Source organism: Pezoporus wallicus, unplaced genomic scaffold, assembly GCF_028554395.1.
Source record: "Pezoporus wallicus isolate ANWC-B61680 ecotype Strahan unplaced genomic scaffold, APGP_CSIRO_Pwel_v1 contig_593, whole genome shotgun sequence".
Classification (NCBI taxonomy): Eukaryota; Metazoa; Chordata; class Aves; order Psittaciformes; family Psittacidae; genus Pezoporus; species Pezoporus wallicus.
Genome location: NW_026642342.1, coordinates 5,021,168 through 5,165,346, shown reverse-complemented (window position 1 = coordinate 5,165,346; position 144,179 = coordinate 5,021,168). Strand labels below are relative to the sequence as shown.

The 144,179-nt window shown below is 39.4% G+C and overlaps 2 protein-coding genes across 3 annotated transcripts; one reads left to right on the top strand and one right to left on the bottom strand.

Moving 5' to 3' along the window:
- Window positions 1-39,242: 39,242 nt before the first annotated feature.
- ATP6V1G3 (ATPase H+ transporting V1 subunit G3) lies at window positions 39,243-50,598 on the bottom strand. Its single transcript, XM_057429136.1, has 3 exons — window positions 50,307-50,598; window positions 42,320-42,420; window positions 39,243-39,685 (listed from the first exon to the last, which is right to left on the bottom strand). Exons 1-3 carry the CDS (start codon window positions 50,386-50,388, stop codon window positions 39,512-39,514), a joined length of 357 nt encoding a protein of 118 aa, XP_057285119.1. The 5' UTR covers window positions 50,389-50,598; the 3' UTR covers window positions 39,243-39,511.
- A 29,312-nt stretch (window positions 50,599-79,910) lies between these two features.
- On the top strand, window positions 79,911-140,559 carry PTPRC (protein tyrosine phosphatase receptor type C). Of its 2 annotated transcripts, XM_057429004.1 has the most exons (31): window positions 79,911-80,115; window positions 80,201-80,318; window positions 113,508-113,600; window positions 114,401-114,496; window positions 114,873-114,899; window positions 118,268-118,300; window positions 119,098-119,316; window positions 119,883-119,990; window positions 120,694-120,840; window positions 121,632-121,757; window positions 123,123-123,278; window positions 124,209-124,405; window positions 126,323-126,383; window positions 126,954-127,062; window positions 128,365-128,396; window positions 129,404-129,519; window positions 130,047-130,137; window positions 130,234-130,310; window positions 130,581-130,617; window positions 131,016-131,113; window positions 132,215-132,340; window positions 133,455-133,612; window positions 134,103-134,238; window positions 135,088-135,237; window positions 135,709-135,799; window positions 136,161-136,294; window positions 136,963-137,097; window positions 137,423-137,545; window positions 137,966-138,144; window positions 138,775-138,910; window positions 140,224-140,559. In XM_057429004.1, the coding sequence occupies exons 2-31, from the start codon at window positions 80,252-80,254 to the stop codon at window positions 140,494-140,496; spliced, it is 3,531 nt and encodes a 1,176-aa protein (XP_057284987.1). In that variant the 5' UTR covers window positions 79,911-80,115; window positions 80,201-80,251; the 3' UTR covers window positions 140,497-140,559. The 2 variants fall into 2 exon arrangements, with proteins under 2 accessions (XP_057284987.1, XP_057284988.1); XM_057429005.1 differs by lacking the exons at window positions 79,911-80,115; window positions 80,201-80,318; window positions 113,508-113,600; window positions 114,401-114,496; window positions 114,873-114,899 and adding an exon at window positions 116,780-116,936.
- Window positions 140,560-144,179: the final 3,620 nt, after the last annotated feature.

The following is a 144,179-nucleotide window of genomic DNA, read 5'->3' as shown; positions in this document are numbered from 1 at the left end:
TCTCCTTCAGTCTCTGTTTCCCATTTGTGCGCCGTAGGAGTACATATTGAATGAAACGAGGGAAAAATAAGGAAGAAAATCAGTGATTCTGACTCGTGTCCCCAGAGCACCACTAACAGGTTAGACAACTTGTGTTAGGAGACTTTAGGGTGTTAACTGGTTGCTTTTATGTAACCTTTCCGAAAATTTTGATTAAAAGTAAATACGGAAATTAACATTCATTGGGTTTTGGAGGGAGAGAGGGGTTTGCTGATTCAGCTTCCTAAGAGCAGAAAATGAGTTTCGTTAGAGGGTATAAAGCCTTTTGTTGTAAGCTTTCCATGAATAGGTCAGTAATACCACCCGTAAGCTAAACCAAAGGCATTGTGCTACTTGCTTAATAATTAAATGAGTTCCTCATTTCAGTCGCAGTATCTAACATAAGCTTAAATCCAGCGAGCCCACCAGCTGTGTACTTGCTCGCAGAAAGTTACTGCTATGATGTTGTACTGAATTTCTCCCAGTCAACCCAGTCTTATTAATGCCTCAGTGTGGCATAAAGCTTCATTCATTATTCATAATAATCCAGTCAGAGGGCACTCTGAGACCTGATAAATTCTCACCTAAATGACAACAGCTGACAGGGCCTAGGGTTTTATAGCCTTTCTCTTGCCATAGCAAGGTGCTGTGGGCAAAGGTCCAGAATGATCCTCTACTAATGACCAGTGTGATATATGAGCAGCTGCGTATTTTCTGACATGAAGTCTACTCTGCTGAGCATCCAACCCGCCAGCCGTGAGTAGCAGATAAATATCTGACAGGCAATATACTTCAAGAGCAGGTCATGAAAAAAATCTGTCTCAGGTGGGAGGGAATAGAAGGGTTAATCCTGTGCTGCAGCACTGCAACATCAACAACAACAAAAATATCCTGGGGGCAAAGAAATAATCAGAAGTCTGTAAATTCTGGCTGTGCTGATGTGGAAATGGGAATGGGATTCCTACTTCTGAAAACTCTTCCTTTCTTGCACCCCAAGGGTTGAATAATCATGACTTTAGAAGCCTGTAAATTGCTTTATAAAAATCAATAATCATCTGCTGAAGGATATTAATTGCCCTTTTTCACAAAGGGGAAAAGCTTCATAATATTTTATTGGTTTTTAATGGGCTCTTTGATACCACAGGAGGTAAGTGAAAAGCCTCTTTCTTTTGTTGAGGCACAGACCTAGGCTTTCAAAGGAACGTATGTACCTGTTTGAGTTTTAACTTCTCCCTTGTGTTGTGGGTTCAAATTAAAAGCAGGTGGGGTCCTTTTATTTAGCTGTTCTGTTTTACTTTAAACAGTGATTGATTCTCAGTTATATCATTTTACCTTTCCTAAGTTATATCAATAAACATATGTCTTTTCCTGTCTTCCGTTGCCATGTAAATTTAGGGGTTGATTCTGGAAGTTTGTCTTTATTGAGATACAGCAAAAAAAGGAGCTCCAAGTGCTTTGGAATGATGCAGGACTGACAGGGCCAGGTCTGATATCTTTTGGCTGTTACAATATAGCAAGTACTCATTTTTCAGTCTGCCTCGTACTTGCTTTGGAAGAATCAGCCTTTGAGGCTCTTCAAGGACGTCATTATTGTATTTACCCTATCCACAGCAAGTTGCATCTCTAAGCCAGGAGGACAAGTAGTTGTTCTGCATACAGGCTTTGCTCAGTATGAATTTCTGTCCACTCCATTTAGCACCACTCGAGTGGCAACAACAGGTTTCTGTGGCCTGAAATCATGGAGACCTGGAAGTGAAAATGTGGTCCTTGCATGACTGAAGCTGAAGGCCAGAAGTTACACTTGTTTGATGCTGTGTTTTGATCCTAACCTTTTCAGGTTTTGTACCACAGTAGCAGAGAGATCCACAAGGACAATGGGGGTGATTTCCACTCTTTCCTCCCACTGTTGCCTTCTTGTTAGTTTATGGAGAAATGGACTCTACCTTGTTCCTAAACTGAACCAGCAGATAGGATACCACGAGTCAGATTAGTGGAGTTAGGTCAGGTCCTGCACTGATTCTCATGCTCACATTATATACAATACATTCTGGCTGTTGGAATAATTCAGGATGCAACCATTGACAGCTACTTCCATCGTTCTAACGCTGCAGTACTGGGACTTGCTTTTGGCACCAGACTGAGGGCTGAAGGCTACAGAAAATCACCATTTACTAGAATTATGGGAAGTCTTGATTTTCCTGACTGAAGTCATTCTGACAGCCTTATTTGAGCTTCTTTTGAGAACAAGAATTTCTATTAAAAGTGACACAGACTATTTACAAATGAGGTGTGCCTGAACTATATGAAACCTAAACATATACCAGACAAGTTTAGGCTTTGTTATGTGCAAGAGCTAGGTGAAGCATTCCTGGAATCAACCGTGGTTGCTAGAGCAACCTGCGACTGTAACCAAAACATTCATCACTCTTGCTGGGTTCCTCTGTCAGCCTCCTCTGACGCGTCTTCCGCCATTCCATTATTTTCCTGTAGAAATAAACAAAATATGACACTTGCTTAGCATGACCCACACCAGTCAGAATATGGGCTTGTTCAACACAGCCTGACATGTAATTTGTCAGGCCAAGCTGTTGGATTTTGTAGTCATTCTGTTGTATTCCCTGATATCTTGGTTCTTCCTCCTTGCTTCTCCCCTGGATGAATGACATTGGATGATAGGTTCTTTGCTTTGAGTTAGGAAGGTGATGGGAAAATGTTCTAATGGTTGTGCTAGTCTAGGGAAGACTTTTTATTGCATTTTTTTCTTGTTGAGGTAGAATACAAAGGTATGTCATGAATACTTATGGCCATGGTGTGATTTTTGTTGACTATACATGTCAGATTGCCTCTAATGTGGCAGTCCCTCACTGCGATGTCCATTCAGTAATCTTTAAGTTTCCAGCAACCCCCTTTTTTGTCTGGAGATTTCCTATAGCAATTTTTCAAATCTTTTTTTTCTATCTAAGTGTGAAAACAGTGATTTTTCTTTGTGTTTTTGTTTGTGGGGTTTTCTGGGTTTAGTTCGGTTTTGGTTTTTTTTTTTGGTAGAACATGCATGTTCCATTCCATCTGCTTGAAGGACCTGGAAGTCACTTGTTTGTGGCCAACTCAACATTTCCCTCTTCTATAAAAGCAAGGACAAACAGAATATGAAATTGTTCTACATAATACTCTCAAATAAAATTGAAAAGCATTTAAAAAGCAACTTTAATAAAAGATAAAGCTGGGTTTGTAAATCCATTAATTGTAGCCTGTACTTTTGAAAATCAAGCTATGTATTTAAATGTAAGTACTCAGTTTCCTGTCATTAAGATTGGAAGCTGAATATGTTTGTCCAAAGATCTTAAGTTTTCATATGAAGTAATTTAATAAAAATTAAGGAGTGCAAAAGACGAGACTAATCATCAAAGGTGTACTTGAAGGGAGAAGACAGTTCCATCTTTAATGCTTCTCCTTCAGGGTGAAGATTTTTGTTCCATCCTGCAGGCATTGTGTATACCATGGTGCAGGAAATAAATTACTTTAATTCTCTTGTTCTTTAATTCCTGACTTATGGTAGGAGTCCCTGCAGAGATTTAATGGTAAATATTTAACAAGAGGAACTCCCCTTCCCTCCCATGATCTCATATTTTGTAAACTGATTAATAAGGAAAACAACATTTCCCTTTGGTTAAAGCCTCAGTTCCTCACAGCTGGGATTTCTGTTCCCCAGCCATTTCCATTACTGGGCTCTCCCAGTAGGCAGTTTGGTTTCCCTCCAAGTGGAAAACACACCATTTATTTGACGGCAAGAAAGTCTCACAGCACGTCCTCTCAGTAAAGGGACAAAAAGGACTGTTCTAACAAGCTGTAGACAATATTTTTAATTTTGGTCAGTGGCAGAGCTCCTGCAAGACTGCTCAGCCATCTAATGCAGTTCTGTAATGTGCCCATGGAATTGACTCACAGAGTGGCTCCCACCTTGACATGTTGGCAATAAACGGAATCAAATACCATGCAGGACCTCATAGCATTGTGTCGTTACTCATCTTCAGTTAAATTGAAACATCTGAGTAAGATTGCCTTGCCGTCAGAGAAATCAAGTGTTTCTGGGCTGTCCCTGGATATCCCTTTCCCTGTAGGGACTCCTCATGTGTTTTCTTTTGTGTGTTCATCTTTTAGGTGCCTCTTGTGTTACCATCCCAAGCACACTCTGCTGGGAAAGACATTGTTTTCATTGCTCCAGCTTTCTCATCTTGGTAGTTAAGAGCTGTACCTAGTTAAGAGACCAGAGAAATTCATAGTACTCAATAGATGTACCTTGAGCCAGTGTGGATCCATGGAGGATAGAGACCTTATACCAGCTGAAGCTGCAACACAGGTGAATGAAATGATCACACAGAGATTACAGCCTTGCTAACACGTGAATCACAATATTCTTAGAGAATACTATATTTTTTCCTACTGAATGGACGAAAATTAGGAATAAAAATTGAATTCAGTAGAATTGCTCTAGATTGACAGCTGGTCAATCTGAATAGGTGCTTCCCTCACTCTTGGTCATGACCAGAGGTGGAATTGCTTAAAGTTAGGTTCTGCAGTATGGAGAGAGACAGAGTGTATCTGAGCAATAGGATACACCAGTGTACCATTACACCAGAGTATACCTGGGCAATGGGATACACCAGTGTCTCACTTTGATGCTTTCTGGGGGGAGTTGCTTGTCTTGTTTTCTGTAGCACAGTACTGCACAGTACTGTGATTTTTTTTGTGCTGTGGGTGAATGGGGACTTTTCATTTTGAATTCAAGATTCTGGGAGATAAAAAGGAGAGTAGCTTTTCTTTTTTGACAGTTCTGTGGTTTGTCTCTAGGCACGTTGGGTGCCGATTTTCATTCCGGTGCATCAAGGCAACTGTCTGAACTACAATCCAAACAGAAATTCCTTCAACAACAAACCACTAATATCACATGTAGTTCCAGTTGTTCACATGTTCTTGTGCTCTGTCTTTCCATGAAATCTCACTTCGCCAACCCACTGCCTTGGGCTAATACTTTGTAACAAAGCTCAATCTCTAAAATGTCCTATATAAATGGAGAAGGGAAGATCATAAAAGAAAAAGATGAAAACATTTACCACTCTGGCTCCCACACTCTGAGTCTCTCTTGAGTTTCCTGATTCATCAGCCAGTTAGGAGGGCATGCAGTCACCCATGCTGCCTGGCTGCTATTGCTCTCTCCAATGCTACTGGGTACCATTCATCACAGACTGCTAGCTGAAGGATACAGTGTCAATGCTGGCAATTGATCCAAGAAAACCTGCACGTGTTATTGTACCTCACTAGGGGCCCTCTTCCTTTTCTGCTTTTCTCTCTAACTGAAAAAATTAACCCATGAGGGTTTTTTGTTGAGATTGGAACAGTGAAAATAATATTTGTAGGGGGAGGAAATATTCTGTGCTCATCCCATCCTTATTGTCTTAATCTTTATTAGAGGCTGTAAATTAGGGCAAAAAAATCACTCTTCTAGTGTATCTGATTTAGAAGAAAGGAGATCTGTGGGGATTATCAGCTTGTAACAGTATATATTCGTATGATGAAACTGAATTACCCAGAAGACAAAAGCAACACTTGAGATACAGCATTCATCTTTTGTGCCACCGATGTGCATTCATGTGTTACACCTTGGGGCAAATCCCAGGCAAGTGTTGTTGGGGGGGTGGAAGTCTTGCTTTTTCTAGATCAGCAATCCTAGATGTAATTATTTTTCACAATAACATACTTTGAAATAAGCGTGCTTATTCAGACCCATAGGGATATTCATGAAGTAAGGTACTATTAAACAGGGGCTCATACTTTGACTAGAGCTTCGTTTGGAAATCTCTGAGTGAGAAAGGAAGGCTCCATTGATAATTTGGATGCCCTCAGAGGGGGATGGGAAATATGGAAGGAGACAGTCTATAGGGCACCAATTTAAGTCCATCCCTAGTCAACCGAATCAATGCATGCCTTGGTGTCCATTGGCTTCGGTATATGTTTACTTCCAGGTAATTTGCTGAATCAAGGCTGTACACAGTGTCCAGCCACTGGTCCCATAAGGTACAATGCAAAAGCTGTTAGGAAGTTAGGCAATTTTGAGGGTTTTTCTTTATATGAACGTTACATTTTTATAGGGCTTTTAATTTAAAAATCTCAGCAAGCTAAGTTACAGTGATTAATTAACTTTTACAGCTACCCTGTGCACTGAGTAAACACTGCATTATTATTTTTTGCTTTAATAAAAAGCAAATGCTGGATGCAGAAAGGAAAGGATTTTGAAGCGTGTCCAGTCAGCTGGGGCATCCCCGTCCCTTATTTGTAATCCCCTCTCTGACGCCCAGTAGGATCAGTACTGCTTTTGTTGATAACTAGAGTCAGATGGACAGTTTCATCTCCAGCATGCTGTAAATCAGAGGTAAATTCCTGGAAGACAACCAGAGCAGATATAGATCCAGCTCAAAGAAGAGTAAATTCTCTTTGTAAATATAGAGAAACATTTAGTTTGGCTTTTTTAGTCCTTTTCTCCCTTAAATAAGCAGATATTGGAGTGCACTGTAATCAGCATGACTGTTTGGCTCTAAGGATACAGGCCTTAGTAACAGTTGTTGGGGAAGCCTTTGTGCCTTCCTGGACGTAGACTGTACCTGAATATAATCTGTCCATGTTGGCTGTTAAAAAGAACACGTATATCCTTTCTTGAAAGCACATTCTGTGCACAGAAATCCTTGAATAGGGAATGCTCCTTTCACCTTGGAAGAATACAGAAGAATTAAAAAAAAAAATACAAAAAGAGGTTATTGAGCATTTAAAAAATAGAATTAATGTTTTCTCCATAGGTTTTTGTAATAAGACAAGAGTTCAAGATGAGGAACCTCCTAGCTGTGGGAACAGTTTGTGTACTTTGTGCTATTTTATATGGTTTGTTAGGAAAACAACAGGTATCCTAAATAAGCATCATGATTTTGGAATGGGTGGATATCTAGTGGTGGGTATCAAAAGTTTGTATGGACTTGAAAGGAGACTGGGCACAATGGTGAAAGGAAACTTCATTAAAGGTTCTTAAATGAAAGGGCACAAAGGTCAGTTATAGAAGAGGTCAGCCTCTCATCTGACCAGGTATGGTTGGTCTTTATGTACATAGATAATATTTTGTACCTTGTGGTGGACTCTGTAAAGCTGTTGCCTCCAGGAGGAAAGAGTTGTACTTTTTGTTTAATCGTTGCAAGGGCAACTTGAACTGAACTTAGAGAGTGGCCAGTCTAGAGGAGCTTCTTTACCTTTTATTTACTGGCTGCTGTCCTTTCCTGCAGACTCTATATGCGATGATGAAAACAGAAGAAAAGCAAGGTTCTGCCCCAACATATTCTCTTAGCTCAGCTGTAGTGACCTTTTGATTGACTTTAGCCTTCAAGGGAGCAGACACATAGGCGGATGTAATCAGCTCTTACCCAGTGACTTTCTTCTCAAGTCTGTGCAGCAGATTGTCACTGCTAATGCTGTTCATGGCATACTTGTGCTCTGCAGATGGCTTTTTTCCTCTGTCAGCCAAAGGGAACCCTCTCCTGCCTGAGCCAGCAGAGCTGTATGAAGCATGTCGCAGCTGGAAGCTGTTCTTGGCATTATTTACATTTAGCTCATTGAAACAGCATACCTGTCATCATGGGTGGTTTCTGTGGAACTCTCTATCATGTCTGTTCACAACCAGGCCAGTCTGCCCTCTCCAAAGCCACTCCTTTCTTCCATTGCGCCTACGTGGTTTTTTTGCCCGGTTTGTTGGACTTTGGGGCTTTATGTCATGTGCCACGCCAGAGAAGGGCATGGGAAGCTGCACATGGAGTTCATAGAGCATAAGAAAGCATAAGTCCTTTATCACAGTTGAAGGCAGCTTTGTCAGTGCATGGAAAGTAGTTTTTATTCTGAGTCTTGGTAACTCTTACAGTTGCACGTTAATCGAGGTAATGGAAATGTTATAGGTTGTGGCACTTGTTCAGATAAAGAGCCTGGAGATGCAGCCATCTTTCAGGCAGGCTGGGGACCAAGGGAAGGAGGACGGTTGCAGCTGGCTGTGAGAGGCTTGCAGGCATGAGAGGCAACAAGGAATAAAGATCTGGAGTTGGATCCCAGTTTTCATGGGGTGCAGGTGTATACAGGGCCCAGTTCTGTTTGCTTTATTCTGCAGTAGAAGTGAGGGATTAGTGGAATCATGGACATAGGAACAAGCGTCCCTCAGATGGTGATGGATCAAATGATACTGAAAGTAGGAGCAGTTGATTCTATTGTATTATGTTGGAGGCCTGTAGGTGAACTGCTGGAATTCAGAATGACAGTGGAAAATCAGACTCTAATAATGTGGCAAAGAGAGGGCTGGAAAATGCAAAGCCCAGCCATGGGGTTTGACTAGCAAGACTGCTTTCTGGGAGGGGAGGGTATTTTTCAAATAGGAAATTGCCACTGAGGTAATTTTGGCCACTCTTTAATATCTCAAACTTACCTAATTGAAATCTTACTTCCCAGTTTAGTTGGGTTTGCTCTTGTTTGTTCACTGACTTAATACAGTGTTTGAGGCTGAGTTTACCAAGATGTGCCCACAGGCTAACCCTTGGGATGGAATGAAGTGACTCCTTTGCATTTTTGGTAGGAAATTTGAGAGCCTTAATTATTTAAACCTGGAAAAAGTCACAGAAATGCATATTAAAAGTTGTTTATAAAGTGAAAGACAATTCTTAGAGTTCTGGTAGCATCTCTCCTGTTCATCTTCTGTGTAAGTGCTGCTTTGGATGTGACTGCCTGTGAGAGTCTCACTGGTGTGGGCACTGCAGGGCTGAACCTGGAGAGACATGTTTGCTATCATAAGGCCATGGGACCTCTGTGATTTTTGGATTCGGGTTTCCTGGGCAGCTTTGGGAATGCCATGCCAAACCTTTTTACTTGTTTTGAATTGGCTTTGGCTGCTCAGAGCTTGGTACGTGGTACCATCTGCCTGGCCTATTCGGTGTGTGAGTGTGTGTAGCTGCTCTGGGAAAAAGGGACATATGGAAAATGATAGTTGGTGAATCCCAAGAAAGAAAAGTCACGGGAAACCACCTAATTACCAAGGCTTAATAGCCAGTGAATCGACAGTAAGGAGCTTGGTCCTGAGGTCCTGTGGCATAAATGTGTGATTACGTTAATGCCCCACTGCTACTGGGATACTTTTGTGTTTACAGGGCTTTCTCCGTTATTGCTAGAGGCCTTCAAATCCCAGATAGTCAAAATCTCTATTCAGTGCTGCCTGCTGGGCGTTTAACAAGGGTCCTTGTAACGGGACCCAGTACAAGTACAAACATGAATGAAGAGTGCAGGGGCCACCACAGCACCACAGGCTGCAAGGTAGCCAAATGGAGGCAGCCGCAGAAAAGCAGGATAAAGTAGACAATGACCCTCGGTGCCTCAAGGCATTGCTTCAAAAGGTGTCAACACCAATTAAATTGTAAAGGCTCTGTCAGCTTCTGAAAAGTTATCTAGGCAGGGACAGAAAGTACAGAATCAAAGGGGCTGCAATGAGGTTTTGTGTGTCTCACAGCAGAGCGGGTGTACACATGCTCCTGACAGTGTGGGATCTGGCTGGGAGCATCCTGAAGGCAGAGCCATGCTTGGAGTGGAAAAGAGGCAAGACTGCTAGTGTGGGGTCCCCTGCACCACTGTTTTTTATCAACAGCGAGGGGAGTGTTTAATAACACAAAACCAGGGTTGGTTAAAGCAAAAGCTGAACGTTTCTCCCCATCTGAGTCTGGGGTTAATACATTTAAGGGCTGGATGTAGTGTCTTCCTCAGTAGATTTGCTTTCTGTGTGCTCTGAGCATTGTAATAAATAGCAGCTCTCAGATTTATCTTATCTGTTGCTGTATAAAATTGCCCATTAGAAAAGGAAGCGGTGTTTTAGCAGCTAATTTCTGTTGTGGTTAGGTACGTATACCTGTTAAATACTCATGCTGTCTTTTACCATTTACTCACAGGACCGTGACAGTCTCATCCTGTTCTTTAAAACGGTTGGAGGAGCTCATAGACATTACTCTGTGCCTTATTGATGAGTCTGTTGTGATACACACAGATTGGTATCATGGTCTGTTTTGGTGTGACAGTCGAGCTCTGGAGACTAATGCAGAACAAGAGGCTGTGAATGCTGAGTTGGGTGCTCATGTGTAGTGCATGGGGAAGAAATGTGTGTCTTCTGTGTTTAATGCCTAAATTTCAATGCATGAAAGTGAAATACTTCATATATAAAATCAATTGAATGGTTTGTACAGAAGAAAGCTTTTAATTATAATAGTAACTCTCATCTGTTGCTCATACAAAAAATGCAAAAAGGTGGTTTTGCTTTTTTTTTTTTAAAAAAAAGAAAAACCATCTTAAAATGATAATTACACCAAGGAATTTAAATAGTTGCTTCTAGTCTTGGAGTTTGCTCACAAAGTGTTGTCATGGCAGTTCAGGTGGGAGTGATGTTGATACTAACTCATCTTTGTAGGTATACAAAGTAAATCAAAGAGATGGTTCTTGGTTTTTGTACAGTGAGTCCTAAATATGCTATTTTGCCAAATCCTCCTTGGGATTGTACAAACTGTTCAATGAAAAATCATTTTGGGAGGAGGAGTCGGAGTTGGAAGGTTTGGGAAAGCTGTTTAAGTGAAAAGGTATAAAACTAATGGCATCCTGCTGCATTTTAAAAAGCCTTTTCCAGAAAAGCAGGCGATTTGGCTGACCGTAATATAAAAGCAGCAATCAAAATTGCTGGAATACATTCATTTATCTGCAGATAAGGTTTTTCTCTAACTAAAATTTTGGAAAGTGTTTATTTTCTGTGATTTGTTTATTATTATGTCATTGATTTTCATCATTCTTACATGTCCTGACACCAAAAGAGCACTTTCTGCTAAAATTGAAGGACGTCAGAAATTTTGAGTCTCTTTGTTTGAATAACAGCTCAGTTTAGGAAGTACAACCTTCTCAAACACCACAGCAGAAGTACTTTAAGGAGAAGGGGGGAGGTGGTGTGTAAGTGAGACTGTATGTGGCGGTGCAAGGCAAACAGCAGAGCAGGGTTGCTGAGGATCGCCGTCTCTGGCTTTGCCAAGACCACACGCTTCCTGGCATCTGAGAGGACAGCAGGTGTACTTTGTACCACCCATGAGGATGACTTCATGAGTACTTTTGGGGAGTGAACCGTGCCCTGTGGCTGCCCCAGCTGTGCCAGTGGTGAGCAGCAGGCAGCTGGCCCGGCCGAGCGTCCACGTGGGCTTTGGCAGGAATACCCGGCTGACCTCCAGAAAGCATCACTAAGCAGCCCTGAGCCAGAGTCTTTTCTAGCTCTCAGGGCAGAGCTGGCAGGGGAGCTGGCCTCAGCGGCAGGCTTCTCTCTGCACGTGAGGATTTCCAGGCTTTGCATTGGAGTTAGGGCAAGCTTTTGGGATGGGTACCACAGTGCAGCTGAGGCGTAATGCCTGGTCCTGGAAGCAGATAATACTGTCTGTAATCCAGCTCAGTTGAATGCACAGTTAGCAAGAGCATGAGCACACATATGTATACGACAAGCAGGTTGGGAGGAAAACAGGAGCGTGCTTGAACAGATGCTGATTAGTATTGCTCCATAGATGGTGATGAAAGACCAGACTGTGGCTGTGCTTTGTTGGGAATGGAAGAAACCGAACGTGCCAAAGCTGCCACATCCGCACTCATCAGAGGTGCTGCTGGGTGAGATGCTCCCCACAGGTGTAACTCAATCAGAAGTGATAGGGAAGGGGAATAATCGCATGAGCCGTAGCTCAGTACCCATTTCATCCTGTGCATTTGTCAACTGTTGCTAGGGAGCTGCCTGGTGGGAGTGGAGAAGTGGGATGGGTTTTTCTCCACCCTTAAACTGGTGTGTTGCAAATTGCTGTTGTTCTGTGCGAATGGGAGAATCCTTCCCAGCGCTGCTCTGCTGCCGGCTGAATCAGAGTGTGGCTGTGAGTGGGGCTATGCTCCTGTTGGCCTCCGTGTGTGGGAGACAGCATGGATGCTGCTGCTCGTGTTTGAGCTGCCCATGAATAACTTGCAGCAGGCTTCTCCAGTTTACAGGAGAAAAGGTTTGGTGTGCAGAAGGCTGCCTGATTGTGGCAGGAGAGTAAAAATTAGCAAGGTTTTGCTGTGTTTGAGGGCAGAATTCCTCACTCTAATGCTGATTTCCTCTTTACTGGCCTGTTTTTCATATCTTCAAAAGAAGATATCATTTCCATGTTGTGTTTTGCTCCGTAAAGCAAAATCATTGGAGAATGGCGAGAGTATCATTTCTTTTGGTAAATAATAGCACAATCGGCAGTGCTGTTTTGCCCTTCAATTGTGCAAATTGTGATCCAGATTTTACTGCAAAGCAAAGTAATTTTGCTGCTTTAAAGATATGCCATGGTATAGGCATTCCTTAGCAAAATTCCTCCAGCTCTTTCTGGCCAGTGAGAGAAGTGTGACTGTCAGTTGTCCTGCAACTGAGGAGTGGCTTAGGCATTCCTTGGTGTCGGAGGGCTGCTTTGACTCTGTCCTGTCTTTGTGTGAGTGAACAACACAGAGGAATTTTACATGGCTGAGTGCATTGTAAAGTCTGTCACTTCAGGGTATCACCCACTTAAACAACATCGTCATCATTTTTCTTTGGAAATGATCTGAGACAAAATATTGAATTATTTAGAGTACCGCTGGGAGAGGGAATTGATTCCTTGCTGTATCAGAGAGAAATAGCTGCTCTTTTGAGGCTTGATCCAAAGCTTGGAGAAGTCAATGAGAATCTCTCCATTGATTTCAGCAGGCTTTAGATCATGCTTTTATTCACTCATCAACTATTTCTCTTTCGTTAGAATAAAACAATGCTTCCTTTCATTGCAAGAACCTCAGTTTTCTGTACCTAAGAGAAATACTGTCTGTCCCATTCTGCTGAATATAAAGTCACTTATGGCCTGCTGAAATAAGTATCAAACAGCTTTCTGACATCCCTGAAAGTCAGATTTAGCCCCTATGCATTTGAAATTCTTTTAGCATGTGCACAGCTACCTGCATACATACATTTTAAGCTCAATATATGATTTTGTGTTACTGTCTCCTTTGCAAGTAATTCTTTGGAATAAGAACATGCATCTACTGTTCTCTTTCTAGGCTTTCCGGTGTGTTTCAGCCCTTTACTGCAAAGGAAAAAGTATAGTAAACTCATTAGTTTCCAATTCCTGTTCTGTTCCTGGGAAAGTTAAGATGCAGCATCTCTTTTGGGCAGCAGTGAAACTTCCCATTTAGACACTTAGTCTGAAAGCACTTCTGCAACTGCCAACATCTTTTCCAGCAACAACTTTAAAGAGAGATGCAAAAGTTACTTTCTTGAATGTCTGACTTGCATCTTCTCTTTCCTTGTGCCATGTGCATTTAGGCAAAATTTAGCCATGTGGAAACAGCACTAATCCTATGTCTGTGTTCACAAAGGAGCCTGAGAGCAGGTCAGTAATCCAGTCTGTGCTTGCAGTCTTTATAAAGTGACTCAAAATTGGACCTAATACAAATATAATAGTAAGACAAGTAACAGTGAGTGCCATGCTCAACTTTTGACATCTTAGTTTGTACTTGAGTCAGGAGCACAAACTAAGTTTCCTTGTTCACCACCTACAGTATTCCTGCTTCTGAGCTCAGGCTGCAGAATACCTGATGGCTCTTCTGGAGTTGCTGGAAATACAGTTTAGTGTAATTGGAGTAAGAGAAGATGATATTCCTGTCATGTGGCTTAGCCTGTAGGGACCAGTTTGTAATACTTTGGACTTTAACATCATGTGGGGCAGCCTCTGCTGATTGTCTGCTGGCATGCTGTAGTGAGCCACAGAAGACAGAGCACTGGTGCCCTGTGTGCTGTGCTTGCAGTGTGCTGTGACTGCGGGGGGCTTGCAGCAGGGTCCAGCTTGTGCACCTCCTTGGGCAATCCTTAACCATGGAGTGGGGTGAGAACTGTGTCCAGTGTGGGCTCTGGTGAAAGAGACAGGAATTACAGAATTCATTGTGTAGTTCACTGGTAAATTACAAACTTGCCGTGTAACTTCCTATCAGAAACGTTTTCCAGTCATGCCCTGTTTTTCAGTAGAGCAATTTTTTCACTTTAATATTTTCAGTACATTTTGCTTCTCATCCTGAAGAAAGTGTTTTCAGCTCTATAATTATTCAGTCATCCAGAGGGACTTATAAGCAGCAGATTTATAGTACTTCCAATGATGTTATTCAGAAAATGGGTTATATCAAATTGTAAACGTTTCAGAATGTTAAGAAATTGTGAAAGCAAGATAAGATCATTATGACAGGGACAGTGTTAAAGCACTGCCTGTGAAGACTGCTGCTTTTGGGAGCTACCAGTTAAAGGCTGGTGAAGAGTGTGGACCTCTTGGTCCATATTGTTTATAGCATCCGATGATGCCTACCTACAAGTATACTAATGGGAAGACTGGACTGGATTGAGGTTATTCTTGATATTAAGATGACTGAGTTGAAAGAAGAGAAGCAGGGCATGGTTTGAGAAAAATGCCAGATTGATGAATCTTATAGCCAGAAGGTTTCTGTCAGGGAAAAGGAGAAGTCATAGCTTATATAAAATTCTGAAATTTTATAAATACTTGCTAATACCCAATATCCACCAGGATTAATCACAGGATCAGTAACAAAAGCACTGTTAAGTCTTGGTGCTGGTTGTACTGAACGAAGTCTGATTGATTGCATTGACTTTTGGGAAGGATCAGAGCGGTCAAGATTTTGTCAAAGATTTTGCAAAAGAAACCAAGAGATTCCACCAAGTAACCCCTCCAGCTACACAGTCACAGGGCAAGGTGGGGAGGCTATCGTATCAGGAGACCTTGCGGAGTAGTTCTGATAGCCATTCTGGGGGAATTTCTCAGCTTCCTTTCTCAGTGAACTTCATCCCTGAGCTGAGAGTTAGTAGAGAGCTCATTTCATATTTCAAATGTGATTTGGTGCTGCAGACTGGATTGAAGCCTACTATTAGCATGTAAGCATGTTGGTATCAGTTTGCCAACCTGAAGGGAAACTGTTTTAGAGGCAAATGAATCATCTTTGGATAGGATAATTAATCTTTGAAAACCTAAACTTGCCAGGTTGCAGTTATTTAGGTGGATGAAATAAGAAGGATATAAACTGTTAAACAGCACAGTAAGGACACAGTGAGCACTTTGCTGTTAAACAGCTAAGTAAACCTATGGAAGGTTTCATTTTGTATGTTTTATTTCTTTTTTTTTTTGTTTTAACTAAAATAGCTCTGAACTGAACACTTTAGAAAAGATTCTTTAGCATATGAGAAGATAACTATTTCTAATAAAGCTTTGCACATTTTCTGTTAACTCTTTAAATTTGGAACTTGCTGACAGGAGTCAGTGATTTGTGTAGTTGCTTAAATCTACTTTCTGTTTCAGTAGGTGACAATTTTAGCAGATCCATGAGTGAGAGTTTTTCCTTCAAGGAGCAAAGACAAGACTAGTTATTCCACTGAGTGTTGGATTTATTTTCCTGCCCCATTCCTGTGTAAGCTGTCTCTTTTCCCTCGCTTGCTGCCTTGCATTGCAGTAGAGATTAAGGAAAGCAGAACAGCTTTAAAAACAAACTGAAGAACCTGGTCTCAAAAGCAGGCTGCCTTTATTCTGAGAGTTCTTTTCCACCAATTATCTTTTATTAAGAATTTTCTGTTGCTGCTGGTGACTAACATTTACAGTATTTGAATGCACTATTCTGCATGATACATAAGCAGACTGAATTGGCACCAAAATAGCTTTATTATTAATCTTGATGCATTATTTCCTTGAAATATGAGGGTCAGAAGAAGATTACAAGTCCCCAAAATTTGGAGATGTGTGTGTGGATAACTAGTAAGGACTAAGCTAAATATACAGGGAATCATCAGGGTTAGTTGAGACTGGGTTAGCTCAGTGCTAACAGCTCTGCTGATATTTCCTCTTTGGATGAGAGCTCGCAGGGCTGAGTAGTTCTTAAGTCTCTTAAGGGACACCATAAAGCCAGTTCCCAGATTTGTCTGCCTGTAAAATTCCTCCTTCTAAAATAAAAAGTTTGGAGCATTCAGTGGAGTTAAAAATCTGTCAGTGACTGATATTTTTGTAAATATGGAAAAAATCCAAAGATAATATTAGACTCGGAGACATGTTTTGTCTTACTTTTTATTTTTCTTTATTTGGCTCTGTTTAAACTTCAGTAAAACTGATTAGCCCTGGCTGTTTGCCTGACCTGACAGCTATAGATAGCTACTTTTTTATCCATTTGTAAGCTTAAAATATTTATTTAATGAGCTGAAAATTAGGCATTTTTATATTACTAGTGCCTACTATACATTTATAATTGGTAAGATGGAACGCTATCTGTGGGGTTTTTACTTGCATTTTTAGGAAAGTGTTCTGACCTGTATTTGTAGAAATTAAGTTTTTTAGATTACCATTCTGATTTTAAAAGGAAATTATCAAAAATTCTGATAGGTATGTAGGGAGAACTATATTGATTTAATGTCTTTTTTTGGCATACATTAATAAATCATATGGGGAAAGATTAAAGAGCCCTCACTGATAATAGCTGTGATTTTACCTGTGAACAATGGTTAGATTTTTGAATTGTCATCATTATTAGAATAATTTTTGCTCTATTATCTGTTTCCTTTTTATTGCCTTATAGGCAACCATTGTCATTAGAATCTACAAGTATTGAATTTGCTGAGTTGAGATGACTTTGTCTTGGGAAATATTTCATAATTATGAATCTGCACCTATCCTTCTCCCCATCTTTGGCAAGCTTGGCTTAAAAATTTTCCTCATTATTTGTTGATGAATGATACTCGGATTACGTTGAGTCAACCTGATTTGGACCGGCTGCAGCTTTCAAATATAGGACTATGAGTTTTTTGCTGCTGGAGTCCATTTCTGGAAAGAGAACCAGATCATTAGCCGGCAGGAAATGGGATAGTTACGTTGAAAACAATTTTCACTAATTGGTTATCTGACTTACTCAGTTTCCAGCCTTGGCTCTCACTTGGACCAGATGAGATTTTATCTCTCAATATCAACTCCTGGTTAAATCTTACTGAAATGATATCCTGATAAAAATTCCGTTTGTGCAACAGACTTAGTATTTATCTATCTTATTAAAATTTCAAACAAACTGGGGCAATCCCAACCAACATTCAGGAAAGTGTCCTATTTTTGGTCTCCGTGCCAACTCTCTGGAGAAGTGTCTACTATTTTGTACCATCATTACAAGTACATTCTCTTGTTACAGATAATAAACCCACTCTCCTTTCTGTTTCCCTGGTCTATTCATGTAAAAATTGTTTCATTTTTACAACACTAATGTTCTTCTCACCAGCCTGGCAACCCTGGGATAAGAGCATAAATCAGCGAGTTATTATTATTGTTTAAGGCATTTCTAATTTTTAATTAAAAAGAAAAGTCAGACTCTCGCTGATCACCTACAGGATTGTGACTCTCCATGGTTACCTGTCACTCAAAGAGATCTAGCTCTGAGGAATGCTAATTAGCACTGTTAAAGCACTGGTAATTGAACTGTGGAGACAGCCTGCAGAAGCAGGCTGATTGCATTCGGCACTGCTTTGCCATTTAAATGGACTAGTACAGTCAGGAAGGTACAGTGGATAAAAGCGAAAAAAGCACTTGGGCTGTAATTCTTCATAGTGACTTCAAAGTTGTTTACCAAAGTGTTTCCTGGAAACAAGTGCCCGCACCAAAAAGTATCATGCGTAGCAACTTCATTGACAACCTACGCCTAGAAAGTGCACAATGCCCTTCATCTCTTACTTTTCTTGTTGCTTGGAGCAGCCACTTGTAGCACTGGAGCTCACTGTGCTGCCCTGGGGGACCCACACTGCTTCCCGTTCAGTGCTGGGGCTCCAAGCAAGAGATTAAAAGTGAAGGAAGCTCCAAATTTAACAAAAGGTGAAATAATGCCCCTTCATCATAGTGTTTTACAGGTTTGATGAGGTTAGGCAGAAGGTCTCTTAGTGCAGAAGTCAAACCCAAGCCTTCTATTGCAAGAGCAAGCTTCTTGTCTGGCACCTTCAGATGGGCTTGATTCTTGTCTGAAGATAAGTATTTGGCATCTCCTGAAGTTCTAGTACTGTTCTTAAAAGTACCCCAAAAGTGAGATAGCCATGTCATGCTGATCAAACATGTCTTTATGACCTCTTTGATTGCTCATGCAATCTCTTTTTCTGTTACACAGTTTAATGTCTCAAACTGTTCCCCGTGCCTTCAGAGAATTGCATATTTGTTCAGTTTAGCAAATATGAGCCATCTTTTTCACAGGTATGAAACCGAACGGTTACCTTGGCCCTTGGACTGTGATGCGACATGTATGCGAGTTACACGTTTAAATAATCTGAGAATAACAAATAGTGATTTTAGAATGTGCCCCTCAGCCCTCAGCTAACAGATGAAATATGGATTGTTTTTTTCAGTTTAGCAGGTATATGTGCATGTTTTGGTATCTGCAAGATCATGAATTGATCGTTTGATTGTATAAAGTGAGTATCTGCAGCACATGACAGCTATACTTCCTTAAGCTCTGAATACATGAAAGCTGCTAACTTAAGCATTTCAGGATACTGATGACTTCTGCGTTAAAGCGTGAAGATGTGATAGTGCAGAAAGTGTCCAAGTGTTATCTTCACTAATGAGTTAAACTTAAAATCCCTTTTCTCTTATGTGTATAGTTTCTACTACCTGTTCACAATGAGCAAAGCTGACTACTAATCTCAGTGAGTCCAGGACTTCATGCAGACATTTCAGTGTGCAAGACTGAGTGTTAGATGGGTGGCACGCAGGTGCTATCTTTATATATTCCCACCTTAATGTTTATTTAACCAAAACTGTTCCTGTGTGAGATGCTCCCAGTTTTTTTATTCTTACTGCTTTGCGGAGAACCATATGGATGGAAATTTTCCATGTTATGAAGAACAAAAGGTCAATAGTTTTATGTTCCTGAAAGATTATGGCGGCAGTTGAAATCTAACATTTTCCAGATCATATTATATCTGGAGAACAGTAATGCTGACCTGAAGGGCTGTGTGCCAGCATGTTTCTGCCTTGCTCTATTCTTTCTAAATGGGACGCATTGGCACATTCACCACATTTCATTTCTCATAGGCAGTTTGCAGGATGTGTCTTTTAGCCTCCTGACCATGGCCTGTGCCAGCTGGGTAGAGGAGGACACACACAAACCTTTTCACATGATTTACACTTTGTTGTTCAAAGATACTAGGGGAAAAATCTATAACCCGAGGTGTGCTCAGGAGTACAATGGCACACCGCTGGCTTTGAATCATCTCAGACCATTGCCTAGGGAGCAATGGCTCTTTTCACTTATTTGCAGGTTGGGTTTGAAGGGGTACTGTCTTTCTCTCATTTATGTCAAGCTGTTATCTCTTTAGCCTTTTTGTTGCTCTTGACTTTTTGCATCTGAAATGCTTCGTGCATGCCAGCACGTATGTGAAACATGGTCACAGTGCAGTGTGTAGTCAGTGTCGGGCATTGTGCAGGGTCCACACTCAAGCGGAGGGCACTGGGCACCCATGTTCTTGATGTGGCCTTTGCAGCATTGCTCCATTCTCTTCTGTGCAGTTATGTTCTCACCTGATAATGTTTGTTTTATTTTTATGGGAAAAGAGCTATAAAAGCCTTCCACTTCTGCAAGTGAACAATACGTAACTACTGTACTAATCAAAAATACCTAAATAAAAACACTAAGAAGCCTTTCCTTGCTAATTGCTAATCTGGGTTTGCTTACATATATTGTGAGTATGTTTAGTGAAGTTGTTGGAAACAGTGTGAGGTGAACTGGATTTGAATGTGTACAGGGCAAACTTAGTTGCTGTATACAGCAATACCACACAGAGTGTGTGCCTGCGTGTTTGGAGGGTTATTGCTGTATGTGCCAACCTGATGTAATCCATTATCCTGTTCTAATTGAGTCTGCTCCAGCAGGGAGAAGGGCAATATTTAGACCTGTCATGTACCTCAGACTACTGCTGCTTGGTGTCTTCATGTGATGGTGTTGGGTAAATGTTCCCTGGTGGATGATCTTGCTGGAGGCTGCCAGGCAGCTGGAGTTTTAGCATGACAAGCTGGGGCTTGCATGCTGCAGCAAGGGTGCTGCTCACTACTGACCACTGCAGCATGTGATACTGCATAGGCTGCCTATGCTGTGCCAGGAAAGGGATGCCATCCCCCTGGTTTTCAGTCCCCCAGGAGTTTCCCAGTGGCCTTATCTCCTACCAAAGTCAGCAGGTAGATACTCATGACTTCAGCAGGTGCTGAAGACCATGCACAGTGTTGGATATTTGTATTTTGTTCTTCATTCTGAGCTATTAGAGCAGATCTCGCCCCATCACTTTTAATACTGGAAAATTTAGCCATTTGATTTAAATATCACATTTTCTCTTCTGATTGTTAAACTGCTCTTAAAATAGACTTGGAAACCAATTTGCAGTTTTGTCCCTAGAGCTCTCACACTCGTAGTGGGACAAGGGGCTTTGTGTCAAACAAAGATGTCTACCTCTAGCACCAGGCTCAAATAAAAATGATAATAAAACACTTTTAAGAATGCATTTCACAGTTTATCTTTAGTGTGAATTGCTTCTTACACTGTGAACTTTTCTGACTGTAGGGCTGAGAATTTTCCTTTGAGTCCATCTTGGGTTACAACCAATAAAGATCTTGGAGCAGAGACAGCAAAGCTTCTGCTGGAACTTCAGAGAACGTGAAAATGGAGCTCTAATGTGGATGTCTGTCCTATGACAGCTTTCCCAGCAAAAAAATAAACTGGGCATACTCTGGTTGAGCACTAGAAAACTTTGGGGGATTCTAACGTGGCATGTACTCACTTCCTGATTAACTGTACCTGCTGAAAAAGCTTTTTTGTTCTTGGGATCTTATGAATTGCTCCAGTCTGAAGGATTACATTACAGAGCAGTTCATGAGTATGGCATTTCCTGGAACGTATTTAAAGAAATATGGTGCAAGTGCATATATTGGCATACAGTCTTCAACCTTACTGTAAATGAAATATTAGCAAACCCAGAAAACAACCCCCATCAAGAAAAACTCCCAAACTATTAAGGGTCTGTAAGGCATCTAAAGCTAGGTGTGGGCTATGTCATAAAGTACCTTTTCTTAGTATAATACTTTCAGCTTGCTTCTGAAATCAGAGTTCAAATTACTGTTATTCAGCTACACATTTTCTAGGTTAATGCTGACATTAGCACAGTGATACATTTGAAGAGTTAGATGTTTCTTTGCAATGAAATGTGGAGTTCAGACAGATTATCCACAGCTCTGTGACTGCAGTTTGAAACTCATGTTGCATCCACCAGGCTCTTGTACTAACCTGTTGCAGAGCTACTTTGGTTTTACAAATAAACTTCAAACCTCTGGCTGCTCCATAGCTCAGGTACACCTCTAAAATTACTTGTATCTTAGTAGCAGATATAGATGCAAAGCCTAGTGGGATTTGTTTCCATCATCTTCCATGGCTGCTGGTGTGCAGACAGGCCTATATCTGCTGCCAGGTGACTTCTTTCTTCCTGCACCTTGTAGAGTCCTGCAGGGGTGGTGCAGAAAAGCAAGGGCAGCTGCAGCAGCAAAGGCAAGCACAAGCTGAGAAGGGCCCCGGAGGGACTAAGCGTTTTGGACCAGGGAACACGGGGAACTTGAAGGAAAACTTTTTCAGACTTCAGCTATAAATCAGGCTGTGTAAGTAAGCTCTTGGGGGACGGGCTGGTGAGCAGAAAGCTGTTCACAAAGAAATGTTCTTGGAAATTTTCAACAGTGAGTGAAGAGAGGTGTGGGTTTGGTGTGAAAGCCATGTTGCTTATCACCAGAGAGAGTAGCTAAATTGCAGTACACACCTGATTAATTTGGTCTGTTTTCTTCCTGTGAAAGAGTGAAAATTCACAAATACCATGTTTACGATTGTCAAATGAATTTCTCCCTGAATTACTTAGCTCCACTTACAAGGGCTGAACAGCAGTGCTTACAGTGAAACTACTGCTTCAGGCTTACCAGCAGTCATTGCTACTCCCTAATAACCCAGGACTTGTCTCGACAACAATCAGCTGCAGGTACATATAAAATTGGAAATATCAGGAGTTATGAAAGCCATAGACTGGCGCTAAAGCCACATCATTCTGTGATAATGGAGGTGGGTGGCAGAAGGGTGGTGGTAGCCTCGCATCTCCCCTGTAGGGAGTAGCAAGCTGTGCAGAGGCAGCAAGTCAACAGGCACACACTCTGGGTGTCCTAAAAATGTATTCTGGTTGTTAGCTTAAACGTATCCTTTGTGGCTAAACAAAATTCCTAATGATTCCTATTACTACACTGTGGCACAAATAATGTTAACTTTCCTAAGCCATGCTGAAAAGAATAGTTTTCTCCTTTTAAGCAGCTGGTTTTAAAAAGATTTTATCCAACTTGAAGCTTGGAGAAAATTGAATAGAAAGCCCTGATGACGAGGAGAAAGGTACATAGGAAAACAACCCTGTATTGATAACAAGTGTGAATGAATTACATAGATTTCTTAATATTGCTGGTGGCCACTTTTTCCTTGAAAAATAATTGAATAGAGTAACATCAACTGCCTTTATTTAATGTTTTTTTTGAGCAGTCACAGGTTGCTGTATTTCAGCCTGACTACCAAGCAGGTGGTGGCTCTTGTTCTGTAACTTACTCTTCTATTACAAGCAGGCGCAGGAGACCGGTTCGGTGAAGACATTGTGAATGGCCTACACACACTTTGGCACCAATTAAGGATTACTTCTCGTACTGGTAGGGGTGAGAGGCCTCAGGTTTTAATTAAGACCCCACAGTCCTTGATATCATGCAAATATAAGCTAGTGTCTTGCTCTTGCATGGGCACAGCCCTGTATCCATGGAGAGCATCAGTGGTATGGAGGAACCTCCTTGCAAGCTCAGAGGTTTGGCAATGGAACACTGGCAACAGGGTTGCGCTAATTGTTTGCAACCTTTCCTGCCCTGATGTTTTTAATCTAAATAAATAATGAGAAAGAGGAGAATGGTTCATTGTACCTGAAGCTCTTTGGAAAACGGGGCAAAGAGACTGCACATGGATGTGGTTAGTTTTTCAGTTTTTAGTAATTATTATTGTCAGTCACATTTTATAGACAGGAGATGGAAAAATGAAGTAAAAAATGATGATTTGATTTGCAATGTCTCTGACAGAGCTGAGAGCAGACGGTAAGATTTCTGAGCTTTGTACAGGAAGCAGAAAGAGGCATACAGAGCTATAAAACAAGCAGTGTCCGTCATCCCCATGTATCACTGCACCAGAAGTAACAAGGGACTTCCCAAATCTACCGCCAGCCTGAAGCATTACTCCCCAGAAGCAGGTATTTTTTATTCACTAGAACGAAGCACTAAGTTGCAATAATTGGATTTTGAGCTTATTTACCAAGACTTTGAAATGTTGCTGTTCATTCTTGCACAAGCATTTAAACTGTTCCCACTACAAATCTGGGAAAGACAATATCAAGATTTAAATTTTCCATCTGACTCAGACCAAGGGTTTGTCTCCATGTCAGCTTGGGAGGAGAGAGTGGCTATCCAGCTGCTATAGACTGATTTGACAGGTTCAGTATTCCCTGTTCAAGCTCTTTCCCTGTCTGTGGAAGACTTAACTCCTCCCTGGCACTAGGGCTGGAGCTGAGATTGTGTGTCTCAAATCTGTTGTTGCCAGCTTCCCAGCCAAAAGATGTTTCACTTATTCAGTGTCAGCTGGAAGAGCATCCAGAGGGAAAGAAACTTGGGCACAGAGTACCTGGCTGTGGTGATTTGGGCACACTGCTGAAAGGGCAGACATGGGTTCAGGGTCCTTCCCATCCCTAGGGAGAAGAGTAATTACCAAGTTAGCAGTGTGTAAGTGGCCTACATAACCTCCTTCGATTTATAGCAAGCAATTATTTTCCTTTCTTGTTACAATCACTTGAAAGTGAACTACACCATTGCAGCAGGAGGGCAGGCAAGAGTTACGCTTCTATGCAGAGAGGGTAAAAACAAAGTTGGACTCAAAGAAATCCTACCCTTGTTTTCCAGTCCGGTTTCAGACTGGAAAACAGGCCAAAAAGTGAACATGCAGCAGGAGATGAAGTTGCACTGCCCGTGATTTTTAGAAGAACTTCAATTGATTTTGCAGGTTTTCCTTCGGTGTGTCGGTGCAGGCAGTGAGACCTGCACAGGGGCTTGCTCCAGGTCCTCCCCTGTGTCTCTAGCAGGTGTTGTGGGGAAGCCTGGAATATTTGAGCCTTGGGGGCGATTTAATTCCTTGATTCTGCACTGTCGTATACTCCCTATTGTTCTGCCTTTTCCCTGTGAATATGGCTTCTGACAGTATGTTCGCTGCCTTTTCCGTCAAGCTCACTTGTGCCTTGCTCTAGGGACAAGTGACAAAGCCCTTCTTGCTCAACAAGCAAGGCCCCTTGTGCTGCCATTACAGAGCTCCGACTGAATGCAAAACCCAAGCTGGTATTGCTCATACTTAATCAATTGTGTCACTGCCAATGGTATTGGTAATTCCTGAGTTGTGTCTGCTAGCCAGGCTGGGAAAATAATAAGGAATGGTCAGGAAGAAAAACCACTTTGCAACAACCAGACACGCAGAGCCTGAAATGGCAAAAATTTACAGCATCTCCTGCTTGGGCCTGAGATGAGATGACTCCATGCAATGCAAGGTAAGCTCATCTTTTTACTGTTGTGCTGCTTTTCGCTCTAAATTTAAAAGTCAGAGTTTTCACTTCTGTGCCGTGGTTGAACCAGTTGATTGAACTCTCTCTCCTGTTGCCAAAATATCTGCGCTTTGCATGGTAGTGCTGTTGCTTCTCAGAGCAGTACTTCTGTTACTGCAGTTTTTAATTACCGCTCATTGAGAGCAAGATAAATGGAGCTTGAAGTCCATAGCCTTAAAGCTATCCACAGACAACCTAACTGTGCCTGTTACAGTGCTTAGATGATGTCAGCCGCGTGCTATTTACTTAACCTATAAATGTCACTGGCGTGATTTGTGCTGCTGAAGAAGATTTGGGGAGAAATGCTAACATGCAGCAAAAGAAAAATCTTCTAAGGAACAGATGGAGAGGCAGGATTTTCACACTCACTGTTCATATGTAAGGGCATGGAGAGCCCATATTTAAGGCAGCAGATTTTTGCTGGGGGTGAGCACATCTTGCACATCACTTGGTGTGTGCGCAGGAACGTGCCTTCCCTCTGCACTTCACACCCACCAGTGGAGCCCTGTGGGAGAGCGGTGGGTGTCAAGTGGTGCCAGGTGGGTGCCAGCTCCACACCTGTCAAAATGGTTATTCCAGCAGCACAGGTTAGGATCAGTGCGGCTGGGCCAGGAGAAGAGCAAGCACCCAGATAGGCTGCACTGCTGCTTTGAATAGTGCTTGCCTCCTGGCAGGCACATGCTGCAGGTTCTGCTGCGGAGCTGCTGCCTCATGCCATGGTCTGCCAAGGATGTAGGGCACTGCTGAGGGAGAGGATGAGGCTTCCTCCACCAGCCTTTGAATCCCAAGTAGGAATTTTGCTCTTTGGGCTGGATAAAATGAAGTCTCATAAACTCTCCTCCACCGGTCTGCTCTCAGCCTTGGTTAGCTGGATGGACTCGTGGACCCCTGCATGCATCTGTATGCATGCTGCAGTATCGTAGCTGAAAGGGTTTTGTCCATGGACCAGAAGACCCAGGCAAGGCTTTCCAAATGCCAGTTTGAGCTCTGGGGCTGGATCGGCAGCCCTGCCTGCTGGTTCTTCCTCTGAGCTTCCCAGTGAGCTGCTTCTGGGCTCTCCTTCCAGCCCAGGGGCGGCCTTTTCCTCCAGAGGCACCATTGTTCAGAGCAAGGAGCGGACAGAGTTTGGACCAGTAGTTCTGGGTTGTTGTTGTTTCATTCTCTATTAATCTCCCAGGAGGTGATGAGACAATTTAGGTCAGTGACAGGGCAAGGCTGGGACAGTTTAAGTATAGCTGCTGTTTGTGCATCAGTGTGTTACACAGCATGCTCCACAGCCCATTTTCTTTCTGGAGGGGTGGAATGTGGGGAAAGTTACACCCGCTTAATTTAATTCCTGATTTATGTGTGTCAACCTGGGTGTATCCTTTCTTTCTTTTTTTTTTCCTCTTTTTTTTTTTTTTCTTTTCTTTTTGGGGAGGTAAGTTTATACTTCTTTCTGGTCTCCATCCTGTTTGATGAATTCATGGTGCCATCTGCTGATTAGAGTTGGAATCAGCACTGAGTTCTACTTGAGGATTGCATTCTGCACTATTTCTACATAAAATTTATGTGATTAAACAACAGCTTTAAATGTGGAAAGAACCAAATAGCTGGGATCTCTTTTTTCCTTCTTTTTCACCAGAAGAGCTCAGAACCCCTAAAACTGCTTGACTACTCTGGAATATGGGCCTGCCTGTACAGGAGTCAGAGCGGTGCTTTTGAAATCTCACCCCAAACGTACAGGAGAGCCCCTTTTTCCCCTTCTCCCTCTGGCCTGTGCCACTGCTCTGCCCATCAAAGTGAGAAACAGCTTTCAAAAACATTTTGAGCTTTTTGGAAAACTGGAAGATTGTGGGGTTTTTTTTTTAGCCTTTTTAAAATGAGTAGCAGTAACCAAAGCCAGCTGATGAAAACTCTGAGCCTGTTTGTGAAGCAGACAAATTCTTTCCCCTTTTATCTGGAGTCAGCAACAATCTGATCATGTGGCCAAATATGCAATTTAAAAAAGCCAAGCAAGCCACCAGTGCCAGAATTGAAGAGTCAATCTCAGCTGTCCTTAAGACAATATTCCTAAATTTCAGGTTTCAAAAGGCTCCAAACTTTTTGATTAGAAATCAAATAAAAAATTTTATAAGTAATTTGCAGGTTCTATTGACAGCACATGAACAGGAATGAACTTTGCTCCTGCAGATCTCTTCTCCAGCCTTAGTTACTACTGTCTCATGCTATTATTGTCTCTTCAGTGCTGACTGCTCGTTCTCTTCCAAACTATCTATTTCTCCTGAAGGATCCTGCTCTTCAGAAGTCTGTTTCCCATCCCCAGGCAGGTGCACAGCATCGCCAACCTAAGAACCTGGCAGTTGACCTGGAAAATAGGGTATGGGACTGGAGTTAGAGATCCAGGGCATCTTCATCCCCAGGTGGGTCTTGCCTTTTGAAGGACTCTGTGAGGAGTGAGCAATAGAAAATGTATGGGGAAGGCAAGTAGAAACATCTGAAGAAACATCTTTAAAAAATACATGAGTTCTTAATGCAAAACCGAGAAGGGGCTTAATTGAGATGCATTGGCTTTGCTTCTGAGATACCTAGTTCTTTGTCCTTTAGAAAAAAATGCAAAATGTGTTCTAAATGGCAAACAATTTCCGTGCACACCTTTAAAGCACAGCCCCTTTTCTGTCCTTTTCCTCTAAGCACAGCAATTGCCCATAATAGCTTGCCAAATGTTCCTAAGGTTAATTGATAAAATAGATAAGAGATAATAGTATTCCATGTAGTGGTGCTTTAGGGAATACTGTGAATATTGAGGTAATTGGGGAAGTCTGTAAGGAGGGGTTAGGTGTCACAGGAGGGGAGTCAAGGTAAGATTAGAAAAGCTGAGCTGCAGATCTTGGGAATACTTGATAAAGGTCAGAACTAGAGGCCACTGGATCACTTTCTCTCGAAATATTGAGTCAAATAAAGGAAGAAGAGACAGAGCTAGAGCAGTACCCATTCTTTCTGACACCTAATTATTGTAGAGATACTGTTATTTTAATAAAATTAGGCAGCAGTAATGGCAAAGCAGCAGAGCCTTCCTTTCTTTGTCTATCTGACAGATTACTCTGTGTACCAGCAGTGCAGTGGCATGCTTAGAGACTGGTATGATAGATGGTAAGAAATAGTTTAGATAGATAGTAAGAAATAACTCTGATGGTTTCCTTCCCTCCTTCTCACCTCTGAACAATTAGGTTTAGCTTTGAACAAGCCGTTAATGACAGGGGGCGGGGGGGCAGCTACAAGTTAAGAACTAGCTCAAATTATACTATAAATGAACAGCCAGTATTTATATGAAGAAAGTTTGGAATTTGGGGAGTCATTATTTTTAATCCAGGTCAGACCTGTTAAATTCAAGTCTTTCAGTAAAAACAATGCAAATGGGCTTTTTTAGGTTTACAATGTGACTTTTTAATCCCACCCCAGGGATAAACACAAGGAATTTTCTTGCTTTCTACCAAATATTAAGAGGGATGGGTTAGAATTACCTCCTGCTTCTCAGTTTAAGAAAGGCTAATGCTCAGGTTCAGCCTGCCCCTCTTTGCAGTCTAAGCCAATTTTAGCAAGTGTTTTGTTCAAGTCATAAGCAATTTGGTATAGCTGTGTCAATGTAAGCAGGCTGTAAGCAATTGTTGCATGATCTGTCGGAAAGGTTGTATTCACATGTGCAATGGTGGGCAGTGCTCTGAATGCTTTCTTTGGCACCAAATATAGGCAGCAAACTTGCAACCAGCTTGAGGCAGAGATTGCTGTTCCTCAGTTTGTATAGGGCTCAGCACAACAGAACCACAAAACCCCTGCTGTTTAAAGAGTAGTAAGTCATGTTTGGTAACTCCTGGGCACCACAGTCATGGAGCAGGACTGCAGTGAGGGTGGGACTCGAGGCTGAGGTAGGAGAGGAGGATGGTTACTGTCTCCAGGACTTTGTCGCACAACCTGACAGCAGATGAATAGGGATTTGAGAAAACAAGGAAATGATTGAGATGTTATTGGGTAATACGATAGTCAGTAGTCTTGTAACACAACTTCTTATATGGTTGTCATGCTTTTTTTTTGGTAGGATTTGTAGCAAAATGAAGCTTCCGATGAGGAGTGCGGAGGAGGAAAATGATGTGATGTGTTGTATGTCTATGAGGAATTACATTTGGAGGAGGAGAAAGCATGAAGGTGCTAAATTGAAAAAGAAATTAGAGGATAATGCCAGCTAAATCCCTAAAGAAATTAAGGAGGTTATAGTGGGGATAAATTAAGATACACGTTAGAAGTAAAAAAAGCAGGTTGCATTTGGTGTGAGAGAACATGTTGGGCTGATGATGGTAGGAGGCTTTGGTTTGTTTATTTTCCCTCATCAGTTTTCACAGTGACAGTAGTGGCTACAAGAAAGAGACTAACCAAAAAACCAATTACACTAGCACCTGCACTTCCTTGGTGAGGTAGGTATGTTTAATTTGATCAAGGATCCTCTGAAACAGAGATAAATTCCCTGTCTATTATTATGGAGGGATGACTGCAAGTTCTTCAGTCACATCAGCAGTGTGATCTTTGGAAATAGTCCTTCTCTGCCTCATTTGTATTAGAACTGTTAGCATCGAGACAAACACGTAACCACAGGGATGGTTACATGAGGTGCTTTATTGAGGTGCCGGGAACCAGGGGCACGCACCCAAATCTGGTTCCGATTCCCGTCACATCGCGTTTGCAATTTATACACTAAAAATTTCGTAACTAATACATATTCAACACAGATTACATCATTGACTAATACATATGCATCAAAGACTGCTACACCAATGCATCAGCCTCTTCTGCGCTTGCGCAGCCCCCTCTGGTGGTCGCCCTGATGAAGTAAGGAGTCTTCCTCAGGTGAAGTAAGAAGTCTTCCTCAGGTTGTCCTTTTCACCTTTCCTCTACTTGGCCAGGTCCCAATTGTCTTCTGGACGTTAGCATTCTCTTATCTTCACCAGGATGCTTCTGGCATGCCCTTTTTGGCTATCTTAAACTTAGGTTCTGCTTGGGTAGAGTTTTACAATACATACACCCATACTCCCCTCACTATATACAGTTATGTTAGCTCTTGCTACCAAGACTACCATTGTATCATTTAGTTACAGAGTAACTATGATACAAAACGGCAAAGTTACGTCTTCTAATATACAAAGCCTCACTATTGATTTATAAATTTCTCAAATATAATTATTTTACTATTTTATATGATTATTTTATTGTAAAAACTTCACCCTCTCTAACAGAACAAATCCATCAAAAAGGATTGGGTGCCCCAGTGGTTGGTGAAAGCCACTGCAGTGCAGAGAAGCTGGATGTTGCACTTTCAGCAGTTTCCTTAGGGCATTAGTCTGAGGTTTTAAGTCATGAACTGGGCCTCTTACAAACCCATGTTGTTGGAGTGTGCTTCCTTTCATTTACAGGGCTCTGTTAAGATTGCTCTTTCAATTCCCAGCTCTTTCATAGCCATGCTGAAGTCTGAATTCCCTTAGTAGCCAGTAAGGTCAGCAAATACTTGCACATGTACTACTAATGTTTTTCCTATGCAAACATTTGTAACTACTGCAGTGCCAGTTTATTGGTTGACTTCTGAACTTGGTTGCTGTTAGTAGTCTGCAAGACTCCAGCCTCAGAAGAGTAGCTGAGAGGAAGCAAGGCAGTGAAACAGAAACTCAGACATTCTTGTTATGTTATATGCACCTTCCAGCTGATCTTCACCTCTCATGGACCTGAAGTTTATAAGGCAAATAGTTAAAAGAATGGGAACAGGTCGCAGGGGGTGAGAAAGCAAAGAGGGTCATAAAACTTTATGCTTGCATCTCAACCATAAACAGCATAGTGCAGCTTTTGTTAATGCTTTGAATTTTAATTAGCTGCTGCCTTGACTAGTACACATCTTACCCTTTCCCACCTGATATTAGAGATTGAATATCAAGTTTAAAAGCTGCACAAAATGTTGAGGAATGCTGGAGTCCATGTTTGAATGTAGGAGCCACGTTTGCTCACCAAGGACAGGAAAGATATTTTCATTCCGGAGCTCATCAGGGACTTCATTTTACTATTCACAAAACCAATAATAACGTATTGGTATATATGACTGCATTCAGTGTTTGCTGACAAGTCCACGTGCTTCTTGTGTAGAACATTTTTCTTCTGAATATGACATCCTAACCACCAAAGAGTACAAATATTGGTCTTACTGCTTGAACGAATCACATCTCAAACAAGTGAGTCACATTTTTAAAGAACCATGCTGTACTGTGGAATTACTGAATTTCTGTACAGATCAAAGCAGTGACAAGTTTTCATGTTGCACTGAAAATGGCCATATCCATTTGTTCTGTTCAGGCAGTGTTCCAAAGGGTGTCACAATGAACTTCACAGTAAGATCTCTTTCTTACAGTTCTTCTCATTGAAAATAATACAGCATCACAATTTAAAGCTTGGGCTGATGGATAAAATTCTGATGGAAAATTTTCTCAGAAAATGACAGTATTACTGAGACACCCTCCTGCTTTGAAATCCTATTTAATTCTCTGGTGCACTCTGCAGCCCATTTCATTGCTATTTTGGGAATGAACGTGACGGCACACAGACCTAGCACAAACTGTGACCATGCACATCATCTTTAGTCTTGTACCTTGTTAGTCTAGCAACTCCCTCCATCACAAGGTGTATTTCTTACTGAATCTGGTTTCAGATGGGGGCAGTAGTATCAGCCGAGCAGCATGAGTGCTGCTGCAGAGTGCTGGGACATTAGGGAACAACATAGTGCTGTAAGTGCTGGACATACACACTGAAAGACAGCTCAGAGACTTTCACAAAACTGAGTGGAGCTGCTCTGTTGGTATTGTCTTTCTTACAGTGATTCCCAGCAGTGGACAATCAAATCTAAGATTCTTACAACAGTTCTACCTAACCAAAAGTTTGGAAAGGAATGTTGCCAGAAAACCTGGAATTGCTTTGGAAACATGCTCCTAAGTCAGATTTAACCCCCTTTACGGTCAATTGTGACTATTTTTGGTATTGATTAAGTAGATATTGATGAACCATTCAGGCTTGAATTTGACACAAACAGGTAGGGAAGTAGTTTTCATTTATTTTTTCCAGGGTAAATCCCAAAACTGAATGAATAATGCAAATAAACTTTTTTTTTTTGTCAAGGATATATATGAAACATGTTTGTGCTCCTGTACATATAAAACTGTAAATAAAAGTTGTGTAAGTTAGTAGGAATTGGAGTACTATGGAAGTGTGTGGAGAATCTGCAGACTCTTTATCTTGCAGTAAATTATTGTCTCAATGTCAGTTTTTTGAATGAGTCCAAAGGGTATTTAAGAAATTAGATGGAAGAGAAATGGTTTTAAAAAAAGAGAAAGATACTTAAGTTACTTACTCCAGAGCTGAATGGAAAAACCATTAGGGAAAATACGCTGAACAGGTTTGGCAGGCTGTGCCGCAAGATGTGTTTGTTTCCCTTAGTTCATTCAGACAGAGAAGTTAAGTGATAATAGGAAACAATGCTGGCTTTTCTCCTTGCAACTGATATTAGTAGATACGTTAAAAAGTGTTAAGCTAAGACACAATTTTTCATTTATTAAATGTTCTTCACTACTGCGAACAGCAGGGAAAGCACGAGTTAAGAGGTAAAATGCATCCTCCTGATGCATGGGGAGTCAGGTTTATAAAGTAAGCTACAAATTAGGTCCTGGGGTTATTAGAGAGCCATGGTACGTGTTCCCTGGGATGGCAGAATAGTTATATCGGGGTGAGGCAGAGGGCAGCTGCAGGGTGCAGGGAAGAGATGTGGATCAAAATTCATGGCAGGAGCAATTCCCAGCAGCAGCAGTGCCCTGGCAGGTTGTCCTTGCTGGTAGGTCTCACTTCTGGCTCTCTGAGCTGCCACCACACTTCACCTTTACTTCATTTAAGCACAGGTATGAATTATCCCACTGCCAGCGATGTGGTTGTTCATGTATTTGCACTATTTCCCACAAATAAGTCTGAATGGAAAGAGGACTGCCACAAAATGCTAGATTTATTTTCCGGAGTGACGCATGCACGGTTAAGTTACATTTATGTTATATATCTGGTTTTATCCATCGATTTTCTACAATAAATCAGTGCCACAGGATTGTAAAATAAAAATTTACATGAGATATATAGAGGCGGTTATAAAAATTAGGTTATATTGACAGTGCTGATTTGTTTTACATTGATATTTATGCTATTTGGTTTGTTGCAAGTGAATTGAATTATAAATACTGTGTTTCTTAAAGCCAAATTTATTTAATAGCAAGTATTGAGGTACTTTTTCTGGCATGATATTTCACAGAAAGCTTGTTTTTAACTAAAGTAGCAGTTTTTGAAGCACGGCTGTACTCAGAATTTCTGTATTTCCGAAAGTGATATGGAAATTTGGTAGCATATTGGAGTCTGATGTGCCTGCAAATAAATCAGATAGCTGAGGCAAGAGGGACTTCCAGGAATCACCCTGGGTCAGGTAATTCAGTTGTGGCATATCGTTCATGAAAGCAACAAGAAATCTCAGGAAGTTAATAAGCTTGCAAGTCATCAGATTTTCCGCATGCAGTCATGTCTTGTAAGTGCAGTAGAGTGTATTAATAGTACTCCGATGTAACATTTTCCAAGTGTTTTGTAGTAATACTGGTTGGGTCATGTACTTCTAACAAGCGTTAACATTCCTCGGGGAGGGCTCAGGGTTTGAAGTGCCTTATACTACCATAAAATGAGGAATAATCAAATGTGTGAAGGACAGGCCGCTGTGAACCTGGCAGGAATATATGACACTTGTGTATTGTGTAACAAGTATTTCCTCTATTTCTGCAATGAACTGGAGGAAGTTTTTCCCAAGTATATGTATGTATATGTGAAGCAGAACCTAACTTTGTAACATTCAAGTTTCCTACTTAACACATGACTGTGGTGGGTTTTTGGAATGGAAAAGAACTGGAATTTGGAATTGCTGCTGTCACCCCAAAGTCTTTACTTGCTATCCTTCCCTGCTTTTGTTTTTTTTCCCCAGGGGCAGTCAGGGAAATGTTCTTTGCCCCACGGTATAAAGAAGGTGATGATGAGATGCCACACAGTACCGTTCCCTTGGGTCAGTCTTTTGGTGAGGACATCTTAGAGTAGGAACCTGACAAGTGACTGGGACTGGAGAACAATTTTGTCTGTATAAAATTTGGTTAGAGTGCATGCTTACTTGAGAGAAGAACAAATCCGTAGTTGAAAAGGTGCATAGTTGAAAGATGCGGCACTCTCATACAGTTTTAGTCAAGAGAAATTCCAGTTGAAGGTAGTGTTTTTCCATTATGTGGACGACAGGGGCAAGGTTCATCCTTTCTTTTTTAAGAACTGTTACTATTTCACAATAGCTATGTCTTTAACTGATGACAGTATAACCTGCCTGTCAATATAGCTAATGGCCAATGCCACAGCAAATGTTGGAAGGTATTGCTTAGTGGCCTAAAAACATGTTTATATTCCATCTTCAGATTCAGTCTGGAGTCTCACCCTGTCTAGATATGTACCCAGAATTCAACACAGCCCCTTGCTGCAGGGGTGCTCAATAAATGCTTACACATAGGTATCTTTCTTGCTTTGTCGGTGGTTAAGGATGCTTCTGGAGGCACTTATCTGCAGGTTCACATCTCCCATGGTTTCCTGTTGTCACCTGTCCAGTTGTAGTTCTGAGATCTGCAACAGCAGGTCATCTTGTCCTATCATCTGGTGAAGCATCACTCACAGTCCTTGAACTACAAAATCTTTAAAGTCAGGGCCTGAAATATTTTGCTCTGTAAAGAGCTTCCCCCAGACTTGTGTCCTACATATATGATCATTTACAAAACAACTTATGTTTTACAGACTATATGAACTTCCAAGTATATTTTAATATGGAATAATTAACTGAGGCAGCTATATATAAGGAATGAAATCTGATTTCAGTTAATGTCATAATCTATGTATTCAGTTAATATCATAATCATAGCCAGATTAATATCTGGTTCTGACTTCCCTAATCTCGGTTTCCACGCTCTTCATAAATTAATGACAAAGTCGGTAGAAAGCCTATACATAGAACATAGTATTAATTCTTCATGTCTGTTTCATTTTACTTTATTTAGACTTGAAAAATATTCTATCTTACTGGCATGAGTTCGGAGATCTTCCCTCATCACCCATGAATGGGAATCACATCACTGTCCCCTCATATATTATAACTCAAAGTAGAACATTGAGGGAAAACAGCCAGAGGAATTCAGCCCAGTTCATGTCATAAGTTGTATAAAACAGTTCTTGTACTTTCCAGTGGTATGATCTTTTCCACTACTTGTTGTTTGAGGCACTTCAGTCAGTGGATTTAGAATTTATTGTATAATACAGCTCTTCTTTTTCAGACAGCAAAAGCTTTGTTAACCCACTTTTGTAAGACAGTGTTGAATGTGGTCAGTCTAGGAAACCTCCCTAAATTCATTTCATCCCCATCCCCATTCATTTTATTGATTACTGATTTATTGATGGGTAGAATATACTAATTGAAATACTGAAAGTGCTAATCACCATTGCTGTGTAGAGTTATCACTGGGCAGGGAGGGTAATAGTTAACCTTTACAGAGTTTGGCTTCCAATGATGTAAGGAAAATCCCTTTGTCTGAAGTGGTGCTGTGGTCAGGCAACCACCCTTTCCGATGGAAAGCGTGTCTGGAGAGATGGAAACCTTCATAGGAGCTCTTCAGGTGTTTGCAAAGACCCTGATTCCAGAGGTATTTACAGGAAAAAAAAAAAAAAAGATTTACACAGACCTCTATTTATGTATGGCTTTCTATTTGTTTGTGTTATGATACGTGAGATGTTGCCATTTTATTTGGCAGCTACATTGGTACATGTTAATCAACAGAGTGTCAGGACACTGTGAGGGCTGGGGGCTCCCTGGCTTCCAGGTATCTTCCCCAGGAGGTGGCAGGGTGGTTGTAATAACCTGTGGTAGGTGACTGCTAATACAGAGTAACCGTTTTTATGCTTTTCTTATGCATTTAAAAGCATTTTGAAATTAATCCTCCTTGCTTCTACTGCTTCTTTTTCTTCTGTGTGGAATAATGATTTGCCTTTATCCTGAATATGTGAATGTCTTACTAGATATTTTGTGCGCTTGTAAATTCAGCAGGCATTTCCTTGGCACCTCAGTGTTCCATTGATGCAGCTGGTACTTTACACTCTTCATTTAAAAAACCCAGTATCTTGCCAAATCACATGAAATCTAATTGGACCTTTACCTCTGTACAGCTAAAAGTGATGGTGTAACCACCCTTTCCTTGTCAGTAAGTAGGAATGCAAATGCACAGCGCTCAAAGCTCTCAGATTTATATCTCTCAAGATCAAAGAGCTAATCATAATGAACGAATTCTCTTTTTGTGAGTGGTGGCTTTTCATACTGGCCACAGTTCAAGACAATATTCATGTTCGGAAAGTTTGAGCACTTAAAACCCAATTTATATCTCAAGTATACAGGTGATAGCAAGGGTACAGACTGGTCATTGCTGTGGTTGCAGTGCAGTGTCATGAGAGGTGGCAGACCTGATCTATCCCCTCCAGACAATGTCCATTCATGTTTCCAGTGGCTTCTGCTGTCCCCCACCACACGCTTGGGTTTTTGTCAAGGAGGGCGTATTCATGGGATGGTGTGTTTTAAAGATCTAAATAAGATGTGTTTGTGGCTGTTAGGGCTAGAAGGGTAGAGGGTAGCATTGAAAGGAGGGCAGAAGCTTTGCAAGAAAAGCAGTTGGTGACAGAAGGTAGATTTTAGCAAGAATGAGGCAAAGGAGGAATGTCATAAAAAGGAGTGGGGCAGTGCAAGAAGACAAAGCTTTATTTCATGTATGTGTTGGTGACTTCCTGGAAAGCTGCTTCTCTAGTTTGCTGCCAACTGTGCTGTGGCAATTCTGCTCTTGCTGTTTAGGGGTATTGTTTTCCCATACAATAATGCAATGGCAATGAAAACGCCATTGCTTTAGTTCTGCAGTGGACCTGCAACATTTCTGTATGTTTAGAAATTACAGCTGGTGGAAAGGGTCTGAGGTAGCCCAGAAGGGAAAGTGGAGCAGTCCTGAACAGTGCAGTGAGTCCTTGTGAGAGATTAGCTTCCACCTTGGTGACTGCTTAAGCTCACAGAAAACATACGCTTTACACTTGAGGGACTGCTCTGGGACTGTAGCCATGACCCAAGCTGGAGACGTGCGCCTAAGCAAAGAGGCAATCCTGACTGCCCCATGCCTTGCAGGAAGGTGCCTGCATTGGCTCATGTGCATAGGCTGGGACTGGAGTTCCTTCATCCCCTCAGTAGATCAAAACCTATCATAAGCACATTCAAAGCACTCCTAAATAAATGAGCCTTCAGCTGATTTGACTGATTTTAAATCCTTCAACAGGATTTCTAGTCTCTTTCCTATTCCTCAGCATCCTTGCGTCCCCAGAGAATATGATCAAGCACAAGAGACTGTAACAATCATAGCTGGGAGATTATGTGGCAACCAGGCACAGCCTTGAGAAGTCATGTTTGCTGACATTAAGTTGACTACAGCTTTATGGTCATTTTACGCATGACAGCATGTCAGCTGTGTAAACCTCACTGGAACAGGAGATTGCCTATGACTAGCTGCTGTGAAATTGAAATGATTTGTCTGTGTCTACGTGGACTGAGAATCATGGCTATTGTTTGCTGGTCATTGCAGTTTCTCAGGCTTCTTTTCTAATTCGGTGTTATTTTGTACTGGAGACAAGGCATTAAGGGGGTTCATGATGCAGGTGCCAGACCCCCACTTCAGCAGTGCCTCCCATCATCCTCCCATCAGATTTAATGGTCTTCACCTTGAAAGCACCAGATCATATTGTATTTTCCGAACTGCAGCAGAATTCATTGAAAGGGAAATCTGCGCCATTGAATAGTGCTCAAGGTCACTTAGAGTAACAGAAGTGAGCCCTAAGTGACGAGATTTCTGTGGACAACTTGTGGGTTAAGGTACCATCTAATGTAACTGCTGTAGAGTTTGAGCCCATGGATTCCTGTGCTTTTGGTGTAACTTTATAGATAATGATGGGTCTGCCAGTCTGCACCTTGAACCAAAGCAATTTTGTAAATAATGATTACTCCTGTTCTCAGTTTTCAAACTTAACAAAGCTATATAAAGTTTATGGTGTGGTTATAGAAAAAGGATAACACTTTGAGTACAGCTTTTGAATGTAATTCTGTAAAAGTCAGCTTGTCCTGGGTTCAGCAGTAGCAGTCATGTTTCTCCTTCGTGGTAGCTGGTGCAGTGCTGTGTTTTGACTTCCAGCCCGGGAACAGTGCTGGTGATGCCGATGTTTTTGGTTGTTGCTAAGTGATGTTTACCCTGACCAAGGACTCTGTGAGGCTCATGCTCTGCCAGGGAGGAGGGGAAGCTGTGAGGAAGCAGAGACGGGGCGCCTGACCCAGGCTAGCCAAAGAGGTATTCCATACCACAGCACGTCATGGCCGGGGTGGGGGGTGACTGGGAGTTACCCGGAAGGACACGGGCTTCTGGGTCGGACTCGTTTCTTGGCTGATGGTATCGTCTTCTCTTCCCTTGTTATTTTCTCTTACCATTGTTGTCGTTGGTGGTAGCGGTGGCGATTTGTGTTGTACATTGGTTGCTGGACTGTTCTTGTCTCAACCCGTGGGAGTTGCACTCTTTCAATCCTCCTCCCCATCCCTCTGGGAACGGCGAAGGGGAGAGCCCCGGGGCGGGGGGGAGAGGGCTTGACTGCTCTCAGCCCGGCACCACTCACTGGGAGTGAGTGAACAAGCTGTCTGGCTAGGGTTTAAAACACGACATATTTTGCTCTAAATCAGCATGCAAAAATTGAAAATGTTTTGACCCATTCCTTTTGACCAAAAGCTGCAGACTTCCTATATGTTCTATAAGCAAAGCACTCTGTGTCTTACAAGGGAGGCAGAAATCCTTTAAGTTTTTGTGATATTCTTGAAGTACAGTGAAGATTGGGATAAGCAGACTTTATGTAAGACCACATAGAATCATATATCAACCATAGACTGGTTTGGTTTGGAAGGAACCTTAAAGATCATCTTGTTCCAACCTCCCTTCTGTGGGCAGGGACATCTTCCACTAGACCAGGTTGCTCAAGCCCCATCCAGCCTGGCCTTGAACACTGCCAGGGATGGGGCAGCCACAGTTTCGCTGGGCAGCCTGCTCCAGTGTCCTGCCACTCTTGAAGTGAAGAAGTATACCCCACTACAGAACATTTTACAAAAGAAAAGGAATAAAGACTCCTCCTGAAAAGCTGCTGGTGTCAAATAATCATTTATTCTACTGTTGTTGACTTGCCCTTGTCTAAATGACAGCTGCTTAGCTACCAACAGGAAACAATATTCCAACAAATGCTTGTGAAACCCTGTGTAATTATTGTCACATTAAAAGCATATACGGAACCGTGTGCTTTTGGCTTTAGTGTTCTTTTTATTTCACGTATACAGAAACAGTAAATGAGAAAATATTTATGCTTATCAAGAAAGAAGGCTACTTTTACAAACATCCTTAAGTACATCAATGGATCTTAAACTGCATGTCTGAAGTTTGGGTGAAGTTCGGGGTTGATATCACATATCGTGTTCAAAAGCTTTTTCATCATGCTCTCCATGTTCTTGTGGTAGCTGCTAGTGAGGTTTCGGACGTTTTCTGTTGTTTGCTCTTCTATTTTAGCAGAGAGGTTGCCTTGGGAGCCCATGACCTGAAAAGCAGAAGTCCTCTGAGCAAAATAAAGGGTTATGTATGACTGTGTTTACTGTACTTTTCTTCATTATCTAGCCTAAACATAATCCAAACATGTCACAGGGCTTCCTAGCAGTAAGGGTATGATCTAAGTTGAACGGTATATATAAAAGCAGGATTAAAGGGAACTCTTTCATATGCTCATTAGCAATGAGAATCTCCCCATGTAATGAAAGTTTCCCAGTTCACTGTGGGAACAACATTGTGCATGTTTGTCTTTTATATCGCTCATTTTAATTAGTTTTCTATTTCAATGACTAGCCACTAAGTTCTGTCACCCATGTGCTCCATTTGGCCTCACTGAGAATGAATGTGAGTGTGGCTAAGGAGCAAAACATTACAGTTTCAGAGTACTTGAAATGTCTTCAGCAGTTAGTGATGTACAACCCTCAACAGGCCGCAGACAAGGTCTGTTAATGTTACATTTTCTTATCTGGCAAAATACCAGACAGCTTTTGGCACAGTTAATATCAGGACATTCGCTTAGAATTTAATTAACTCTAGACTTGCTGAACATTTTAGCAAGGTTATGTTATTAACAGATGCACGAGTTCCAAATCTGTGACTTTGCTTCTTCCTCCCCCACTGCCCCAACATCCCTAGAATTCCTCCCTTATGGAAAAGTTCTACAGATACCACCACAGAAAAGGTTTCCAGTTAAAAAATTCATTGGGGAGGGTGGAAGACATTTCTGCATGATGACAGAGTAAGAAAGGAATAAATAATATATTCATATTCCTGCTGTGGTTCTCTGGAGCGGACTAGCAGCTGAAGCTAACCTGTGATATTAGTGGAATACCTAGGGCATGACCAGAAATGAGGGAGGAGTGATAAGGTTTATTTTCCATGTGGTTTCAGCCCAACTTAGTCCTTAAAAGAAGGAAATGCAGCTGCGTTAAGATCTTTTGCAACTTAATCAATACCTGACAATGTAGTAAAAAGCTTTCTTGTAATCCAGATGTAAAACACTTTCCGATTTGGCAGTAATATAGCATGTAAGTAATATAGGATGTAAATATTGGGAAAAGATTATAGCTTGCTATAGTAACTGTTTTTAGCTGGCATTTCATTTTAGCTTTTAGACAAATGGTAAAGGTCTCATGTGGGGAAGATTGTACAGCTTAGATAAGATTTCTGAAGCTGATGTTTTCCACTGGGGAAAATAACTTCCTAGAGATCCCGGATGGTTGTGTGCTATCCAGCTACTAAATACTTTTGAAAAACCTCAAGAAACGTAGTATAATAGTAGTATAACTCTAAGAAGAGCTTCTGCAGACTGGGAACCTGCTTTCTCAGCTCATACTAATACTGTAACAAGATAGTCAATTCTGCTTTGTATTTTTTTTAACTGTTTTCTGCTTCTGAATTTGAAGACTTTTTGCTTGTCAGAATGCAGATAATTTTCTGCTGGCCTTGAAGGTTTGCCCTTTATTTTGTCCTTACTGGTTTTATGCTCATGTCATTCCAAAGTCTCTAAAATGTTACCTTAACTCACTGACTTGGAAGCCACATAATTCAGACCCAGCCTGCACAACACCTGAGTTCACAGATCTCGGACCCTGAGTACAAACCCTGGGCTTAAATTTAGTATGTTTTGAAAAAAGATCTTGTGTAAAAAGAAAAAAAAAAGGTCTTGTCACTCTAACTTAATAATTTTCTGTTGCTGCTGTTGTTCATGCTGGACTGATGTGGAACATCCCATAGTATGAGAAAATTTACCCCAGTTTTGATACAGCAAACAAGTAAGTACAAGAGGAAGAATAACATTAAATGGGACTGTGACAGAGAATTAAAAATACTTGTGTCCAAATACCTGAGCCAGTTAACTGAACTGGGCATCAGACTTCCCTCTGCACTGGCTTAGCTGGAACTCCTGCCTGCCTTCCAGGCACAGGTTAATAATGATGACATTTGTCTGAGTGGATAAATGTTTGACATAATGAGGTCAGGGAATGTGAAGGAGGACTGCAATGATCTTGTACAACATACTGTCATTTGAGGAACAATATGTGCTTTGTCCTGCTTGTGTGAAATGTTCTGTCACAGAGAGTGGCCTTTCCCTGGAGCTTTAATTTTGCTTGTAATGAAAAAATTGAGTTCCCACAAAAGTAATAGCTTTACTATGAAAATATAATGAAAACCCCCAAAGTTTTGAAGATTTCAGTTCACCAAAGATGCAGTCAAAAAAGTGAGCTAAAGTAGAACACAATCAGAAAGAAAGATTTTAAATCATTGCTTTTACTGCCGCATCCACCTTACTGTAACCTCCAGTTTCAAGACGGGAATGAGGTCTGTCTGGTGTTAAAGAAAGAGGACCCAAAGGCATTTTTCTTTGAGAGGTATGTCTTCAAAGGACAAGCATGAGCCAAATACAGAATCTGGACAATTTTAATTGTGAAAGTCGACAATACCTTCTCAAATGCATTCAAAGCCCGTGAAGAAGTCAAAATGAAGCATATAAACACTGTAGGTGTTACCTCTGTTTAATCAGTGTGATCATGTTGGTTTGCAGAAGTCCCTATGTAACACTGAAGCAATTTGTTTTACCATTGAGCAGACTGACACTACAAAAGAACATATGCAGGTTTCTTACAGTTGTTTGCTTGTTCCTAAATTCCTTCTCCCTCTGTAACCTGTAGTGGTCTATCTCAGCTATGGCTTCTTCTTTGGCCTGCTTCAGCCTTTTCCCCTTTCCTAATGGGGAAAAAAAACAGAGATTTACTTCACACACAATTGTCACTGTATACCAAAAGATGAATATCTCTAAATCAGAGGTATTTTACCCAGCATAGTAAAACAGACAAAGCTTTGAGCAAAGTCAACAGCAGCTTTATTTGCACAAGAATAGTCAGAAGATCCAAAGTGATTTAGGTAGGTGCTTTTTGATTGAAAGCCAGTCACAAAAGTACCCATCTTTTGAGACCAACTCCCTGTGTGAAAGCACACATCAAATGAAAAGCTTGTTGGTTTGCTAACAACAGAAGTCTTTTTGCAATTACACATTATCTCGTAAACACAAATGCATTTTTTTTTTTTTAATCACAGCTTGGTGTTTAAATAAATATCTATCTTTCCTTCATCAGCAATAGTAGCAGCCAGATAACAGATTTTAGTTGTCACTGGTAGGAAAAGACTTTATTCTGTCAGATTTGCTCTATTGATGGGTTGCCAGCATCCCTTCATCCCACACCAACTGGATTCCGCTAGAGTTGGCAGATTTCCAAAGTACTGCAAGATATGTCTTAACCACTACCAAACTGAGCGGCAACCTTCAGGCTTTGTCCTCTTCTCCCTCACCCTTTTCCCTTAATGACCATAAGCATAAGGTTGCTCCTGGGTGTAGCAGGGATGTTATGTAAAGCAAAGGAGTAAAAGGTTTGATGGGGATGTGGTGCTTAAATTTTTACATGAAACAGGTGTTGAACATGTCATAACCACCCCATGGTGATGCATCTTTGTCTGCTTGTTTTGTATAAAATTGGTAAAGTTTCATGGATCACCACAGGAATCTGCTTTCGTTTGGAAAAAGTCACTTTCTAGCTGATGTAGCTATAAACCTCTTGCATTTAGAGTTGGTATGTTACATTTGAGACACCTGGGCTGATGCTGATTTTTATGATATCTTTCTGCTGAACAGATAGAGTTTTATGAGTAGGAGGGAATAAGCTTGCTTCCTTCTCTTAAGAGGAAAAAAGCATCTTCAATGGCTGAAAAAGCTATTTCTTAGTTGCTTAAATTAGGATACTACAAGAATAAGAGATTGGAGGCTGAGCAGCTGAAAAGAGACATCTTGGTCTCATGCCTGAAACAGCCATTTCTTTATTTACTAAACATCACTGAGCAATATAAATACCCTTGTGAGTTTTTGTTGTAGTTTTTTTTTTGGTTGATTGGTTCTTTTAATCATTCAATTCAAGCAAGGAAGCTGAAAACAGTACATTTTCTGAAACCCTAAGGAACATTATACGCCTAGGCTAGAATGGCAAGCATTAGTATTTCTGGTTTATTTTCTCCAGGCTGCTGCATTGGATTGATTACACATATGCTTGGCTTCTGAAGCCTTATCAGGTGTGGCATATAGCAGTCTAGTTTCACTGAGCATGGTGCAATGAGGAAGCTGAATCTTGGGAGGAAGACTTGTTTATGAGGCATCTGAGATTCAACAAAAGCCTGGGAAAAATGCCTGATCCACCAGTAAATTATTTGCCCAGTTGATGGCTCCTTCTCAAGGCGTTGTCTGCAGATGGATGATTAGAAGCAGAGAGATGCCTGAAATGTGAATTGCCTTTTAAAGTCTTGTTTCCTGCACTATTTGATGTTGTGGGTGTTCTTATTGTGGGAACTGGGGTGCATGATCGTATAAAGGCTTTTTACAGGAAGGAGCAACCTAGTGAGGAACTAGATAGCTTTACTGACTCTCAGTTCAGCAGAGCAGTGCTCTCTTGTGTAGTTAACTATATTGCGCAGAGTCCTTCTACCACTGAGGCACTGTGCTTATGTGTTAAGGGACAGAGAGGCAGTTTAAAACTTAATATGTACTTTCTTAGGGCTTGTATACGCGTGATAAAGGCTGATTCCCTCAGCCTCTGCCATTAACCATATGAAGTCTTGGGATGAGTATGTGTGAACTGACAGATTTGTGTAAGAGACTGACATCAATCTGAACATCAAAATTTGGATCCAGGTTTAGGTCTTAATTTTGGAGTTTCCTTTATTCTAATTTGGAGCTGATCAGACATTTATAGAGCTTTTCTCCAGGAGCAGAGCTGGGGGGTGTTTCTCAAGCTGTAAGTCAGGAGGAGTGACTATGATGAAGTTCTGCCAATTTCACCAGCTGAGGAACTGGATCTCTATAGCAAATTAAATTATTTCAAAATCAGTGGGATTTTAATTTCAAATTCCATCTGGGGGGCCATCTGTAGTAAATATGTCGCATATTTGGCCACCAGATAGATAAAGAAATCCATTTAAAATGCACAAAATAGGAAGACAGTAACTGTAAAACAACAGTTCATTTGCCTCTGACAATGCAGCTAGTGAACCAAAAAGTGTATGTATACATACGTGTCAGCTCTTGACAGTGCACTGGAGTAAGCACAATACATAGAGTGTCACTGTAGGGTGGCAGCCATTTCATCTTTCCATGATGCCTTTAGGATTGGCACAGCAGGAACCTGCTGCTTCTTATTTAATTAAGTGGAAAAGCTGTGAGTAAATTACTGCTAGTTCAACAACGTTGTGGACAGAATCGGCAACTGCCGACATATGCGATAGTGCATATGCTGCACCTGATTAAGTTAAGCAGAAACTAGAGCTTAACCTGCTGTTTCACTAGAGACAAACCAAAATTAATTAATCAGTCTGTTATTAACCACTTGTCTGCTACCTTAGTTGTGCAATATGGGATTGCCTTTTCAAAGTCTTATGATTTTCCGGATGGGATTCTCTGCAGAGCACAGACGAGCTGAAATCAAGCCTTAGACACTGAAGGATGGCAGAGCATTGAAATTCAGCCAAGATCTTGCAAAAAGAGGGAAAGAAATACAGGAGGATGGGCAAACCAACCTGTCCCTGTGGTATTTCCTCTACGATCATAAAGGTGAGGTACAGAAAGCTCTAAGTTTGAGGAGACTTTTCTCCCACAGGGCGAGCTGTGGGGGCCAGCTTTGCTGCTGCCCCTTCATCCCTCCTTCCCATCCTTGAAGGTGAAGAGCAGCAAAGCAGCTATGCTCTGGATTCCTTGTCAACTGCCATCCATGATTACTGTAGCTGACAGCCCACACGTTTCTAGGCATCATGTAAAATTGGCCAAATCTTAACCAGGTCAGCTCTGTATCAGATTTTCTTACCTAACATGGGAGAGCATTACTAGAATGGAGAAAGGCTGTATTATTTTCTCTAGGTGTTTTTGTAATGTTAATGAAATTCTTAGCCCTGGTTAGATCCAAAATACTGGAAGGTTTTTAGGTTGTTGGTTTTTTTTTGATCTTGCAAGAAAAAGACAGTAGAAAGAAAAAGTCTTGCATTCTAATTTGCTCAAACACAGTTATCTTACTTCCCCAAAACTGCCATGCTAAAATTTTCTTTCTGATTGCAAACATACCATCTAGGCTTCTAGCTGAAGTCCTGCATAGAAATAATTTCATATAAAGAAGTTGCCAAAAATTAATCCTGTTTTCTTTAAATAGGACCATTTCAGTTATCTTCAACAGTGTTAAATCGTCTGCAAAATGGGATTTAGGATGCTTATTTTGAGAAGGCTATTTTACACTTTTAATAAAAAAACAATAGGAGCAGCTGATCAGTATGTATAGTTTTTTTCAGCAGATAAAATATGTCCTGAATATTATCCAAGAGAATGCCATGGATCTAATTCTGTTTACAATATCTTATTTTGATTAACATTTGTTTTTAATCTGAATTTCTGAAATCTTTCATCTGAGTTTTCATTTTATTAGGTGCTAGAAATTCAAGCCAAGATAGAAAAATCTATAGGAAAACAAGTTTTGTTAAATCCAGTGTTCATGACACATTGGTTTCCCTTGTTTTGCCCAAAAGGATTTTCATGAATTGATGCCTTGGCTCTGACAATACAGTTATTTCTAGGTTCCAAAAATTATAGCTAAAGCTGTGCTGTGTGTAGAAGACTGAAGGATTTCAGACTGTTTTGGTTTGTTTAATCAATAGTTTCAGCCTTGCATGTGTGCATTTATCAACAACTTATTACTAATTTTTCAGGTATAAATGATGTCAGCCAATGATACAGTAAAGATATTGCAAGCCTGGATAAAAGGGTATTGAGCAAGAAGTATGAAAAGACATGTAAAGAACAGCTTTTTTTTTTGTATTTTTTTGCTTTAATTCATGTCTATAAATATAATTGCATATATTTGCTAATTTTTTAGCTGTCCAAAATGGATTTTGTATTACAAAGAGCTGCACATATGTAAGCAAAAAATAGGCCCGTTATCTGTTTGTATACAATATAATGTGTGTTGACACTACATTTTGATCTGGTTATGTGAGTATCAACTGTAAACACTGAAGGGTTTGCATAAGGGGAGTTTTTCTAATCACATTTCCTTGAAAATGACTTTTTCTGGTTGTGTCCTATGGACAACCTGCCATTCATTCTTCTCACATTACAATGTAAATAGAACAGTTGGACCCATTCCTACAGGGCTGTTGTGCAATGACTGTTTTCGGTGACAAAGGAGGTCATAGGTGCAGTTTAACAGGGACAGGACTGCACCAGGACTCGCTAATGGTTCACTGCTTTCATTTGCAGCCTAGATCTGCAGAGTGCCAGCCCCTGAGCAGAAGCTGCTGGTCTAAACTGGTACCAGGTGGATTTGGGCTAGCATTTTCTGCGATGAAGCAGCACATCCTCACCTTGTTTCACTGAACTTTATGTGTGTGCACAGGTTAACCGATTAAACTGGTTATATTGGTTACTTTTCATGTATTTCCTTTTATCTTAGTTTTTATGCTCAGAGACAAACTTTGCCATCCTTTATTCTAATTTAACTGCAGAATCACTCTGGAGAAGAGACTGTTGAAGTAATTCTGACTTGGCATAACCAGATTTGTATTAAAAGAATCCCTTTTAGCCTTGTCCAACATCATTTATGTTATGCTGGTATATTAAGTATTTAAGGTGGTGTAGTGACATTGCTGTGAACAAAATTGAAATTAGTACAACATGGAGATTTTTAAATATTTTATTTTGTAGCTTCATTGCAAGCCTCTTGTAATGTTGAATATAATATTATTGTATAGCTTTGTATTGCTGTAATTATTCTGTAATTATATTGATTGTATAGCTATAATTATTCTCCTAGATTAACTATAACGTTTGTTTTAACACAAAATCCAGGGAGGACTTAAAAAAACCCCAAGCAAATCAGAAATACTAAGGCCTAACCTTGCTTGTGGGATCATGAGATCTAAAATTCACAAGAGCTTTGCTGTTCACACCCTGGTAGAAACTGTTGTCAGTATTTAACGTGAACAAAAGGAAACCACAGAGTCTTTAGGCTGTAGATGAATATGCCACTTCATTAGTTATTTAAACTTTTTGCCACTGATCAGCTACACCTAGGAATAAAATTTCTTAGAAATGCTTGAGGTTTCTCATGGGATTACACAGAACTGCTGAGGCTGGAAGGAGCCTCCGGGGTCTATTCCAAGCCCTTGCTCGGAGCAGGCTTGGCAAGGGCAGCTTGATCAGGGCCATATCCAGTGGGTCTGAATGTCTCTGAGGATGGAGGATGTCCCCTGCCTCTCTGGGCAGCCTGTTCCTGGGTTTGATCTCCCTCACAGTTATAGAGTTGTTTTCTTACATTTAAATTTTTCCTATTACCTCTTGCCCTTTCAGTGGATGCCATTAAAAAGAGTCTGGCTCTGTCGTCTTTATATCCTCTTCCATCTCCCCCTCTACATCCAGATATTTATGTATGAGAAACTTTCATTTTCCTGAATTTTTATAAAGGAAAAAAACCTGTTTGCCCTTGAAAGTAATGGAGAAGATACTCGTACTGATGAAATATTTTTACTCTGAATATTTTTACTGGTAGCAAAATTCTTAATAGCTCTTTTTCTGTAGCTGTTGAATAACTTCTCCCCTTGTATTAGTGTTGAGGTAAGCGTAGGCAGTGGTTTAATTCATGTTTCATACTCAAAGGGATCTGGAAGATACTTTATCTGTAAGAAGCTTTGTGCTTATCACAAACACACTGTATAGGACTGAGGTGATGACAGGATAGTGCATTTTTTGGCAGAGCAAAGGCACCAGTAACTATGTCTGGATTCTGCAAGACAAATTGCTGACTAGTTTTATGTTATAATAATATTTTTCATTCTTGGAACTCCTTAATTTACAAAACCTCTTTTTAACTGATTCTTTTAGAAAAAAAATCTAAACTGAAACAAAACATTTTAATTTAGAAATGAAAACATCAAAGAAGCCCAAAACCAAAAGTAAAGGGCAATCAACATCAAGCTATTATGGCTAAAGTCCTCATTCTGCAGCCTGTGTTCAGACCAAGCTTCCACTCCCTCCAGTGACGGATGTCCCTTTCCAGGTCATATGCTTTCTTGCTTATTGCTTCAGGGAACAGTGCATTTCCTCTGCCCTACAGTAGGGAAGAATCATCCCACCTACAGCACCTCATTTGGCTATGTAAAGGTGGAATCACTTCTTAATTATTCCTTGCTTTCAGGCTGGGCGCAGCAACCTTCAAACACCTTCTTTTTGTGAACCTTCTGTTTTATAAAGGTGGGCAAATTCTCTGCCTCCCGGTTGATTCTGCAAGGCATGGGTAGTGGCTGGATGCTCAGGGAAGTGGTGTTGCCTTTTTACTTATTTTTTGTGTACTGCTGTACAAATTAACATGTCAAACTAATAATTAATGGGCACACAGCTGATTTGTTTGTAACACGAATATGGAAGATGCACAAATTATTTTTGTTTAGCTTCTATTTCGCCCTGGGGAACAAAATATGTTCCTTTGTCACACTCTTGCTCCACACGATATCATCTTTGTGCATTTCACTTGAGTCCTGCAGGACAATATTGTTTCCTGCTGTTGGTTTTTGAATTAGGATAACTCTACAAAACAGTTCTGGTTCTAATGCAGGTCAGTGACTCATGTGGTTGGTACCTACATTCAGGAGAATAAGGTCACCATATTTTGCTTTAAATCACTGGGAGATGAATACAGAAAATAAAAGGATATGAATAATGGAAAAACTCTGCCAGGGGAATTATTTCTTTGATTTAAATTCTTCTGGCAGACACCTTAATTTTTCTATTTGTTGTTGTTAATGTTTTGCTTATAAATGCCTAGAATAAAAGTATTTAAGGTATTATTATTGAATATCTAAATATGCTTTGCCCCGGGCATTTAGGCATTCAGTAAACAAGACATTTATTTTAACCTGAACATTTAATCACTTGGTGATTACTTATACCATGTAGAAAGACATATCAATGACTATACAGCATTGATGGTGCTTGTGATTGTACTATGACTTTGATTACTGTCATTGTGCTGAAGTCTCCTGTTGTTTTCATGTATTTTTATTTCTAAGCCCAGCTAAGATTAGAAAGAAAGTTACTAGATTTCATAAGTAAAGAGAAATACTGAAAAATTATACAGGATCTATAAAGAGAGAGTTTGGAGTCTGATCCTCAAGGACTGGCAGTCAGAGGCATGTAGATTCCTAGTTTAAATAGCTAAGGAAGGCTGTTATGATGTTATTGGCATTGAGATAAAGCAAGAATAAATCTAGCTGACAGGATGAATGTAACAAAGAAAACCTTGTTTAATGTAATAAGGCGCATATGTGTGCACATACAAGCACACGTGCACACAGAATTTTAAGCAAACTCTGCACGTTCAGGTTTGGTTAAATACCTGGCTGCAGTCAAGCCAGAGTACTAATGCAAGTGTGAAGAAAGAATAGGAGCAGCACAGCTGTGATGTATGCAGATGAAATAATGTTGGTTTTCTGTAAACCACTGTAATCCTGAAGAGCTTGCAGTTGAAAACTACAGTAAAACCAGGCCAGCTACTTACTTTTTTTGGCTTCCTCCAGTTTGTCCTTGGCACGTTTTTCTGCCTGCAAAAGCTGCTGGATTCCCTGAGACTGGCTGGTCATGCTGATTGCTGAGGCTGATGAACTTCTGTGGGTCTGGAGCTCGGAAGGAGTTTTATACAGCTGCCAGGCTCTTCCTTGTGCTTTTTTGTTCTGTCTGTTATTACAACAACCTTCCAGATTGCACCAAACCAGCCGGCTCTGCCTGGATTGCTGCTGGGTGAAAAGACCTGCTAGTGCAATCAGAAAAACACAGCAGTGAGATTGAAAGGAATGTTCTCCCCTCCTCAGGGTCACAGAAAAGCTGAAGTGTCCGATTAACACATTGGAAAGGAAGAAAAGAGCACTTCAAGTGGCTTGTAGTTTAATGGGGATTTTTTTTTTCTTAAATCTTTTATTCCTGAAGTAGAATATAGTTAATCTTGTCAGAGGAACTGAGGTAAAAAAAAAAAAAAAAAAAGTTTTTTGGAATTTCCTTACAACAAAACTTCCCCTGAATGTGAAGAATCAGACTCGGTCAACAAGATTGAACACAGTGAACTGGTTGTAGGCTTCCGCTTGGTGTTAGTTCTTCACATTATTTGCTGTATTTTTTCACTTCAAAAACCAATCTTCGTTGGAATTTAATTCGTAAGAGACTAAAGGTTAGAAAAAGCATGTGGTGGTTGAGGTGTGCTCTGCGTTGTATCTGTTTGAGGGAGATGAGTGTTGTGGTGGGAAGTTGTGGTGTTAGCTCTAAGATCCAGACTCCGGGAAGGTATGACTGGTGGTCTTACTTTCAAAGTACTAACATATAACAATCAAGTGAACTCATGATCATGGCTGTAGATGCACATTCTGTTTTCTACAGTAGAAAGTATGTCTTGTGAGAGACTACAGGGATAAGCAGCACATTCATACTTTGAATCTTTATTGAAAAAAACCAACAGATCCCGCTATCACAGGACCTTCAGCCATTGCACAGGAGGGGGACATGTCAAGATGCATAATTAAATAGGTTTTTGTTTTAATACTTCATAGCATGAGTAGAGCATATTCATTACAAGTTCTTCTGGTGCAGCTGTGTCAGGACCAGAGATCACCTTCTGCTGTAAATGTTGTGGTTTTCTGTTTAGTTTTTGTTGTTGGTTTTTTTTTCTGACCGTAATTATATACATGGATATATATTTCTACATATATGTATATAGATATGATTTCTGCATACACAGTATAAAATACATATATATGTATGTATAAAAATTATTTGGTGCTCCCTGCTAATGATCCTTGCTGTAGGGCCCTTTCTTTTCTGGGGCTTCTAGAGAAGCTTTACTTGAAGACTGTAAGGCTGTTACCTAGTCCTTATGAGCAAATGAGTACTGTCGTTAAGAAGGTTCTCCCCTCCCTCTCCCCCCCCCCCCCCCCCCCCCGCTGCAGACTTGAGGGAAAATAGAAGGAGAAGCCTCTTTCCCTACCACTGTCTTCAGCTGTGCTCTGAATGACAGTAGCACTGAGACTTTGAAAAGGAAGTTGTTTTATTTTCTGATTTGGGATATCATGGAGACAAATTCCACCCAGGCTACCTCTTGGGAAAATGCTGATTTGATTTCTCACAGCATATGAAACACTGAGTTTCTTCTTTCATCCAGAAACTGTACAAGAAGCCTCCTCATCTCTGGCACTGAAATCTGAGGTCTGCTCCTCCTGCAAGAGAGCAGACATGGCGCTGCTTTTAGAAGATTTTAATGCATAGCCTTGAAGTTTATTTTATTCAGACATAGAAGAGGAAGTGATGATTGATTGCACAGAAAATGTAGAAACGCAAAATGTAGGGTTAGGAAGCCTGTAATGCCACTGGGGCTTAGTTCCACATGATCTGACCAGCAAAGAAAAGCAGAAGTGGAAAATGAAAGCAAAAAATGTAAAGATTTGGTTTACTTGAGGTAGGAAACTTAGGCTCAGAACTTTAAAGCAGTAGTTACTTAAAAATTAAATAGGAAGTGGAAATGTCAGGCTTGTTTCAAACATCAGAAGTATATTCCAGGCAAAGGGTCTCGTCAAGCAAATCTCATTGCTACCAGAAACATTGCAAAACTTCTCAAGCCAGGACACAAAGTAAACTGTTTCAGAGTTTCTGGACTTAGCTGAAAGCATCAGGGGCCAGATCCTTTGATTTTTTTTTCAGAGCAGTTCTCAGTGCTGTAGTTATATTATTTGGGACTCAGGAATTATCTGAATTTTGATAGTTACAGTCTATTAATTTTAATATTTCACAGAAAATAGGCTTGTGTGATGAATTTTAAGGGAAAAAAATCTACCCTTGAACAGATTACAAAGCTCTTCCGTTGTTAAAAATATCATCTATTTCTTAAGCGGATAAATGGAACTGCAGATGTCACAGTTCACACATTTCAATGCTTTTTCTGAATAATAAAAAATCTCAGTTTATTCCTTTCCTTGTAGCTAGTTCAGATACAGTGTGGTGGCATGCCAGTGCCACGCTGGCACTCCTCACCGCATCAGCAGGTACTGGTATGCCTCTGCAGGGGACAGGGTGATAGTTTATTTTGGCTGGTGCTTATATATGTTTTTTTAAACTCCACAGAAAGTACTGCACCTTAGAGCTAATTTCAAAGCTTGTCTGATGATGATGGTGATGATCTCAGACTATGTTTACATGGCACCTCTGTGTATCCCACTTCGTGGATAATTCATTAAAATAAAGTAGGTTAAGCCACCAACTGGCCAAACAGGCTCCTACTTCATCACACAAGCTAATAAGAAACTTCTCTGTGTTGCAGTCCCCGGTGTTCTTTCCAAGTCAGCTCCAGACTCATTTAATTAGAGAAGAGAAGCTGATGTGGTGACTGGTGCTTGGGGGGAGGAGAGGTGTTACTGGAGAGAGAAAGGGCAGAGAGAAAGAAGTTCGGTTGGTTTTTGTGTTTGGTGGTTGTGTTGTGGTCAGTCTGGGTTTAAGACTCCTCGCTTTTCTTAGCACTTCATCCAGTTATCTTGGTCCCCAGAACTCCCTGAGCCTTTTCTGGTTATCCCCAGTGACAGAAAGATCAAAATGGGCTCAACTCTGGAATTCTAGCTCCCCCAAAGCAAAGGTGTGTAGAGCAAGGAAATGAAGAGTCTTACAAGAGATGAGAGAGCGTGCTGAGCTTCTCCTGCTTATCTACAGCTTAACCATCAGAACCATTCTAAATCTGGCATTTCTAGTTTAAACAGAGGCTGTGCAGCTGCTGTGTTCTCTCTGCAGTGGGTAGGTCAGGGCCAGTGGGTAGGTTCACCCCAGGTAGCTCAGATTTTATTTGACAAAAAATCTGTTTGCTGTTACTCAAATTGAGCCTTACCTAGCATCAATATAACGGCTTCTCAGCCTGCCTGCCACTGAGCAGTAAAGGCAGTTCTGTGGCATCTTTTATTGTGGTTTAAGTGTGCACAGGCTCCCTTATATGTAGGAGGGCAGCAGGCGGAGTTTCTGCTGAAATGTGTTTTAAGTTGAAGGTCTCCCATGCATTGTCTCTGTGGCTGTATTTCCCGAAGCACACATATTTATTTTTTTAAAATCACGGTTTTATTATAAAAAAATATTCTTTCTGAATGAGCTGCTATGACTACTAAGTACTATGCTTTGTTCAGGCTACAGCTTCAAAGCAGCGACACTGATTCAATGATAAAGCTTTAAAATCAGCAGCATGTCAAGCAGGGCAGCTGGCACAGATGCTTTTGTGTGTTGTGTCAGTGTGTGCCATTTGTTTTGTTGCTCTAGAAAGCCCTAAGTAAGGAAAAGCAGTGTGCACACCTGTATAGCTTCCTACATCACGATGGGGACTGCTTTTGTTATGAAAATGGAGCACCTTCAAACTGAGTACGATCTATCATGTTGAGAGAGAGAAGTGGGCTTCTGTTCGGGTTAATGTCAAAAGGTCTTTGTGCATAAATTAAAATATATGCAGTAAAAACCATCACACGTTTCTCAAAGGCATTGCTTTTTTCCTCTGAATTCAACAACTATGTTTATATTAAAAGCAAAATAGTGACAAACTTTGTACTGAAGTTGTAATTGTATCTGCAAGCTAGCATTCTTGCTATAGCATTTTCTGACAGTGACATTCTCACCCTGTTGATACTGGTGCACTTGACCCCAGCAGCCTGAATTTCACCCAGAGGCCTGCAAAATATGGGAACAAATAGATAAGTAAAGATAAATAAACATTAAAATATTGCCAGGGGTGTGTTGCTGCCATACTGTTTAGGTGAGCTTATTGACTGCTGGCCAAGTCTGTCTACACAGCCCCAGCTTCAGCTGGCACAGCAGTCTGCCTACCCTATATTGAACACTTACCTATAAAGCAACTCGTATTTTTCCTAAATTGGGCCTGCATCTAGATATGACTCATTATGTTTTCAACTGTGTTTGGGTTAGCATTCAGAGAAAGCCTGTATGAGCTGTGTGTTTAATTATTTTTTTCTAAAAATCTCTTCAACTCCCAGGAGGAAAATTAAGGCAAAAATATGTATCCATGTATACTTTTTTTCCTCACTACCTATGTGATAGTTCAGATAATGTTAATAATAAGTGTGTGGGCAAAGCTGTAGTCTTTGAAACTTTCATATTAATTTATAACTTGACCAGCAGTATAGTCATCATTATTGCCTGTTCTCAGTGTTTGGTGTGTTCATCCCACCTAGCATATTGCTCACTCACTGCCCCAGTAGCATTGGGTAGAGAATCAGAAGAGCAAAAGTGAGAAAACCTGTGGGGCAAGATAAAACCAATATAAAAAATGAGGGGAAGAGGTGAGGCTGTGTGTGTGTGAAGTGATGCAAAGGCAGCCACACATCACCTCCCATGAGCAGAGCAATGCACAGTCAGCCTCCAAATAGTGGCTACTGTGGAAAGATGAAATCCCCAGTTTTATTGCTGAGCCTAGCATTGCGTGGCATGCAGTATCCCTTTGGTCAACTGTCCTGCAGTATCTCTAGGTTGCTGTCTTGGCTGTCCCCTCTACCAGCCCCTTGCCCACCCCAGCCTGTTTCCTGAGGGGGCAGAGTGAGGAGCAGGGAAAACCTTGATACCCTGCAAGAACTGTTCAACAACACCTAAAACATTGGTGTGTTATTGTTGTGGTTTAAACCCAGTCAGGTAACTCGTTCACTCACTCCCCCCCTTTCTTTCCCTCCCCCTACTACCAGAGGGACAGAGAGGAGAATCGAAAAGAATGCAACTCCCACGGGTTGAGATAAGAACAGTTTAGTAACTAAGGTATGACACAAATCGCTACTGCTACCACCAGTAATAACAATGATAAAGGAAATAACAAGGGAAGAGAATACAACATCTCACCACAAGCTGACCGATAACTTGCCCCGACCAAGCACTGACCCATACCTCCTCCAACCCCGCAGTCTCCCAGCCCTTCCGGCTAACTCCCAGTTACCTCCTGGGCATGACGTGCAGTGGTATGGAATACCTCTTTGGCTAGCTTGGGTCAGGTGTCCTGTCTCTGCTTCCTCCCGGCTTCCCCTCCTCCCTGGCAGAGCATGAGGCTCACAAAGTCCTTGGCCAAACCAAAACATCATTGTTATCAGCTCTGTTCCCAGGCCAAAAGTCAAAACACTGCACTGCACCAGCTACCAAGGAGGAGAAAAATGACTGCTACTGCTGAACCCAGGACATTATCCACCCCTTATTCCATACCATTCACGTCATGCTCAGATCCCACATTTTCAATACACCATTGCTCTCCCACATATATACATCCATATACACACAGACCAAGAGAAAAAGATCATTTTCTTAATGCATGGACCAATCCCTATAATGCTGCCGAGTCTGTCTGGTCCATGATGTCAGGCTCCATCTCTTGTAACAGTCTTCCAGAGCAGGAGAGACTGTGTGCAGTGTTCACACCCGTGAATAACCTGGGCAGTAGTGTCCATTGTTAAGTCCACCTCTCGATCATGAGTCCATCTCTATGTTGCATCTCTGCTCTGATGGCCTGAAGTGCCATGGGCCCACCAGGCTCAAAATAATTCACTGTCCCCTTAAGCAGTTTCTGCAGCTTGTTGCTGGGGACTCCATACGGCTGCCTTCCATCTCCGATGCTTCCAAAGCACTGGAGGGGCCCAGTGGACTAGATACTTGCCCATACTGTCACACACACCCTGCCACTCATGACTGTCCAGACTTGGAGAAAACCTCTTGGTCCCCCTATATCGTCGTCTAACCCCAGACAAGACCCAAACCTGACTCTGCTTAACTTTTGAGATCAGACAAAATGGTGATGGGTAAAACACACTCTGTATGTGTGCCAACATGGTGATCCCCACCACAATCAGCAGGCAGGTCCCAAGGATACCCAAAGGCCATTCAAAACCTTCAGAACTCTCAAACGATGCTGCTGTACTTGTCACTGGGGCTGGTGTAGCTGCTGTGCTTGCCGGCTCTCCCACCGCCAGCTTCTCTTTTCCTGAGTCCAGCTCTTCCTCCTCCGCCTTGCTGGGAAATGCTGCCTGGTCTCCTGCGTCCTCCCGGGGCTCCGCGGGCGGCTTCCGGGGAATGCTCTCGGCCGTCTCAGGGCTGGGCTCGGCAGCGGGGCTCGGCCCCTCTGCCGCCTTCTTCCTCTGCTCGGCAGCCGCCTCCTTCCTCTCCTCGACCGCCCCGACCTCCTCTCCCTGCAGCCGTCCCCTCGCGGCCTCCGACCCCGCTCCCGCCGCCGCTTGGTCCCCGGGGCCGCTCTCCCGGGCCACTTCAGCAGCCGCCGGCTCCCGGGGCCGCTCCCCCTCGGCTCCCCGCGGCCTCACGAAGACGGAGACGAGGGCGAGGGCCAGGACGGTGACGAGCAGCCGGACGGCCAGGTACAAGTCCACGGCCACGTCCGTCCCGCCCTGCTGCTGGAGCCCGCCCGTATTACAAGTCATTGCCATAAAGCACAGTGAGACAAGAACCTTAGCCCAAGCCCCACACTTGATAAACACTAACACAGCAAATACCGGCTCTAAGTAATGTACTGCATTCTGAAACTGTGAGATCAAGAGGAACAACTCTGAGAGCCAATAAATCAGCATTGTGACAAGTGACAAGCTCAACCCTTCGTGCCCCACATTGGGCGCCAAAAGAACTGTCACGGTTTAAACCCAGCCAGCCAGCTCGTTCACTCACTCCCCCCCTTCTTTCCCTCCCCCTACTACCAGAGGGCGGAGAGGAGAATCAAAAAGAATGCAACTCCCACGAGTTGAGGTAAGAACAGTTTCGTAACTAAGGTATAACACAAATCACTACTGCTACCACCAATAATAACAATGATAAAGGAAATAGCAAGGGAAGAGAATACACCATCTCACCACCAGCTGATAACTTGCCCCCCCCCCCCCCCCCCGCCCAGCCCGACCAAGCACCAACCCATACCTCCAACCCCGCAGTCTCCCAGCCCTTCTGGCTAACTCCCAGTTACATCTGGGCCATGACGTGCTGTGGTATGGAATACCTCTTTGGTCAGTTTGGGTCAGGTGTCCTGTCTCTGCTTCCTCCCGGCTTCCCCTCCTCCCTGGCAGAGCATGAGGCTCACAAAGTCCTTGGTCAAACCAAGACATCCTTGTTATCAGCTCTGTTCCCGAGCCAAAAGTCAAAACACTGCACTGCACCAGCTACCAAGAAGGAGAAAAATGACTGCTAGTGCTGAACCCAGGACAGTTATCAACGCAGTTATAGTGACAAGCCCACAACCTATGGGCTGCGATGAAGCAATGAACGCCATCCCAGCCAGACCCAGCATGCAATATTATTTAATTTAAATCAGTATTTCCTCTTTATCTTTTCTTCAGTCTTTTGCTAGTGCAGCTATTTGCTGTCTTATTTCCCACCATTCTATGCAAAGAGCATGCCTCTTCCTGTATTACATCCTCTTGAAGATTTTCTAATATTGCTGCCTTCCGTAAAAGACTTCTGCAGCCTCACGAGCGTATGTGTGCAGGTGGGGAAGGGAAGTGGGGAGTCATGTAAGTGTATTTTGAACTATGTAGGCTAACCAACAACTCGCATCCATGTTGCAGCTCAACATTTGCTTGAAGAAAACCAAGTATAGTGTATCAGAAAACTTCAGTGCTGTCCTGTCTCAGATTTACTGAGATGAACAAAGAACGTCAACTTTGCAGCCTAGAGGAGCTGAACCTGTACTGTAATTATGTGCTGCTGCTTTGTATATAGCTCAAGGTCATTTAAACAATTTGCTGACCTTTGATAAAATCTTAATTTTCTACTCAGTCATTTCATTGTGTTTCATTCCAGCTCTGAGCAGCTGGAAAAGAATAAAAGGAATAAGAATTTATTTTTTTTTTTCTACTGAAAATATTAGTACTACAATTGGAAGAAGGAAAATTGGTTGTGGGTTGTTTTGTTCTGTGTGGGTCTTTTTTTTTCCTTCATTTTTCATAAAGCAAGTGAGTATTTAGAAAGGTAAGACACAAAACCTAGGGTGGAAAAAAATATGAATACTGACTGTTTTTAGGAGCGAAGTAGACATTGCCCTAGCTAAGCTAGTGCCTGACATTATTCCTGATACAATTATGAAGGTGAAGGAGGTGTTTTTCTCCTTATTTTATAAGGCCTCTTTTGAATTAGTGCTCCTAAAATCAGAAATGTGTATATGTACTTGTGCTATTGCATGTGTAGGTAAGCAAGCAGGAGTTTGTGCGCTGAGATTTCAAATCTCTATTTCTTCACTTTCCAATGCCCTCTAGGTTTTTTGGTTTGATTATATATATAGAGAGAAAAAAGAACCTCCCTTCATAAGAAAAGTCGGAACATTGACTAATTTTAGCCTGTTCACCATCTTACATCATGTCTCCAGTATTTCTGTTTCTCTCACTCCTCATGTGGCTGTGAGAAGCAAGTCTTGCATGTCAGGCAGTTCCTCATCTTCAAGGGGAAAAGACTTGTCAAGCCCTCATGCAGTAAACACACTTCTTTTTAAGCAAGTCTGTCAGTAACTCATAGGGGCTTGAGTTTTGCTTTGCAAAAAGTAATTCTGCTGATCAGGATCTCTGTGTTTTATGGAAAACATTTGTCCCTCTTACAGGCTTGGAAAAAGGGTTGAAATTCTCCATTAGTTTTGCTTTTCTGTCAAAGACTTCACTTGCAAGTAATTTCAGATCTTGGCTAAACTAAGCACAATTATGTGTCCTGACTTCTAATGTCAGACTTCTTTACAAGCTGGGTGATTTATGTTGCTGCATGCAGAGCGTGAAAAAACACCAGCGCATCTGCATGCACCACGCTTCACCTTCTACCATGAGGAATATTGCTCCTTTATCCAGCAAGGAGATGTACCTAAGGCCTTCCTGATAGGTTTTAAGTATATTTTGAGGGCAGCCACTGCAAAAATTACCTCAGATTATCTTCTGTGAGCCAGCGCTGGTAAATATTTTGGGCAATGGCATGATGCGTCATCAACCAGTGTTCCTAATGCAGTACTATATTTTTTTAAAGCATTACTTTTATCCATTCAGCAGTCCTTAAAATGCAAAGATTATGGCAGAACTATGAAGAAAAAACATGGGGACCACAATTAGAGAGTTAGAGCTAGGTAATGCATACAGAAAAACAGCACTGTGCATGGGTGGCCTTGTACATGTAAGGAAGCCATCACCGGTAAAGGCAAGTAAAGCTTGGGGTGCAGTAGAGAGCCCCCTTCTCCTTGTGTTACTTGTGCCCGTTGCTTGGCTGCCTGCTAGTCAGGCCCTGAGCTGTTGGGCTAATCCGACTGATGGGGAGGAAGATGTGAGGTGAGGGAGAGAGATGTGGGATTATGAGCCTAGTTTGAGGTAGGGGATTGGGAATGGGAACACAAAGCCGGTGGGAGCCAGATGCAGAGAAATGGGGACCTTCAAAATGCCTTCCCAGAGGCAGGGTGAGACTCGGCTCTAAACCTTGCTTTTGGCTCAGTGTTGTTTGAGATTGTCCTTAGTGTGGGATGAAAAACAACAGGAGTGGTGATCAGATATAGGTCAAAGATGACGTGTGTCATTGTCCTGGAAGCATAGAAGACTGAAAAGGCACATTTCTGACAAGAACTGTGCTTTTAATGGTGGGTCTCGGAGCAGGGCCCACCATGGAAGAGCCCCTCCATGTCTCCCTCAGCTGCTGTGTGGAGACATTGGGCCTGTGTTTCTGTGATTATTGGACACAAGTTTTAGGGGCCAAACTTTGTCTGGGAGATGCAAAGAACAAAGAGGAACTAAGTATTGTACAGCAGGAACATTCTGGGAGTTCCTTGTCTACCCACGGGAACTATTTTCTGGCCCTGTGGAGAGCCATGGGATTTTTTGTTTCATGCAGCATTTCAAAGGGGAGTTTCTGACTACGGATCCGTGCTGTTCTGAAGTCATCACAGGAGCAAGGCAAGTGACTTTTTTTTTAAATAGCTTTATTTTTGCTATAAAATGGATCTTCATTAACATGCAGTTATTGTTAATATGTAAAGTTTTCTCTAGGAAACACATGGTCAGATAGGAGCTGCTGGAAATGACAGCATAGGCAAATTATTATCAATTTGGTTATTCTGAGCAGCTGCCCAAGTTTTCTTTGAAATAAATACCTGGAAAGATTTCTTTACCTAGAGAAATAAATGGAATTAGACTGCTATGAAAGCATCAAAGTGTCTCTGTATTTCTGTCTGAGGTTTTTGTGAATATTTGCGTTGCTCTTTTTTTTTGACACTATGGGTAACAGCAGAAGCAGCATGGATTAAACCTTCTCTTGCAGAGCATGGCACAGGCTGTAATAGAAGCCTCTCAAAAGGAAAAAAAAACACCACATTTCTTTGAAAAACCTCAGAAGATACATTAAAAAAAGAAGCCTCATGCTTATGGTAAGGTAACCCTTGATAAAAGACTACACAATATTAACTCCCCAAACCCTCTTGAAATTAAATTAAATCCATTGAAATTCTTTAGTAAAGGCCTAGCAGGTAATAGATTTTATTCTGTCAGTGTGCCCTACTGGATCTTTTCCTTCCAAACCACCTGAGATCCTCCTCTTAGTAGCAGAGGCGATTGTAGATATGTGTCCTAGAATTCAGAATATTACAGCAGTTCAGCTGTCCATTTCACTTCTCTCCTTTTTCTAAGTAGGGGTGAGCTCCTTATGCCAAAGTACTGAGAATCTCAGAAATTCTTTTTCTCCCTCTTTCTGACCACTTCTCCTTGCCTTCAGAACAAAAATGACATTGGCTTTATGAAATAACCTGTGACAGTATGGAGAGCAGTGCCTGGGCTTTGTTGGTGCCAGCAGCTCCTTCAGTACTGGCTGTCCAGAGCCTCATGTTCAGTATGGCTTTCAGACAGGCTTCTGCATGCATAGCACTGCCAGCCTATTCACTCACTCACTCCTGCAGCTGTGTCTTTATCAATCCCACCTGGGAAGGAGAGGGATCAAAATGGTGATGAAAAGACAAGACTTTTTACCTGTGAGCTAAAGTGAAGTGTGATGGGAAGCACTCACCTGTCTGCATCAAATAACTGTTGTTACAGCATCAAGCTTTTTGCATGTTGTGCAAACTGACTAATAGCAGCAGGTTGATATATTTTTTATAATGTGCTTACTATATCCTGTATACTCCAGGAAAAAAACAGGAATATATTTTATAATGTTGGGGACTATTTTGAAGAATTACAGTTAGAGCACTATAATTTCCCTGCAATTTCCCAGTATAAATCATCTCCTCTATCTTTGATACCTGTGGTTTTTTCTGACCCTCTCACGTTTCTGTTTTTGCAATACTGCAGTATGTGAAACACTTGTTATTACAAGCAATGATGATACTGAAGAAATAACAAGATTCTACAGCATAAATAGTTTTGTCAATAGGTATATGAATTAAAGGGTGGGAGGGGAGCTGGCGGTAAGAGAACTGACACTTTACAGTAACATTGACTTCCTTTATACAAGTTTTTGCTGTTTTGAAGTTTGAAGATTAAAAATACAAAGGGATGTCTTGCTTATGGGAAACTTCACCTCCCCAGACAGTATCTGATAGGCTTGTTACCAAAAAGCCAAAGGTTTGTGTGAAATGATACTTATGCCTGTGCCTGGATGTATGTTGTGCTGTTATTGGGCTAAAGAATCTTAATCACATCTTAACACTCTCCCTTCTCAAAGAATCTGTGTTTAATTTGGAAAACTGACCTGGAAAATAATTTTGCAAGCGGAACCCTCAGTAGAACATGATATAAACATACTAATTCTAGCAGCATTTGAGAATGAAGATGCTTTAGTCCCTTGTCTATCAGCAATTTGCTTGAGGTCTGAAGGAGCGGATTAATAGTGTGTGGCAAAGTGGTGTCCTTAGTCCCCAGAGGCAAAACTATGGGTGATATGGCACAGCAGAACCTCTACCTCACAGTCCATGGACAGCCTGTGTCCTGGTCTTGAGATGCAGGTATGACCTGGTCTTTTCCTGTACTGCATGATGCCTTTCAAGTTGTCTAACAGCTATAGGCAGAAGTGGGTATCAAGCAGTGTGCCCATATTACTTTACTGAGTGAAGGTTCATTTCTAGCGTTTGTTCAAGGGACATAAAGCAGGAAAACTGCTGCATACATCTAGCCTCTAAATGCTTCCTAGAGCTAGCACTCATATTCATGTGGGAAAATAGAAAGGCCTGAGAGGCTGTATTTCTTCCTATGAAATCACCAAGACCTCAGTTAAATGTTTTCAGGCCTATGGTTTTCAGTAACGTTACTAAATCAGTCTCTGCACAGAAATCTTAAGAGTGGAGCAAAGGAATGGTTGGAAGATTTCATTGCGTTTACTGCAGTGATTACACAGACTCTTAATGCTCAGAGTTCTAGTATAAGGTGAGTGGCAGCAGGTTCTGCATTTTGGAGGAAACCCTCACATTAAAAAGAATGTTTCAAAGCAGAAATATTTCAGATTCCTGTAAAGATGGAATGACAGGGTGGGGAAAGGCAGGTAGGGTCACTCCAGAGTGGCATAAATGAAAACCATTGCTTCTCATCTGAAATCATAATGTAAAAGATTTTTTCTTTGTAGACTGTTCATTCCAGAGGTGGAATTGTATTGTGTGTATTTTATTCACTTGAGTTTTATTCTTGTTTGTTTTCTGGTGAAATGTAATAAAAATGGAGAGAATGTCTAACAGTCTTGATATGGAGTGTGCCTAGCTCTCTATCAGTGATTGGTATTGACTTTAAAGATTGTTACCCATCTTTCTCTCTCTCCCTGCAATGTGTATTGGACTGTTACGTTAAGTCATATGCCAGGATTAAGAGATTAGTTTTGAAAGCCCTCCCCCTACACTGCATAGTTTGAAGTTCCTCTGCTGTCTTTATATTATCATCCATGGTATTACTATTGATAAAATAATGGTCTGACTTTTCAGAAAAAATACATTTAATGTGCCTCAAATGAACTTCATGCAAAATTCTGCCAACTGCTTTCAGTTATAGCTTGTATGTAAATCTGTAAACTCTAGATATTAAAAGAAAGGTGATTCATAACCATCCTTAGAATTCACCATGCAAATGTCTACAAGAAGTAATGTCACTTCAGAGTCCTAGCATTTCAGAGCTAACTTGTTAATTACACAGAGAATAATTAGGCGATACTTATGTCTGTAATCTTCTTAGTCAGCTATGTAGATATTTGCAACTACAGAACCTTGATTTTTTTTTATAGCATTTGAATATATGATTATATTTTTGCTCTTCATATATACAACATTATTTTAAACAGCATGAAGCATTCAGCTAGTGTAATTCATTCTGTTCTTATCTCAACCCACTGGTTTCACCTTTTCTTTTTGATTCTTTTCCCCATCCCACTGTGAGGGGGAGTGGAGGGGAGTGAATGAGCTGCTGCAAAGTATTTAGTTGTTGGCTGCACTTAAACCATGACACAAATCAGGGAAGAATCCTCTGTGAATGTGCAGTGGTCGGTGTATACGTGTGTTAGTGTGTACGTGTGCTTGTGTGTACATGTGCTAGTGTGTATGTGTGCACACACATGTTGATGAAAAGCTTTATCAGTCCTACTCTGTGCTGCAAAAATAATTTTAAAGTGTGCCCCTCTCTTTCTGAAACATCTTGGGGCTAATTCCAGAGATCAGGAGAAAACATATAGGTGGGAGACAGAAAGCAGAAGTATTTATACATAAACCAGAAGGGGGGGAAAAGTTTTTTTTAAAGAAAAGCTTAAAAGAAATGCCATGATACTGCTTATCTGTATCTTTTATTTTTTCTGCCCTTCTGATCCTGAAATACAGTTTTAATATGTTCAGAAAGTTGATTTGAAACATGCCACAATAAGAGACTATAGAGCACTATCTCAGTGATACCAAAGAGTATGTAGGTTTCAATGGGTTTTGAGCAAAAATAACAAGAGGTAGGCTTTCTAATCTGGGTAGCTATTTGTGGAATGAAGTGTGTATGTACATGTGTGTGTATGTGTCTGTATAGACATGTACAAATAGTTATATAAGTGTCAGCAAAAGCTGCTCAATTACATGCTAATACATCTCTAGTGTTTATTGGGTGCATTTTAAATGCAGTTTTTTGTTTCCATATGGACTGTATTTTCAAGCTCCTTTTCTTTCTGCCCTTCACCTCATTGGAGTACTCATTTTCTTTGTACAGAAGACCAGCAGGAGGTCTGTAAAATGACTTTTTTGTAGTGAGGACTAGAGGATTTGGCCTATAGTTTTAGTGTAGATGAAAGAAATAATAGATTTCTTTAAAAAAACCCAAGGAAAATCAGGACCATTCTGTTCAATACTACATCATTGTTTCCAGTAATTGCCTTGTACAGGTTGCAAGTTTTTCCACTTTATGTAAATACATTAACTTCTGAAAATCCCTTATAGCTGTGAGGTGGGACCTTTTGGAGGTGTTCTTTTGAAGGTTCATGGGTCTCTTAAACACACATTTTTTTTCTTGAAAGTAAATCTTGTAGACTCACTGTCACAAATCCTTCTTGTTAGGAATTCTGCTTGAAGAGCTGTTTGAATTTCAATATCAGGTATTTCAAACAAATGCATTTAGTGCCTCAATACATGTTCTTGTGGTCACTCATTGGCCCTAAATAAAAAAGGGAACCTCTGATAATTTGAAATCTATTTCTAGCAACCCTTTGAAGAAAAAAATAAAGCAAAATCTAAGGTTTTTATAGTAACTCCAGAAAGTGAAAAAAAGGGAAAGTAACTGCAAGTAAACTCACAAGTTTTGAAGCTGTTGAAAACAACAAAAAAAACCCAATCCTACAAAAAATACCAAGATTCAGAAAGCAACTTTCCATACCTTCCACAAGGACTTGGTGAAACTCTTCTGGTTCATATTTATGCAGTGGTGTTACAAAATAACTCAGGACATCATTTGCCTCTGTCCTTTGATTAGAGCAGGACTTCACTGTTGCTCACAGCCCTTTCTAATTGAGTTTTGACTCTGAGGATGGTTGCTCCACAGCTGCTTTGGGCAGCTCATTCTATTGGATGACTGGGCTTGTGAAATTTGGCTTTTAACGTGGAGTCATATTTTTGCTTGATATGATTGATGCCTGTTGTTCCGTATCATTTTGCACCTCTGAGAAGCATTTAACGCCATCTTCTCTATAATCACAAATCGGGTACTTGAAGACAGCAATAACATCTCCTTTTAGCTTTTTTTTTTCTTTTCTGCTTCATAATGTGCTCCAATTCCCTATACTTTTATAATTAAGATAAATGAGAGGTGCAAAACTCTGTAACAGAAAGCAGTGCAGTAACACATAAGTAGGTTTTTGTTTTGACTCCTAAATAAAGCAAATAATTATATGCATATCTGTCATTATCAGCTTCAGCTGTCAAGTGAATAACAGTTGTATCTTTTTCTATAGTGAAATTCTAGTCTAGCAGATTTTACTGATCTCAGGACAAACGGTCTGTTTTACACATTATGCAGGAGTGAGGCCATAAGGTTTTGAAGCAGTTACATCTGAATTTCTTTCTGTAGCAAAGTATGGCTGTTTTGTTTGATATAATTCTGAAAATTCTGATATGCTATAGTGCAAAGGTTTTGTGGGCTACAAATCTGGAAAGAGAAAATCTACTTTTAAGGATTAGAAACGGAGAAAAAAATATAATCTCAAGAAAGTGTTTTAATAAAAGCTAGCCTTTTTGCCCAATGTCTCTGCCCTTGTGGACTTAAGGAAATACATATCACAGATTTAAAGACTTTAGCTGTAAGACAATTAAGGGAGCACTTAGATTACTTGAAAGCTTTTCTGGCTTATGTTGAATTGTTACAAGATTCGTACAGTTCAAGGACATCATCTTCTTGTTAAGAAAACCAGAAGTGAACTTGCTTCTTGAAGTCCAGCCACATTTTATGGTCAGGGTCTCTAGGAAGGAGAATCATAAATCTGGAATGTTATAAAATATTTTCCAATAATTCAAGGTCAAGCTATAAATCTGAGTTACCAGGTCTTTTGCTAGGTATGAATTTTCCCTGGTTCTTAGAGCTTAAAGCTTCCAAGAAGTGACCCTTTAAATGCTATCAACATTAATTTTAGCAGCAAATGTGAACATTAACCTGGCTAAGCTGGGTAGCATGAGTTGCTTAAAAGTAGTATATGGTCAAAGGTTTTTTATGTAACATGGAACCCGAAACATATTCCATGTTACACAAATGCAGAACATGTAAAATATCCTCTTAGCCTGATACTCTTTCCATCTAAAAATGATAACCATTTTGCAAATCCAGACATGTGCATACTCATGTACATGTTCCTATATAAACACTGAGGATCCTGTGTATCACTGCCCCTTTGAAATACTCCTTGGTATTTCCTATATGCCTATAGAACCAAGTGTAGAGCACAGCAACCTGGCATCTAAATGGAGTTGGATAATAGTGAAGCACATTGTACCCAGCATTCATGCTTTCTCTGCTGAGATTATTACCAGCATCTTGCTTTCATCTGCAGTGCTCTGAGTCATCACCAATTCTTACTTCATGATCTACTTTTCTCCTCTGCTCTCCTCCTCCCACTTCCTTCCCACACACATTTGCATTGTTCTTCCAGAAGACGTGTGCTGCATTGAGCTGGATCAATCAAAGTGTGCATTTCCCTGAACAGTAGTACAGTTAGGTGGCATCCGGTGAAAAAAGAAAGACGCTGTCAGTGCTTGTCCCCAGTTTAGGTGAAGGACAGCACAGACCTCTGTGTTAGTAATACAGTATGTCTTCCAAAGTTTAAAATGTTCAAATTATTCCAAAGAATGCTGCATAAATGGACATAAACAGCTATGGTTTTCTAAACACAGAAAACCCAACCTCACTCCTCATTAGCTGGAAAGGGAAGGGACACTAGCAACTGTGTCTCCAGTAAGTAGATTGAAATGTGTGGTTAAACTGCAAGCCAAAACACACTGAGACATAACATGCATCCCATTGAATGCACTACTAAAAAGTGGTCTTAGGGAGAGCTGTGTAATGAACCATTTTGTTCTGTACAACATATTCAAGTTCTATCTTGTCAACAGGAAGCCATCAACAAGCTGAAAAAGCAGCTGTGGCTCAGGCAGAGAGAGAGATGTGCTCTCAGCACTTGGACTGGACAGAACTTCAAATTTCTGGACACTTCTGGTAACCCCTCCACTGCTCTGGAGTAGGGTTCATTGGTCCTGCAAGGACCTGGAAGTCAGTGTCATGTATGCTTTAGTTCAGTGCAAACTTCACATCATCCAATGTATCATGACAAGAGCTAAGAAACCAGCTTATCAGTTATAGAAGGACCTGAGGCAACTGACTGAAAAAGTTTTACTAGATCTTCAAAGTAGTCTTTAGGTGAGAATTTGTGTAGTATTTATCTGTCACTGTGCTTTTCTACTTTGAGTAAGAAAGTGCTGGCTCCTGTGGCACTTCAGATACGAAGCCAGACTGGTGACAAGGAGCTTGGTACCTCTGATGTACACAGTGAAATCAGAGATACTAATTAGATTGTCCCCAAAGGACCAGTGTTTACAAATCAAAGGTAAGTATTACAATCCAAAGGTAAGAAGGCATGCACTGAGATAGAAGGTGTCAATATGTTAAACTGAAGTTGGAGAGTAGGGGTTTGGATATTAACACCTCTGTTTTCAGCTCCCAGAATATTTCTTAACTTCAGGGACATTCAGAAAGTCCATCTTTAAAGAGATCTACCAGAGACAACATGAGTGAAAGCGTTGCTTCACCGATTTATCTTGAATTTCACTTAGCCAGAAAAGGTGGTTATATTCAGGCCCCAGTTATGAATTTGCAGCTCTGCCCCATTGCTGGGCCTTGGTAATTATCATACAGGAACCAGAAAGTGAAACTGGCTTGGAAAGCTGTGAGCAGGCTAAGCTGAGGCAAAAGCGGGAAGCAGCGGTCAGGAGTTTTTGGTGGTTTTCAATTATATCAATTTCAGTTACATCTTTTGGGGGCCTAATAGTCATAATCTGACAGTCTTGGAAACACTGCTGCTGATCTTTCATGGTGTAATTGACAGTAAAGGCATTAAATGTATCTAATGTTGCAGCTAAACAAAACTTGCTTCCAATATGTGAAGTACTGATAAACACAGCATAAAAAATAGTACCACCCTTATTTTAAGTGGGTATTGCTTGAATTTAAAATAAATAATCAATTTGACAGGGCAGTTGTTTTTTTTTTTCCTTTTTTTGCTTTTACTTGATCAATAAATGATTTTAAGAGGTTTTGAAGATTGGTGTATATAATTTATGACTTTTTTTACATAATCTAACTGTTGTAGATCATGCAAACTTTTTTTTCTTAATTAAGTTGAATGTGGATGAAAGCATAAAACTCTTTAAAGTAAGTAAATGGGTAAAGATGCATGATTTTCAGAGAATCCACATGGTTGGATGGTTGTGCAAAGAATATGTGCATTTTCAGCTTCACAACTTTCCAACACTGAGCTAAGACATATGTCATACTGTCTCAAAACCACTTTTTCTACTTCCTGTTACCCCTTGGAGCAGAGCAGAGGCCACTGTGGAAACAGCAGAGAAAAGCTCTTCCCACCTCATTTTGGAACTTCTTTTTTCTTATCCTGCTTTTGTTCCTCATGCAAAGAAAAGGGAATAAAGACTGAACTCCTTACTTCACCCCAAGCACCTCAAAGTCAAAGGTTTGATTGGAGCTTGGTTTCCTCAGACTTTCACTGTCTGAATATTGTAATAGTATGCAACAGATTTTTTCCAGGAAGTGTAAGTTTGACCTTAAATGTTGATCATTTAAGAAGATGAGCTATCATCTGTGAACAGTAGTGAGCAAGTTTAGACATTGGAAGGTATTTTTTCAGGCAAGTGTGGGAAAACCTGGAGAAAGGAAGGTTTCAAGGCAAGGAATAGCATGAAGGATTTTCTGGGTCAGCAACAGTGGAGGACAGGCTGGTCTTATCTTCAACTTAATAATCATGTTTTTTTAAATTTTGTGCCTGTTTACTATAGAAGAAGAAAAGGAAAATGAACAGATTGCTTTTCTTAGCAAAACTTCTTTGTGAATCTGTATTTTTCCATACTGGTTAGTCTTTTCCACCTAAAATGACACGGTGTTGGAAGAGGGAATAAAATCTGTCAGAAACTTCACCCCTCCAGAATGCATTTCCAATGATGAGTGTGGGCCAACTTACTGAACATCAGCAAGCTGAAAATAAAGCTGGGATGTCAAACTGGAATGAGGTTGATATCTTTGTCAGTACACTTTTTTTCTGAAGGACAAACCTTAATTTTTGTTTACTAGTTTACAGGCTTGATAGACTAACTTTGCTCTAGGAACTGTAATGTTTAGCTCACAACTCTGGGTGTTTTTGTTTGTTTGTTTTTTGAATAAAACCCATTTTTAAGTGATGCCTTTATATTTTAACCCAGAATTTCATAAACTCTAAAGCAAATCTTCTTATGAGTGGATGACACACAGAGCCTCTTGCTAAATAATTGTTGCATGGGGTTTCATCTTCTGTGATATTTCCTAACTTAGTGACTCTAGGAAATAGCACTTATTGTAAGGCAGAAAGAGGATGTGTGTGCTGATCTTGGCAGGGGGAGAGCACATCACATTACCACACTATGTCAGACTGAGTTTGATATTGGAAAAAATGAGCTATTCTTGCTGTGCCAAAATTTAGGTTGCTAACCTTTTACCACTTTTCAGAACAAACTGAAGAAATAATAGCAATACTAGACCTTTTTATTTTTTTTTTTCTTTTTGACAGAGATTAGATTATTGCCAGTGTACACGTGAGCACATATAAAATTAGCTATTGTGACATTGTGATATTTCTTTGAGATATGTGAAAGGATTTTTTTTCTTGAACCAGAGGAATCTGATGCTGTTTTAATCCTGTTGTGATTCAGTTGTTACATACTCTGAGAATTCTAAGTGTTTTGAGAATATGGACTGTTTCATCATGATAGATTACAAGCTTTCCCTTCTGCCATCCTCCTCTGGCTATTTTTTGGCTACTCTGTTGTGTTGCATGCAGCAAATGAATTGTATGTTTTTATAAGGTCCCAGCAATATTTTTCTTGAGCTTTTCTAACACAATTAAAACAACTAACTTGTGCTAAGTGTCTTTAAGCATTTATTACAAAATATCCTACAGTGAAATAGTAATAAGCTATAAAACAAAAATAATGAAACAAATCTTTTTATTTCAGAGTGTTTAATTTCCCTGTGCTGTCTTTTCTTTTACCTGTCTTTAAATCACTCAAATATTTACTTGGCTCTTTGCCACAGTTTGTCTCATACAAGAGCCTACTGTTTACCTGGCTGTTACTTTAAAAGCATATATTTCTAATATTTCTGCACCTCTGTTTGCTGACTTTAATTGTGCCCATTAACAAGAGGTGATAGAGAAGCATTTAAAATTGCATAAATGACTTTATATAAAACTCATTTTAATCCTTTAAATGAAATTGAAATGCTTGCTTAATTGAATCTAACTTTTGCTCAGATTTACCTTCTGCATTTCTCCCTCAGACTCTCACCTGTCTACCCAAGTAGGGTGATTTTCACAGAACTTTCTGAATACAGTAGAAGTTTGGAAAAGGCCAAATTAATATTTATCTAAAAAGACCAGCCTGTCTTGATTTTTTTATTGAATAATCTAGTGTTGTCTTCAGTTTTTCTCTTCCATTGTTGTTTTTAATCTGCAGTAAAAGTTTTCTGTGTCCTAGGACAAATAACATTCTTGATTAAAAGAAAGGATAAAATCAACTTGGAGGAGGCAAACAAAATGAGAAGGCTGATAGTTTTGTAAATTTTGATTTAATGTAGCTGTTATTGCAGGCAACTAATCAATTTGAAATATTTTGTCCATAAAGTACATCTAATAGGCAGCACGTAACCTTTTTCCATGCTACTGCAGTGCATCTCACATATTTTTTACTTCTGTTCTGTCCCCTCTTCCCCCATCTCTTACTGGTATTGTGAAAATTATTATGTCAGTCAAGAAAGATGGGTGGTCATATCAGATTCTATTATCAGTTCTACCAATGGAGCAAATAAGCCAGGTACATGGACTTTCACAAGACTTCATAGAGCATGTTTCTGGGACAATACTTTCAAAAATATATTTCAAAATGTATGTTCCAGGATGTAGGCTCTTGGGATTTTCAGTGCTACAGAAGTGTTTTGGTGATACATAAACTTCTCAGAGAAGGTTGCGCCTGCTTATAGTGAGCTGGTTTTCAATATTTCCTTCTATTATTTTATTTATATTATTTATATTTATATTATTTGTTATATTCCTTCTAACTATTTTTCTGTAAAGAAGCTTTGAATTTACTGCCTGTTCTAATTACTTTGTTGTTTTTATAGTGTGAGAATAAACAAAGCCAGCCAGTGTATCTTTGGACAGACTTTTTCTGAGTATCAGCATTATGAACATTTAAAGATGGCTTAGAGTGTGTATGTGTGTAACATATAAATTGAAGAGCTTACAGGCAGGGAAACTGAGGGAAAGAGATGTGCAAGACCCTGATGTGCAAGTTAAGTCTATGGGATCAGTCTGGTTTCTTAACTGTTTCAAATTAAAAGATGGGTATTGTGAGTTAAGATTATAAAAATCTTCTGGACTCTTGTAGCTTTATGGCAATAGTTTCTTGACAAGCCACTGAGGAAGAAGTAATGCATGCCATGTGCTTTCTTTGGAGACTTCTGTCTAACCCATTCAGACATCCCCAGAGAGAAAAATCATGTCAAAATGTGGAGAAGGGTAAGAGATGCACTATCAGAAGATGACCAACAGCATCGCTATAAGCAGACCAGCCTTCTAGGTAAATATTTGTGGTTTATGCTTGTAAATACCTTGCTCAAAGGCACTTTTGTGCTTCCATGTCATAATGACTGCAATCAGCTGTAGGAATATATTTCTATCCCCAAAATAATCATAATTTGGATGTTAGGAATATCAAATATGAAGTTATCCTGTATCTAATTGGAAAAATGAACACAAGTACTCTTGTCATCTGACAGATAGCAAAACACTGGGAGGACTTGCAGACCACAGCTAATTGTGTATGACAATGAATCTGGCATCCTAGGTGGGAAGCAGTCCATGTGGAAGCAGAAAACTGTGTTAGAAGCAAACAATACAGAAGTTACTGTCACATAAGATACTTACTGGGGAAAAACTGAAAATGGACAGAGAACCTGCAGCAAGCAAGCTGGTCTACTCGTTAAGAGACAGACTAACCAGCAGTTAGCTCAGAAGTATCATATTGAGGAAAGATAGTCCAAAATGGAGGTTCAGAAGCCTACCCTGACAGTGGTCATGGCTTGCTTCAGCTAAAGCTGTGCTTTATATAAAACAAAAGAAAGAATAGAAAAAAAAAATAAATCTCCACCCTGTTATTTCAGGCACTAGCTTTGGAATGAACAGGCCTGTCTTTAAGTATACTGTAGAGCACACAGGAAAGAACATCCAAGAGATGTCCTGTGAACCACAGTGAAGTATGTGAGTGCCATTTTGTAACCAAAATGGAAATACTATGGGAAAGATTGTTTCTGTTGGCATTTTCTTCTTTTTCTGTGTGGGCTCTTTTGTGTTGGGTGGCATTACTATTGCTTTGACTCTAGTTCTGTCAGGACTTCTGCAAACATGACACAACTATGACTTTTGTATAGTGTAGGTAAGATGGCATTTACTGCAGTGTGTCATATAGTCGTGTGATTTTGCATATAATGCGGGACAATTAACTAGCAGACACAGCTTCACTGGTAGGAAGCAATTAGTGAGCAAGTAATCTGTTTTGCTAAAGGCAGGGTGGACTTGGTAGAGGTAATAGGGTAGATCCCACATGGAGCTTTTTTAGTACCTTCTTCTGAGGTGGTAGTCCTTTTTCAGGATGATTGCACAGAGCACAGCTCCCTGCCTGGCATTCACCTCATTGCTTTTTAAAGTTGTGTTTGTTCATTTGCTGAGACAAAGTCATATTAGTATCTATAAGAATCTAGAAGTTAGTACTAGGAAAAAATGAAACTGAAAAAAAGGAATATCAGACTAAAAGAAGGAAAAATACGCCATTGTTGAAGGGCTCTTCTGAATGAGAGTTCAACAAGGAGTGGTCCATGGGCAACAAGTATTCAAATAATGTTCTTTCTCCTTTTCATTTTCCCTTTTAAACTGGATGGTGGAAAGAATCGAAGAAAAGACACAATGGGTAAGAATGTTTATTCGACGTTTCATAGTATAAAATGAACTCATTCATCGTGCAATTTTTGAATGCCATACACAAAGCTAAATCCTGAGCTGTTCTCGGCATCAAGCATTCATGCAGAACCATGAAGAAAAGATGTTCATCATAAATCTGACTTTGTGCTTATGGGTGTGCTGCCACCATCTAAGGGCACAAAATTATAATGGGGCATGTTAAAGCTATTCCAGAACACCCATTTCAGAATAACTGTGCCCAGTGTTATTCTGGAATGATTTTATGTGTAAGGAAGAAATAAGTGTGTGGCACTTCTGAGAGCTTATCATAGATTTATTGCTCATTTTGGGCCAGATAGTGAATAGTGCCTCAAGGATACCAAAATATGATCCCTGTCCTGAACAGGTACAGCTTAGGTCATACAGGCAACCTATGAAGCAAAGATGTCAAATCATCATTGCCTGAGGGTTGATAGCAGCATAGCAGTATGCCTGCACAAAAAGCTGTATTGTTTACTCTTGACCTTAAAATAATTTGATCTGATTTGACAAATTAAGTAGAAATGTTTTCTTTCTTCAAGAAGTAGTTCTTGGCAATTGCAAACAAGCCAGAAAAAGTATGTGCAAAATAGATTCCTTAGCAAATATTCAACAACAACAAAAGAGTATTATAACATATATTCTCTAGCATGAATAATGTTTTCACAGTAAGGCTGTCAAATTAATTTTACAGGATGAAATGCATTATGGAGGTAGTTTCCTTGATTTAAACAGAGTTGCCCTTGGGATGAATTTATCCTGTGTCTATTAGGGTTTTCTAAGGTGTGTGCCTTCAGATTCTTTGGAACTGCTTAATTCTGATGTGCAGATACGCTGAATATTAGTGTAACTGAGCTGAGCCATAAGAGCTGACTTCCATGCAAGGAAAATTATGCAAATCAAAGAAAGTCTGCATAATTTCAAGTCCAAGTGATGTACGGAGTATGCAGAGAAATTTTTTTTTTTTTTTTTTTTAATTTCATGCTCCGATGCTTTGTTCTTTCAAGGCCCCTGGACAAGATGAGACCAAAGATTGGTTTTCAAGAGTACATTTCTTGAGAAAACTAATCTATACAACATTTTGTAAACACATTAAAATAAAACAGCATCAAGTTTTAAGTACTGGTGGAGAACACCATTGTCTGAATTAGAAGACAAAACCAACAACAAACAAACCCAGCCAAACAACCCCTCTTCCTTCCCCAAAATGTAGTCCAGTTAAAAATCTTTGTGATAAATGCCAAGGTGACACCATATTGACTTTGAAAATCTGGACTTGGAAGTTGTGTTGGATAAGGAGTATGAGTGCCCCATTGTTATTTGACTAAACTCTTTAGGAAATGAACACAGGGTGGAACTGAGCATAAATATTTTACAGGGATATATGAAGGCTATATTCATAGTGGAAATCATATGAAATTGACAACTTTCAGTAACAGTTCCTATGGCATTGAACACAGTGGAATAATGGGTTTTGGGTGGCACAGGCCCAGTAAGTATTAGTATGCAGGGTAAGTATGGCTGTTGTTTGATACCTGAGGGCAGATGCCCAATCTTTTGGGGGCAATTCACAACAATCCAAGCTGGGATGCATTTATTTGGCTTGTGGCTGTATGAAACTACTGCTCATACCCTGGTTACTGCTACACTTGCCTTTCCCTCATCTTTCCAGTCTGCTCCCTCCTACTCCTGTGGTTCCAGGTAGAGAGAGGGAACACTCTGGGGTACAAAAGGTGAGTGTCAGAGTTGCTTATAAGGATGAAGAGTCCATGCTTTCTCAGCCTCTAGGGCAGATGGTGGTGGGTTTTATGGCTGTTCTCTAGTTTTCTCTGCCCTTCACTGAAATAGGAACCAACTCCTTGGCTTCTACCCAAAGTATAGTAGGGGTATTTTAGCTTCATTAGCATATGATGGAGTTGTTCTGGAGCAGAGGTGTCATGTGTGCTCCTTCCTCCCCCTTGCCTTAGGCAGACACAAATGTCATTGTTGCTTGGAGGGAGGAAAGAAGACAGGAGTCTGTACTGAAAAAGGCAAGATGCCATGCACCCTAAACTGCCTCTTAGTAAAGCTATTGTAGAGCAGGTAGCTATGGGGAAGTGCTTATGTGTATCTAGCCTATGTGGGTACCTTTTTACACTCCAGCTGTTGCTCTTCCTTCCCCTTAGATATATTGAAAAGGCTGTGGCCCCTTTTTGCAGGTTTCCCACTTGAATGCAATTACCTTCATGGGTGATTTCATTCCCTGTGAGCTCCTGCAAGAGTAAGTACAGCCCAGGCTGTCCATTTGGTTTTGTTTGAAAGTTGGTGAAATACTCTGCAAAAGGAAATCTTGACCACAGAATCAAGCATGTTCAGCTGAATTTTCTCTTCCTCTGCCCTGATTTTGCCTACACAGTGGCAAAAAAAGACCTGGCCAAGCAGGACCGCTGCTAACTGCCTTCAGAAATAAAAATGTGACATTGTGTAGCAGTGTTTGAGGATCATGACATGCTTGGTGCACTCTATAATCTGATGCCTTTGTGCAGCACAACTTACAAAACCAAGCTACAGACACACCTCCTGGTAGAAATGAAGGTGGTAGTGATTGTGGAGGCTATCAGAGGTCCTGGTCTCAGCAAGCTCCAAGATTGTTTGGGATCTGGGCAGAGTTTTTACACTGTCAGTCACTGAGTAACTGCAGCATTTTTGCCTGATGTTACGAGAGACTGAGCAGGAGGATAGGCATGTGTATTGTTTTGGGGATCACAACTACTTGCTCTAATGCTGTGGTGTCATTAGCAGCATACGTCTTGTGGGACATATATGTCATGTAAATCAATGCAAATAAAAACCAGAATTTTCATTGCATCTTTCCATAGAATAATTTGATTTTTCTCCCTCCTTATATCATCTGTTTCAGAAATCTTTGCAAGGATAGAGTATCTGTATATACAGACTCCAATACTATATTTCTTTGTGACTTAATTTCACTCTCACAGTAAAGCCAAGCTGGTTTTGGCAACTGTCAATCAAAGCCAGTTGTGATGTATTTTAGGTGCTGAAGCTGATTATAGCCTGCATATATCCCTGTAAAATATTAGCTAGATTTCTAGTTCTGAAATGCAACTTGTTTTATGATTCTGTTATTTCTTGTGAGTTTGTTTCATTTGTTGCTTGCCTTTCTATTTTCTTTGTTTTAAAGTTTTAAACTAGATCTGGGTGGTTAATTTATCTGCAAATATATAATAGCTTCATCATAGAAGTATTTTCAAATGGTATAATTAGTTCATATGAGAAACATTTATGTCTTAAACCACTTTAAATTCATATAAAATTAATCTATTTTCTGATTATGATTTCAGTGTATTTTCATGTAAAATTGTGTGAATTGCTTCATACTGATATATGCAAAGTTTTGGGATGAAGCAGGAGGCATATATTTGTGATATCTTCCAATGGCTTCACATGTAAATTGAGAGGGAAACTGATTGTTATTGGCACTTCATATTTTTAAATTTTATTGGAGTTGTGGTATAATTACCCTTTTGAGCTGGAATTTAACTGCACAGAATATGGACACATTTATGGTAATTTAACAAATGACTGTATTGCGAAACAGTCAAATCGAACAAGATTTAACCTTCTTGCAAGTGGGTTGCTTTTTTTGTTTTGTTTCTCTTCTTGGTTTGGGGTTTTAGCTCTTTTCATAACTTACAAAAGAGTGAGACTTACAAAAAGATGGATAATTTAAGCATTTACACATTTTTCTAATGCCATTTTAGAAATCCTTAACAGTACAAATTGCTGGTTCAGGTTTTGCTTCTTTCCAGCACAGGGGAAGTATACCACTATAGTTATGCACTGACATAATTATTTGTTTGATTAAAGATTAAGGCTGTGTCCTGAGAAAGGGTTTATTTTAAAAGCCCATTGCTTAATCTGCAATAAAGTGAATTAATTCCCTCCCACTCCTCCAGAAGTGGAGGTTCAGTCTGCAGCTTTTGATAAATTAATAGATTATGGTTAGACCAGTGTATTTACACCCCATGTATCATTTCCTATTTGTGGCTTACCCAGAATTAATCATAAATGTTTTTAAGGCTATTAGAACACACAAAGTCATCTTCCAAACATAAACTGCAGTCTTCTTCTGAAGGATACATCCAAAAACTGAGCTCATCCTTCTGCACTATCTCTCATAAAGCATCAGGCAAAAATGATGTGCAGAGTGCACTGTAGGAATTTCCCCTTTAAACAGTCTTCTCTTTCTTGTCCAACTGCTTTTATGGAGCATGTTTTCCACTCAGCAAGTCTACAGCAACCGCTTTCTGACCTTCCCTGTGGCTGGGAGGAACTAAACTGCCCTCCTTCATTAACCAGTAGAGCTGAGATTACTCTGTGGGTTCTGAAGGCCTGCCGTATACACAGCTTTATATCCTGTGACCTACGATCTAATGCAAATACTAGCAAAGTACACTGATTCCCTTTCATTCTATGCTTTTTGCTTAAATCTGAACTTTTTTTTGTGTAAGTTTCAGCTTTGTGTATGTAGTTGATAATCACTTGCTTGCAAAGGGTCATTATTGAGGGAGGAATCTTGAGAAAGTTTGGTTTCTGAAACATATATATGTCCTCCTCCTTCTTAGACCAGGTCTGCAGCAGTTTTGAGGACTGGATAAGATCAGGTGGAAATGGCTCCTGATTCTTGTTAGAGCTTGGTTCTTGTTGAGAGCCTTTAAGTCAAATTCTCCACAGGATAAGTGTTGCAGTCTATTCATCAGATGGCACACTTCAGCCTTTCTGTTATCCTGGTGTTGTGTAGGATAACAGGGACTAAGATGTCAGTGCTGCAGAAAATGTATGGCTACAGTCCAAATTCAATTTGTGACAACTCCAGGATGATGAAATTATTGTATATGAAAGTTGGGGGTCTCTGGAGTGTCAGAGTGGTATCTCTATGTCAGTTTTGTTTTGAACACATTTAAAACATAATTATGATTACAGCTATTTTGCACAGATGCATACTGCTTAGAAAGGTAAGCTAAGATTTTGGCCTGAGTTGTAAGGCTTGACTCAAAGTTGGATGTGTAGAAAGCTGGTTTTAATCTTATGAGATTGATTCTCTTATGTCATCTGTGAATTGTTATGTGAATTTGTGCAATATTTTTCTATGTGATGCTTAGGAATTCTTCCTCTTAGGAAGGACTTATGATATGAAGAATAAGTACAAATATATTCTCTTCCCCTTTATTTGTCTTGTGGCAGGATTCTACTTGTTCTTTTAAAACCTTCGAAACCTTCAGTATGAGAGGCAATCCAAATGTTTATTCCATTTGTAATACACTGTACAACAGACATGCATCATCAAGTTGTTGAGTATTATCTCAGGTCATGCAGTGAGAGAAAATGTCTTTGGTGTACCTTTCCAGAAAAGGGACCACAATCTTCTGGCACTATCATGGTAAAGAATTGCACTGAGCTGTCTAATTAGGAACTGAACATTACAGAAAACGGGACTAAACTGCCTCTATCCATTTGTTGTATTACTCTTATACCTAGGATTGCATGCATCCTTGCAGAAAGATTCAGAAATAAATCCCACGTTTAGAGGGTTTTCATTGAATCAGCAGTCACTTCACTCGATGATGCATCTTTTTATGAAGGCCTTGTTGCTAGTATAAGGGTTTTGTTGACTGAAGGTTTGGGTTTCTCTTTCTCTCAACCAAAATCTTAAGAAGCATCCATAACATAGAACGTTAGTTAGCTTCCAAAACATAGGTGCTCAGTGAACATGTTTAATAAAAAAGTGAATACAAAGAATGGTTTTGTTTAATCCAGATCTTTGCCAAATCTTGTTTAGCTGCTCAGTAGAAAGAAATAGCTGAAAAAAACCTGTTTTGTTTGAATTAAGGAAGCTGAGCATTACTGCAGCAACTTGAGAAAAACCCTCTTGACTTCCTGGAACTAAAAGAATTTTTTTTTTTGAAGAAGTAATTGTCTCTGACATCACTAAACTGCATAGTGAGTTTGTGAGTGGTTAGTTCGGGGTAACAGAGGAAGCAACTCCTTCACAGATAAGCAGGCAGTGCAATGTAGGTGCCTAGTTATTCTCCTTTTTGGTTCAAGTTTTGCAGAGAAATTCTTTTGCAGACAGATAACACTTATTTTGCTTTCCAGAGAAACACACATGCTGTTTCATAAGGATACGCCTGATTTCCAGGAATAACCATGTTTTTGTGGCTTAAACTCTTAGCATTTGGTCTTGCATTTCTGAGACAGGATGCTTTTGTCAAAGGTAGGTAGAAATTAATATTTCTTTCTCACCTTTTGATCTCTGAATGTTCTCTGTAGAGGTAAAACAAATGAAAGCTTTGCAAAGTGGAGAAATAACAATTTTTTTCAGAAACTAGAATGCAATTGTATGCAATGGTGTCAGAACTCAGAAGATTGACGCATAATGTACAAGGCTAAAATGTCTTCCGCAAGGTCATACACGAGAGCTATACGAACCATTCAGAAAGAAAAAAGATTTGTAGTTGTATTTGAAAAAGAATACATATAGATCACTTATGAACCTGTTCAATACAGTCTTCATGTTTGGTTTGACCTCACGATGCAGTACTTTGTTTTCAGTGTTTAAATCCTTAAGAAGAAAATCTTCCCTTCCATTTTAGCCACTCCCTGATCTCAGAATCTGGTTACAGTTCCTCAAATTTTGATATTTAGTGCAGTGGGGTTAGTAAGAAAAATCTAAACATTGTAGGTTAATCTCTATAATTGTTTTTTTAATTATTTTTTCAAAATTAATTATTTTATTTTATAAAAAACACTTCTTAAAGAGCCTTCAAAGTTTTTAATTGTCTGCTCAATTACCTCACTGCAGGTGAGTTTGTCACTCTTAATTTTCTGAGAGAAAGAGCTCAAGAGGTTGATCTTGCAAAACATGTTAGGTGTAACAGATAATGTGAGTAGCAAGAAAAGCAATTAATTTTGAGGTGACACTTTATATAAAGACAAAAATGGATCTATGTTTAAGAAAATCTTTTTTTTAGAACATGCAGCATTCTATGTATATGTACCTTCCATCGGTTTTGATAGTGAATTTAATTTGGGATAGTTGAGGCAGACACAAAAGCTTTTCTCTAAAGTAATATTCACCCTAAAAAGTGGCTTGAAACATATATTCTGAAATGGCAGCAGATTATATGCAGGGCTGAAACCTTTTTTTACATAAATTGAATTTATGAGTGCTTCTATCATCATGTCACTATAGTAACTCCAGGTTTATACTGATGTAAGCAAGAAAATGATCTGTCTTTAGTTGATAACCAGCTAAGAAGAACATTTGAAGCACAAGCATTAGTTCTTTTGTCCTTAAAGTCTCTGAAGAGAGGCAGCACTGAATAAATCTGATTGGTAGCTGTTGGATACTGTAAGAAAACAAGTGAATGCTGTACTGTAGAGGAAAAGAACAAAATCTCTTGCTTTTCCTGTCCCCATTTTTTTTTTAATTTTTTTCTTTCTTTTTTTAATCTGCCGTCCTACTTTCCATTTTGTCAGTCTTTCTGAGACTTCCCACTGCTCCCTTTTCTCCAGAAAGGGCAGGTTACTGTCTGCTCTCTCAGCCATCTCCACAGTCAGTTGATGTGTTAGCTAACAGAAAGGGCCGAAAGACAGAGGGGTAGCAGTATTTTATTTCAAGTGATAGTTATTTTCTCTGTCCACACACAGTGGTTTAGCCTTAGCCAGTTCCTCTCTATATGCTTTTACTAAACTGAAGAGCCTCAAAGAAACAACATTTTAACTCTTGTCTAGTATGGTTAAAGCAATAAACTGCCTCACACTGTAGTATCAAGTACTCAATTTCACAGCCTTGTTTTCACCATGTAGTTGGCACAGACATTGTTTCTCCTGTCAGGGTGCCAGAACCTTTATATTTCATCTTTACAGTGTAGATTACTCTGCCTCATAGCTATAGGTTACTTGTCTTCTAGGGAGGGGTTTGTTAATTGTGGAGCAGCATTTGGAAAAGGTGCTGTGGTTTTATGGCAAGAACAATTTTCAGGTGCTCGTTAGTAAGTGTTGGGTAAGCTTTGGGACTTTAATTATTACTGTTATTATTATTCTTCAACAGGCTATTGTACCTAACGATTTTGAGGACCTAGCAGGAGAAAATTTAAGAGTGTCTGGCATCTACCACATGCACAGACATCGTATAAAACATCTCTGATTTCCTGTAATCACCAAACCACTTTTCACAGCATCAAACTAAATTTAAGCAACAACAGAAAAGTTAGGAATATCTAGAGCCTGCACAAAGGCCTGGTCACTACGTAAATCCCCCAAGTAAAAGGCATGTGTCCAGCTGATTATCCTGGTAAGAAATACACAAGTAACATTTTTTGTGGATGTACCTATACATACCTATATATGGTACCAGTAAATACGAAATTTGGAGTTCAGTCTGTCCTTCTAAATATTTGCATTGCTGAGACATCCCATTAAATTCATCAGTGTTTTGTGTACTGTTTGTTAAGTCTTTCATCTCTACGTACATGGAATAGCTAGCTTTAATAAATCTTCAGTTGTCAAATGTGCACTTCTTAAAATCTTAAGTGTAAGATTGATAACAGAAGGCTTTCTAATATCTGAGCCTATCTCCCAATTAAAAAACTTATCCCGACATACGTGATACAATACATCTATGCTTGTCTATAAAAACAATCCAACAAACCCCCAAACAACCCAAATGAAAAAAAAACACCTCTAAAGAACCCAATTAAAAAAAACCCCAACCCAACACGAAAGAAAACCAACCCAACACCCTGCCTACCCCCCAGAAAAAAAACCAACAACACCTGAACTCATTAAAACCTTCTTGCCTCCATTTAAGAAAAAAGAAAGAGTAATGCTTGCAGGACAAACACTATTTTTTTCCATTAGATCATTAATTCATCTTCCTCCCCCACTCTCCACAGAAATAGCAATTTGACAGCTTTCAAAAGTTTTCACCCACTTCTGAGCCACTTCCTTTATTTCAGGAAACTAAATAATTGTTTGATAGTTCTGGGTGTGGCTTTTTTTATTTTCCAAGTTAAAAGTACCAAGCTTCAGCAGGCACACTGTGCTGGTTTTGGCTGGGGCAGTGTGAGGCAAATAAGCTCCATAGCAAGCACAGGAGCCTGTCCAATAATACCTAAACAGCAATAACAGCTATGAATTTGATCCAGCATATTCCAATCAAATCTATTATTACCTCAAACCCTTTGAACCCCATGTTGGGTGCCAAAAAAGGACTGTTGTGTTTTAACCTCACTGGCAACTAAGGACCACACAGCCACTCACTCACTCCCTCCACAGTGGGATGGGGAGAGAATCAGAAGAATAAAAATGAGAAAACACATTGGTTGAGATAAAGACAGTTTAGTTAGCGAAGCACAACCAAAACAAGACATTCACTCACTACTTCCCATTGGCAGGCAGGTGTTCATCTGTCTCCGGGAGAACAGGGCTCCATCATGTTTTACTTGGGAAGAGAAAATACCATAACTCCAAATGCTCCCTCCCCTTCCTCCTTTCCCCAGCTACATATGCTGAGCATGATTCTGTGTTATCAACACTATTTTCAGTGAAATCCAAAACTTAGCGCCATACCAGCTACTGTGAAGAAAATTAATGTTGTCGCAGCCAAAACTAGCACTAGGGGAATTGATCTGGCAGGAGGATAGGTATTAAGGTAGATGAAAGTGAAGTGAAGGCTTAAGAGCACTGCCTCTGATTTCTTCTTATGATGGCCACACTGCAGGTTCTGATTACAACTGTCATTTTTATTTTCTTTTTTTTTAGTGCATTTGAGGCTTTCTGAAAAAAATACCTCAGAATCCTGCACTCAGGGACTTCTTAATAAAAATTGCCCGCTTTTCACATCTTGCACAGTACCAATACTTTATTCAAAATCAACTGAGAGAATTTGTGTATGCACAGAGGTGCAGGCAGTCCTGCTCATTTCCTGGGCTGGCCAGATGCAAGTCACTTCTAAGGTGGAAGCCATTTAGTTTCATTATGATGTTGTGCCTAAGCCACCAGCAAGACACACATTAATCAGAGCACAGCAGCACACTCGCATAGCTACATGGTTTCTGGACTAGAATTAGCTACTGATTTAAACTGAACATAATCTTGTTTACCTGTTCACCTAGACCTGCACAGACATTGCAAGCAGGTAGCTGGATTGGTGATGTGGTATGCAGGTTATAACTGCAGATAAGGCAAGAGATGTTGATTCTGTCTGATGAGTCTTTTTTACACAGTATGGAAGAGATATTTGCTAGTCATTCTGTATTCACTCACATCAGTATAATGACAGACTTAAAGCTCCAAAACTGCCATGCAGAGACAAGTACTAAAGAAAGTCCAGCTCTCAGTGGCATGGTATGTTGGAACCGCTTCCTTTAGTTTCAGTTTTAATTTGGTGAATTTACATTTATATATTTAGGTGCTGAAGAAGAAATTGACAGTGAGTGGATTAGAAACATTGCATATATAATGAGATAAGGCAGAAGGAAATGGGGGGAAGGAAACAGGATGAAGAGACTTCAAAATGTTCCCAGTATTAGGAATCAAGCTCTCTTTTTCTGACTCCAGTGACCTATCTGCAGAGCTGCCCACCTCCCTGGGAGTGTGTATGCATTAAACAAGTAGGCAGTCTCCAGACTGAAATTGTGAATGTATTGTATATATCGCATAAAAATTATCCTGCTTTCTTTTGCTGTGCAGCTATGTTGTGGTATATACGGTACCATGCTGGGAGTAAGGAAAGGAGAGCAGCAGGCCATGAAAATGTTCTGTCCTCTGTTTACATTCCTGATCCAGTTTTAAGAGTTAATATTCATAAGCATACATCTCACCAACCATGAAGGCAGGGCAACTTAGCCCACAATGAAGTGTCTGCTGTTGTGACTTGACTTCTCTTCATACTCATTTAACTACCTTGCTCAGAGTTTAGCGTGGTTGCCTCTGCATTGCCCTGTGTTTTGTAGCACAGACTTGCCCTGAGTCTTGCCCTTCTGTCATTCCCCTTCTGTATGGCTGTTCCTCTGGTGCTGCCAGCCCTGAGGTGAGCACCACAGGGGAACCGTGGCGCAGGGGTGGCTGCAGAGATGGCACCCGAGACAGCAGAGGAGTGAGAAGCATCACAGGAAAGTGCCACGTGCTGGGCAAGGCCTGCTAGCATGAATTCAGCTTTTCATGGCTGTGAGTGAACTCCTTTCAAGCCCTAGCAACAACATGTGTTACAGGAATGTAACAGCTTAGATAGGGCTAGAATGGATGTCTGTGACCTGCCTGGGACAGATATGCCCTTTGAGCTGGCTGCTAGGGCTCTGACTGCCAGCACTCTCTGGGAGGCAGTGATTGTACCAGACCTTTGCTGCTTTCTGCATTTTGTGGGGATGTCCAGTGTTCACATTTAATCATCTTTAATTGTATATAACTAGAAATGAAGCAGTTGTTTCTTTCAGGCGAGCTATGAAGTGCAGAACAGCCAATACATTTTGGGGGGAATAACTTGCTCTCTTCAAAGCTCAGGTTAGGCTCTGAAGCACTTCTGTGCAAAAGATGGTAATAAGTTTTAAAGTGGTAAAAGTCTGACTTCCTCCTGTAAATATCAAGATTAAAATAACATTCAGTTGTGGTAGCTGTTTTTTTCCCCTGCAACTTTACTCAGATTTTTGTGCTGTGATTCTCTCAGACTATTGTACTGTGTCTCCTGATGCATTTCCAGGCTATCCATACACTTGTAAACAGATCTTGTTCTACTGGTGTTTCAGTAACTGTTACTGCACTTTTTCTATTTCCAGGCTGCTTTCCCTTCCAAGTAAAGCAGTTTGGGGGCTATAGTGCCAGGGTTTTAGAAACTAGCTGTGAGCATTTCAGTGCCAGCTTATATTATCCATAGTGTTGTATAGCTAACAGAATCCACTTCTTTTCTTTTATACCACTACGTTGCAGTACTTTTCTTCCAGTTATTCCCTCTGTGCCAGTGCCTTCTCGGCTAGCCTGCAAGCTTATCTTTCTATTTTCTGATTTCAAAGACTTCTCTTACAATCTGTCTATTCTTCATTCATAATCCCACTGCCCTGCACAGAGCTCTAGAGGTATCTTTTGTTGTGTGTGAATGACATTTTTTGTTGTTGCAAAAATGTGGACTCCGTGGAGCAATATTTTTAATTTCCTTTTGAAATACATTCTTTTCCTGACAAAGAGAGAAATAATCAAACTAGCTGTCTAATAGAAAAATGAAGCCATACAATGAAGCTTTCTGTATATCATATAAGGAAATAGTAGTTCATTAAATGAAGCATCTATGTCCTATATGAACTGAAAGATTTTACACTTGGGGAAATACAGTACAATAGAGAGCCTCATCTGAGGTGGTACAAAAATATATGGCTAGTAAAGCCTTTCCAGGTTATCATATATACTGCAGAAGCTGTGACTAGAATATTTAAGATAGTATTAATCTCTGAACTGTTTCTGGATGCTTGTGAGTTAAGACATGTAAGTGGAAAAAAGCATAAGATAAATGTAGAGCATAGTCAAGCTTCTAGAATAAGATCTAAGACACAGATGTCAGCTGCAGTCTAGCCTGTCTCAGAAACCCATGGTGTGACGTGTTAAGTCATTTTCATTTCTCCAGACCTAGTTTCATCATTTGTTAAGTTGAAGGTAGTAATGTTTACCTTGTTCCAAAATGTAGAATCATAATTCTTTAAGTATTCTGAGGGATGCTTGTCTTTTGCAACCTGTAAACTGCTACAAGTTAATCTGAAGGAACTGGTTGTGCATTAAAGTGTATAGTGTAAATAGTGTAGCTGAGCAAAGAAAATAAAACTATGAAACAAGTGACTTAAATTTCTACCTTGTTCTCAGTGCTAAAGCACGGGTGTTGTCAATGGGGAGCTGATACTTTAGTGCTAAGTAGGAACAACCCATACTGTGCTTAACTTCAGCAAATCTGAAATTCTATAAAACATGATCATGTCAAATGTAGTCTCCATTTAAACCAACGTAGCATGAAATAACTGAAGTTGGTTGAGTCCTTGTGAGACACAAGAACAGGACTGCCAGCTTTTGGCTTCCACTGTATGTGGATGAGATGAGAAGGTGTGCTTAATGGAATATAGCTGCGAAAAGCTTCATGTTACAAAGCACACTTATATTTACACCCTCCACACTTGAGGGTGTAAATATAATAGTGAGCCTGTATAGTAAATTGGGTAGTTTAGGCACCTTAGTGATAGCATTTATAAACATTGACCAACAGTTCTGGAGAAATATGGGCCAAGATGACTCTGTCAGCGTATGATTTAAAATTATGTACTGCCATAAGCGAAGGAAAGATGATCAATGTTGCTACTGCAGCAATTTATTTAATCTTGAGATAGACTTGCACTGTCTATAATGAATGCAGTATCACATAAATCTTCACCTTAAAGAAATCTTTTGGTTTTAATGAGTTTTGGATAGAGTGTGAAGGATTTCTTTATTCATATCACTCTTTCTTGGAAAAAAATAAATTATAATGAAGCATATATATTTAAAATTATGTATATTTTTTTATTTGGTCCCTGATGACAGTGAGAGACTATTGCGCTAAGTCTCTTGAAAGCGATATATAAGTTGCCTCATCCCCAAATAATATGTGTGAATGTGCATGCCTTTGCCATGCATCTGTGTATGAGTGGAAGTTTAACCTTTATGATACCTGAGACTGCCCAATAAGTGCACAAAAAGACTTGGCCTTGTTTGCAGTTTCATTAATGCTTCTGTACTCAACTGTGTTGTCTCAACAGAACTGAAAGACTTTTCTACATCCTCCACACACCTGCAGTCTAATTTGTTAGTCTGAAGTATGAAATGTGGTTGGGGTTTGAGGGGAAGATGTGAAACAGTGGTAAGAAATATGCTTTACTATAACTTAGCAGCACTTCTGATTTTGCTGTCCTAGTCTGTTAAGAAAATGACTAACAAACAAATGTTTCTGAGAGCCACCCAGTGCATCTTCTTACTCTTAAGAAACGTCAGGAATAATAACATCTTAACACAGTGTCAATTTACAACAGTTTAGAAGGTTTATAGTGGAATGGTGCTGAATGCAAGGGAGGCATTTCAAAGAGATGAATGTGAGATCTGTAAAGAGTTATTTATCCTTGATATTAATGGATCAAGGTTTTGTGATACTTCAAGGTTTCATGATACTTCAAGTTTTCATAATACTTACAGGTGAAACTTTCATAAAATCCAGTGATGTTTGGCCTCCTGAATTTAGTACTTTATACTTTTCTAAAGATTGGCCAGTTTGGCCATGAGGGTTTTTAAGTGAGAAAATAGAAAAGTTTCAATATGTAGTAAGATTTATAGAGGCATACTGTTTATGGAAATCTTGCCTACATATGCCTTTTGAATCAACACAGGATGTATTAAGTTCTCTAGAAATCACAGAATAGTTCAGGAGAAAAGATTCCACAAAAATTCTGAGATTTGAGGATTAGATTATTCCAAAACCTAATAAAAATGCTTTTTTTTTTTTTTTAATTCTGTGATTAATCCTAGGTTAAAGGGTCTTTTTTTTTTTTTTCTCACCACCCTGAATAAACGGGAAAGTGTATGACACAGTAGCTGGTTTAAGGTTATGTGTCACTGTTGGGGAGAGAGCCATTTGCAGTGTGGAAGTGATTCTGCTCCAGAGATGTCAGCAAGTGTGTTGTCATTGCAGGAGCATGCCTTAAATGGCAAGGGAAGGATTGTCTGCAAACCACAGCTTCTAAAAAACCTCTCTTAATTGAGCAATGAAGACATTTTAATAACACAGAGCATGTCAGATGTGGCATTTTCGGCTGCTCTCTTGGCAGTTTATGCTCTCTGTTTCTCTTTGCAACAGAATTGCTGATCACCCAAGTCTCACCTCAGTGGTGACGTCAGTGGAAAGTCTGAAAAGGCTTTCAAGTGTCTTACAAGATTTATTTTATCTTTGTGGTCTTTTTAGAGTGTTTTGAATTTTCTTTGGCTTTATATTAGAACAGGAAAATAAAGTCCACTTTTATTATTTTTTTACATATTGGAGATATTCAGACTCAAAGTTCTGTTTCCCTGTGAGCTGCCCTGAGAAAGCTGTTTGGAGGAGACATCCCTAGATTTGCCTGTAAGCTCCAAATCATTTGAGAACTGTTTTTTCATAGAAGGAAATGATCAGATTTTCAGAAGGCCTTCCTGTGCTCATCACTGAGGTGGTGTGAATAATAGGAGGGTGCAGCTGCTGAAATTTTTTATGAAGTTATGAATACTAAAGGCTTGGAAAGTCAGGCAGGAGCTATGTGTAGGTATTTCTTAAAAAGGAATGGTATAGAGGCAAGAGGAAAGACACATAAGGGAAAAAGTAGCAGTAGCTTATGTGCCCAGCCAAAGAGCTTGTATAATCTCCTGTGCTATTTATTTACTTTTCTGAGAAAGGGACATGCAACATCTCATTCAAAGCAGCATAAAACTGAATAAATTATTTCCTGGATCCAAAATGAACTCTCCTACATTGGTCCATGTATTGCAGGTCTCGCATTGCACTGTTATAACTTCTTTACGTGACAACAACTAATGCGCATATTTTTGGAAGACAACTCTTAAAACTGTAACTGCTGCAGGTAAAAGAGTAGTCCAAAGCTCCTCTCTCAATATAAAGAAACAATAAAAGATCAGGTCACGTACAAAAGTACTATATTTGTTTGCAATTATTATTTTCTCCAGCTGTTTAATCCTTTCATTAACATATTACATTTTCTCAGCAGTGAGTGAAATACCATAAACAAACAACAGAATGTGCAGATAATGTGTTACAAACACACACACACACATTCACTCTTGCATGGGAGAGCACATAATCTCACCCCTCTGATTTTTAAGTATTGTAGCAGATAGTCTGTCCACAGGAGATGAGCTAACTTGAACAACATCTGTATATGAGAGGGACCACATTCTCTTCAGAGAATTTTTATGTTGCTTTCAGCATGCTAATATCTAAGTGCTCATAAGTAGTAATAACAACAATAAATTGATTTTGACCTGTAGTTGACCTAACAGATTTATTTAGACTGAGGGAAAATTTCTCTTGAAAAAAAGCAAGGAGAAAGAAATATGGAACTTATCTTCAGGGTTGCATAGGATGACATCATGTTTCCTGAATATCAGATGAACTGTTTAGACACAAACTGTGGGAATTGTTTGCAATTAATTCAAGTGTGACCTGGATCCATGTTACAGTATAGAATATTTTTTGAAATATTTATTGAACTCTACAGATTTATTTTTTTCTTTTTAATTGGTTGTGATTAATTTGCTGGGTTGTGGTTCAGGGTTGTAAGAACTTGGTTTCTAGATGGCTGCAGGTTTGACTGAAAGGATTTTGTTGTGAAATGCTAAGGGTTTGGAATAGCTGTGTTTGTTATTACAGTAGTTGATGATAAGGTACGTCTGTGAGTAGAGTCTTGAATGAAGCTGATGTATTGTGTAATAACTATTTAAGGATGTTTTTCTATATCTGTTCTTAATAATAACTTGTCTTTTTGTAAAATCTGAGCTCTGTCTGTTATGTCAGCTTGTCATTGTGGCAGTGAGCAACCACAGGTAACAGGAAACAGGTACAGAACCCCACATCCTTTTTAAAAAATCACTGAAGATCTTTTTTTTAGTCTTTGAAAAGCACTGCAATTGTTGATAGAATGATAAGTCTTCTAATTTACAGTTGTTGTCAGATCTTTATGGTGTTAGTGGATGCAGTTGGCATCTTTAGTGAAATTTTCTAGTAGTTATAAGAGTTAACATTCAGAAAGAAATGTTGATCAGATATGGAGCCAAATGGGGGAAGACCAGTGCTGTGGGACAGGGAGTCAGGATGTGATGGTACACCTATTGCTACCCCAGAACATCAGATGAAGGACAGTGAAACTGGTTTAAGAGAAAATGGATTTAAAAGGATGAAAACCTAATATCTCCAGCATTTCTTCAGTGGTAGCATGAAGAAAGCCTTTCTTATTTTTTATTTTTTCAAACTAGCATTTGGTGCTTTGTGCTCTCTAATAGACCTCATACTTTTTGACAGCAGACAGAACGAGTGCAGAGCCTAGCTCACTACTGACTGGTTTGCTGTTTGGTCCCTTGTCTCCTGTAACCAACTCCAAAGCCAGGGAAGAGCTGGAATGAAGGCCCACAGTGGAAGAAGCTGTGGAATAGGATAAGACTGTAATTCTTATAGTCATGGAAATAATGTCCTTCATTTTCTTAGTGATTATATCTGACTTATTTTGAGGGAGAAGCATTAACACTCTTGCACTGATTCATCAAGATAGGTAGCATCTTTGTCTCTAGATGAGTGTGGAAAATTGCCTGACCTTTGACGGATATTTTGATAAAAGCAGATACATGGGCCCAGGCTGAGTTTCCAGGAAGTGTAGGCCGAATACTATCATTCTTCCATTTATAACAAAGACTAAAGGCAATTCTTAAAGGGGAGGGGAGGAATTCTGTCTCAAAGAAGTGGCTGAGAATGTCTCCCTTCTCTGGGGAGTAAGCATATTATGAAGTAATATCTAGTAAGGAAAATATATAATTTTTCCAGTCAGGAAGGCATCTCATTTATGTCTTAGAACTGCACTATTGAAATGATTGTAGTGTCCCTTCAGAAAATTCTTACCTGTAGCAGCTTTCAAACTATGCTGTTTTGCCTGAGAAAATATGAGTTTTGCCTGAGAAAATACATCTTGGTGAAACAAAGAAATGTAATTTCCTTAAAACAACCATGGAACGTTTTTTGTTCATGGAACATTACCTTGCAAAATATTTGTGTCATTACAGGGAAAAGTATGTATTTGTGCAAATCAGACCGTGTGATTATTTAGTAAGTGCTGCTAAACACTAGTGCTTAAAGGAAATGCAAAAGAAAAGAGCCTTGGGACACATGTTCATCATAGCAAATTGTCACCTTATACAGCTAATATAAAATATTTCTGCTTCGTAAATGGAGTTCAATGCACTTTCATAAATATCTTGTTGTAACAGAGCTCAAAACACTTTAGTAAAGAAAAGTCGTTATTCCCAGGGTAAATGGAAACAGATCCAGAGAGCTGATTTCTAAAAGAAAAGCTGTTAGGCATGAAAAATACTGTGGAACTTTTGCAGAGTAAAAAGGAAAAAAAAAAAAAGAGGAGAAATGAAGACGGAGCATTTTTGAATTCAGACTTTTAAGTTGGTTTGTTGTGACTTATTTCATAAAGGAAATAATAATTTGTAGCAAACTCAAGCCGAAAGTCAATACTGAGCAACGCAACATGAGGAGAATGTAACATTGATTATTGTGAACAATAAACCATTCATTTAGCGAATCCTGTTAGTCAGTCAGCAAAGTGGTAGGAGGCCTGTATATCACCTCAGCTAGTTGCAGAAATCCTGTGTTAACCTTCTGTGTAATGTACTTGTCACCCTACCAATGGGTGGACATAAGAACTTAATCTGATGTTCAGCAAAGGTTAGTGGAGGAAGACACGAAGGTATTAACCGCTCTTTCTGGGAGAAGATTTCTGTCAGGTTCAAAAGAAAATTTCTGCCTATATCCAGGCGGGGGATCAGATTGAAGCAGAAATAAAAAGGTTGCTTGGGCAGCTGGAGCAGATCATAGGGTAGCACCTTTCAGATGTTCTGGAGTATGAGCATGAGTAAATCAAGAGCAGGGAAATAACAATAATGCACTAGTAATTTTGCATCAGGGGTCAGTACATTTAGCAGCTGCATTTAATTTTATGATCTCTATATACTGTGGTACTGCAGGAGGCAAATGCAAATGAAAATTAACATGATCAGGACTACAACAATAGACCTTAATGAGGCAGATTTCTGTGAAAGTTACAATGTACTTTCCTTGTAAAAGAAATGCAAAGTCAAAACAGTTCAGCTGTGCTTGTGTTGCAGACTCCCAGTCTATGTCTCAGGTCAGAGTGATATATCTCTTTGAGTCCTGTTTCAATCTGTGCACATATAATAGCATTTTCGCTGGAGCTAGAAGGTGTTGCAGAGTGCGTGCGGTTGCAGTGCTGATGCAGTCATAGAGGCAGATGAGAAAACTCACTCCAGGAAATGTGATCATTAGGGAAATGATCTGTCATGAAATTCATTGTAATGCCACATTTCAGAACAAAAAGTGATTCAAAGCTTTTAGCTAAAAAACAAACTCAAAACCAAATCCCCATTACTTCTTCTCATAGTGAGACAGGAGATTTAACTCATAATGAAGAATGCTGGGAATGACTGACAGTGTGTGATGCTGAGCATTTGAAGTGTTGGATGTTGGTTTCTTGTCTGCAGATTCCATTTAGAAGCTTCACAATGCAGTTGCTGGAGAAGAAACCAGTTTGACTGCAAATAGATCCTAGCTTGGTCTCTCTGCTCATTATCTTTGTGGTACACTTGCTTTTCATATGCCTGCTGTCGTTACAATATTCAAAATCCTTTCTGGATTTTAGTTCTTTGATGATTCTTTGCTAAAAATAATTAGATTTAATATTAGTTAACTATCCAATGTTTAAAATCTTACTGTTGCATGTTTTTAATATTGCTTTTGATGTATTTATTAATATAATGATCAAATTTGTGAGCACTAGACCAGCTCATGCATTTTCCATAGGTGAAGCCTTGCTATAAGGAAAACAGAGGAAGTAGAAAAGTTTCCTTAGAGTTTCTCAATTTAGACAGGAGTTGTCTGCATGCTACAATGAAAAAAAAAACCACCAACCATGAGCTTTAAACATCATACAGTACAGATACTCTAGATCTGGGGGAGTCAAAGGATTCTCTGGAGATGCAAGGGTTGTACATCTTCTGTAAAACCCAATGCCACAGGAATTTCAAGGTCACATCCAAGTCCGTAGCACTTTGTACTGCCAGCAGACTAGTAATCTGTCAGAATGAACTGTCTGTATTTCTTTATATGAATATACATTTAATCCACAGTATGAACTCTTATTTTCTATGGCATTTATGATTTTTATATCAGGGCAATTTCATTGAAATCAACTGATTTTTTTTTTTTTTACTGTTCTTAACTTTTGCAATTCTGTTAAACAGAAAGAATTATTTGTTTGATTGTGGGTTTTTATAATATTTAAATAAAAGAAACTGCTTTAATAGAAATCTTTCTTTAAAGCTTCATAATGCAAGCTATGTAATAAAAAAAAAAATAAAATTATAAGGAAGATGTGAAATGCCCAGGTGTAAACATCTTTGACTGGATCTCTTCTGCAGGTAGTAATATGCTCTAAGCTGTCCCGCACAGCCTTGGCCCTCTGACCGTACTGGGAAACATCCTGGCACATGTTATTGCTCCCTTACCTCCTGCAGATTTAGGCTTCCTTCATGTAGCAACCAGAGTATGGCAGATGGATGTGCTTCCCCTTTGGTATCTGTATGCTTAATCTGGACCTGTCAGCTTGGAAATGTTTACAGGTGTGCTGGTATAGAGATAGTCATCCATTTCTATCAATGCGTAAGGGTGAAATCTGAGGCTACTTGGATGCCTCTGATCTTAGTGTGTCCAAACCTGTTAGGCATTATATAGTTTTTCCAGTGATTGCATTGCTCTTGTTGCAGTGAGTCACCACTTTTTAAAGTAAATAGGGACTTAGTTTAATGTCATGTTGTGATACTTTTTTACAGAGAATATATTCTACTTTAAGAAAGCCACAGGTAACAATGTGCAGATGCAGTAATTTGTTTTTACATCTGTCAGTTTTAAAATTGGCCTGAAAAATCCTTCTCTGTTCTCAGTACTTTGGAATTGCACAGTAATCAAGTTTTTCTTTGTGAGGACAAGGCACGAATTCATAGAGTCTCACTACAAATACTACTAAGTTAGACTGGAAAATGGGCATGCAAAGAAGCAAAGTTAATTCACACATTAAGCTTCCACTATACCTGACCAAAGAACTTGCACAGTTTAAGATGTTGGTAGAGACTTACCATGAAGAGCTCCTATCTTATAACTAGGTATTTTGAGTTAGCCTGATACAAATCTGTGTGCAATTGGTATTAGAAAGTGAGAGATGTGAGGATGTTACATAAATGCAATGTCTTGCAAAGAAATATGGCATCTTCTAGGTATATTTTAAACAGTAAAAGTTACATCTCCCCTGAAATCCCCAGTGCTATTTCTGAAGAATATAAGCACTAGTGTTCTCTGGGACAAGTGGTGTTTGGAAGTTGGCTCTAGGATAAAGCATTTTAGAATGAACTGAAAGAAAATATAAAAGAAATTAACTGAAATATTAGAACCTGTAAGGAAATTGTGTTAACACACTGTGCAAGTGTGTGCCTGAGCCTAAAAGGAGAAGGAGCTGTAAAGCCAGGGAGAAAAATAAAAGCTGTCTTATGAGTGTGTGTTTAGATACTAGAGGTTTTCTTCTGAAGCTCTAAATCCATCTGGAGTGATGCTAACTAAAGATATTATCAACTGCCATATGTAAAATTCAAAGTAATTATTACCAAAATGAAGAAATTAGTTCAGGAAATAACATAAATGGTAATAAAATAACGATTCTAGCATATGAGAAAAGCTGTGAATAACTCGGTGGGTCTGCTATATTGTTAAAAACTAACAGGAGCAATGAAACAGAAGACTAAAAGTGCCTTTTCACAAAGTTTTCATGCAGTTGGCCCCAGAGAGATTCCTGTTCACTGCCTGAAGGTGTAAAGCAGTGTTAGAAACCAGAGTTGGCTACAGTCTGTTAGTGGTGCGGGAAAGGGGTCACAGCAGTTTAACAGCACAGGGTGTTTGCTACTGTGAGCAGTGGGGAAGAGGTGTGACCCATTGCCTCTTTTTTGTCTTGATGCTAGATTTTCTTTTAGGAAAGAGCTATGCATAAGGCTTGTAGAAGTTGTTTTCAGGAAGTAACCTTCAGAGCAGAATGATGTGGAATTCACCCAAAAGTTCTTGTGAAGGACTTATGAGTGTGAACTTGCAGTAAGAATAGAAACCAACTCCCTAAGCATCAGTTTCTATTGTGGAGGTAGTCAGTGTGCTACAGTAATTATGTTTTTAAAGCTGGCTCTTTGGACTTTAGTTCAGTGAACCTTCAGTAATTAAAGAATACCTGAAATAGCAATGACAGAGCTAGAAAAGGAGAAAGTATTTTGGATGTGTTTACTGGGCACCTCAGATCATCCTAATCTAGGACAGTCACTGGATCTTCTGTATACAGTGTAATGCTCATGGAAGATAAACTACAGTCAATCTTATTTCTTAGATAATTGTTTCATTCTGTGATGTACCCTGAGGCTTATGTCATGGAGAGGCTGCTTTTTGTGGTGCTTTGTAACTAAAGAAGCATGCTAAAAGTGAAAGGTGATGCATTAGAGCAACTAAACTTTCTGGTAGTTTAGTTTTGCAAAAGTTTTTAAAGTGATGTAGGCTGAAGTGTTAATATTTTTGTACATTGCTACTATTGCTACCTTACCTCAGCTGAGGAAGTTTACTCATTTGTGGGTTGACAGGCAGCCTTGCCATGGGAATGGGAAGGCGCTTGCTTACGATGCAAGCTGAGAGCTGGTTTGCTAAGTACAGACCAGTGCTCTGCAAAGTGGAGATAAAATTAAGGCACCCACATCCTGTGACACCAGGCTGCCATTTACGAGGAAATTGAAAGAAGTCCATTAGTTCCAAACACTGTTAAAACAGCAAAATGCTTGACTAGTTATGCTTGATTTACCTTATACTGTGTACAGTTGAAAGTGTATCTTGTGAGCTAAATCTTCTGGTGATGAAACTCAGTCTCTTCCTGGTGGTGTCAGAGGAGCAGCAAAAACCAGCTCTGGATGCTTGTCTGCCGTATTAATTTTGCAGGTGAACATGAGTATGTTCCTGTAATTCATAGCTACTCCAGCTGTTCTTGTACATCTACAATCATCATTTGCTGTTAGTTCCTGTGTCTGTTCTTATCCTTTTTCAAAAACTGTTAAATATGCAACTTTAAATAATTTTCAAAAATCCAACTGTGTTATATTTCTGGAATACAAATGCATTTCAGATGGAGTTATAGACTAGGTGAAAATGAACATTTTCTTTTAATTCTTGTGTTTGGCAGCAGTAATGGTGGGAACTTAATTTCTTTTATATCTTTACCAAAAAATATTGAACCAGGCTGACTGCATCTATTTTGGAAATTCTTTATCATCTGAAAAGAAACATAAATTTTCATTAAGTTTGCTCATTACCTGCAGTCAAACAATATTTCCCCAGTGAAATCTGGTTGATACTAGGAAGATAAACACAGTGCCATGGTCACATGTCACAGGTTTGCTGGGCAAGCAGATCTAAATTACTATCTCTAGAATGCTGAACTAATCTCTTTAATCTTGTCATCTGTGAATCTCAGAATTAGGTTAGAGATATCAAACTGCAAAGGCATCCCAAAATAAGCAAACCAGGTGGCAATTCTGAAGCAACTGCAAGTTCACAGTGAAATTATGATGTAAGAATGGGTCAGTGTTTAGGCTACAGAGACAGCACATATCTTTTAGATGAGGATATTCTGTGAAGTCATCATCAGAGTCATGGAGCAGTTTCCTGGAGTGTGACATAAGCAGATGCATGATGATAAGATAATGAATAGAGAAAGGAACAGATCAGCCCCTTGAGCATGGGACCACTGCAGTTTAGAGGCAGACTGCTGAAATGCTTCAGAAGCAGCAGAGAATCGGGAACTTCTAACCATGGGGGGTGGGCAGGTGGAGGGGTGGGGTGGTGGAGAGGGCTGGGTAAAGACAAAAAAACAAAAGCAAGCAGTAGCCAACCGCATACAGCTTTTGTAGTTTGAGGCTTTCCAGCGGGGTAGCATTGTCTGCTGCATAGGCAGGAAGCAGTGGAGCCCTGCAGGACCTGCAGCTAGCCCCAGCCCCTTCTCTCAGCCCATGGATGGATGTATCAGCAGTGCATCATAAGCTGTTTGTCAACGTTAATGCAGAGCTTGGGAAAGAACACAAGGTATTTCTCTGGATGAAGTTACTACTGTAGACCAAACACATTTGACAACAGTTTGGTTACTTTTTAGGTGTTCAAATAATTCTTCTGTCCCTTCCTAGCGAAGTGGTGAATTGCAGTGGGTTTTCTTCATTTTATGTGATATCTCTATCTCTCTGCCAAACCCAGTATGTGAAACTAAAGCTAGTTAATGGGTAAGCACCAATGTTGACCTCTCAGTTTTGTGCTCCAAGGTCCAAAGGCAGAAACTTAACAGGACAATGGGAACACCCTGCCATGGTTAAGCCACTCAAATTTAAACTGTAGTTGAATTATACTGAAGTGGGAGTTTAACCATGTGACTAACTGCAATGACTCATAGCCCCAAAGGACATGACTTCAGGGTGCAGCAAAGGAAGACAGAGAGGCCCCTGATTGAGAAATAACTACCTGCAGAAGCAGGATTTTTACAACCACATTTGGTAGCACAGTGCCAAAGCTCATTAACATTGATGAGGCAAAAGATTACTTTAATTAGCAACTGCCAATAACTTAAAACTGGAAACCAAAACATGCTTGGTGATTAAGACGTTTTAGCGTTGTGTACCTTTAAGCAAATAAAAGCACCTGCACTCCTGGCTGGAAAGCAGATGCTCTGGCAAGAGTCCCACATTCTTCATGTAATGTAGACCCTTACTCACAGAGAAAAAGCCATGGTCAAACAGGCTGTAATTGATCTAATTTGAGAAGTTCCCCATGATACCAAGTGCAGTGGGATCCCACTCAGCCATCAGCCACTCAGCTCTGCAGAGCCATCTCCTCCACTACAGCCAGTTTCCCAGCCATCCATGATGGGGGACTGAGCAAGGGAATTGTCATGTAAGTGTAGGAGATACTTGGGACCTCAGTGCCATTTCTTGTATTCTTTGGAGAACGCTTCTGTAGAAAACCATATTCCTTTGGGGGCATCTATCTGCCCCAGACATCTGCCAAAATGAATTGTCAACTTTTAATTCAATTGTCTTTTATACCATCTGCTGTAGCCCTAGAGGATTTGTTACTCATCCCCTAACAGAATCACATTATGTCCCAGGTGGGGAATTCCATTCCCTGATCACTGTGTTCCTTATTTTCTTGGGAGTTTACTAATCTTTGTAAAGGTTTTCTTTGGCCCTGTCTGCCTAAAGAAAGCTGGTGGCTTCCTTCCTTATCTTTCACAACACTATTTCAAACTGCTTTACACCATCATTGCTGCAGATGTTGTTTGTCTGCCCTTAATTTCTTTGGGTCTTGGTTATGTAAATGTATGTAAAGAGCATAATTTATTTCCTGAAGGAAAGAAATTGCGTTAACAGTGCAGAATCAATTGGTTTTGCAGCAGACATTACAATGGGCAGAGCATCATGAATTCCTGACTATGGAATTTCCTACAAAAAGAATTTTACTATTTTCATATATTTTTCAAAGTTTCTGGATGTGAGGGTAATCTTGAAAATCCTAACTGAAATGCTGCAGCCTGTTTGAGTCTTTGGGTATAGTGGTCTCTGTTGCCTTGCTAACATTTGTCACTGTTATGAATTGTCTTTCATAATTTTAATATGAAGGAAACTGCCCTGAAATTTTCAGTTTTGCTGTATGAAGTGTTATGAAAACACACAAATTGATGCAGAGTTTGGCTGTGGGTGCTGTAGATTGTGCAGGGTTTTGATTGTAGTTCAGTTTATCCACATACTCTTAACAGCATATACATTAGGGCAGAGCAGCCCATGGAAAGCTGGGTTATTCCACACTGGAGCTGGTCTACACAAGCCAAGTGGCAGGGACAGAAAAGGCTCAAGTGCCTTGCCAAGCCAGCAGAGCTGAATGCTGAATTAGGCACTGTCAGTCCCCACTTCCTATTAATATTTGTTGCTGGGTTGGTATTGGGGATCTGTTACATGCTTACAAGCTGGACCCTAAGCAGTCCTAATTCGGAGCATCATCTAAATTTAAACTATGGGCTTAATTCCTACTGATGCCAGTGATGAATTTGTGTGCAGAAGTGTTTTCTTGAACACCTTCCAGAACTTTCTGTCTTTTATTTGGTTTGGTCATATTATGAAATTTGTGCAGCATATGTATAAAATGCTGTACAGGTGCTAAATAATATCTTCAGTTGTCTTAATCTACACAACTGAAAAATTTCTGGTATATTCCTTTTGTTAAAAATGAAAGCGCACTTAATTTTAACAGGTCACATGGTCATAAATTCCATCAAAAGCTGTTATAGACTTTGAAAGAGTAAAATCTTACCCACATTAGCACATACTGTGTCTTTCAGGCTACAGCTTTTCCATCTGTCTTCACAGAAGACATTACACATGCAACTTCCAAACTGCTCCATCTATGTGTGTATACAAACTGAGACTTATTTTACAGATCAAGGTTTCTGACCTCCCACTTTCAAGTAGGAGCTGTTCTTGCTATTGTCATCAGATTGTAATGCTACTATATACATCTATCTTATTAATAGACATCAGAAATGTTTACAGGTCTGCTGAATTTGCTGGCTTGTGTATTGCTCTGCCTATATAAAGAGTGTAAAATTATTTGGAGCATGAAATTGGATGTTCTCTTATCTTTGGCCTAAGGGTTTTCCCTGGGTCCCTATATTTTGAAAGGTCCATAAAATTATTTTCTTACATGAAGTCTTGTCTAGCATCTTTATCTAATATCTTTGATTTTACTTTTATTTCCAAGACTGCTCACTGCAAAAAAATTATAATAAAAAATAGGAAAAAGGAAAATAGTTATGAAATGCTAATAAAAATTGCTTGCCACATACAAAAGATGGAAACATAGACTGTTTATGTTCTTTCTGCTTTGAATTGTTTAAAGTATAGCTTTAGATTTCACAGGTTCCTTGCTGGAATATGGGGAGCCACAATCTTTGAGAAGAGTGGCATCCTTGCATTTTGAGACTCTATTTTCATCTCTTGAAGCATTCAGAATACATTGCCTTTTAGAAAAGCATGGTCAGCACAGGTTTCAAAGCAAAATAAGATGACTTGTTTTCCCTTCTTTTTGTTTATGATTATCAGATAGTTAAAGTCGGGGCTCACATCTCCAGTTTCTTGTAATGAAAATAACAAAATAGAGGCAAAAAAAAAAAAAAAAGACACATTTTAAAGGCAGGTTACTGCCCAGAATTGCACACCAAAATTGATGATCTGATTTTCAGAAGAAAAATACAGAAGGAAAGGGGATTGAGAAACCACTTTCACTCAAAGCTGTTAGTGAATTCAGGAGGGGTCGAGCATGCTTATCTCTCTTTTGAAATCTATTCATCATTGCTTCTGGCATGACATGAAGTACAGGTTTCTTCTTGATAGTGCTGGCTCAGCTTCCCGTAAGGGGCAGAGCCTAGGTTTTGCATCCAGATTTTGAGATAGGGAGAGGCTTTTGTATGTGCATGCACGGCATTCTGGGGAGCTCGTGTTCTAGGAGCTTGTTTGCAGCTCTATGACTGTTCCTATTTATACAATGAGAAGGATATGAGCATTTTTGTTTGTTTTTGTTTTATATATATATATATATACAGAACTTTCAGATCCCTTGTCTGCAATCTTTATAATTTTAAATGAATTTCAGTTGCAATGTTCCAGTTTAGTAGGATAGTGCTATCATCTCCCCTTTGCAAGGGATGTTACAGGGCCACTCACCTAGTAGTAAAATGTGGAACTTCTGAATAGAACTTGGTCACTTTCCTCATGCTGGCTGAGTACAAGGTTGATGTCAGGTTATATATCAAATACAGGAAATTTTGATTAAATGCTGATAATTTTTGCTTTTCAATTAAAATATGAATGTTTCCATATTAGATTATATAGGAAATACATATAAATAGTATGTAATGGGCAGTTTTCCTGAAAGATATTGATATGTTTCACTGAATGACTTACTTTGCAAACAATTCTTTGCATGAGTAGTGGTGGTAGAATCTGACCCTGTTTCCTGTCAACATTTTATGTGTATATTTTACTGTGTTTTAAGTTGTACTCTAGCAAGTAGACCTCATAGCAGCCTTCCAAGTATCTGAAGGGGGGCTATAGGGATGCTGGGGATGGACTATTCATTAGGACTGTAGTGATAGGACAAGGGGTAATGGATTCAAACTTAAACAGGGGAAGTTTAGATTGGATATAAGGAAGAAATTCTTTCCTGTTAGGGTGGTGAGGCACTGGAATGGGTTGCCCAGGGAGGTTGTGAATGCTCCATCCCTGGCGGTGTTCAAGGCCAGGTTGTACAGAGCCTTGGGTGACATGGTTTAGTGTGAGGTGTCTCTGCCCATGACCGGGGGGTTGGAACTGGATGATCTTAAGGTCCTTTCCAACCCTAACTATTCTATGATTCTATGATTCTAAGTATACAGTTGATTTAGCTGCTGATCAGTGAATATGGTTTGTCACTACATTTCATGAACAACAAAAATTTTATTCAGTAAAATATTTGGTGGATGATACTAAGTTCTGATTATTTCTGGCCTGAATGTCTGGAGAGAAAAAGTCAGGACAGTAACCAAGTAAAATCACTCTCCCTTGAAACACAGAGGGTTTGCTGGCTGCAGCTGACAGCCCTGGGAGGGCAAGGAAGCTGCCCAGCAGGCAGAGTTGATGTGGGAACAGTTCTCCACTGAGCCGGGTGGGATTTTTTATCCTCTGTACTCTCTATCCTTTTAAGAAGCAGAAGCTAGATGTCTATCAGCCAGTGCTGGTTAGGATCTTCTCTTCATGCTAGAAGAAATCCGGGTCATAGGAGATGACTGAGGCTAGCAGGATAGTTTAGAGCATTGCTCCTTGGAGATGTGAGGCTGGGACTTTGGCTCATGGAGCATAGGGACTGCTGAGAGTCCTGTTAAGCTTGGAGCAAGAAGCTGTAGAAATACAAATGACAGTTCACTGGAAAGTGAAATTTTTGTGCCATATCTTTATTCTGATTTGCACCTTCCTGCTGTAAAGAGTCTTTCAAAGGCTGGGGCTGTGCTGGCAAAGTAGCAGCACAGTAAAACCCAGTGCTGTGCACTGGAGGTACAGAGCAATGACATGTACGTAACTCTGCTGCAGAATAAAGCAGGCAGTTTTCTTTAAGCCTGAACTGCACAACCATCAGAGAAGTCAATTAAACAGTCATGTCATTCTTGTGAGTAGATAAAGTCAGATCCTCACTCTGACTCCAGTGTGCTCATCTGAACCACGGGATCTGTTCTCTTCAAAGACAGTAGCTGACTCTCCTCAGCCTCAGCCTGTAGTAGGGATGCTTCAGTAGCAGCAAACATCACTTCAGGCCTCAGAGCACCACTCCTGTGAGCCACTTGGCATCTCCTGCAAGTGTGAGGAATTTTGTATTCAGGGTACTCTGATTTTTGCAGCACTACTGAATTACTGGGAGTTTCACCTTGTGAGGGGAAGAACTCTCCTGTGGGAGCAGTCTGTGTTACTAAACCAGAGATATTCTGCAACTGTGGAAGAACTTGTGGGGCTCTGAGCTGCTGTCTCCCCCTACTGCTGAGGGTTACAATAGGCAGGTGCTGCCAGAGTATCAGAGTAGCCCCTAGGAACACCCCACTACACCTTTGCAGCAGTATTGAGCATTGCTGTCTGGTGGATTGTTGTGCTTTATACAGCATGCATAGAATATAGCACCTAGGAGTTATGGTTGGGATTGAGGAAAACTGATATTTTTGCATTATAAATATAAAGAGGAAGCAATCTCACTGTGAAAATAAGACTTCTATCTAAAACCCCTTACCAGCTCAGAATACAACATGTATCTAAGGTTACAAAAAAGTAAATTAAAGGAAATGTTATGGTCTTTTTTTCAGAACCTGTGTGTTTTCTTTCCATTTTTGATTGTGCTTTGATCTTATTTTGTAGGAAACCTAAGTATTTGTAAATCCAGGTGATGTCAGTTGGAGACATAGATGTTCAGAGGACCTGAATATCAACCTATTTATCTGTGTCATCTGCGCTTCTCCCTCAGCTCCCCCAGGCCAGTTTGCTGCTTTTGTCTGAGTCTTTAGCAGAGCAACAGATCAGAGAAAAATCTTATTACAGAAAGGAAAAGCTCACAGACAGATGTTATTTCTTGACAGAAATGTTCATTCGTTTTAAAAAATCATTGGCTGCATCTTTTTGAAAATCACTGATTAGAGTCCCCACTGACATAATGTTCCCAGCAGGTACAGAGCTGTTGATCCATGGACTTCATGCTAATAGATTTCTACCAAACAGAAGATATGTCTGATTTCAGAAGGCTTCATATTATCAGTGGCTAAAATGCTGCTAATCATACAGTATTAGACTGTTTATGGTTTGACATTTGAGCTGATTAAAGGCAGTTTAGAGAAATATTTGCAAGTTGTTTCTTTGCAGAGCAAAGGACCCATTTGCTGTTTCTGGCAAAACTTGGTAAAAAGTAATGTGCAGTCAGGAAGGAGAAGCCAGTCAGATGTGTAACTAAACCATGGTCCAATAGCCTGAGACGAAGAAGTTTGCCCCTACCTCACACTCTCAGCAATAGTCAGTCAGTCCTTGGCTGCAGCCCCTCCTTTTCTGATCAAAACTCTTGAGAGCTGAGCTGCCCCCAGCTGTGCTCGATAGCTCCCCAGGACTAATGGAGTTGACAGTTGCCAAAACATGGGAGTAGGAATTGGGAGGATAATATAATAGTTACATGTTCTTTCCTCCTTCTGCTTGCCACAAACAATATGCATTCAGCAAATCCAGAATATGCCTGTCAGTATCATTAAGCAGAGCAATATGGACAAAGTGTTTCTTTCTGCTCATGGCGGATGTGGGAAAGAAAGATGAAGAAGTTACAGGAGGGCTAGAAAAGTCATAGGTAAAGTTAGCGACTGGCTCTTGACAACGGGCAAGTTCAGCATGGTATCAGTGTGAGTCTAGCTCCTGACTTTATACATGCACAAATACTGAAAATATACAAAAGGCAAAACAAACTAACACAGGTTTTCTTTTGCATGTAGCACAAAATTGCCAAGCAAATGTCACAGCTGATCTTCCACTTCTCATGTATAGGTGTTTCTTAATGACTGCTGATAGTAGCCAGTATTTCACAGTTGAAGTAACTGTTACATCAAGGTTTGATCTTCTCCACTCTTGCAGACAATTCACATGGTGACAGGTACTCCCTGCAAAGCAGCCTGGACTGTATCCCAAAGATGGCACCCCCCACTGTATCATATTAAGGGACCTGTACAAGTAAAAATAATTACAGATGCAAATTTGGTGAAAAGATGTTTAATACGGAAATTTCATGACTGCACTAGAGAAGTTGTGGTTTAGCACTAAGATAGGTCCGATTGCTTGAGCATGTGAGTACCATGGTAACTCAGTTTCACCATTTTTAAGCACTTAAGCTCTAAACCACAGTATGCTGCACCCTCTTCCTTTTGAGTAGGGCTCTGTAGAAATAAAACAGAAGTAAACAGCATGAGAGAAACCACAGAGCAGCAAAGGTGTCATTAGCTGTGGTCGTACAAGTGGGTTAGTGTAGTTAAAGTCCCCCTATGAAGACTCATTTAAAGTGCAGAGTGATTGATAGAAACGCCGTCCTTCTGCCTGCTAAATACACAATATTCTTGGATATTTATTTTAAGTTTGCAAGAACTGTGTACACAGCAAAAAGTATTTGAATTGCTACTTTTAGTGTTTATTCTACTTCAGGTTTACTTCAGAAGTCCTAGATATTGTTGGTAACAAACGTTGCTTCCGTGTAATTAATATTTCCTGAGGGGAATTTCTGTTTTTCTCTGTGATTTTATTTTTCTCTGGAAAAAATAAACTCTTAAATTTATTTTCTCTGATCAGAATCAGAAAATTCCTTTTTCTAAATGGTCAGAAATGTTTAATCTGATTTTATTTTAGGTGAGAAAAAAAAAAAAATCAGTATTTTCCTTGTGACTTTTTTTGTTGTTTTTTCCTTCAGACAATCTCTGTGTGTTAGGAGCAGTTATGCTTGTTTTTTGTTTTAGCTGATAAACATTGTTTTAACTGATGATTGTCGACAGACTTTGGTGTTTGTATTTCCTCCTCTTTGCTGAGCCTGCAACATTATGTTCCTCCTTGTATCTGCCAGCTATAGATTCTTCTTAATTCCATCTCTTTCTTCTGGATGCTGCCCTTGTACTTAACTGCTGCTTAATTTGATTTTTTTTTTTTTTTTGCCTTATCCAGTGCTGTAAATGCTGCGTGATGCTTATAGGTGGCACTGAAGTTCAGGAGAGACACAACTCCTGCCCTGGAAGCTGGACAGCAAGGAGAGGGTCAGAGATGTTGGCAACCAAAGACAAGCATAAATTTCAAGCATAAATTTCATTAAAAAAAAGTAATATCACTTCTTATATTTAGCTATAGTGTGGGTCTATAATTCCCGAGATGTGATTTGCAGGAAGACTAGGCCTTCCATAATGCAATTCAGGTTTGAACACTGCTATGTGTTTTAGGAATGAAAAAGCCTTTGGCTCCCCAGATACATACTTTAACCAAAGATTGAAAGTGGTAGGAAAGAGTAATAGAATCAGGCTTTTAGGCGATGATTGCAGTGTGTTGGGGGTGGGCTGGTGAGGGGGAAAGAGGGAGTGCAATTATTAATGAATTTGTAGAAAAGGTGATATTTTAAGAAATTCTAAAGGGAAACTGTTTTAATTACATGTTTAGAGTTGTAATGAATGTTACATCCTGATGCCAAAAGGAAACAATTGGCATTTCTTAATCACAACATCTTAAATTTTCTGTTAAATTAGAATTTACAGTTTCACATTTTTATCCCTAATTTCTGGTGTAAAGTATTGTAACTATTGCCTGTGGGAAGAGAAATTGTAATATTTATTTAGTTTTAATTCTCAGCTACTGTAAATGTATAGCTTTCCTATGGCTGCTGTAGGGCTATGAAAATTTTACCAATTAGATTATGGATTACTTTGAAGTGATCTCATGCCTGCATCTTTAATGACCAAAAACGTAGGCATTGTTTTTGTTAGGACCTTCTGAAATGTCCCAGTTGTCTGAGAAGTTTCTACATGTTCAAGTCAAATGAGTAATTTCCTTTTTGACTAGGAGCATGAAAAGTTTCACACATCTTTAATGTGACCTCTATATGGCATTCTTTTAATCAATTTTCAAAAAGCAGCAATTTTTCCGGAAACTGGGACCAATTTTGGTTTGTTTTTTTCTTCCTCAGAATTGGTGATAAATTAAGTGCAATTCTGCACTCTGTGATTATGAAAGCACTACAGCATACATGATCCTACCTATAAAATTTGAGGGGTCCTCTGTGGTGTAGAATTACTCAGATGTTTAAGTGTTTGCTAGCCTATTCATAGGTCTGGCCAGATTTATTTGTGAAGTAGGAATGGATCCCTTTATTTCATGTTAGCAGCAAAAAGCAGTAACATCTCTGTCCCTGATGTTCGTTTACTTTGTCTCTTTAGCTAGTTCTGGCAGCACAAGGGAGCCTTAAAGTAAGTGTGAATTACATCCCATCCTACTTGAAGTTTAAAAATAAATCAAAGCAGGGTGGCTGGCAGCATTTTGTAAGGCTCCTTGCCTTACTCACCCTTCACCTCCCACCAGGGACTGTTCTTTTTCTGCAATTTAATATTGGCTTGCAGTGGAGCTGACTAATGTCTGTGCTGTTTGCTAGAAGACCCCCTCAAAGAGCTTTACTCTATCTGAACAAGTAGACCACATCCTGTTGCTTTCTGTGCAGATGTGAAGAGCCCTGACCTTGCTGAAGCAGTGCTATTCAGCTGAAAAAAGAGGGAAGACAGAATCTGGACCTACACTAGCTGCTTTGTGTAAAGTGCTGCTCGGTGGGGGTTGTTGGGGTCTGTCCAATATGCTGAAGGGTGAAGAGATCCTGGGAAAAGGGCAGCACTTCTGCAGAATCACTAAGCATTTCTCCTGGCAGAAAACCCCAGCTGCCACTGGTTTTGCAGACACGAGACTGAGAGGAAGGATGACTTCCTCTGCCCACTCTCCAGGTCTGGCAAACCCACTCAGAGTGCAGCTGGATGTGAAGAGCCAGCTGGTATGGTACCGCTCTAGATAAAACGCCAAATGCATGACTAGCAAAAAGGCATCCTCCTTCCCACATTTCTCTATGCTGTGTGTGCATTAAGGAATGCAATGCTGCAGCACTACTGTGCTCAGAGGGGACAGCCTGAGCTTCTGGCATGCAAGTGCAGTCCCCTGCGCATCTGAGCAGGAAATACAAAACAGGGTCCATTCAACCCCCTGTGCAAATTAAGCAGCGGAATGGAGTCAAAAGGCACGTTCCCTGTCATCAGCTAATGTATTTTTGCTTGTATAAACATGGTAACGTTTTTAGGCTTTTAATCCAGATTCAACACCACCTTCATTTTATCAGCTGGAGTTTCCTTTAATAAGACACGCACACAGGAAATTTGTGCTGGTGCTTCCTTTTGCTTGAGAATATCAGACCCCGGGCTTCCTTGGAACACCGTGTCTTTTAACATATTCTAGGTCTGAACTATCTTCTGTTGAGTTGGGAAGCATTTTCACCTTAGCCTGTCTTTCGTGAGAGGACAAGCAGTGAGCAGTTAACTTCTTGCATATGGGTGTGATCATAGTGCACCTCTGCAAGTGCAGTCACTACTACAGCAGTGATATAGCAGCCCCTGCACCTCCAAATGTGGCCTGGACAGCCTGCTGTCCTTGGGGTTTGAAGTGTTTGGCTTTTTTTGTGTCCTAGTTTTTTTCCCAATTTTTTAATTTACTCTTCTCGTTGAACGTTGAAAGGTTTCTTCAAAATAGAGTAGTCCCAGGACCTGTATGTCTTTGAGCTTTCAGGAGGAAGGGCGGTCAGCTCATAAATTTTAGTTGTATTTTGTTGATAGACTGCTGTTCCATGAAAACCTTGTCTTTCATGCAGCAGCTGTGCTCTGTCTGCCAATGGGTAGCCAAAGAGGAAAGGGAATGAAAGCGATTAGCCAAGCTCCCATCTGCCCATGGGTTGTGCTGGTTGAATCTTTTTGCGGGGTACAAGACTAAAGCCAGATCAACTTAAATATTACTGATGGGCTGTAAATCTTTTGGGTAAGTCAGCAGGAACAAATTGGTGGCCAAATCAAGAGAAGGGAAATGGAAACTTATGAAAGTTCCTTCATTAGCAGGAACTTGGTGTACACTTTAATTCTGCCACTTGAGTTATCTCAGCTTATCCTTCGCCTCTTATCTTAAAAATGTCTTATGGCTGGATGCAGTTTAAAATCTGTAAGAAGATTTGGGATAGTTCCTGTTTAAACCCAGACCTACTTGCTTAGTTTTGTAATCACCAGGCTTTCATACCACACAGCATGGTTTTTTTTTGGGTTGGACATCCTTATTAAATTGTAAAGATATTCTTAGATTTCAGCCTTCAAGTTTCCAGAGATATGTTTTAGAATATAAACATGAGCAGATAGTTTTGACTTTGAGGTTAATTTTGTTAAGCCGAGGTTAGCCCAGACATATTTGTTAGCTGTGGGACATTTGGGGAAAATAAATTAATTGTAGGAATATGCCAATTAGTATTGGAGTACCAGTCTGGTATGTTGGGATTCTTCTTTATTTTCCTTCAATTTACCCAGTACCTCTCAAGAAGGTTATATGGCAAAATGCATCTGCTTTGCTGTTTGAGATTTTTTTTAGTGTTCTGGTGCCACCTATTGAATTCTTTTCAACTGTGTCCAATTCTATGGCTATAATAAATCATATAATAGAATAAAATCATAAAAGAGGAGGAAACCTTTAAAATGCTTAGAAGAACATAAAACTGCCATGAAATTCTTTTAAAATGCCAGTGCTCATTTGGAGGGAAAAAAAGGCAATCTAGGACCGTTAATTTTCAAACTGTTTTAAGTGATCTGCTCTAGTTGAACTGGTCTGAGCAAGGCAGACTAGATGATCTCTTGAGGTCACTTCCAAGCTTGAGTTCTATGATGTGACTAAAATTCAGCATCTGTCATGAGTGGGCAATAAACCTCATGCTATATTTAAGGCAGTAGCATTATTCCTGACTTTACAAGGGAGAGGATGGAAAAAGTTACTTTATAAAATATACATTTGCATTAGAGAACAGTAAATAGCTTGAAAAATATTTCTAAATGTTTCACTGATCTCTGAGTGGAGTTTCATTTAGGACTTTTTCTGCAACTTCCTTGATTCTTTTCTTGGAAACAGTTATTTAAGTGATAGTTGATCTGTGTAGATGGCCACAGAAAGTTAATTTTGGGCTTAAGGTGTATTTAAATGTGCTGAACCAAAGTAAAATTTGGGAAGGAGGGGGAATAATTGATTCTTCAACTGATAAGCCAGTTGAAGAAAGAAAAATCATATTATGGAATTTAGAGCAACCAACCACCAGCTTTCAAATGCTGAATTTTAAAAAAACGTGAAGATACAGTGAAAATTTATGTCTCATGGCAAATATGAATGAATATACATGTCATGTTTTCTAAACTTCATTGGCAGTTTAAGGTATAGTCAGATTATAGAATTTCTGGTAATAAATGTTCTATTCAGATGCTGCAGATACATTGATAGATCAAAAGATCATCTGTATTTTTGTATTTTGACAGCATCTGCCAGGTTAAGTTAACATTCTGTAGTTCTGAAAAGCATAGGTTTTTCTGTGTTTCAATGGAGATGCAAAAATATAAATGAGTTAACAAACTAGAGCTGTTAATATGTAGCTTCTAAACCTGTATTATTTAGTCTCTTGTCAGTCTACTACATTTTTTACAGATTATATTCTTACAATTAAGAGCAATTTTATTTTGAATCTTTCTTACGATTTCAGACAAACTATAGGCAGGCCCATATCCTCGTTTCATGGGCCAGATTTTAGGCAACACAATCCCAACCTCTATAAAGAATGAAGTAGCTAGCTCTGCGTTACTATTTTTAGGTGAGCTTCATTTGACTTCTCTTGATACTTTTTCTTTAAAATATCAGACTTCTGGATTTTTCCAAATTTTAATTTGTAGGAAGAGATCTTGAATAATGTAGTCCACAACAAATGCAACTGTTCGCTAGAAAAGTACCTACAAGGTTTTAGTTGTTTTTTTTTTACATTGATTTTTATATCATGGCTTATACATGTTTCATGGCAGTTCTGAGCATAAAGAAATTACTCTCCACAGGTATCTTTGTCATCACTGATCATGTTTTTTTAGTGGCTATTGCTGGTCTTCTGAACTGTCCATACACGGTGCAGAATCCATGGAGGCTATTGAGCAGCCAACAAATGTAGCACTGATTGTTGGATCAATAAGGAGAAAATCTTTGGAGTTCTGGGAGGTCTGCCTATGTTGAGCTTCTGTGTCAGAGATAAGCAAAGTGTTTTTGGTGCTTGCGCATGAACAGGGCAACAGAACGTGTATTCTTCATAAGTACTGCAGTACCTGGATTTTTGCTTTAAAGGTTGAAGGAGTTTATTTTCAAAAGAGTAGAGCTACATTTGAGGAGTACCATGTAGAGAAGCTGAAGAAACAGAGAAATTATAAACAGTGAAGTACTATCTGAAAAACACAGATGCTTCCCCCCTCCCCCCCAAAAAAAACAAACCACAAAACAAAACCAACCAACCAATAACAACAACAACAAAACAAACAAAAAGGAAATAAACATCGTGGGAAAGAAATAGTAGAAAAAGGCAGAAAAGGAAAAGCCAAATAAGCAGATAAAAGTTTGTGAACAGTTACAGCGAGGCATGTATGAATAAATGGCTTTATTCCTTGATGAAAGCATAGCAGTCTGTGTTAGAGGGAGATGTCTTGAGGGAAGAGGCATTGCTTTGGGATGGATTTCATAGAATCACAGAATGGTTTGGGTTGGAAGGGACCGTAAAGATCATCTCTTTCCACTCCCCTGCCATGGGCAGGGACACCTTGCACTAGACCAGGTTGCTCCAAGCCCCGTCCCACCTGGCCTTGAACACTGCCAGTGTTCACTTCAACAGTGCCGCTTTCACAACTTCTCAGGAAAAACCTGTTCCAGACCCTCATCGCCCTCACAGTAAAGAACTTCTTCCTAACGTCTAATCTAAGTTGACCCCTCATCAGCTTAAAACGATTCCCCTTGTCCTATGTCTAGACGCCCTTGTAAAATGGCCCTCTCCAGATTTCTTCTAGGGCCCCTTTAGGCACTGGAAGCTGCTCTAAAGTCTCCCCAGAGCCTTCTCTTCTCCATGCTGAACAATCCCAGCTTTCCAAGCCTGTCTTCACAGGAGAGGTGTTCCAGCCCTTTGATCATCTTTGTGGCCTTCCTGGGCTTGCTCCCACAGCTTCACATCCTTCTTATGTTTGGGGCCCCACAGCTGAGAACAGTACTCCAGGTGTAGTCTCACTGGAGTGGAGCAGAGAGGAAGAAAACCTGCTGGTCTTACTCCTTTAGATGCAGCCCAGCATATGGTTGCCTTTCTGGGCTGGAAGTGCACACAGCGGGGTCATGTTCAGCTTCTTATGAACCAACACCTCCAAGTCTTTCTCCTCAAGGTTGCTCTCAATCCATTTTCTGCCCATTCTGTATTTGTACTTGGAGTTGCTCTGACCCAGGTGCAGGACCTTGCACTTGGCCTTGTTGAACTTCATGAGGTTTGCACTGGTCTACCTCTCAAGCCTGTCAAGGTTTCTTATGTCAAAGAGGATTTCAGGATTTTTATGTCAAAGTGGAAGCTTCTAATCCTCAAAATGAGTAAAGGGTATAGGGCTGACAACAAACTCATGGTGCCAGCTATTGCCATTTTTTTTGTCTCTCTTGCAACATAAATTTTACATTACACAAATACAAAATGCTTTGGGTCAGGATTTCAAAACAGAATGTAAAAATGAGGCTTGTTTTTATAGGTGTGAAAAAATCATAGCTCCCAGCTCAAGTCAGGAGGTAATTTATAAGATGAGGATAGGAGTTATTAGGAAAGATTCTTAAATATCAGCAGGATAGTCCAGGAAGGGCACAGCCACTTAGAAATTAGTAGTAGGAAAGCAAATGGGTTTCAGAAATGCTGAGGATTGGCTTTCCAGCTCTTGTATAGTGAGGACTATAGACAGGTTGGATTTTTCTTGAAAAAGAATGTTGGTATCTCTTCTTAGCAACAGTCATTCTTCATTCAGTGAAAAGTCACCCCTATTTGTTTATGTTGCTTTTACATGTATACATTTGCTGTGTGATGATGAAAAAGATTTTGAGAGTTTTAGCTTTTGGTATTGCAAAATACATCAATAAACATGAAAATATTTCAGTATCTGTCCTGGAAAATGTGGTTCAGAAAAGCTGAAGCAGAAAAGCTTCAGAAAAGGACTTTTTCTACTATAGATGAGCTTCTCACTTAGATGCATTGCTCACCTGGTGATATCTTTTCCCCACTATGGAGCAGGAGATGAAAATCTGGCAAACACCAGCTTTCCCTTCCTCATGTCACTTCCACCTGCACGCTCCACATCACTCTCACCTCCAGGCACCACTGAAGGTAACGGTGAATTCAGGACCATGGCATTGCTGCTATTCTCCTGTTTCAGCTGAACTGGCATCTACTTCTATCGTGCCTTTGTTAACTCCATTGTTGTGAAAGCAATCTGGTCATTTTTTGTTGTCTGAGGTCAATTGTATTACAGAAATATTTGTTAATATTGTTAATGCAATTAGGACATATTTAGGGGTTTATTTTAATTAAATCAAAGGTGGGGATTTGATACACATTCTTCAAAGAATTCGGGGTATAACATTCTGTTATAAATTCATGTGTTCTTTATGGACCCCCGTTCCCCTTGAGCTCTCAGATAGGCTTTTCATGATGAGTTGTCACAGTGACACTTTCTTGCAATTCATGCAGGCACCACAGCAGTATCTGATGATTGTTGGAAGAGGGTATTTCCTGGGTCAAAAGCACAAAACAAAAACGCTCCAGTCAGTCTGGGCCTTTTGCAAACTGTACATTACTTCACACTTTTCAGCTGGTGTTTTGAAACACCTGAAATCAGTGCATGCCCCACACATTGCTAAAGAATGATCAAATCTCTTCCCCACAAAGGCATTCTAGACAAGTTTGTGGGAATTAAGTTTTGCAGACCTAATTGCAAGCCGTGCTCTTTCAATAAATCCAAGCAGATCTATTGCACAGCCTGTACAGGAAATGAAGGGGAATTTTAAATTTGTTCTTTTTTTGCCAGTGTTGGAAAGGGAAATATAATTCAGAGAGCAGCTGCTTACGGTGAGCTACTCGCCTTCATACGTTGCTCACCTGATGGTATCTTTTTCCCCACTGTGCAGCAGGAGATGAAAATCTGGCAAACACCAGCTTTCCCTTCCTCATGTCACTTCCACCTGCACGCTCCACATCACTCTCACCTCCAGGCACCACTGAAGGTAACGGTGAATTCAGGACCATGGCATTGCTGCTATTCTGTTTCAGCTGAACTAGCATCAGGTACAGCCTTCCTGATGCTATCTCCACCCCTTAGGCTGCACAGCACAAACACATGGCTCAAGAAAAAGTGATTTTTAATGTGGACAGTATCAGTCCACATATATCACATGTTTGATATTTTGGGGGTCTGGTTGTTGCTGCTTGCCACTAAATATCACTTAAGAATGTAATTACTTAAGAATGTGTAATTCACTGGGGAAAACTCAGCTGATTGCTGTGAGGAAGAAATGTTTCTTTTTTTATTTTTGGTATATGATTGTGTTTAATTCCTTGAAAGTTTAATTTACAATTTCTCTCTCTCTTTCTCTTTTAAAGGAGATGATTCAGCAGTGACTATTCCTGGTAAGAAACTTTTAATTTACATGACTGAACTGCATTGGTGTTTTTTACTGATAATTTCTACTTCCCTTTTGCTGCACACAGTTCTCTCACAGAGCATGTCAGGCCTTTTCATTCAGCCCAATGAGTTGAAATGTGCTGTTGAAAGAGGCAAGAATATCAGTCAAGTCTGGTTTTGAGTCATGAATTTGAGTGTATTTTAAAACAGCAAGAAAGAGGTGTAGTCAGCACCAAAAAGTCTTATACTTGCAGAATGTTCAGCTGACAACTGTTGGACCTCCAAACACCCTGAGCATTTGGTGTGCATGTGTCTTTGCTTGCAAACAGATTCACAGTGCCTCAGTATGAGAGTGCTCCAGCATAGCAGCCCTGTCTTGTGTGGAGCTTTGTGTCCTTCATTGAGCAGGAAGCTTCTGAAGCATTAATGAAACTGCTGTAACTCTCACCACAGGTTTCTCTCCTGCAGACAGCACATACCTCTCCACGCACACAGGCTCCATCCCTGGCACGGCACTCAGCAACCCACCACGCAGCAGCACAACTTCCCTCACCACACGCACTCCCACTGCCTTCCAGAAAGCTTCATCAGGTTTGACATCTTCCTTTAGATGCCACTCACTGCTCTATAAACTGTAATGGGAAACTAAGTAATTCAGCCTCAGGAAAGCCTTTTCCAGCATTTGGTTTGTCAAATAGAAAAGGTATCTGCAATTTGGCAAAGTGGCAATACCAGAATTATTTCCAGGATGTGGTATCTGATAGGCAATTCTTGCAGTCATCTGTCCTGGGTTCAGCAGTAGCAGTCATTTTTTTATCCTTAGTAGCTGTTGCAGTGCTACTGTTGTAGTGCAGTTTTTGACTTTTGGCTTGGGAACAGTGCTGATAGCACCAATGGTTTTAGTTACTGCCCAAATGTTTAGCCTGACCAAGGGCTTTGTGAGTCTTATGCTCTGCCAGGGAGGAGGGGAAGCCAGGAGGGAGCAGAGACAGGACACCTGACCTAAACTAACCAAAGAGCTATTCCATACCACAGCACGTCATGCCCAGGATGTAACTGAGAGTTACCCGGAAGGGCTGGGAGACTGTGGGGTTGAAGGAGGTATTGGTTGGTGCTCGGTCGGGCGGGGTGGGGTGAGTTATCGGTCGGCTGGTGGTGAGGTGTTGTATTCTCTTCCCTTGTTATTTCCTTTATCATTGTTATTACTGGTGGTAGCAGTAGTGATTTGTGTTATACCTTAGTTACTAAACTGTTCTTATCTCAACCTGTGGGAGTTGCATTCTTTTTGATTCTCCTCTCCATCCCTCCAGGAGTAGGGGGAGGGAAAGAAGGGGGGGAGTGAGAGAGACTACGTGATTTGTGGCTGACTGGGTTTAAACCATGACATGATCTCAGTACTAGCAAAACTCTAGCTGCTGTCAACAAGGCCATTGTCAAAGCAAGAGCAATAGGAGTGGTCCTAAAAGAGAATATAGAAACCAGCCAGTGATTTATAAGCAGGAAGATAAATACTGATACCTAGTGAGTAATATAGTGTGCAATGTATGTGATCTGGCAAATGAACACTAATGGAGTGCTTGTTTCTGAAAGAGCACAAGGACTGTTCATAATTGCGTTTTACTGTAAGAATACAGTAAAATGTTACAGTTTTTCCCAGTTCACAATTATTAATGCCATTTTTATGTTGATTCTATCTGAAATAAGCCTAAATAAAGAAAAAAATCTGCTTATACATTGCAAAATTCATTAATAAGTGGTATATTCCTATTTTCTGGTTTATTTGATATATTGACATAACTTTTCTTTCAGCACTCTCCTCTAAGTTACAGAAATCCTGGGAAGGAAAAAAAATACACAGAGGAGGGCTCTGTAGTATAAGACATTTCTGATGATAGAGCCATACAAAATAATAAATTTTACTTTGTAATGCTGATATTTTTTTTATTTCCTTACAGATGATTACAATTCAACATCCTTGCACAGCACCATCTCACCAGTCAGCATGCCAGCAAACACTGGGATCATCCCCACTTACACAATAGGTGACAAACTTGCACACAGTTATCACAATTACGATGCTGCAAGTGCAGAAATGTGCTAGAATGAGGGAATTCATTTTGAATGTTTTTATCAAACTTAAGCATACAAATCAGGAATACAACTGCATTAAGGGTTTTTAGAAATCTCATTGGTAGTTTATGAGTAGCATTAAAGACACCAGATTTGCCACTTGTCAAGAAAGTGAAAAATAGAATTTCCACACAGTAGCATAGCACAAGGGTAAAGCTGTCAATTACTGCATCAGTACTTCTCTTGCTATTCACAGAAACTTGCCCAAACAGTAAAAAATGTATGAATACATCCAAGATCTATGTGCTTCTCTGTTTTCTGGTGGCATCCCTTTTGTTTCACTCAGCATTAACATTTTCTTGGGATCTAAGTTGCAGACACTTATGCACATTATTATTCCAATTGGGATGTTAGGAATTACTCAGGTCAGTAAAATACATGTGTGTGCTTGAGCAAAGTACACCAGGAGTCAGACTCTTACCATCCTTGTAACTACCCTTCAAAGTAGCTATATCATTCTGTTAGCTCTTTGACTAAACTTAGCTTTTACTTGTGGGTCTTCTGCCCCTAATCATCTTGGTAATTCTCCACTGGACCCTCTCAGTCTACCCTCTCTTTAGGGGCACTACTCAGCCAGATGGCTTCCAGCCTGGAGGAATGCAAATCTAGGGCCAATCTTCTTTGAAAAAAATTATGTATCAGTCTCTTTTGGTAATACTTAGTATATTTTCAGTAATTGTTTTAGCACGAAGTTCTTTGCTCAAGCATCTGTGCATATTTTCTAAATACCAGCTCATAATTTCTTTTGAGTATTTTGATGTAAATATATTTGTAAAACAATCTGTATTGTTGCAGAAATCTCTTTCCAAACAGTATAAGACGAAGGTTAATTTTGTTTCTTTAGTGATGTTGGATGCTGCTCAGTTAGCCGTTCCACAGCATATGTATCCTGGGAAACCGCTATCACATCATATCACTATGAGAATGTGCGATTTTGGAATATTCTTCTGTAACTTTGTATGTAGAAATGTTATTAGTAGCCAGTTTGATTCGTAGGCAGCTATGTCATTGTAAAATTATAAAAGACACGTGATGCCTAAAATAACTAATTAAAATTGGGATTCTATGTAGCTGATGTTTTCTTTGCTTTTTTAAGTGTGAGTGGAGTGCTAAATATAGTTACTTGTATTTAATATACTGAATGAAGTTTTGGGCAGTATCAATCACACTCCTCTAATGCTCTGTGGAAACAAACCCCCAGGCCTGCTGAGCTACACCTTACTTTTATTTTCTTTTCTTATAGAAACTCCCCCAGTGACAACAGATGAACCCTGTGGTAAGAACTAACCCATTTATTTTATCTCAGTCTTCAAATGTGACCAAATCAGTAAACTAAAATATGAAGAGTTGATCAGTAAAACTGATCAATTATAGCATCTCAGATCTTTTTATAATCTGTTTTCCAATTCAGTGAGTGTAGATATAATGTTATCAACATTTCTGGTTTTCTCATCTTTATTTACAGTTCTATTAAATTGCCCTGCACTAGGCTGTTGATATCAGGGCTGCAGAAGAGATCTGCCTTCATTCCTCTCTCTAATTTTTACCCATCATATTGATAGCCACATGCAGCAATCTGCAATTCAAAATTAAAATAAAACTAAAGTTTGGATATTTGTTTTTCTCTCTTCAGATTTAGAGACCTCTCCTTTCTTATTTTCAGGAACAGACTCTAGTGATTATTTGCTAGATGGTTAAGAAATGCTTTGAGTGAGAAAATTTGAAATGTCTATTCAAACAAGTTATTCAGTGTGTCAAAACAAAGTATTTCACTTTGAATGGATATTTTAAATTAAAGCAAATCTGTTTCTGGAATGTTCAGCTTCTTAATTTTTTAGTTTTTCTAACTGAAAAATTGCTTAAAAGAATATTTTCTGAAGGAAATGTTCTGTTTCGACAAAACAGTTCTTTAAAGTAAAAGATAAGTAAAAAAATATAGAATAAGAGGCAGATAGTTTAGTTGTATTTCCTTATTCTTAAAACACATATGGTGCTTGGGGTGCCATAAAACATTAAATGGTTCTTAAAAATTGTCATAAAAATATTGTTTACCATTTTATCTTTTTCTTTTAGATGTTGGCATTGACTACAGCATAAAAAGTGTAGAAGGCAAGAATAACGTGGCTGAAGTTACACTGAAAAATCTCAGAAAAAACAGAGAATATGTAATTTTGGGGGCTAACAAGAACTTCAGTGTGGAATCTGGCATCTATACAATAGAACTTCAGAGATGCATGAGATACAGAGTTAGTGTTAAAAATTGCACTGACATGTATCTTTCTGTTCCACCTGGTAGGTACAGAAGGGGTTTGGTAGGTTTTTTGCGATTTTTTTTTTGACATGCAGTCATCCAACTTTCCTGGGTGTTTTAGTCTATTTGTGTCTTTTCAGAGATTCAGACAGGTTTTCATATTTTGTGCTTGGTTTGTAAGATATTTTGAAGTTGCAGCTTAAAACCTTTCCGTATTTTCTTAAAGTAGGGTGAAAAAAATGTAATTTTCTCCTTGTAAAGGAAAAAAGGGAATGTTAACTATGTTGGCCATATGCAGCATGGTTAGCTATAACAAGATGAGTCAGCACTTGAAAGCTGCTATTTATGCTGGATATTTTGTTCACCAAAAAGATTGCTGGATTCAAAATTTCATTTATTATTTGAATGCCAGCAGTGTCTTTGTATCATGTAAGATTTTTCATTTTTTTTTTTACTTTCCATTTCCTGTTAAATTCTTTGTATGTTATTCTGTGCCAATTGTATCTTCATATTGCAGAACAAGTCAACAAACATAAAAGAACAAATTGCTGTTTAAAGAATCAATATAGTCAGTGTAACAGTGGCATATAATGTTAATCCTTTTCAGACATTGCCAAGAATCCTTTCACAGTTGAGGATCAAACCAACACATCTGCAACGTTACGTTGGAAAAAGCCACTTGACTGCTCAGCTAATGTGACTGTTCGCTGCAAAGGTAAGACTTATCTAAGATATGTTGTTTATTTATTTATTTATTTTAAAAAGCAATGTTAGTGATGTCTTTTGATGACAGACTATCAGATTTAAATTAATTGTGCCAGTTTGAGGGAAGGACTGCTCAGAATTTCTGGAATCACCAGACTGGGGACTGCTGTCCCCACACACTGCAGATCTGGGGAAAGTACAAACCCAGAGAGCTCATTTCCTGAGTTTACCAGCTTCACAAATTGCAGACTTGTGGAAATTTTGGAGTCCTGCTTGATGGTCTGATGAGGAGCTGAGAATTTGTAAATCCTTCAATGTGTGGGTCTGCTGTGAGCTGACCCCTTGCAGACTACCTCGACAGCTTGCTCTGCGGGTTCCTGGAGGCAAGAGGCCAGGCTCTCTGCTCCTGGAACCAGCCAGTGGGAGGAGGCAATGGCTCAAGGGCAGCTAGTGTGGTAGGGAAAGTATGAATATTGCACATCCTCATATGTCCCAGAAAACTGTGTGGTGAATGTCCGGGCCTGAAGGTTTCCAGTATAAAAGAACCCATGCCCTAGTCACTGGATTAGGTTGTACACTTTTCTGTTTGGAATATTATGACAGTTTATTAAAAATTACATTGAATAACTGTGGTAGACAAATCCCAGTTAAAATGTTAGAATGTATACTTGGAGTCGTGAAAAATATTGGTAAAATTCTTTTTGTGTCTATAGGTTTACCAGTCTTTACAGAATTAAATGAATCTTGTAAAGAACTGAATAATTTATCAACCAACTCTCAGTACAACTGCACTGGTACCATACATTATTTTGAAAAAAAGCTTGTCAACCAAGAGTTCATCATAACAACAGATTATGGTGGTAAGTGGAATGCTTATTTTTGCCTTATGTTCTACTTATTTCTAGAAACTCCTACTATAAATCCCACTATCCATGTTTCCTGGGGTTGTAGATATATTTTGAGCACTGTGCTCAGGCATTTCTCTGGTTCTGCTCCAGCTCCTCCCGCCTGGTATCCTGCCCTTGTGGTTTTCTTTGACTGAAGTCCTTCTTCAGCCCCAGTCTCAGTCTTCCATTTTGATGCCTTCCTTTCCTTCTTTCAGAGAGTGTGATTTATTTTTGAGGATGAGAGCATGACAAAATATAAGGAAATTTTACTTGAATGAAGACAGAAAAAAAAAGGCGTAGGCCTAGTCAAAATAGAGTGTTCTTGATTTGAAAGATGTGATAGAACAATTGCAAAGAATGTTTTTGTGTGTTTTTTCCAAAGCATTGTCCTTGGAAATAGCTTAGGGGTTTTATTTGGGGGGGGGGGAGGGGGGACGGGACAGGTTGTTTTGATTTGTTGTTTGTTTTTTTTTTTTCCTAATTTAAAAAGGAAATCAGCATAAATCAATATATTTATAATATTTGGAAATGCTCGAAAGTTTTAGTAATATGTAATATTGCTGTATTCACCTTGTCCTGAATTAATTAAATTTATGATACTACTTTGTGATGCTTTTGCATATACTTCGCTTACACTTTTGTATAATTTCTTTGACTGAAATAGACTACAAAAAAGATTGCATGTTGTTGTCATCTTGCTTTAGTATCCAATGAAATTTAATTTAATCAAAATAGGTAAAAAGAGGAATTTTCTTTTTCAACAGCTCCAGAAGCACCAGAAAACCTTACAGTAATTTCTGAGGCCAGATATGTATCTGTTACATGGAAGAAACCTAGCGACATTTCAAAGGGTCCTGTAGATGGTTATTTAGTGACATGCAATGACAGAGGTAAGTATAGGCCCCTTCAGTATTCAATAATTCAGTGCATATTTTAACATTTACAGAGCACTAAGCATGATGCGTTGTCATTCCATTTTGGAATCTCTTCAGACTGTGCCTTTTTATTTTTTTCTTTTGGTACAAATGTGTTTTTTCCTTCAAGGATATTCCAGTTCAACCCTGTGTCTATTCAGTTTACCATTTCAGGACACAATTCTGTCACCATTCAGTTCTCATGCTTCTTGTGTTAAGAATAAGTTGTCATAAGATTATCAGCAGCCTGATTAGTTTGTAGCATGGTGCTTTCTGTCTTGGGAAAAGCAGCTACTGCTGATTAATATATTCTCTGAGAAGTCAGGGACCGGCTTGCTGAGTAACAGCTATGTATGTAAAAGTTGGGTCCCAAGTATGGCAGTTAGTGTAAACATGTTTAGAGAGGTAAAGCCAAGTTGTTGTCTTCTACTAAAAGGTCACTTGTTTCAGATATGCTGGATTAGGCCAACTTGCATCTAGATGGACAAGTTTGTATCCATTATACTAGGACCATATTTTCCATGTCTGAGCTTTTCTTCAAAACAGGCCTGGAAAATGATGTTTTGAAAATGAAGAACCTGATAGATGATTCCAGGAAATATATGTCAGGTTTAAACCAGTTCTGAGTTAATTTATTCTTTCTCTTAACATACTATGTGTTTTGTAAACCTGGACTGCCACAGAAACCAAATGCTGTCATGTTCCTGTGCTTCCCAGATATAAATCATCTCTTCCATTCTTTGTGCCCTGAATTTGATCACTCCCCAAAAGAGTGGCAGCCCCATGCACCGATTTCTGTGGTTGGTCTGGCTTGGCCAGTGTAGGAGACCAGGGTAGTATGCTGGTTTGCAGGGAGGTCACAACTGAAGCTGCCAAAATGAAACATGGAAAGACCATTGCTCGCCAGTTCCCCAAGTCACCAAAGCCCCATACTTGCTCAGTGTAAAGAGTGACTTTTGACATCCTTTTATGAACCCCTAAGCTGAACGCAGACAAAAGTATCAGCGTCTCCTTATGAGTCTGTTTTCTGCTAGTTTTTAATTACAGCCATTTTAATGAAATACTGAAAAAGTAAAAAAAAAAAAAAAAGAAAAAAAAAAAGACAATAAAACCAAATGGAAAAAGCCATCAACTTTCTACCTTTTTGACTGTGGAATGTATTTTTCTTCTTCCTGAGCTTTCACTTCGCATTAGTAAGCAAGACAAACTAACAAAGTACAAGGGAATTAAAATAGAAGTACACATGCTAGTGGTTCCAGGTACTTCTGATGAAGTGTGAGAGTTCCTGTCCTACTAACATAAATTTAATTCATTAATTTAATTTTTCATTTTTTCTCAAAGAAGAAAAACTTGTCAGCAAGACTAGCCATATTTGCCATGAATTGGAACCATATACCAATGGTTCTGTGTCTGTGACACCATATACCCGAAGCACATTTAATAGGGGACTATATAGAGGAAAAACAGGAAGATGTAACTTTAGAACAAAATCAGCAGGTAAGTCTCTCATTTGCTAACTGTTACGAACAAGGCTGATAGCAACATAGAGACTATGTACTTTCTTTTTGTACTTCATTATATTTTATATGTGTTATTGTTATTTGCCAAGAATCTTCAGATGTAGAGCCTCATACTGATTTAATCCCTTCTTTGAGGTAAAAAAAACCCACACAAAACACCACAATCCGCAAACCCACCCAAACCCCCATGTTTATCTAAAATCTTCCAGTACTTTTTTAGCTCTACTTCCACCACCTCCAGACTCAGCTAATATACAGTTACAGTTATAAGGGAACTATGACGGTTTAATACCTAGTAGGATACTAAATTTTTCCTTTAATTTCACTAAATAAGGAAAAGATTGTTTTTTTTTTAGTGAAAAATAAAATATTCTTTTTGTGCTAGTGATGCAATTATAGTTTGCAGAAGTGGTTTGTTGGGTTTTTTTGTCATGCTTCTTCCTCTCTCTCAGCTGTTTCAAAAATTGATAACATGATACTATATCAGATACTAAAAACTGCTAGTAGGAAACCTCATTTACGGACGTTCTGAAACATATACTGAAGTTTTAAAACGTATACTCACACAGAAAACTGTTTGTTCCCCTGTCTTGTCTGTTGTCCCCTGTTGTCTCTCAAATGAGAAAGTGATGTCAGATGCAAAAGAGAGAGTTGAGATCCTTATCTTTGCAGCCTGACTGTCAGTAGAGTTCTGATCTTCCCAGCCTTTTCCAGTTTCAGTTAAACCTATGGTTAATTCAAAATTGATTTTATTGATCTTGTTAAATTGGGATTGAAATTTTTGAGGAATAAAATGTTTGAAATTATTAAGAGAAAAGATGACAGGCAGACATTAATAGATACAGCTGTTGAAATGTTTGGTTTGAAATTATGAGAATAGAACCAGTAACACTTTTTTTGTTAACAGAACCACAGCAAGTGATCGATGTTAATGCAACACTGACAGCTGATAATGCTGTCCACATTAAATGCAAAAGTCAACAAGTGTATGGAGCACAAAAAATATTTGAATTGACTTGGGAAAATGATGGAACAAATGACTCCAGACACAAGTGTGATTTTAAAAAAGAAAATCTCTCATACTTAACAAACTATACATTTACGGTAAGTAGGCTTATTAAATTAAGTATATAAAATATTGCTGTATTTTCCTCGTTTAAGTGTATTGTACTTGGGTTTAGGAAAAGCAGATATGATGTCAGAATAGTTAATTTGTGGGTCTGTAGGCCACAGATGTAAAGAAGTAGCTACGGCCTTGGAAGCAAAATGCATATGTGCCTAGCCTATCAATCAATCAATCACTCAAGCAAGCAAGCATTCCCTTGTGTGCTATTCCACATAGGTTCTGACTGCATGAAAAATACAAGCTGAATAGATTCTTTGGACTTGGGACAGAGATAAGTTTGGGTGTTCCATAAGTTTTAAAATAGTTTCTTAAGTATAACTGATATTTCCGTGTTTAAAACACATTTCACTTAATGTCATTTCCATCAGAGGATAAATACGGGATTTAGGTCTTGAGATAATTGCTCAGAAATAAATTGTTCAGTATTTTTCATTGTGAAGACTTTTCATGCTTCAGGGACTGTTAGTGTAAAGCAGTTCAGACCCATTCCCAGTTGCTGTTTCCATGCAAAATATATCATCCTCTGTTTACAAGCTTCACTTTCCTGAAGGCCTCCTGCTATTTTCTGTTCTTTGAGGCATTTCATCTTTTTGGCATTTGTTGTTTGCAAAGCCAATGGTCTTATGTGGCCCCCACAATGTGGCCACTAAGAATATTTTTCATATCCTGGTAGCAATTCTCCATAAGGTTTAGACAAAAAAGCAGTAATGATGGAGTTTTATTACTTTCAGGAACCAGTTTCATCCATTTTTCACAATCTTTTCCTCTTTTCCCTATGTTTTCCTGAGAAAATGAAGTATCAGAGAACTTGAATAGTTTTGGTTTTGTTCCAAGACTTTGTCAGTATTTTTTCAAGAGATTCTGCTCATAAAGCTTTGTATTTGGAAAATAAAGACGAGGTCCTGTAGGATCAAGAAATGCTTGCATTGCCCTCATAGTACGAGACCCCTGCACTCTTTTGAGCTTTTTGTACACCAATTACAGTGAACAGTTTGCTTTATAAAGATATTATCTTCTGCTTGGCTCTAACCCCTGGCTTCTGCTTTTACCTTGTTTTGTCCAATTCTCACTGGAAAAAGAGAGAAAGCTTAATGGCCTTAACTAGTAGTGAAAGAATTCTGGGTCAAGTTATAGAACGCTCAAGAAAAAAACAACAAACAACAGATCACCTGTGAGAGTTGGCAGATGTCACGATTTCCTTCAGTCTGGACTGGATTGTTCAGGGAATAGACAGAAGCCTACCTAGGATACTTTTGGTTTAGTGATGTTTTGACCCTAATTGCAATTTAAAAGATTCAATAAATGTAATATGTATTATGCAATATAAACACATCCACACGCAGTTAGTGTTTTAACACCAATTAAAGTACCTCAAAGTTAATGTTACAAGACAGCAGCTTATTTGAAAATTTATTTTGGCTTCTATAATTCAAAATTTTATGAATTACTTCCCACACAGGAACTTTTATTAAAAATATCCAACTCCATTGACTATTTGTTTATTTACTGTTGAAGCAAATAAAATAATGATGCTTAATTATATATTGCGTGGTTAATTTTCAGATTTGAGGGATTTGGTAAGAGATAATTTGATTTCTTCCTTGAGATACACTTAGTACTTATTTTGTAAAATGTGTTTCTTATTTCACTAACTAAACGGTCACCTACGTATTTTTCGATTTAGATCTTGCTATGACTTAGGTAGAAATCTGAGCTGCACCACAAATGTCTGTACAAAGATTGACAGCAAATCTTGCTGTCAATGAGGCTGATTTATTGAAAATACACGGATGCATTTTGAATATCCATTGTACTTCATTTTTCTTAAAAACTTTTTATGCAGAAATTTTGACTTGTTATATCTTATCTTTGTTATTCTCACCCACTGCCTGCAGATCTTGGTGTTTAATGGAGAATATAGAGGGCAGCCAGTAAAGACAAGTATAAAAACCAGATGTAAGTAAATATATATACAGCATTTTTACTTTTAGACTTTAGCATAGTATGAATAGTGTAAATTGTGAATTGTTACAGTTACTCCTAATTAAAAGTCCAAGCTGTCTGGTTTTATGCTTATTAGTTGATCTGCACTTGAAAAAATAATATCCTCACTCAGCATTAACAGACCATGTTGACAAGTCATTAACTGTAATTCAGAATTATTACACAGCTGTGGTTTCTTCAGGAAACATTCAAGTGCAACTGGAAATTAATTTCTCTAACTTAAATTATTCACTTCAGGAATATTTTCCTGTGTTCAGATCCTGTATTTCAGGAGCTGAACATCTGAGAGGGGACAAGCATGGTAATGCTGAACCAGTGACTGAATTGTAGCATTTTGACAGGTGGATATGGATAGCTTAAATGAAAGTTTTCTTAATGAAAAAAAAAGTGACTTTATTTTCTTTAAGCTTAAAAGGCTTTGGCACTTTGGAATAACAAAATTAATTAAACCACTGAAAAATAATTATTTCATTCCATTAATTATGTATTGAAGAAATAATAATTGTATTCTTTTTCTGTTAGATAATTCTAAAGCCCTGATTATATTCTTGGTGTTCTTGATCATTGTGACATCAATTGCTTTACTACTAGTTCTGTACAAAATCTATGGTCTTCACAAAAATAAGCTTAGGTAAGCTTAATGTTTCTTGCTCACTGTCATATAAATGGGGGTGTGGTGTGTGGGCTTTCTGTTTTTCCACAAGGTTTTCCAATCAGTAGTACAAAAATGTTACAAATTTGATATTTTATTAAAATGGGAAAATGCATCCTTTTACCTTTTAATTCTTTCAAAAAAACCCCCACAATTTATGGTATTTTGTCTGGCAACACAAATACAATGAAGTAGATTTAAAATCTCTCTGCTATAGCCTTTCTCTGTGCACACAAGAACCTATCTGCTAGAACAAAATCTTTTGTCACGAGGTCTGTGAAAAAAATATGCACAAATACTGGAAAACCTTTCCTTAGCATTTTAAGCTAAAAGTATTGAAAATAATGCATGCTTTCTTGGAACTCTTTCAAATGCGTATTGACCAGAAACAATATCTCAGGGAGGCGTCAGTTATGATAGTCATCTAGGTGATGTGGCAGTTCTGTAGGTCAGAGAGGATGGTACTTCTTCTCAGTGAGGGTGAAGGAACGCTGGAACAGGCTGCCCAGGGAGGTTGTGGAGTCTCCTTCCCTGGAGACATTCAAAACCCACCTGGACGCATTCCTGTGTAACATTATCTAGGTGTTCCTGCTCCGGCAGGGGGATTGGACTAGATGATCTTTCAAGGTCCCTTCCAATCTCTAGCATACTGTGATACTGTGATACTGTAACAGAAAAATGGTTGTTGCCTTCCCTGATAACTGTGCCCCGGAAAGCCAGGCTGACTGCTGCTATTGCTGTGGAAGGAGGTGGTGCAATGTATGAAGAGGGCATTTTCTGCTAGTAGAGACACGGGAGCTAGGGCAATTTTTTTCAGGAACCTCTCAGCCCTCTGGCAAAAGCAGAACTTTGGGCACTTATCTCTTCCAACTCCTTTACCACCTCTTCACCTACCCCCCAAGAGAGTCTGGCTTGTTCTTGGCTACCTAGCATTTAAAATTAATTTTGTAATATTTTATGTATTAGGTTTCTGTCACTTATTTAGCAAAAGAAACAAAGATGGTGTGAGCAGTTACTCCGGTGAAGAAATTAAAGATACACTTGCTGTAGGTAATACGGACAAAATTATGCAAGTGGTTAAGCTGTTTGATGTAGTTCCCTTGTTTCTCCCCCTCCTATGTGTAGGGCCTGCAAGTCCCAGTTGTAGTACTCTTGTTTCACAGACTGTAACGCAGTCTGCAAATTATCAACAATCTTGGTGTTCACCTACAAACCTGCTTTTATTTAACTCACGTATGTGTTACTAGTCAGAGCTTTTACAGATGCTTTTGCTTTTTACAGCAATTCTTCTGAAGGTGTGAACCTTGTTACAGGTGAGTATCTTTACACATTTAGCAAGTGGAAATAAAATTAGTCACATGTCTTGCTGCCACCTTTGGATTGCTTAAATTCTGGGTTGTGTACATAGATTACAGATACCAACATAATAATAGATCAACTGGGGGAAAAAGAGCCCAAGAAAACTTTCCTGTGCACCTTTTTCAAAGCAAGAATGTAAACATACACCAATTATTTTCTACTGTAAAATTTTGAAGGATTTCAAATTCAAAGACTGAAACCAAACATTATGTGTAATATTTTCCAAAGTTTTCAAAGCCTCTGAAGAAAGGCAGAATCAGTCAATACCAGAAACCTTCAAGAAAAAAATGATTTATGATATTCAAGACCACAGTAATTAACTACATTAAATGGGAATTAATACTGTGTTGATATTCAAATCCATTTGCTTGAACACACAGTTGCTAAAAATAATTAAATCTTTTCAATATAAATGAAAAATATAGTAATGTCTAGTTAGAGATGTTAGAAGTTGTTCAATCATTGCTTTATCATTAAAGATGATATTACATGTTATTGCAACTCAGAGAATAGGTTGGAGAAAATTTGGAAAAGCAGGCAATACATTTTGTTACATTTGTTGGTTGTTTGCACAGTAATGGATTTTACCACTGATGATAAGTGATCAGAATTAAAGTAGAAGGCAATGACATGCAACTGTTGTGGGTGTTGGAGCTGTTACTGTGACCTGAATATGGCAATTTCCACTTTGTACATAAAGCGCTGTTAATGAAGTGTCCCTGCAGGTGTCCTCCTCACTTGCTTCCAGTCAGGCATCAGAACTGAACAAATTCTGTTATTACCAGGGACTGTTTGCTCACAACTGGCTCAGTTAACACCATTCTTTTTTTTAAAGTGAATGTGCTTGATTAAAATAAAGAGGTTTTCCCTTTTGTTAATTTATCTGACAATTCAAGTATCATGTTTATGGAAATGTAATTTACAAAGTCAGTAACGATAAATGTTCTACGTATCTACTCAGTTAAAGATGATGATAGGCAACTTCTGAACATAGAGCCAATATCTTCAGAGCAACTGCTGGACACATACAAGAGGAAGATTGCTGATGAAGGAAGACTTTTCTTAGATGAATTTCAGGTTTGTTATTGGCTCAAAAAATACCACAGATTTGTAGCCAAGTGGTTGGAAGACTTCTGTTCAAGAGCATGTTTGAAGTATTTGCACTGATTAGAAATAAATCTAGACAATTGAGCTAATTATTAAGATCAAATAGGCTTCAGTTAGTTTTGTTACCAAGCTCTCCTCCTTATAAGGTGATGTTTTTCCTGAAGGTGTTTTTCAGCAAAAGTATAAAATACACAGTTTGAATACTTCTAATTCTAAAGTACTGTTTACTACACTTTTTTTTAATGCTTTCTCTTACTGCGTAGCCATACATAAATTAATATACAGGAGATATAAATAATATATAATTGTGGAGATATATATTATTTATATTAAGGGTAAGAAATTTGTTTGCTTTAGATCTAAGAAACATATGAAGTAGTAATGCATGAAACAGAATGTTATGTTCAAGACTCAGTAGTAGTAAATTTCTTCCATTTGACTGCAAGTAGAAGCAAATTTAAATGTTTACCCCAAAAAAGGAACATTGTATTTTACAGAGTATTCCTAGAGTTTTCACTAAATTTTCAATAAAGGAGGCCAAGAAAAGCCATAATCAGAACAAAAACCGTTATATTGATATCCTTCCATGTGAGTATTTGCTACAGTTTCTGTATGTTTTATAAATATTTATGCTCTCAGTGCTTTGAGATAATTTTTAAAATTGTTTTTAAATGATTTAAACAGATGATCATAACCGTGTTGAGCTCTCAGAAATCCCAGGAGACCCAGGATCAGACTATATCAATGCAAGTTATATTGATGTGAGTGATTTCTGCTTAAAAAAAGTCACTACTGAAGAAATTCTCTTCTCTGTGTATTTCATGCAAGGGGGGTGGAACTAGATGGTCTTAAGGTCCTTTCCAACCCTGACTATTCTATGATTCTGTGATTTCTGTTTGATTTCTTTCCATCTCTGTAATGTATTCAGTATTATTGATCTTTTGCATATTGAATTTATTTTTAAAGTTGCAAATCTTTTAAATTGTCCATACTTCCTTCCTAAGGGTTGATAACATTGTACTTTGTTACAGGGCTTCAAAGAACCAAGAAAATACATTGCTGCACAAGGTATTTTTTAACCTTAAAAGAATATGCTTTATTTGCCTATTTTTTGTTGGAGATGAGTAAAAACTTATTAGTAATTTTATAGAAAAATTGAAAATCTGAAATTCTGAAATTTAATATGAAAAATTTTGCAAATGATTTTTTGCTTAGGCAATTTTATGCAGATGGTAGACTTCTCATGATGTATAATTTTACACCATAAGTTTTCAGACTTCACAGTTATGCAGTAAAGATCTATATGAGACTTCTAAAATTTTGTAGCCTAATGGCAACAGTCATAATGAAATCAAGCATGTGGCTGTTATTTGTGTGATGTCTGGTTAGCTTTTCAGACTGAATGGCTATGCATGTCAAGAAACCAAGTGTGCTCTGAAAAACTCCCTTTTAATACCTCCCACTAGGCCCTAAGGATGAAACCACAGATGATTTCTGGAGAATGATCTGGGAACAGAAGGCAACAATTATTGTCATGGTGACTCGCTGCGAGGAAGGAAAGAGGGTGAGAAACATCCGTCCCATCCATCCATCCATCCATCCATCCATCCATCCATCCATCCATCCATCCATCCACCCATCCACCCATCCATCCATCCATCCACCCATCCATCCATCCATCCATCCATCCATCCATCCATCCATCCATCCATCCATCCATCCATCCACCCATCCATCCACCCACCCATCTTTTGTCTGAAAACTGAATGGGTTGCTGTCCTGTGGTGAATTACATTTTCTTATTAGTACTTTATTTTCATTCTTTGCTATTCTCTCATTGTGGCAGAACTTATTTTGGAAAGCATGCCAAAATATTGTGCTGTCTTATGTAATTACCAGTCGTACCAGAAAATGTCACTTTAGTCCCAGCTGTGAGTAGCAGAGGGCGAGCTTCCAAATTACAACTAGTAAGTCCAGAAAAGGGCTCAAGATAGAACTATAGCTCCTCATAGACCTCTCATAAAAGGTATTGTTTTTATTTTTCTCCTGTCGACGATCTTCTGATATCCTGGCAATGCCCTCAGTAAATTCTAGACAGAATATATATTTTTGTTTAATCTGTTGTCTTTGCTCTTCCTTTAACTGAAAGATTGGGTGTTTCTGGCTTGTTTTTGTTCCATATTCCATGTACAGCAGGAATAAGGGCAACTGGTGTTTTAACTGCTTTAAAATATTGAAATACTGGCAGCATGCAGTTTTACAGCATCCCCAGGCAGAGGTTTTAGGCAGACAGGAGTGACATCCCTCACTGAAGACCCAAAAAGAAGCCATAGAAGTAGCTGCAAACTTTTCTGCAGCCTTCAGGCAGCAGCAACAATGGCTGTTCACTTTTTCAAGTAGTGCACATGATTCTTTTCCCCATGATATTTTCCAAGTTAAATTCCAGGGGCATAAACTTCAGGTCAGAGACTTGAAGTTTTGGATATTTGGAAATATTTAACACTGACATCCTAAGCAGTGACAGCCTTTTCAGGGAGAAGAAAATACCTGAGAGAAGTTGGAAAAACTGTACTGAATTGCCATCTGTTTTAAATCAGACTTTCTTCTAGCTCTCAGCTCTCTGCCATTTTGCTATAGTGCTGGTCAACTAACTGTATCTTCATAGAACAAATGTGCCCAGTACTGGCCGTCAATGGAGGGCAGCTCTGCAACATATGGGGACATCATTGTGAAGATCAATGAAAGTAAAACGTGTCCAGACTATGTAATTCAGAAACTACACATCACAAATGTAAGTGGATTCAAAAGTGTAAGACTGGCAGGGGAGCATCTATCTGGAGTCTGTAGGTATTGTTGAGAGCTCCTTCTAGGAGAAGAGTCAGCTATCAGTGGATGATGCTCTGCTGTTTTTTCCTAAGCAACATATAATTCAAGAGGAAACTTCTTAGATGGTGTCATTCCTTAGAGAAATAGGAGTTAGACGTATATTTCCAAACTTAAAAATGTATTTTTCTTACTGCTTTGGTATCTATATTTAAGAGGAAGCTGTTAATATGCTGTTAAGCATGGAAAACTTAATACACTGTGGTTCCCTTAGATATTTAGCCTGTGCTTTAACATGGAAATTTTACTGGTTTTGTGCATCTCAGAATAACCTTCTGCAAGTAAAATCAATGTGACTCACAGAGCACCGTTATCTACCCTAGTGATAATTATATAGTGGGACAATCACAAATGCAGGTAATCTCAATTGCATTTGTAAACATAAGTGTTTAAAATTGCCATTTGGCTATGTGTAGAATCGTTAAGGCTGGTTAATTGCTTTGTTTTAGACATCTGAAATCACATTTACTTTTCTGTGTGTAATCTGTAATTTGTGTGTAAAAGTCTGAGATGAAGTTTAATTAATTAATTAATTAATCTGTTGTAACCTCATCAGGCTACTTTTAGGAGACATAAGAAAATTACCAACCTGTACCCCTTGAAGTAAGCAGGGCTATACACTGGCCAAGTTGTTTATGAATAGAGTGGGAGATACATTCGGAACCATAGGCTAACCTGAGATAAAAGTATTTTTAGCAACACTTTGAACAAATTGCTTGTCATTGTGTATCCTTGATTCATGGATATTAAAAATTAAAATTGAATATGAAAAATGTCATAATCTGGAGTCCATCGGGATCATAATATTACAACACACTGAAATTTCTTTTTCAACATTTGATGACCGTTGCTCTTATTTTTCTTCTGCTTTGTATATCTGCACTTGATTTTGGCTTTCTGTATATATATACATATATATGCATATACTCTATATATAATATATATCATTTTTTATATATATAATTTTATATATATATTTATATATATATATAAAAAAAACACCCACACTTCACTTTGTCTAGGGAAGAGAAAGGACAGCTGGAAGAGATGTCACTCATATTCAGTTCACAAGCTGGCCTGATCATGGAGTCCCTGAGGATCCACATCTCCTTCTCAAACTTCGACGCAGAGTTAATGCTCTCAGCAACTTTTTTAGTGGCCCAATAGTGGTTCATTGCAGGTAGATATGTTACGTTTTGAAAGTGTTGTTAATGTTAAATGAAGTGATGCTGTTCAGAAAAGACCTGGCAAAGGTATTTGGCTGATCCCAAATTTTGTGATGTGATTACTTGAGAGTGAGGCACTCACAGATACATAAAAAGGCCCGTTTTCTGAATGATCTGAAGGAGATTCACATCAATAAAATCTGAGAAAACACAGACTTTTGGACTTCTGGAAAGCAGGCAGATAAACATTGTGCTTTTCTGGCTACAGGCATCATGATTGGCAGTATTTGCCTTACTTTCATTAAAAAATACTTAAAATACAAACTCATCGTTGTTTCTGTTGCCGATTAATTTACAGCAAGAACTGTTTTCAGTTGCTCCGTATCCTGTTGTTACACTTTTTGCCTTTCACTCCCTCACTGACTCTTCACCTCTCAAGAGTGGGACTGGGACTTGATCACCCAGATAACTTTCTTGATAAACAGATGACTTTCTGCCTTGCAGTGCTGGTGTTGGGCGCACCGGGACATATATAGGAATTGATGCCATGCTGGAAGGGCTGGATGCAGAAGGCAGAGTGGATGTTTATGGCTATGTCGTGAAGCTTCGTCGGCAGCGATGCCTTATGGTTCAAGTAGAGGTATCTTGCTAGAACTCCTGTCACTTAGAACTGTTCTCTACGGCTTCATAAGTATTTCTCAAAAGTGCACTGCTCAGTCTTGGGTACAGCTGTAGTTCATTTGAAATTGTTCTTAGAAAATATAGCTCTGAAAAATATGGAGAGATAAAAACTTCCAACACATTCTTAGTTTTATAAACTTCAACATTTTAAGTTTAGGCTTTAAAAAAGGAAAGCAAGAAGATCTTAAATTTGATAATCCAGCTTTTGCCGTAGAATTCACAAATGCAAAATTGAGCTTGCATAGTTAAACTTGCTTTTCAAATTCTAAAAACTGTCTAGGTGGGATGTTCAGTTGAGTTGAGAATATAACAAAAGTTATGGACTTACGTAATGCATGTTTTAAACTTATTTAAGCATTTTGCAGATCTTTTAACTCAGTTGTGTATTTCTTGAATGTCATTACATTTATTTGCAGAGCACTTTTCATCCAACACACTAAATGTGCTCCAAAATGTCTAATTTGGATTTTTTATAGATCCAAAATGTCTGCTTTTTATATTTTATATATAATATATTTTTATATATTTTATATATATTATATATACAAAATATATATGTAAATAATAAATATATAAAAATATATATTTATTTAATATATTTGATATATTAATATATAATATATTTTTCTTTAATGCTTATTTAACATTAATGCTTAATAAAACAAAAAAAACAACAAATTCATACCACTTTTTAAAACCATTATGATAAACTATTATTCCAATGATGGTACTAGTGATAATAATATTTTTTTTTTTCTTTACTGTTTAACAACATCATTTTTAAAAACCTTCAAATGGGAAACACCAGTCACAGTACATCCTTATCCATCAAGCACTAGTGGAATACAATCAGTATGGAGAAACAGAGGTCAGTCTATCAGAACTGCATTCCTATCTTAACAATCTGAAAAGAAAAGATCCTCCGAGTGATCCTTCTCTGCTGGAGGCAGAGTTTCAGGTAAGTAAGCATTGCATTCTGGTGCCATTGCCTCCCACTTCCACTAGAAAGTGCCTTGCACAATAGTTGTGAGAGAGAGATACCACACGCTTCATCTATCACTGCTGCGCTGTTTTATCTCTCTGGCACAGAAATTTTCTTTACCTTCATGAAAAAATAAGTAAATTAATAAAATTTAATTCCTGCTTTTGATGTTAGTATTTTTAACAAAGTTATTTATCTTTGTTGTATAATATACAACAAAGATATAATATATATGCTTCTATGTGGAGCATAGAATGATTACTTATATCTGCGTGCATGATTTCCTGTGCCATTGTACATGGTATGACAGGTATTTTTAAACTATAGTACTGATGTGACCAAAGTTTAAAGAATTAAAAGAAGTGACTGGATGTGGGTGTCCAGAGGGGACAGTTATCCCAGGAGCCATTTTAATCAAGTGTAATACAGAACATCCTTTTTCTTTAGAGATTACCTTCCTATAAGGGGTGGCGGACACAGAACACTGGGAATCGTGAGGAAAATAAAAGCAAAAATAGGAATGCCAACATAATTCCATGTAAGTATTTTTCATAAACTCTCCCTTATTTTCTCTGTTCTGTAAGAAAACCTACTAAATTTTGAAAACAATTAGGACAGTAGATTACCTTACTGAGATGTATTTGATTATTTAATTTTCTCAGCGCTATAAAGTTAGGAATTTCTCATAGTAATTTAAAAAAGAAATCAGTTTTTTAAAATGTGGATTCCTGGTAGTATATATTTCAAACAAGGCAGACTTTGTTCTGCACCTGCACTCTGTTTTGAAGGATTAGCCTTTTTCTATATATTTCCCCCCCCTGCACACGCAGGGACAGCCCCCTGTTAACACTAACCCTGAGCAGCAGCATGGCGTGATGGTGACACTTTGTCTCATGCAGATGACTTTAACCGAGTACCAATCAAGCACGAAGATGAATGCAGTAAGGAGGGTGAACATGATTCAGATGATTCCTCAGATGAGGACAGTGACTGTGAGGAATCAAGCAAATACATCAATGCTTCCTTTATAACTGTACGTATTTAGAAGATGCACTGTAAGTATTTCACAAACTCTTACCTAAGACTGTACTGTAGCTTGTGCTCTTACTCTTTTGGTTCACATGTAGAATAGGATTTACCTGAATGGGAGAGAAAGTTCTGACAGTCAATTAGCAAATCTGTTTATAGTTTTAATCATCAAAATCTTCTACATTTTGCTGGAGTAATAAGATGAATCTTCTCCCCCTACATGGTCTTAGTCTGTGCAATCTTAAATAGTGAGATTAAACACAGAAAATGTCTTTTTTTTTTTTTCTTTCCCCACATGTGTGTTACGTTTAAAACCACTAACTTTCCAAGTGGCCTCCAACTTTGTGTGGTATAAACTCAATTTCTTAGTGGTTTTAGCCCTTAAAAAATATGCTTTGCAGAAAATGGCAGGGGAAGGTCTCACCCACTGCAGCATGAAAATACCTTGCTGTCAGTCTGGAAGTGATCCTGCTGTTAATGGAATTGTCATTTGGCTCATAGAGTTCCTGTAAAACCATTGCCTATTCTGATAGGCATATTTTCCCTGTAAAGAAAAGGGTTCAGTAGTTTATTTCATAGGCTGTTCTTTAAATGATGAATTCTTTTGCTTGGCAATCACATTTCAAATTAATTTAAGAAAAAAAATTAAAAAATTAAAAACTTCTTTTACAGGGTTACTGGGGTCCGAAATCCATGATTGCAACACAGGGACCACTGCAGGAAACTATCTCTGACTTCTGGCAAATGGTCTTCCAAAGAAAAGTCAAAGTCATTGTTATGCTGACAGAGCTGAAAGAAGGCGATCAGGTGAGGGCATTGTCTTCACAGTAACACATTAAGGGTCCTCTATAAGCAAGGAAAACACTGCACAACACTCTCTCATTCCTTTTGTCCAATTCAGTGTTTCAGAGGATGATGAATTTGCATTTCTGATATTATTTGTTCTATTATTTACCTTCTTAATTTACTTTCTAATGTTTTTTTTTGAGGGGAAGAGTATATGATGGTATATTTTAAAATACAATGGCACTCCTACTACTTTAAAGTCAATAACATCTGTAAGTGCATATGGAGGATGAAATAAAAGTTTTGAACGGTGGTAAGCACTGACTTGTATTTTTACCCATTTTAGGAGCTCTGTGCACAATACTGGGGAGAAGAAAAACAATCGTATGATGGCATAGAGGTTCAAATGACAGATGTCAACTGTTGTCCTAGCTATACCATACGTGCATTTGATGTTACACATCTGAAGGTAGAAGTTTCTTTGCAAATTCAAAAAGGAAGTTTCAAATTTCTTTCCCCGTTTCAAACTTAGCCTAAAAAACCCAGAAGGGACAATTCCCACTGCACTTATCTCCTGCTTTAAGAAATGCAATTATTTTTTTTCTTCCAGACCAGCAGACAATCATGATAAGTGCTATAAATTATCTCAGATTTCCCATTTAGTGAATTGCTGAGATGGTGCTAGGGGAATCTCAGGAGTTCAGCTGTCTTTTGCACTATAAGCAAACCTTGGATGTCTACCTACCTTATACTCATGAGGTAGAACTTGCATCACCATGCGGTTCCTCAGGAATATAGTTTTTCTTTTGTAAATCAGCTGCAATAGATGTACTACGTGAATCTTTATTTTAACCTGAACATTGACTACAACTCTACTGCTGTTTTTCAGATGAAAGAAACACAGAAGGTGTATCAGTATCAGTATCACAAGTGGAGTGGCTTTGATGTTCCAGAAAACCCCAAAGATTTAGTCAGCATGATTCTCAACCTTAAACAAAAAGTTACAGTCAGACCAGTCACTGAGGACAAGAAGAATACCCGCAGTGTCCCGCTTGTTGTCCACTGCCGGTGGGTCTGAATTTAGCACATATTTAACCTAGCTGTGAGTTCTGGATATACATAGCAACCACAGTTTTGGGATGCCTACCTTTTCCCCAAAGCCTTGAATTGCTCAAGCTTGCCCTTTCTGATTGGAGTGATGGAAAGTGAGCACACTTTGGCAAGTGTGGGTTCGAGTAGGTGTTCAGAGCTAGCTGCTTTTCCCTGGTACACATATTTTGAGAATAAATGCTAGGTCAGAATGCTCTTGTAGCATACCACTAATGAGGATCCAGCAGATCTTTTAGGTTCATCTCTTGTTCCAGTACATAAGCTCACTTTTTTAGGACCACTTCCAGGAATAGCCTTGCATACCATCTAAAACAGAGATTAATCCTGCTAACAATTGTTGTGACTGTAAATCTAAAGCTTCTGATTTCTCTCTTACCCCTTAAGTGGCCACATAAGATCCAGGTAGCCTCTAGAAAAACTGTCTTGTGTATATTCTTAATATTAACAATATTCTTAATTTTAACAAATTTAGTACAGCAAAAGATATTTTGGGAAAGTAATTCATTATGTAGATTTTAAATAAATCTAACTTTTAGTTAGAGGACTTGATGATTTTACATTTAAAATGCATTTTACCTCATCTTCTAGTGATGGATCACAGCAGACTGGTGTATTTTGTGCTTTAATGAATCTCTTGGAAAGTGCAGAAACAGAAGAAGTAATAGATGTTTTCCAAGTAGTAAAAGCTCTTCGTCGCACCAGGCTGGGGGTGGTCGCCACCTTTGTAAGTAAATCGTATGAATTGCCAGAAAAAAAATTATGGAATTACTTATCACAGTCACTAATATCCTCATAGCCTTTCTCATTGGGAACACTACTTCTAATGAGGACATTCACAGCCACTCACCGCTACTTGGGAACTGGCTGTTAACGATAAGAATGAAGGAGTCTGTGAGATATCCAGAGCTGCAATTCTATGGCACTGTGGAAGAAGGGAACATCTTATAAAATTACAAATTGCATAAACTGATGTTTCTGCAATTGCTTCAGGGATGGACATGCACAGTGTCCCTTAACTCCTGCAGGTAGGATGCTAGCTCTATTTCACAGGCTAGCAGCCACCAACTTGTTTTGTTTAGGTCACTCCAGACGAATTTTGTCTCTGTGGAATACACTGTGCATTTAGTAACAATCCAGACCTAGGTGTTACAATTCATGTTTACAACTTGGGTACTCTAAAAAACATGGGTTTGGTACTTGTGAACCAAGAAGGTGCTAAGTGACAACTTGTAAGCAGCTACAGAGACATTACATGCTGTCATGGCTTAACCCAGCTGGCAAGTAAGCACAACACAGCTGCTTCTTCCTGTGCTGAGATGGGGAAGAGAACCAGAAGAGTAAAAGTGAGAGAACTCATGGGTTGAGATAAAGACGGTTTAATAGTTAAGCAAAAGCTACACACAAAAGCAAAGTAAAGTAAGGAATTCATTCATCCCTTCCCATTGGCAGGCAGGGGTTCAGCCAGCTCCAGGAAAGCAGGGCTCCATCATGTGTAATGGTTATTTGAGATATAAAAATGCCATCACTCTGAATGTCCACCCCCCTTCCTTCTTCTTCCCCCAGCTTTATATACTGAGCATGACACCATATAGAATGGAAAGGGTATGGAATATCCCTTGGGTCAGTTAGCGTCATCTGCCCTGGCTGTGCCCTCTCACAGCTTCTTGTTCACCCCCAGCATACTCACTGGTAGGGTGGTGTGAGAAGCAGAAGAGGCCTTGACTCTGTGTAAGCACTGCTCAGCAATAAGGAAAATGTTCCTATGTTATCAGCACTGTTTTCAGCACAAAACATAGCCCCATACTAGGTGCTCTGATGAAAATTAATTCTACACCAGCCAAAACCAGCGTGACATGAAATCTGAATAAAACATAGAAGCAATATTGTACACCAAAAACTGTGGAGCTGGCTTCATGTGCAATGTTCATATTCAACTCCATGTTGGATTTATAAAATTTAAGAAAACAGGGAAAGAATGGGTTTATTCTTGGTCTCTGAGCATTCCATTCATACTAACTTTTTTTCTTTATATTTAAGGAACATTACCAATTTCTTTATGACACCATTGCCAGCACCTACCCTGCACAGAATGGACAAATAAAGAAGAACAGCCAACAGGAAGATAAAGTTGAATTTTGCAATGAAGTAGAAAAAAAAGATCAGGAAACCAATCTGATCACTGTTGATCTTACCCCACCAACGCAAGAGGAAAATCAGGCTTCTGAAGTATGTGATGAATCTAAGGCTGCAGATAGCACTAAGGGAGCAGAAAACTCTGCAAATGGCCCCTCAGCTCCAGTTGTAACTTAGAAGCTATGTTAAAAAAAACAAACAAAAACAAAAGCTTTTTCATGTGCAAAAAGATTTAAGCAAAAGAAGTACAAGATTTCTTCTTCTTCTTCCCACTTTTTTTTTAATGAAAACTGTTATATCAGTTTTTCAAAGATAAAAATTTAAAGGATTACTTGAAACTTGGTGAGAGCGATGAAGAGCTGTGAAAATTTAAGTTTTGTGTAGATTTGCATTTAATACTTCTTCAGAAACCTTTTCACTGCTTTTATACTTTTTCTTTTCAAAATATGTACAGTGTAATACTATGCTGAGCAGTGGGAAGGAATTTTTTTGACTTCTGTAACAAGGAGAAAAACAATTCAGAACAAGATGAGCATGTTGCAACAACAGGTTTGTCTTCAACAGTATTAGTAAGTTAACCTAATTGGTAAGCATGTATTCTAGCATTTCAGGAGTCCTAATCAAGAACTGCTTTCATAATACTCTGTGCGACTTGTGGAACTTTTCCAAATAGTCTGAAGAGCTAATCATTTACAGCATATGGCACTTCCAAGGAATGCAGGTTTACGGAGAATCTGTAAGCCCTCCCATTCCAATGCGGAATAGAAATTTCTTGCATTTTTCTAAATTGCCTCAAGGTGTCCTTGTTGCTCCACATATATTAATCAGAGATTTCAACGTTAGGCTCGAAGAATTTGGAGATTGGCACTTGAATCATTGCAACCGTTCTGATAGAAAACACCTCATCTTTATTCTTATAGCTTATCATAGAGCGTGGTTGCACTTCTGTTTCTTATGCTTACTGTTATTTGAAGGGACTCCCTCCATGAATGCATATGACCTGTTTTCAGAATTGGAAAATACTTCGGTGCTTTTCCTCCAAACCTTGTAGATTTTAATTGGTACAGGATTTTTTTTTGTTTGTTAGTTTTTCATTATGAGGTTTTATATGTTACAGTTGTGATATTTTTGCTATTTCTTGCTGGATTTTAGCCTACTGTTTTTAGAACAAATAAAAAAGGTAATAGTTGACAAGGTGGAAATTGTTTTGTTCTATTGTATTCTGCAAACTGATAATTTTCTTCTAGATGCACAAAATCCCAAAATCCTGTGCTATCCCATACATGGATAAAATTTACAAATTTCAATAGGAAAACATAGTTTAATTCTTAAAAAAACTGTGTGTGATTCCAGGTAAGTGTGGTGTTTCTTTCATTACAGAGGAAGGAAACTTCATTTTTCTTTTGCTTGAAGTCATTAAAGGAACTGTCACTCAACAGATTAAGTGCTTCTAGTTTATCACTGTGTATTCCTAATCTCTCTTTACAAAACATAATAGAAAATACTTAGCCATGCAAATGTGTGACTGTGACATGTACAGTCACACTTGGTAAAACATTAATTGAATTTTGCTGCTACTCTAGATCAAAGATTTAATTCACAGCTATCAGCTCAGGCAAGTGCTTCCTGTCAGTCTTACTTGGGTAAGTGGCAGCAAACAGCCACAGAGGCAGTGGGATTCCCCTTGGCTGTGAGCTGAACTGCCTTTTCCACTGAAGCTGTATTAGGTGATAAACTAACAAAGTTGAGGGGTTCACCTGCAGAGCAAAAGCTCTGGAGACTTAATGTGAAGATAATCTAAAACACCTATAGGTGCAAATCCTGTTGGCTGTTTTTAGAGGAACATGTCAAAATTTCAGCTTTAGCATACCTTTGAAGATCACACCTTGGATGCAGATTGACCCACTGGTGCTTACTGGATGACGGAGAAACACTCATATATTTTTTTACTCTAAAATTTTGCCACTGTAAAGCGTCTGTAGTTCAAAAAAGAGGTGAATGCAGCTACCTGTTGTAAAATTGTGAAGGCAGAGACTAAGCCACGCTTTTAGGAATAACAGCAGGTGTTTCCCAAATCAAAAATTAGGCCCAAATTTTCATTCTGTGTTAAACCTGAGGGCACTCATATATTTCAGTTCCTTGAAAAATATTTCTGCAGATTTTTAGCTCCTGCAGCACCCGGGCTGTAAAACTTCAGGAGGATTTTATTTTGCTTGAATTGTTTCCTAGAACGATTTTAATGTTCCTTTGACTGCTTTTTTATTTTATTGTGTAATGTGTGCCATATTAACACTTGATTTGTGCATGTGTTTTGAAAGAAAACCCCTGAACTGTGTTAAACTTTGCCTCTCACTTGTCTTTGTTATTAGCCTAATTAGAGAAACAGCCTTACATTAAAACTGCACTTGCATGCTTAGTGTAAACCGCTCCTGGAGTAAAGTTCCTTATACTCACGACGGGACACACTGAGTTCTTGGCGTTTATTTATTTTCAAATTAAGTAACATTTTGTGCAATTAAATCTCATTAAATCCCAGTGTGACAATTGATGCAGCCAGTCTTAACACAGCTTGGAAGTTCCAAGTGCTTCTAGGAACTTTCTATGTTCCTATGTACATACATCCCTATGTACTTACCAGGGATGAGTTTTTTCCTTCTCTTTTCCCATTTGAATTTCAAAAATCCGCAAGGTGGTGACACAGAGCTTGTAGAAGGTCATTACACTGGATGCTCCCAGGTCACTTGGCTTATTCACTTGTAGGCTTAATTTGATGCCTCCCAGGAACGCAGTGAAGCATATTACAGGTGAGGCGTGAAGCCCAAGCTAACAAGCTCTGCTAGGAAACTGCTCTGGCTCTGTTAAGGCAAGAACAACATTGTGGCAGGCTGGAGACTTGGCATAACCTGAAAGCTGAGAAACAAACTTGAAAAGTGAGATGCAGAATGTTTATTTTCTCAAGTAGAGCTGAACTGCACTGACTGCTAACTGCTGCTTCCAGCTCAGAGGTAGGTGTTATTCTGAAGTGTTTTATAATCTGAAGTCCAGGATAAAAACAACAACGTAAGAAATCAGCTGGGAGAGGACTTCAGGCAACAAACCAGGGTCATCAGGGGCTTATGTGATCAAAGAGAGTGGATTTCACCCGCAATTTGCTGGGTAGAAGCTGATAGAAAAGTGGCTATGGAAAAGTGACAGAGCTGTGTTAGTGGAGTCCAGTGTGGGAAGACAGGGGAGAGAAAGGATCCACAGGATTCTGCTTGGTCAGGTAACAGCAGTGGGGAATGAGCTCTGTGTTGGCTTTTGCTTAGATTTTTATGTTTCTTGTGCTCTGTAACAAACAAGGTAAATATATAAAAATCTTTTTCAGAGTTTGTACATTAGGAGTACCAGCAATGTTGTGGTTCTTGAGATATATGTCACAAAACGGCCAGTGCACTGAGCCATGGTGGTCAGAGGTGCCATTCAAGGAGATGACAGAAACACCATTGCTTTCCCACACCCCAGCTTCCATTGCTGCATTTGTGCCTGCTCCTTTTCCCACCCTTACAGGCAGCCAGTGTCTGTCAACTCACCCCTCTCCACTTCTGAGCTGGAAGATGCCGTGGGAGCTCGCAGCCCCTGGCATCAATGAGTTCCTGCTCCACCTGTCACTGCTCCCGTTAGGACATCAGCTGCCGTGGGATGTTTGCTGCAGGAGTGGAGCAAGCAGTGGGGCTCAAGCTTTGCTTCAAAACAGGAAACTTAAGTTAGATCTCGCATGAGAGGCACAAGCAGAGCTGGGTAGTGAGTATTGAAGGTAGGAAGGAGCTGCAAAGGGAAGTAAATATGAGCATTATTGGCTGTTTGTTTGTGTAAGATGG

Coding starts and splice junctions, on each gene's coding strand:
- ATP6V1G3 (XM_057429136.1), bottom strand. CDS start 50,388: ATGACCAGCCAGTCTCAGGGAATCCAGCAGCTTTTGCAGGCAGAAAAA. Junction 42,421..50,306: donor ACTGGAGGAAGCCAAAAAAA/GTAAGTAGCTGG, acceptor TTTCCCCATTAG/GAAAGGGGAAAAGGCTGAAG. Junction 39,686..42,319: donor TTAGGAACAAGCAAACAACT/GTAAGAAACCTG, acceptor TCTGCTTTTCAG/GTCATGGGCTCCCAAGGCAA.
- PTPRC (XM_057429004.1), top strand. CDS start 80,252: ATGTTTTTGTGGCTTAAACTCTTAGCATTTGGTCTTGCATTTCTGAGA. Junction 114,497..114,872: donor ACCTCCAGGCACCACTGAAG/GTAACGGTGAAT, acceptor TCTCTTTTAAAG/GAGATGATTCAGCAGTGACT. Junction 114,900..118,267: donor TTCAGCAGTGACTATTCCTG/GTAAGAAACTTT, acceptor CTTTTCTTATAG/AAACTCCCCCAGTGACAACA.